We start from the raw sequence: 144179 nt of genomic DNA, 5'->3' as shown, positions 1-144179 counted from the left end.
AGGTTAGTTAGGTTTAAGTAGTTCTAAGTTCTAGGGGGCTGATGACCTCAGATGTTAAGTCCCATAGTGCTCAGAGCCATTTGAACCATTTTTGAACTTATCTTAGAAGCTAGATTAAGGAAAGCCAAACCTACATTTCTAACATTTGTAGACTTAGAGAAAGCTTTTGACAGTTTTGACTGGAATACCCTCCTTCAGATTCTGCAGGTGGCAGGGGTAAAATACAGGGAGCGAAAGGCTATTTACAATTTCTACACAAACCAGATGGCAGTTATAAGAGTTGAAGGACATGAAAGGGAAGCATTGGTTGGGAAGGGAGTGAGACAGGGTTGTAGCCTTTCCCCGAAGTTATTCAATCTACATATTGAGCAAGCAGTGAAGGCAACAAAAGAAAAATTCGGAGTAGGTATTAAAATCCATGGAGAAGAAATAAAAACTTCGAGGTTCGCCGATGACATTGTAATTCTGTCAGAGACAGCAAAGGGCTTGGAAGAGCAGTTGAACGGAGTGGATAATGTCTTGAAAGGAGGATATAAGATGAACATCAACAAAAGCAAAACGTGGATAATGGAATTTAGTCGAATTAAATCGGGTGATGCTGAGGGAATTAGATTAGGAAATGAGACACTTAAAGTAGTAAAGGAGTTTTGCTATTTGGGGAGCAAAATAATTGATGATGGTCGAAGTAGAGAGGATATAAAATGTAGACTAGCAATGGCAAGGAAAGCGTTTCTGAAGAAGAAAAATTTGTTAACATCGAGTATAGATTAAAGTGTCAGGAAGTCGTTTCTGAAAGTATTTGTATGGAGTGTAGCCATGTATTGAAGTGAAACATGGACAATAAATAGTTTGGACAAGAAGAGAATAGGAGCTTTCGAAATGTGGTGCTACAGAAGAATGATGAAGATTAGATGGGTAGATCACATAACTAATGAGGAGGTACTAAATAGGATTGAGGAGAAGAGAATTTTGTGGCACAACTTGATTAGAAGAAGGGATCGGTTGGTAGGACATGTTCTGAGGCATCAAGAGATCATCAATTTAGTATTGGAGGGCAGCGTAGAGGGTAAAAATCGTAGAGTGAGACCAAGAGATGACTACACTAAGCAGATTCAGAAGGATGTAGGTTGCAGTAGGTACTGGGAGATGAAGAATCTTGCACAGAATAGAGTAGCATGGAGAGTTGCATCAAACCAGTCTCAGGGCTGAAGACCACAACAACAACAATAACAGGTTGAGGCTAGAGTCCAAACTTTGGATGCATGGGATCTGGTTCTTGTTTTTGTTTCTCAATTTCTGCAGCTGTTCTTCTGATGTCTGGAGGGACCATGTCCATAAGTTGGTGCAGCCGGTTTGTGAGAGATGGGTGCAGGCAGCCGGTCACAATGCGTCCTGCCTCATTCAGACCTATATTTTTTTGTTTTGCATGGGTGGATTTTTGCTATACAGGTGCCGAGTACCCTGCAGCGGAGAAACATAACGCTAGAGCTGACGTACGGGGAACTGTGGGTTGCGCTCCCCATCTACTACTTGCGAGCTTGAGGGTGATGCTGCTCCTGGCACTCACTTTCAACTTAGTGTCCAAACAGTGATGCTTGAAGGTGAGAGCGCGGTCGAGTTTGACTCCCACAGATATTTTGGTGTTTCGCAATGAGAGGGGCGCTGTCCCCTCCAGGTTATGTTGAGTTTTTTCCTGGCGTCTCTACTGTGCAGGCGAAAAGCACAGACCTGGGTTTTTGCTGGGTTGAGGTGGTTATCGACATCTACGTCTACATCTACGTGATTACTCTGCTACTCATAATAAAGAGCCTTCAATGAACCACCTTCAAGCTGTCTCTCAGCCGTTCCACTCTCGAACGGCGCTCGGGGAAAAACGAGCACTTAAATTTTTCTGCGCGAGCTCCGATTTCTCTTATTTTATCGTGATGATCATTTCTCCCTATATAGGTGGGTGCCAACAGAATGTTTTTGCAATCGGAGGCGAAAACTGGTGATTTAATTGCATGAGAAGATCCCGTCGCAACGAAAAACGCCTTTGTTTTAGTGATTGTCACTCCAATTCACGTATCATGTCTGCGACACTATCTCCCCTACTTTGCGATAATACAAAACGAGCCACCCTCCTTTGTACTTTTTCGATGTCATCCGTCAGTCCCACCTGATGCGGATCCCACACCACACAGCAATACTCCAGAATAGGGCGGACAAGTGCTGTGTAAGCAGTCTCTTTAGTAGACTTGTTGCACCTTCTACGTGTTCTGCCAATGAAACGCATTCTTTGATTTGCTCTACCCACAACATAATCTATGTCATCGTTCCAGATTAGATTATTTGTAATTGCCCTAAGTATCTAGTTGAATTTACAGCCTTCAGATTTGTGTGACTTATCGGGCAATCGAAATTTCACGGATTCTTTTAGTACTCATATGAATAACTTCACACTTTTCTTTATTCAGAATCAACTTTCACTTTTCGCACGACACAGATATCTTATTTAAATCATTTTGCATTTCGTTTTGATCTTCTGATGACTTTACAAGACGGTAAATGACAGCATCATCTGCAAATAATCTAAGAGGGCTACCCAGATTGTCTCCTATGTCGTTAATATATACCAAGAACAATGGAGGGCATATAACGCATTCTTGGGGAGCGCTGGATTTTACTTCTGTTTCACTCGATGACTGTCCGTCTATTGCTATTGCCACGAACTGCGACGTTTCTGACAGGAAATCACGAATCCAGTCGCACAAGTGTGGCGATATTCCATAGGCACGCAGTTTGGTTAGAAGACGTTTGTTGAGGAACGGTGTCGAAAGCGATCTGGAAATCTAAAAATATAGAATCAATTTAACATCGCCTCTCATGGTGGTCAGATATGTTCTCAAACAATGTTTTCAGTTTTCTCTCCACCTCTTCAAATGTTTTGCCCTGAGCAGCAATGACTTCATCATCTGCTTAGATGAAGGAACGAGCATCTGTATTAATCGGCTGGTCATTAGTGTAGATGTTGTACATTAGTGGGGCAAGAACGCTACCTTAGGGTGTCCATTATTCTGGGTCCGTCATCGGCTCCTCTTTGACTGCAGCGTAACAAAAGAAGCGTCTGTTCTACAGCAGCCGGCCGCTGTGACCGAGCGGTTCTAGGCGCTTCAGTCCGGAACCGCGCTGCTGCTACGGTCGCAGGTTCGAATCCTGACTCGGGCATGGATGTGTGTGATGTCCTTAGGTTAATTAGGTTTAGGTAGTTCTAAGTTTTAGGGGACTGATGACCTCAGACGTTAAGTCCCATAGTACTTAGAGCCATTTGAACCATTTCTTGCTCTGCAGCAGGCACTGGATGAATTGCGCCAGTCGGTAAACCATCGTGGCGCTATATATTTTTGATATAAACTTATTATGGTTAATGGTGTCGTACGCGGCTACGATTTGTTTCCGTTTGTGGACATCTCCTATGTGGTTTGTGAGGTTCAAAATTTGTCCACAGCACGACCTCTCAGGGCAGACCCTGCTTGCTCTTTAATAATATTCAGGTCTACATGCGCGGAGATGTAGTTGACGATCGTTCTTTCTAGGACTTGTAGAGCTGGCAGAAAAGGGAGATCTGACGGGCACTTGTTTTGGTAAAGCTTCCATCTTTGCCTTCTGCCGGATCTTGGTGGTCTTCATTTCATGTACGCATTTGTTCATCATATCTAATAACCACCGTCTAATAGCGGGTCAGAATATTTTATTATTTGCTCTTGGCGTAGATCGTGTAGTCCTGAACTTTTACTGTTCTTCATTAGAGAGACGGAGTCTTCTAAGTCTTCCAGGGCAAAGGGAGACACCAAGATACCATTGCGAAGCAGGATAGTGGGACCATCTGGCTGGACAATGCTAAGTTAAACGTGCCAGTAAAGATGTTGTCCCATATTATCGCTCAGTCCATGTATGTATAACGCACAGTGCTAACATAGGCCTATCCCTATTATCGTATGTGACTGTACGCGATACAGCTGAGCTTCCCATCCATGTGAAACGAACTCCAATGAGATTCCAATAAACATGGAAGAACACGTGGTGTAATGTTTACATCAGGTTTATTCATACAATGTTCAAAAATGTTCAAATGTGTCAGAAATTTTATGGGACTTAACTGCTAAAGTCATCACTCCCTAAGCTTACACACTACTTAACCTAAATTATCCCAAGGACAAACACACACACCCATGCCTGAGGGAGGACTCGAACCTCCGCCGGAACCAGCCGTGCAGTCCATGACTGCAGCGCCCTAGACCGCTCGACGATGAACAGAGTGTAGTTCATTGAAGTTGTTGGCAGTCGCAAACAAAAGACCGTCGCGACGGAAGTTACCTATATGTACTACACACACACACACACACATACACACACACACACACACACACACACACACACACACACACACTCACAGACTCACACAGACAGAACCTCGCCCCAAGATCACGTCAATCACTTTATTTATTTAGAGTATGGCATTTAAGTACATTTCAGTATTGGATCACGGTTGCGTACATAGTTCCGCGTAGTCAGCGCGTACACAACTTCCTCAATAGAGCGCGCCCCGCTAAGCACAACAGTGCAGGTGCAGCGCTCGTCCGTCTCCACACTACGAAATGGCGCTGCCTTAGAGACAGACCAAATTCTGCTTCGGCCGATCCGCGTATTAATATGTCTTGCAGCCAATGAGATTGCTGCTAACGTAGAACCTTTTCTCCTCGCGGATCACACTCGCGCAGTGATACCTGAACGCGCGAGGTATTGAAACGAATGTACAGACCTCCGATCAGTCAGTCTGCATTTGTCTGTAGTCAAGTTTCAGTCACTGCCTCATAAGATTATCATATTCCTATACATAGCCATGAAGATAAATGTATAGACACTTTGTCAAGTATCAGAGATATGTGAGAATAATATTAACGTACCAAGACCAAAGGAACTTCAGATTGTCAATTGTAAATAGCATCCAGAACCAACTTAAGTTATTTTTATGCTTGTTATTATTTTAATAAATATGTGTGAAAATTAATCAAGTTCTGTTTAAAGTTGGTCACCGTCAATCTGCTACTCTAAGCACGCAAGTGGCATTTCTATCGTCTGACCTAACGGCAGAAGATAAACACGCCACGATAAGACCACGAGACATATTGCTGACACTCGCCTACTCCGTTAGAGCGACAAGTCAAATAATCTGATGGTGTGTGTACCGATTCAAATGGCTCTGAGCACTATGGGACTTAACATATATGGTCATCAGTCCCCTAGAACTTAGAACTACTTAGACCTAACTAATCTAAGGACAGCACACAACACCCAGCCATCACGAGGCAGAGAAATTCCCTGACCCCGCCGGGAATCGAACCCGGGAACCCGGGCGTGGGAAGCGAGAACGCTACCGCACGACCACGAGATGCGGGCGTGTGTACCGACGGTCTTACAGTACGCACGCCACAATCACGTTGATCTACATTACATAAAATTACATATATTTACAGACAACCATCTAGTCCTTGTATACACTCCTGGAAATGGAAAAAAGAACACATTGACACCGGTGTGTCAGACCCACCATACTTGCTCCGGACACTGCGAGAGGGCTGTACAAGCAATGATCACACGCACGGCACAGCGGACACACCAGGAACCGCGGTGTTGGCCGTCGAATGGCGCTAGCTGCGCAGCATTTGTGCACCGCCGCCGTCAGTGTCAGCCAGTTTGCCGTGGCATACGGAGCTCCATCGCAGTCTTTAACACTGGTAGCATGCCGCGACAGCGTGGACGTGAACCGTATGTGCAGTTGACAGACTTTGAGCGAAGGCGTATAGTGGGCATGCGGGAGGCCGGATGGACGTACCGCCGAATTGCTCAACACGTGGGGCGTGAGGTCTCCACAGTACATCGATGTTGTCGCCAGTGGTCGGCGGAAGGTGCACGTGCCCGTCGACCTGGGACCGGACCGCAGCGACGCACGGATGCACGCCAAGACCGTAGGATCCTACACAGTGCCGTAGGGGACCGCACCGCCACTTCCCAGCAAATTAGGGACACTGTTGCTCCTGGGGTATCGGCGAGGACCATTCGCAACCGTCTCCATGAAGCTGGGCTACGGTCCCGCACACCGTTAGGCCGTCTTCCGCTCACGCCCCAACATCGTGCAGCCCGCCTCCAGTGGTGTCGCGACAGGCGTGAATGGAGGGACGAATGGAGACGTGTCGTCTTCAGCGATGAGAGTCGCTTCTGCCTTGGTGCCAATGATGGTCGTATGCGTGTTTGGCGCCGTGCAGGTGAGCGCCACAATCAGGACTGCATACGACCGAGGCACGCAGGGCCAACACCCGGCATCATGGTGTGGGGAGCGATCTCCTACACTGGCCGTACACCACTGGTGATCGTCGAGGGGACACTGAATAGTGCACGGTACATCCAAACCGTCATCGAACCCATCGTTCTACCAATCCTAGACCGGCAGGGGAACTTGCTGTTCCAACAGGACAATGCACGTCCGCATGTATCCCGTGCCACCCAACATGCTCTAGAAGGTGTAAGTCAACTACCCTGGCCAGCAAGATCTCCGGATCTGTCCCCCATTGAGCATGTTTGGGACTGGATGAAGCGTCGTCTCACGCGGTCTGCACGTCCAGCACGAACGCTGGTCCAACTGAGGCGCCAGGTGGAAATGGCATGGCAAGCCGTTCCACAGGACTACATCCAGCATCTCTACGATCGTCTCCATGGGAGAATAGCAGCCTGCATTGCTGCGAAAGGTGGATATACACTGTACTAGTGCCGACATTGTGCATGCTCTGTTGCCTGTGTCTATGTGCCTGTGGTTCTGTCAGTGTGATCATGTGATGTATCTGACCCCAGCAATGTGTCAATAAAGTTTCCCCTTCCTGGGACAATGAATTCATGGTGTTCTTATTTCAATTTCCAGGAGTGTATATTCGATGGATCATTGGAATGCCACGAGGAATTCTTCAAAATCCCCACTGAACGCTCTAGCACTGCATTCTTCTCTGATGTGCTGGATGGTCTGCTTAGGCGCGCCACAGTCACATGAAAAGTGAGTCAGCACATCTTCCATGCCTAGTTCTTAATCGGTTCAGAGTTGACCAGATCCTGAGGGGCTGATCAAACCCAGGAACTGCCTCGGTTGTACAAGGCATTAGGTGGCAAGTTGTTGGGGCATTCTGGAGTCATTCTCTTCTCCAAGAGTTGATGTCAGTCCCAGTGAGGCTGTCGATGTTTCTTCACGTCCGTCGGTGTAAACCTGAAATTTGCCCCGCACGTGAACCCTGGGTGGCGCTAAGAAGGCAACAAAACTGACAAACAGACAATCTTTCTAGATCGCCTGGCTATACGAGAAGTACATAACCGAGACGTCAGTCACTAATTCTCATGTTCACTGGTGTCCGCCCATTGGCAATTTATATTGCGGTGAAATTTAACACAAGTGTACTATTTTAAACCCGGCCGCTGTGGCCGAGTGGTTCTAGGCGCGTCAGTCCGGAACCGCGCTTGGAGCAGGAGAGGCACCACAGGACATTTTAGTTTACACTGTCTATACTTTTACAAATAAATTCATGACACTTTGTTAACATGACCAGGAAGGATTCAGGTTTCGCACTCATAGCAGAGGAAGTTCAAAACATAACAAAACAATTTTTTTTACATGTGAAATTTCATCATTTTTTTCACTTGTTATTGGCTGCATTTGTTGCTATAGGTACACTTTTCTTCGTAAGTAAGAGAGATTCTTCGATGAATTTTGCACAGCTTAGAAACCATACTTACAGGTGTATGAAACTCTAGAATTTCCCAAATCTAAAACTTTGAACATTCAGTGACTGTGTCAGAATTATATTGGAACAAATAATCCCTCGGTCACAAATATTAAGTCAAAATTGATCTGGTTTCAACGCAACTATGAAGACTACACTCATAGTAGCGTCGAAACCAGGACAATTTTGACTTAATATTTGTGACCGAGGGCTTATTTGTTCCAATATAATTTCCCAAATCTGTTAAAAACTGTGGTAAAAATTGAGATAATTAACTATAAAATTCGAGTTTTCTCTAAACACGAAGTTTAAAACGTAACAGCCAATTCATTTTTCCGTGGATTAAATAAATTCTAGAGTTTCATACACCTGTAAGTATGGTTTCTAAGCTGTGCAAAATTCATCGAAGAATCTCTCTTACTTATGAAGAAGAGTGTACCTATAGCAACAAATGCTGCCAACAGTAAGTGAAAAAAATCATGAAATTTCACATTTAAAAAATATTGTTTTTTTCGTGTTTTTGAACTTCCACTGCTATGAGTGTGAATCCTGAATCCTTCCTGGTCATGCTGACAAAGTTTTATGACAAACTGCCTATTGGCTTCTGTCTCGGATTCTTCGGCCGACGTTCAATCTAATGATTTTACTGACGTTTCGCCAGCACGAGTAGCTGGCTGGCATTGTCAAAGCTCCACCCTCCATTGCCGGTGGTGAACTGGAGCCGAGCTCGCGGGCGCAGACTATATGTACCTGGCGCGCCAACGTCCGAGGGCTTCTCCGCGGTCATTTCCGGTGCAGTTCTCCTCTTGCTACCTACGACGGTCGTTCGCTGCAGTACTGGAAGCCAGGATCCGTTTGCCTTAAGGCTTTCCTCTTTCTTGTTGAAACTGTTCGCGTGTTTGTGTATTTCTACAGCTTCTCTGAACAAGCGCGTGTGATAGTGCTACTCTACAGCCAGAACTTCCGTGTCGGTGAATTTTATTACGTGCTCGGTCTCATTCAGTGCGTGCTCTGCCACGGCCGATTTCTCCACCTGCCCCAACCTGCAGTGTCGCTTATGCTCTTTGGTCCTGGTGTTAATTGATCGTCCAGTCATTCCGACATAAGCTTTTCCGCATGTACATGGTATACGGTATATTCCCGACGTTGCAAGTGGGTCTCTTTTCTCCTTCGGCGATCTAAGACACTTTTTTTTTTTTTTTAAATCTCATTTTGTTCGTTTTATCTGCTGGGGCGGACGTCGTGAGACACCCGTTTTAAGTTCGTCGTTGATCGATTAACTCAGTTTTTTTTTTATTACAGAGGGCAGCTATTGATCTTCCTTGTCCGTTTGAAAATCGTCGTTACGCCATGTTTGTGCATTATACGACCGATTCTGTCCGTCACTCAGGGAATGTATGGCAGAAAGGGCGTACCCGACATTTCTTTTTCTGGTTCCTTACTTCGCCGAGTGTTTGGCTCTGTTACACTTCTAATGTAATTTTTGGAGTACCCATTGCTCCTCACAAGGGAACCTCCCCATCGCACCCCCCTCAGATTTAGTTATAAGTTGGCACAGTGGATAGGCCTTGAAAAACTGAACACAGATCAATCGAGAAAACAGGAGGAAGTTGTGTGGAACTATGAAAAAAATAAGCAAAATATACAAACTGAGTAGTCAATAAGCAAGACAGACAACATCAAGGATACTCTGAGACCAGGAGCGCCGTGGTCCCGTGGTTAGTGTGAGCAGCTGAGGAACGAGAGGTCCTTGGTTCAGATCTTCCCTCGAGTGAAAAGTTTACTTTTTTATTTTCGCAAAGTTATGATCTGTCCGTTCGTCCATTGACGTCTCTGTTCACCGTAGTAAGTTTAGTGTCTGTGTTTTGCGACAACACCGCAAAACCGTGCGATTAGTAGACGAAAGGACGTGCCTCTCCAATGGGAACCGAAAACATTTGATCGCAAGGTCATAGGTCCACCGATTGCTCCACAGGAAAACATGTCTGATACATTCTATACGACACTGGTGACGCCATATGCGTCACATAACAGGAATATGTTGTCGACACACCTAACTTGTACATTTGGCGAAGGGGTAAAAAGATTCTTCCACCTTGCCCGATTTAGGTTTTCTTGTGGATGTGATAATCACTCCCAAAAAAGTGATGAAAACATAAGAGTTTGTCACATAAACTACAACAAATGAATGCAACAGTTTCACAGTCGCACAGTTTTCCCTGTGCTCTGTCAAAACATACGTTTTTAACGTTTTCAAATTTTTCCGTTTAGGTGTAGCGTCCCCATACTACGGCGCAGTTATCTCGCATCGGACGGACAGATAATAATTGTCTGAAAATAAAAAATGAAACTTTTCACTCGAGGAAGGACTTGAACCAAGGACCTCTCGTTCCGCAGCTGCTCACGCTAACCACGGGACCGCGGCGCACCTGAACTCACATCGTCTTTGATGTTGCCTATCTTGCGCATGGACTACTCAGTTTGTGTATTTTCCTTATTTTTTTCATAGTTCCACATAACCTGTTTTCTCGATCGATGTGTGTTCAGTTTTTCAAGGCCTATCCATTGTGCCAACTTATAACTAAATCTGGGGGGATGCGATGGAGAGGGTCCCTTGTCAGAACAGTTTCCAGGTGTTGCATTTCTCGTTTGAGGTGTTGCGGCTCACATATTCGTCCGGATCTCGTTATGAGCGTACTAATCATGTCTCTTTTCTGGCTCGGGTTGTGGTTTGACAGTTTGTGCAGGTATCGGTCCGTGTGTGTCGGTTTTCGATACACGCTGTGTCCCAGGTTTTCGCCGTCCCTTGCGAGTAGCACATCTAGAGATGGCAGTTTGTTGTCCTTTTCTACTTCCATGGTAAATGTTATGTTGGCATGGAGGCTGTTCAAGTGTCTTAGGAAGTCACCGAGCTGTTCTTCACCATGGCTCCACACCACAAAAGTATCATCGACGTACCTGTACCACACCTTGGGTTTGAAAGTCGCCGAGTCCAGTACCTGTGCTTCGAATTGTTCCATGAAGAAGTTGGCCACCACTGGACTGAGAGGACTACCCATGGCGACGCCTTCCAGCTGTTCGCAGAAACGTCAGAAAAATCATTAGATGAACGTCGGCCGAAGAACACGAGACAGAAGCCAATAGTCAGTTTGTCAACAAGTGGCCACGAAAGCCTTATCAATTTTGTAAAGTTTTATGAATTTATTTCTAAAAGTAAAGACAGTGCAAATTGAAATATCCTGTGGTGCCTCTCCTTCTCGAAGTCGGCACGTTTGACATCTACATCTACATCTACATCATTACTCCGCAGTTCACATTCAAGTGCTTGGCAGAGCGATCATCGAACCACAATCATACTACCTCTCTACCATTCCACTCCCGAACAGCGCGCCGGAAAAACGAACACCTAAACCTTTCTGTTCGAGCTCTGATTTCTCTTATTTTATTTTGATATCATTCATACCTATGTAGGTTGGGCACAACAAAATATTTTCGCGTTCGGAAGAGAAAGTTGGTGACTGAAATTTCGTAAATAGATCTCGTCGCGACGAAAAACGCCTTTGCTTTAATGACTTCCATCCCAACTCGCGTATCATATCTGCCACACTCTCTCCCCTTCTACGTGATAACACATAACGAGCTGCCCTTTTTTGCACCTTTTCGATGTCCTCTGTCAATCCCACGTGGTAAGGATCGCACACCGCGCAACAATATTCTAACAGAGGACGAACGAGTGTAGTGTAAGCTGTCTCTTTAGTGGACTTGTTGCATCTTGCCAATGAAACGCAACCTTTGGCTCGCCTTTCCCACAATATTATCTATGTGGCCTTTCCAACTGAAGTTGTTCGTAATTTTAACACCCAGGTACTTGGTTGAATTGACAGCCTTTAGAATTGTACTATTTATCGAGTAAGCGAATTCCAACGGATTTCTTTTGGAACTCATGTAGATCACCTCACACTTTTCGTTATTTAGCGTCAACTGCCACCTGCCACACCATACAGCAATCTTTTCTAAATCGCTTTGCAACTGATACTGGTCTTCGGATGACCTTGCTAGACGATAAATTACAGCATCATCTGCGAACAACCTAAGAGAACTGCTCAGATTGTCACCCAGGTCATTTATATAGATCAGGAACAGCAGGGGTCCCAGGACGTTTCCCTGGGGAACACCTGATATCACTTCAGTTTTACTCGATGATTTGCCGTCTATTACTACGAACTGCGACCTTCCTGACAGGAAATCACGAATCCAGCCGCACAACTGAGATGATACCCCATAGGCCCGCAGCTTGATTAGAAGTCGCTTGTGAGGAACGGTGTCAGAAGCTTTCCGGAAATCTAGAAATACAGAATCAACTTGAGATCCCCTGTCGATAGCGGCCATTACTTCGTGCGAATAAAGAGCTAGCTGCGTTGCACAAGAACGATGTTTTCTGAAACCATGCTGATTACGTATCAATAGATCGTTCCCTTCGAGGTGATTCATAATGTTTGAATACAGTATATGCTCCAAAACCCTACTGCAAACCGACGTCAATGATATAGGTATGTAGTTCGATGGATTACTCCCACTACCCTTCTTAAGCACTGGTGCGACCTGCGCAATTTTCCAATCTGTAGGTACAGATCTATCGGTGAGCGAGCGGTTGTATATGATTGGTAAGTAGGGAGCTATTGTATCAGCGTAAACTGAAGGGAACCTAATCGGTATACAATCTGGACCTGAAGACTTGCCCGTATCAAGCAATTTGAGTTGCTTTGCAACCCCTAAGGTATCTACTTCTAAAAAACTCATGCTAGCAGCTGTTCGTGTTTAAAATTCTGGAATATTCCATTCGTCTTCCCTGGTGAATGAATATTGGAAAACTGCGTTCAATAACTCCGCTTTAGCGGCACAGTCGTCGGTAACAGTACCATCGGCACTGCGCAGCGAAGGTATTGACTGCGTCTTGCCACTTGTGTACTTTACATACGACCGGAATTTCTTCGGATTTTCTACCAAATTTCGAGACAATGTTTCGTTGTGGAACCTATTAAAGGCATCTCTCATTGAAGTCCGTGCCAAATTTCGCGCGTCTGTAAATTTTAGCCAATCTTCGGGATTTTGCGTTCTCCTGAACTTCGCATGCTTTTTCCGTTGCCTCTGCAACAGCGTTCGGACCTGTTTTGTGTACCATGGGGGATCAGTTCCATCTCTTACCAATTTATGAGGTATGAATCTCTCAATTGCTGTTGCTACTATATCTTTGAATTTCAGCCACATCTCGTCTACATTTTCATAGTCAGTTCGGAAGGAGTGGAGATTGTCTCTTAGGAAGGCTTCTAGTGACACTTTATCCGCTTTTTTAAATAAAATTATTTTGCGTTTGTTTCTGGTCGATTTGGAAGAAACGGTATTGAGCCTAGCTACAACGACCTTGTGATCACTAATCCCTGTATCAGTCATGATGCTCTCTATTAGCTCTGGATTGTTTGTGGCTAAGAGGTAAAGTGTGTTTTTGCAACCATTTACATTTCGCGTGGGTTCATGGACTAACTGTTCGAAATAATTTTCGGAGAAAGCATTTAGGACAATCTCGGAATATGTTTTCTGCCTACCACCGGTTTTGAACAAGTATTTTTGCCAACATATCGAGGGAAGGTGGAAGTCCCCACCAACTATAACCGTAGGAGTGGGGTATTTATTTGTTACGAGACTCAAATTTTCTCTGAACTGTTCAGCAACTATATCATCGGAGTCTGGGGGTTGGTAGAAGGAGCCAATTATTAACTTAGTTCGGCTGTTAAGTATAACCTGCACCCATTCCAATTCGCAAGGAGTATCTACTTCGACTTCACTACAAGATAAACCACTACTGACAGACACAAACACTCCACCACCAATTCTGCCTAATCTACCTTTCCTGAATACTGTCTGAGACTACGTAAAAATTTCTGCGGAACTTATTTCAGGCTTTAGTCAGCTTTCTGTACCTATAACGATTTCAGCTTCTGTGCTTTCTATTACAGCTTGAAGCTCAGGGACTTTCCCAGCACAACTACAACAATTTACAACTGCAATTCCGACTGTTCCTTGATCCAAGCACGTCCTGTATTTGCCATGCACCCTTTGAGATTGCAGCCTACCCCGTTCTTTCCTGAGACCTTGTAACCTAAAAAAAAACGCCCAGTCCACGCCACACAGCCTCCGCTACCCGTGTAGCCGCCAGCTGAGTGTAGTGACATTTGTCGAGCAACGTGGAAACCGCAGCGGCGTCCAGTCCCCGACTAATTGCGTCGGTTTGTTGTTGCTGCAAACTTGTCCGCGTCCGCCGCGCTCCTGTTGTTACCGTCTGTGGAGTGAAGCCGGTGAATCCCCTCAGCGCCGGCCGGGGAAGTCCCGGCGGCGCTAGCCGGGGAAGTACCGGCACCGCGCAGTGGGGGGGGGGGGGGGGGGCGGGAAGAGTTGCGCGCCTGTCAGCCGATCCCCCTCTGTGGAGGCAGGCAGTGGGCGACGGTTCGAGCCAGCTGCTTGCGGCTGTTGGCTGGTGTTCAGATTACAGCGAGGAAACAGCGGCGGGGGTGACTGTCGTCTGATTTCCGCAACGCGAAACTGAGCAGCGTATTGCGCAGAGGTGGAGGCAAAACTGAGAGCAAACAGCCGGTTACTTAAGGACGTGAAATGTATTGACAGTTGTGAATACCAACAACCATCAGGTGTACAAGGAGCGTTTGAAAAGTCCGTGATGAAAAGGAACTAAAAAAATGTTGTAATTTAATCTCAAAGATACAAGAAGAAAATTTGTTTGACTGTCATACCAGAGGAATACTCTACAAAACTTTTTTATCATTGAGAGACAAAGGACTACCCTTTTGTTCTGATGTGCTGGCGTAAAGACGTACTGTATAGTTTCATGTCTATGTGTGTGTTAAATGAAGGTGTTAAATGATGAAAAATGTCTTTTATAATTTCTGCCAAGATCAAGCCTAAATCCCATACCAATGGAGTACAAATTATTCTGTTAATTCAAGAAGGCGAATTTTAGATGGAGGCGACGATATTTACGACGGCGCTGCTCAACAATAGAGGTACGTGATTGTGCTCACTACTTTCCTTTGGTGGCCGCTAAGATTAATTTCGATGTGTTTTTGCCGAGACATTCAGAACCTGCAATCTTCCTTTTCGTATAAAAATAGGAGTCCGACTGCAAAAGAAATGTTCTTAAATTTAAATAAATGCAATTCTTTTACCCAGGCCACGGGGAATGATAGGAAGTACGAGCCTCTACCCTGATTGTACGTTCGCAATCTCCGAGTGTGTTACGACGTAATTATTTTACACAAAAAAAATTAAGATAGATCTTTCTCATCAGATCGCAACCACTCGTACGCGAATGTACGTACCCTCTGAACGTGTCTAGTCAGTTGTGCGCATTGTTCTAAAGCTTTTCTGTTAAAATTCTGTGGATTGCATCTCCGCAATTAATTTTTGTTTATGCTGCAAATCATACTTCACGCGAAGTACTTATTACGCAAGTTTCAGGCTCCATTTAATGTCAAAAAATTCCGAAGTACGGCTGACTAACCAAACCGCTACAATAATTTCATATCTCTACAACTACAATAACAAAAAACAATAGCAAAAAAGAAAACAATAACAGAGAGGAGGTACGTTACAGAGATGCCACCACTGGCGCGTATTAAGGTCATGGTTACTTAGTAGCATCTTTGGAAAGACTGCACACCAAGTTCCAGCCATATTCGTCTCTTTCTTTGTGTTTGACATTCATGTGAATCAAGGAAGTAGAGTGATTGTCGAAAAATGGACGAAAAAGAATTTCGTTTGGTGATTGACCATCACTTTCTGAAAGGCAAAACGCATCAGGAGACTAGAGACAAGCTTGATATTCATTACAGTGACGCTGCACCTTCGATTAGAACAGTTTATAAGTGATTTCAAAATTTTCGGAGTGGCCCTATTGGAACAAGTGATACTGAACGATCCTGAGCCCCTGTGGACGTTGAACTCCACGAATCATTGATAAAATCCATGATATGATGATGGATGGCAGAAGAGTTAAGGTGTGTGAGACTGCTAGTGCTGTGGGCATCTCGAATGAACAGGTACATAATATTTTGCATATACAAAAAAAAAAAAAAAAATGGTTCAAATGGCTCTGAGCACTATGGGACTTTACATCTGAGCTCATCAGTTCCCTAGAACTTAGAACTACTTAAACCTAACTAACCTAAGGACATCACACACATCCATGCCTGAGGCAGGATTCGAATCTGTGACCGTAGCGGTCGCGTGGTTCCAGACTGAAGCGCCTAGAACCGCTCGGCCACTTCGGCCGGCATTTTGCATAAACATTTGGACATGGGAAAGCTATCCACAAGATAGGTTCCGCGATTGCTCATGCTCGACCAAAAACGGAATCGTGTGAATTTTTGCAAGGATTGTTTGTAACTGTTCAGGAAGAATCTGCAGGACTTTAAGCGTCGTTTCATCACTGTGGATGAATCATGGATACATTACTATACTCCTTAGGCAAAAGAACAATCTATACAATGGGTTACCAAGAGAGAATCTGTACCAAAAAAGGCGACCATTCCTTCGGCCAGAGAGGTTATGGCGACTGTCTTTTGGGATTCACAAGGGACAATCGTCATCGACTATCTGGAAAAGGGTAAAACTATTACAGGTGCATATTATTCATCGTTATTGGACAGTATGAAAACCGATCTGGAAGAAAAACGTCGGCGGTTGGACCGCAAAAAAGTTCTTTTGCATCCCGACAATGCACCAGCACACACCTCAGCAGCTGTGGTCGCAAAATTAATGGAAATAGGATTCCAACTCGTTTCACATCCCCCCTATTCTTCAGGTTTCGCTCCCTCGGACTACTATTTGTTCCCCAATTTGATGAAATGGCTGGTGCGACAATGATTTTATTCAAACGAGGAGGTGATTGCAGCAACTAATAGCTATTTTGCAGATTTGGACAATTCCTATTATTCGGAAGGAACCAAAAAACTGAAACAGCGTTGGACGAAGTGTATAAGTCTGAAAGGAGATTACGTCCAAAAATAAAAAAGGTTTACCCCAAACACGTAAGTGGTTTTTATTTTTGCAAAGACTTTTCAAACGCCCCTTGTATAAGGGAGTGACAAGAATGCGAATTTGTGCCAGACCATGACCATGACACATGTGAAACGTCAACTACGACCTGCAACAAATGATGATGTCCAAGTAGGTGTCTTAGCTGCTGTCGCAGCTAATCAGCACATCAGTAGCAGACTAATTGCCCGAGAATCTGGAATCTAAAAAAAATTGGTGTTGAGAATGCTACATCAAAATCGATTGCACCCGTACCATATTTCTATGCACCAGGAATTGCATGGCGACGACTTTGAACGTCGTGTACAGTTCTGCCACTGGGCACAAGAGAAATTAGGGGACGATGACAGATTTTTTGCACGCGTTCTATTTAGCGACGAAGCGTCATTCACCAACAGCGGTAACGTAAACCGGCATAATATGCACTATTGGGCAACGGAAAATCCACGATGGCTGCGACAAGTGGAACATCAGCGACCTTGGCGGGTTAATGTATGGTGCGACATTATGGGAGGAAGGATAATTGGCCCCCATTTTATCGATGGCAATCTAAATGGTGCAATGCATACTGATTTCCTATGTAATGTTCTACCGATGTTACTACAAGACGTTTCACTGCATGACAGAATGGCGATGTACTTCCAACATGATGGATGTCCGGCACATAGCTCGCGTGCGGTTGAAGCGGTACTGCATAGCATATTTCATGACAGGTGGATTGGTCATCAAAGCACCGTACCATGGCCCACACGTTCACCGGATCTGACGTCCCCGGATTTCTTTCTGTGGGGAAAGTTGGAGGATATTTGCCATCGTGATCTACCTACATCGCCTGACAACATGCGTCAGCGCATTGTCAATGCATGTGCGAACATTACGGAAGGCGAACTACTCGCTGTTGAGAGGAATGTCATTACACGTATTGTCAAATGCATTCAGGTTGACGGACATCATTTTGAGCATTTATTGCATTGATGTGGTATTTACAGGTAATCACGCTGTAACAGCTTGTGGTCTCAGAAGTGATAAGTTCACAAAGGTACATGTATCACATTGGAACAACTGAAATAAAATGTTCAAACGTACCTAGGTTCTGTATTTTAATTTTAAAAAACCTACCTTTTAACAACCGTTCGTCTAAAATTGTGAGCCATATGTTTGTGACTATTACAGCGCCATCTATCACAAAGTGAAAAAAGTGGACTAACTAAAACATTCATGTTGCCTTACGTACTACACAAATATGTAATAAAAAATGAGGGTTCCTATTTAAAAAAAACGCATTAGACATTCGTTTGACCTATGGCAGCACCATCTAGCGGTTCAACCATAGCGCCATCTGGTTTCCCCCTCGAAGCTAGACAAGTTTCTTTCTTTGTAGTTTTTTCATTTGACACTTATTTCGTGAGATATTTGGCCTGGTCACGATCAATGGACCACCCTGTATAAAGGGATTAACTGAATTAATTTTTTGTAAAAATAAGTAAAAATTCTGTAGCAGCTTCTGCACACACTGGGAAAAATAGTATCCATACACTGCTAGAAACGTAAACATAGAAACGACTAACGAACTGCTTGCAGCGAGGAACGCCTCCTGAGGCCAGCTGCAGCTCCTGCATGTTGGTTCTGATACGTTCTGAATGCCATGCAACAGCGTAATGGGCGGCAAAGGAAAGGAAACAAGTGTAGAGGGAAGGGAAATAGTTATCTCGCAGTATAAAAAGGGGAAACCACTTTCAGAGAAGCTAATATCGTTGGAAGATGCCATGATCGCGATTTAGAGAAAGAAATACTCTCTCATTAATAGTGAAAGAAGAGGTCGACCACAGATGCTACCCGGCCGCTGTGGCCGAGCGGTTCTAGTCGCTTCAGTCTGCAACCACGCGGCTGCTACGGTCGCAAGTCCGAATCCTGCCTCGGGTATGGATGTGTATGATGTCCTTAGGTTAGTTAGGTTTACGTAGTTATAAGAGTAGGGGACTGGTGACTTCAGATGTTTACTCCCATAGTGCTTAGAGCCATTTGAACCATTTGAACACATGCTAAAACAAACTCATTGGAATATGTTAATAAGGATCTTCAAAACAGATCGTAAATTGACAGCTTTGGCATTGTTTGCACATGTTAACGAACATTTCAGGAAGGAAATCACACCAAGGACCGTTTGCTGTATTTTTAAGTAGTGCAGATTATAGAGCTAGGGTGCACAGAAAATAACCACACATCAGCAAGAAGGACAAGAAATTGAGACTTGAATTTGCTTGAGACCATATAAGCACTCTCTGGGGCTCAATATTCGTTTGCTGCATACAGGCTTGGCCACTATGGGGTTCCTGACCTGGGCACTGGAAAGCTCCGGGCGTGCTTCAGTGATCACTGTGTGGTGTCGCAGTGAATCGTTGTGTGTCACAGACAATGGGGATCTTGGCGTGATCGCCGAGATCTCGAGGGTGAGAAACCTCAGTAAAAAAAAAAAAAAAAAAAAAAAAAAACGCGAAATCTCCAGGTGTGCTGCATCCCAATGAAATGCATGGCTGTTGGGATGGAACAGTTGTTAGTGTGCAACCTCTTTGGAACCTGCAACACCTCACAAGGCTTATGTAGGTAGCCTTTTATTTCCCTGCCGGCCGGAGTGGCCGGTCGGTTCTAGGCGCTTCAGTCTGGAACTGCGCGACCGCTACGGTCGCAGGTTCGAATCCTGCCTCGGGCATGGATGTGTGTGATGTCCTTACGTTAGTTAGGTTTAAGTAGTTCTAAGTTCTAGGGGACTGATGACCTCAGCAGTTAAGTCCCATAGTGCTCAGAGCCATTTGAACCATTTTATATCCCTAGCTACTTGTGCGACCAAGATGGAACCCACGAAATTTCTTTTTCCTTCTCCCAGTGTAAAGCTTGGACCACTGGCAGGTTCCAACACCCAAACTAACAATAGGGCTTTTGTAGCTAGTCCTCCTGACTCAGGACTTACACAGAGTTCTTCATTCAGTAGTAACAGAATGACTGGTGTTGGTCACAAACTGTTTTTGATTGTGAGCTGTAAGAAGGGCTCCTTTGAGAAGGTTTCACCTTTTTATATCCAAAAAGCGTTCAGATGGCATCATAGATATACTGAGCGATTGTGTAATGGAACACTGTTGGGTGAAGCTGCTAGTTCCCAACAAGCGACAAATTTCTGGTAAGTTAAATGCCTTGAAGAATATGCTATAAAAACAGAATTAAACTACACTTTCAACTACAGGAAAGGTGTTATGTCATATAGACATCCGGTCGTCATTCCCAGCAAGGAACTGAAAGATGAGTGAGCTCAATAAGGGGTCGATGTGGAAAACATACGGAAAAAGATTGATGAGGATCTCATAAAATACGACTCCTTCATCCTTACCTTCAGTAGCACAAGAAACTCCCAGAGCATATCAAGGCAGGTTGGTTTCCCCTAAGCTTATGAACCTATGTCCCCAACTCAACACGCTGTTTATAAAGCAAGTGCCCATCCAGAATCCAATGCACTGTTTTAAATGCCAGAACCTTGGGCGCACCACCTTAGGATGTAAAGGTGAAGCCACTTATAGTAAGGCTGCCCACGATGGAGTTGGTTGCTTCTCGCTCTGAAGTGTGTAAATTGCTCAGAGAAGCACCCTGGGCCGGCCGCTGTGGCCGAGCGGTTCCAGACTCTTCAGTTTGGAACCACGCGATCACTACAGTCGCAGGTTCGAATCCACTCTCGGGCATGGATGTGTGTGATGTCCTTAGGTTAGTTAGGTTTAAGTAGTTCTACATTTTAGGGGACTGATGACCTCAGATGTTAAGTCCCATAGTGCTCAAAGCCATTTGAACCATTCTGAATCACCCTGTCTGAAGTTGGGAGAGCAGTGTCTTCCTTGAGAAACAGAATGGACAGGAACTTAAAACGTCAAAACACATCCTGTATGGTGAATCTAAGAAGATTTACAATGCCATACAGCCTCCCACAATCACTACATCTTTTGCTTCATCCCTTAAAAGGCTATTTCTAAAGCCAACACTTCTACACAAATGGAGGTTGCTTGTGTTGGTACTGGTACGAGCGTTTGGCAGTGCACTTGTCAAGCTGCAGTTATTTGAGAACCCATAGCCCTCCCAAAACATCAGATAAAGCCACAATTGTCACCATCACAGAGCTCTGAGTACCTTCAAAGGTGTAATCTGGGAGCAAATCCAGCACAGCCTCCACTGCTGTTGCGGCAGCTCCTACAAAGCCCCCTCAAAACCAAAACAGCAGTTGGGAAACATCCACAGCAGACGAAAACAGATGGTGGACCATAAGAGCATGTTGATGTCACTTGACATGACAGTTCTACTGCTTCAGCTTCAGAGCTGATGGACTGCAATATCTGCTCGAGGCAACCATTTGCTCCAAAGCTGAACCTCCACCTGTTGGTTCCTCAGGGGCTCGGTATTCATTTGCTGAGTAGTGGCTTGGCGATCCTGTGTTTCTTGAGCTGGGGACTACCCGGTCACCGTAAGCTCTGGGCGTGCTGCAAACACCATGTGGTGCGGCTGTGGAAGCTTGTGTGTCACACGGAACTTGGATCTCGACTTGACTACCTGTATTGAGAGCATGATAAAAATCCCTATAAAACCTCATAGTCTTAGGGTATGCTGCACACCAATGAGAATCATGGCTGTTCAGGTGAAACAGTCATTAATGGGCAACCTCTGGGGACTCTGCTGCACCTCGGTTATATAAGGCTCACTCAGCCATGTGGGTCTCTGTCTTAGTGGATTGTTTATTTGCCTAGCTGCTCGTGGGATTATGGCGGCATCCACGCCTTTCCATGCACTTCCTCCCAACAGTCTGGGTGGTCCATCGGGTGGTACTCACACCTGTCCTTCAGAGCAATCCCTCCTGATCTCGCTCTAAAGTTGAGGCACTGTATCACAACAGGGTGCACCCAGCATGTCGAAATTTGTTTCTTGTGATTAGGGGAGAAGACGGCACATTTGAAAAAGTATCATCCTTTTTATCCAAAAAGGCCTTTATAGTTTGGCTGGAACCCTCAAATCGGTTAAATGGTTGGGACATTGCTGGTCAAAACAGGAACATCTCATTAAGTTAACAACCTCTTGAAGTTCAAATTTTTAGGTGAGTATCCTATTGCAGTTGAACATCACTTTACCATTTACTACAGTCGAGGAGTGGTCACATTCAGTGACATCATTAATATGGAAACTTCAGAGCTGTACAAGGAATGAGATAATAAAGGCGTCATCGAGGTGAAACAGGTAATACTGGTGTGGATGGTAAACTGAAAAATCAGACGCATTTGCATTGACGTTTGACTCGTCAGCTTTATCAGATTATATTAAAGCTGGATTCTTAAGACTGCAAGTTAGACCACACTTCCCCAACGCTAAGAGATAACTGCCAGGGTGGTTGGACCTTTGTGTCAACTGTTAAGGCCTACATCCATCTTGTAGCAGGGAGTGTGTGTTGTACAAGGAAGAAAAGAAAATCCAGGAACTAAAGGTGATAAACGTGTGTGTTATACTGAAGCGAAAAACGTGTCCAGATCTCTTCAACCCTCAATGTTTTCCACTTCATTTGCTGGCGTACTCGTGAAGAAAACTGCGACTGTGTTTGCAGCCAGATGTCACCTATGGACCCTGATACCAAGAAGTGTTCTTGCAACCGCAACTTTGGCAACGACAGGTCAGAGACAGTTGTTGCTGTATCCACACAAAATCCTACGTTGGCCACTGTTTCCGCTCCAGCTGTTGCTGGTACCAAGCAAACTCCAGCAGTGAACACTACTTGTGGTCCTGATGTTGCTGCCTTCATGCAAACTCCAACAGTGACTCTTGCTCCTGCTTGTGCTGCTAATGCTACCTTGGTAGGGTGGAAAGTGGTACACACTGTGTTGACACAGCCTACCTTGATATCGTCGAATGTGAAAGAGAAGACTCAAGTGTACTATCCAGAAGGCAGAATCGAAGTAGGTGGCTCCTCAGATTCAGGAACATTCAACGGATGAAGCCTCGGCCATGGACTTAGAACTCTACTTTGATGAATCCTTGAGTCCGCTCAGTTCGCCCCCTTCCGAAGTAGATTCTCCTACACACAGAGTGGGAAACTTAAACCTCCTAGATCAGTGGCTCCTGTGCATGAACGGAACATGAACAGGTACAGAACACATGTGAAGGATCTGAAACTGTTGTGGCAGTTGAGAACCATCTGCCCATGTTTATAGAAAATGCATTTTAAACATAGTGATGTCCCTGTGCTCATGGAATGAACCCCACATAAGAAAGGTTATCTTGGTGGGGACAGGGCTAAGGGTGTAGTGGCCATCTTTGTACGTGACACATAGCACTTCACTTGTGTCTCCCTCTGAATAGCTACTCAGGCAGTTGCTGGCACAGTGCATATTCGATTTGCTGTTACCATCTATAGTGTATTTGGTGGCTGGTGGAAGTTTCAATAGGGTGGATGATTCTTACCTGATTTCACAACTAGTTCCACCATTCCTATTTGTAGGAGATTTTGATGAGCACAATTGGGGTATCTCCATCAGCGTGCCACGGGGGTCGGGTTGTTGAGAGTCTTTTTATGTCAGAGAATTTTTGACTTTTTAACGCTGAGTATACACTTTACCACTGCCATGGGTCATTCTTGGCCATAGATCTTGCTTTCTGTTATCCTACTCTTGCCAATGCTGCTTACTGGAAAGAGGTTGATGACGTTCATTTCAGTGATCACTTCCCTACCTGGATTCACCTCTCAGATAGATTTGTGCCTGGAAGGAAACCGCCATGGTGGATGCTTAGCAGAGCGGAATAGACGCTGTACAGTCAGTTAGCTGTTTGCGTCTTACATCTGTCCTTTCTCCATATGTGAAGTGGAATTGGCGCTGTCTCAGACTCTTGACTCTGCACGCAGTCATGACCAAATCCAGCTCTGCACGCTTCATTTGCCAGCAGTATCAAAGGAAATCCTCCTCAAATGTTTTAACTTGATGAGGCAGACAGGTTAATTTCCCAACTCGTGGAGAGTGGCAATAATGGTACCTCTCCTCAAAGCAGGAAAGGACCACACATGTCCCAGTAGTTACTGGAGTGACGCCTTAACGGGCTGTTTGGGAAAGACACTAAAGCGAATGGTTAACCTTCGTCTAGTGTGGGTGTTAGAGACCAGGGAACTGCTTAGCCATTCTCATTGTGGGTTCGGGAGATCTTACGTCCACTGTCAACAACCTGACCCTGCTAGGGGCAGCTATTCAGCAGGCTTCACCAGGTAAACGTCACTGTATTGGTATCTTATTTGACATGAGTAACGCAGTCGACACTATTTAGTCATGTCTCCATTTCAATACAGTCTTTCCTGTCTAATCGGCTTTTTAGTTCCTAATTGGTGACATGCCATTGGATCGTTTTGAGCAGGAGAATGGTGTCCCTCAGGGCAGTGTTTTAAATATTACTGCACCCTCTTTGCCATGGCAATAAACATTATCACATCCACGACAAGGAGTCCCGAACGAAGCTCCTTATTTATGGACGATTTTGCTGTTTTCTGTTCCTCCTCTAGAGTTGCAGCAGCGACTGTTTTGTTTCAGCTTACAATGCAAATGTTGGAAGAGTGCGCTGCCAAGACACGGTTTCGGTTTTCTGCAGGTAAATGTGTGTGTGTTCGCTTTAATCATGGTCCCTGTATTTTTAATTTATCTGATTTGGGTCAAATGGTTCAATGGCTCTGAGCGCTATGGGACTTAACATCGGAGGTCATCAATCCCCTAGAACTTAGAACTACTTAAACCTAACTAACCTAAGGACACCCATGCCCGAGGCAGGATTCGAACCTGCGACCGTGGCAGTCGCGCGGTTCCGGACTGGAGCGCCAAGAACCGTTCGGCTACCACGGCTGGCTATCTGACTTGTATATAAAGAATACTGTTTAGTGTTTTAAAGATTCAGTGCCGTTTCTGGGCCTCATTTTTTTATCTAAATAGTCGTGGTTACCACACTTGAGAGACATGACAGCCAGAATCCAGAAGCCACTGAGTATCATAAGGAGCCTTAGCCACAGTCTTGGGGTCCCGACAGAGCACATCTCGTGCAGTTTTATAAGGTTTTCGTGTGTTTGCGCCTAGACTCTGTGTGCACAGTGCGTGGGTTAGAGAGGGCTTCTTACCTGAGGATCATCGACCACCATGTGGGTATTAGGCTGGTCATACATACTGACAGTACCAGCCTCATACCCAGTCTCTTTGCTGAGGCTGGGGAATATCTGGTGGCAGCTCCTCATGGTGCGTCAGGTATATAAGTTCCTCACACCTTTGAAGTCACCTGCATACCATACTGTTGCTCGTCCATCTCTGGAATGATTTTCTCCTATCATCCTCTACCAACAATGCTGTTTGTGATCCTTGTGCAGTGTGTGCTGGAGTCACTTGGTGACAACCCCAACTCCAGGGTTTTTACTGCCTACCAGGACGGCTACAGCAGACTCCCAGGGTAATTTTAGATTCAGCACAGTGCAGTAGAGATTGATCACCTGCATTTGTTTTTAATGCAGTGTTATCCGCCATTGTGAGCACCACAAGTCTATAGCTGTCTTTACAGATGCTTCGAAGCAGGGGGACTCCATTGGTTTCTCTGTTGTTTTCTCTGTCGTGTCCTCGAGATCTGACTGCTTCGAGATCTTGTTGTCTTCGACTGTACGCTATCTGGCAGGCACTGGAGCAGATGAAGCGTGATTCGAGTGCTAAATTCCTTGTCTATTCCAATTCTTTGAGTGCCTGTTTTAACAACCCTACCACAACAAAGGTAAAAAATTAATTATGATTGTAGTGTTGCTCATGCTGCTAAATATTGCATTTTCTGGCAACAACAAAGTTATATTATGTGCCAGTTATCATTAGAGCACAGTTAATAGTCATTTCTTGAAATAATAGATAAACTTGGCACTCATCTTTTCGTGTTTCCCACGCTGGTCTTGTTGTGAAGTCATGGCGCAATCGTCGAAAATCTAGGTAGTGATGATTCCAAGCTCGGATGGAAAGAGGCCTAGGTGTTATTCTGCGATATTCAAAAGTTTTATAGATGTGTTTCATAAACCATTCTTGAAAATTAAACTTTTGCAAGTTAGGAGAATGGTGATGTAAAAAAGTAATGAGCACTCCGAATTCAAGTTACACTTCTTTTTTATTACTTTTGTTGCAATATCACGTAACTCGTTCCAAAACATCACTTCACAATATAAAACGTTAAAGTTCACATTTCATAAACTGACTACAATTTGCGTCTTTTTAATATGACGACCAAAGTTTGACTCTCTAATAACCGCTTACACACCCAAAAATCAGAGTTACAAGTACGCCAAAGATCATAGCAACAAAAGAAAGAATACACATAAGAATAATATCATTGCAATATATACATATCGATGTATCGAAGTACCTCTACATTAATGAAATCAAATCTGTATGTTGTCACAGAAATATGTTAACTATTTTACAGAAACACAGTAGAATATTGCCGGTATCGAGAGGTTGAGGTGAGGTGCCGTAATGGTTACGTAATTCAAGTACCATTACACCGCCGATCTCTACAATGCTTTTACCCAGCAGATAAAGTAGTCCAAAATATCCAGGACACTCTCCTTCAACTACAGTGGCTGGGGAAGGTACAGTCTCTCTGCTGAGTACAAGGGCACATGGGTATTGCTGCGAGAGAAACGGCTGATGTAGCAGCCAACGAGGCGTATAGCAATCCTCAGTTATTTCAGTGTGCCATCCTCCTGCGTGTTATCACCTCACTGTTGAGGTACAGAGTAATGCGTCAACGGGAAGACGAGTGGCGCGAAGGGCCTGATGATAAGCTGTGTCTAGTAAAGCTCACTACGTCGCAGTGGCGGACTTCGTTTCAGCCTCGAAGACGTGATGAGATTCTCCTTACTCGTCTTCCCATAGGCCACAGTCCTCTGACGCGTGGCTTTCTGCTCTGACCAGAGGACCCTCCAATGTGTGGTGATTGTGACGTGCAGATCACTGTGCTCCACATTTTACTAGACTGCGTTTTATCTTCGGACGAGAGGTCAAAGGCAGATTTTATGGAAGACCTGCCCTTTATTTTAAGCGACGTTCAAATGAATGCAATTAGAGTTTTACGGTTTGCGATCTGTCCAGTTTGTTTCAAATATTTTAGGGTGATGTTCTTAATGTGTTAACAGATTGGCTGACTCGCCCACGCTTTTTTGTAAGTGGTCAGCGGGATACACCATCCCCTACGCGATTGCTTCAGCTCCTCTGCCGTTTTACATCCGTTTTCACGCAAGGGGTAGCAACTTTCGCTATTTCTCCTTGTTTTCCATCGTGTGAGATGGAGTGATTGTGTGAGTCCACACGAGTGATGGAGTGAAAAAGTGAGTGACTGATAGTGTCAACGTTTTTAGCCCTTTTACCCACATTGGTTTCTTTTAATATTTCTAAGGACGCTGATAACCACGTCGCTGTGCCACCATACACCCGCCAAAAACAAAAACAAAAACACAACAACCATACCAGCTAGAACACAGTTCTATGGGACAAGGTACTGTTCACGGATGAAAGTAAATTTAACAGATTTATAAATGATGGCAGAATTTTGCTGTGCGGACGATGATATACTGAGCTGCATCCGAACGCCGGCCGTTGTGGCCGAGCGGTTCTAGGCGCTTCAGTCCGGAACCGCGCTGTTGCTACGGTCGCAGGTTCGAATCCTGCCTCGGGCATGGATGTGTCTGATGTCCTTGGGTTGGTTAGGTTTAAGTAGTTCTAAGTTCTAGGGGACTGATGACCTCAGATGCTAAGTCCCATAGTGCTTAGACCCAGTTGAACCATTTTGCATCTGAACCACATTCACTCAACAGCAAAGCATGATGGTGGAGGAATTACGCTATTGGGATGAATGGCTTGTGTTTAGGCGCTGATTACTACTTTCAACAAGAGAGTTACCCTTAGCATGCAGCAGGAGCTGTTCGTCTGTGGTTGTTGTACCATACTGCCCATTTTCTTAAGTGTCCAGCAGAGAGCGCGTCTTTGGGGTACGCTTGAAAGAATAGTCGTAAATCATGAAATACATTTGCAAGTAAAACTGCTCTGAAACAATACCTACAACAAGAGTGGCAATACTACCTCAGAGACTACCAAAACACTGGTTCATTCCATGCCAAAGAGGTTAACAGGAGTGATACATAGAAAAGTGGTGGCTGCAAAGTATTAACACTTCATATTTACGAAAACTGTAATTTTCTTTGACTGTATGATACATTTTTCTCCAGTGTGTGAAGCCAGTGCTACAGAAGTATTTGTCAACTTTTTGCAGAAGGCTAATTTAGTTAATCCTTTTATAAATACAGATTAGGAAGGAACTCTCTTAATGTTACTAAATAACATCTCTGGTTCTCATGTTTATCTGTGATAAACAAAGCTATTCTACATGAAGGATGCTGTACGAATAGTTTTTTCCATGATTGTAGTTGGTACCAGTGCAAAGTGCCTGAGATTGTGAGATTGTACACCAGCAGAAGCACAGAAAGCTTCGGAGTGCCCAGGGAATTATCGTCACATGAGTAGCTTGCCGATAACACGAAAACACAGATGGCTGCATCTTGAGGGATGATGATGATGTTATATACTTCAAGGAGCGTAGGTGACGATGCGGGAGACCCGCACCGCCGACTAGGCAAGGTCCTAGCGGAGGTGGTTTGCCATTGCCTTCCTCCGACCGTAATGGGGATGAATGATGATGAAGAAGACGACACAACAACACCCAGTCATCTCGAGACAGGGCAAAATCCCTGACCCCACTGGGAATCGAACCTGGGAACCCCTTGCGCTTGAAGCGAGAACGCTACCGCAACACTATGAGCAGCGGACTCTTGAGTGATATGGTGGTCAGAAGCGATGGAGTGCTGATTAATGGGGTTCTACTGTGCTTAGTCACCAATCACGCTTCTGCACTGCTCTAAATGCCCACCGTCAGCGAATGTGGCGCCGATCCCACACGTCAAATGTTCTGGACACATGTAGTCGTGTTGTTCCAGGCGCCATAGTGTGGGGGATCTGTAGAGTCTTGTACCACAAGGAAGCAAGGAAGAGAAGGTTGTTATGAGTGGCTGGTACCCTCTTTCTACAACACAAATGCACACGTGGGTTGATACGGTTATTTATTTACATGAACTGTAAACATTTCCTTGACTTCAATAGAGTCCATGTTTTGTGGTACAAGCTCATCAGTAATAGTCCTCTTGCAGACTGACTTAATGTCTCACAGTAGTCACTGGTCTTGTCTCTGTGTACTGTCATAGCCTGTGATGAGCGGCACCTGCCGTGTGAGTAAACTGAAAGGTGCCAAACTGGATGATTGAGTGAGCGAGACCCTCTGGTCAGCGGCGGCGGCCGAAATACACGTTGTCGAGAGGGCGTTGGCGGCAAGTTGCTTGTGGGTGTGTCTTTGGCCTCTCTCGTGATGCATGCGCTCGATCCACCACCTACTAATCGATCTTCGCGCTTCATTTTTGCCAACCGGTATGTTGGCGACAGCTTACACCAGCACAGAATCACTGGACGTGTGTTCAGGCCATGGGTAGCAGTGATTGAGGGAAATATGACAACGTAGCAGTATGTAAGGAACGTACTGCATCTTCATGCCTTACCTATCATGCGACAGTATTGTGGTTCCATTTTTCAATAGGACAACGCTCGTCGACAGATGACATGTGTGTCATGCCCTGCCTGCATAACATTGAGGTACCCCTGTGGACAGCAAGATATCCAGATCTGTCGCTGGTGGAACATGTGGGATATTGGCTTATATGTAAACTCTGTACCAGTGCCAGTATCAAAGATATTGAAGGACCACTGAAGTAGTTTATTGTCATCTGACATTTCACGAAATCTAAAGAAATTATGGTGGAATGTCAAACCTGTTAGCGGCACCAAAGTTAGTGTCCAGTTTGTAACACTCCGGTTTAATCTACTGACTTATCCCGCTCGATCGGGATCTAATAGCAGCCCAAATAGATAATAATTAATGTGATCGTGTACCTAATGGGGCCGGCAATCGGATTGGACTGCTACGGAGATGTTACATTCCATTTTGTCCTTCTCAAATGCTGTAATAAAGAAATGTCTGGTGCCAAGAAGAACGACAACACAGCTTCATTAATCAATGACCTACACTCCTGGAAATGGAAAAAAGAACACATTGACACCGGTGTGTCAGACCCACCATACTTGCTCCGGACACTGCGAGAGGGCTGTACAAGCAATGATCACACGCACGGCACAGCGGACACACCAGGAACCGCGGTGTTGGCCGTCGAATGGCGCTAGCTGCGCAGCATTTGCGCACCGCCGCCGTCAGTGTCAGCCAGTTTGCCGTGGCATACGGAGCTCCATCGCAGTCTTTAACACTGGTAGCATGCCGCGACAGCGTGGACGTGAACCGTATGTGCAGTTGACGGACTTTGAGCGAGGGCGTATAGTGGGCATGCGGGAGGCCGGGTGGACGTACCTCCGAATTGCTCAACACGTGGGGCGTGAGGTCTCCACAGTACATCGATGTTGTCGCCAGTGATCGGCGGAAGGTGCACGTGCCCGTCGACCTGGGACCGGACCGCAGCGACGCACGGATGCACTCCAAGACCGTAGAATCCTACGCAGTGCCGTAGGGGACCGCACCGCCACTTCCCAGCAAATTAGGGACACTGTTGCTTCTGGGGTATCGGTGAGGACCATTCGCAACCGTCTCCATGAAGCTGGGCTACGGTCCCGCACACCGTTAGGCCGTCTTCCGCTCACGCCCCAACATCGTGCAGCCCGCCTCCAGTGGTGTCGCGACAGGCGTGAATGGAGGGACGAATGGAGACGTGTCGTCTTCAGCGATGAGAGTCGCTTCTGCCTTGGTGCCAATGATGGTCGTATGCGCGTTTGGCGCCGTGCAGGTGAGCGCCACAATCAGGACTGCATACGACCGAGGCACACAGGGCCAACACCCGGCATCATGGTGTGGGGAGCGATCTCCTACACTGGCCGTACACCACTGGTGATCGTCGAGGGGACACTGAATAGTGCACGGTACATCCAAACCGTCATCGAACCCATCGTTCTACCATTCCTAGGCCGGCAAGGGAACTTGCTGTTCCAACAAGACAATGCACGTCCGCATGTATCCCGTGCCACCCAACGTGCTCTAGACGGTGTAAGTCAACTACCCTGGCCAGCAAGATCTCCGGATCTGTCCCCCATTGAGCATGTTTGGGACTGGATGAAGCGTCGTCTCACGCGGTCTGCACGCCCAGCACGAACGCTGGTCCAACTGAGGCGCCAGGTGGAAATGGCATGGCAAGCCGTTCCACAGGACTACATCCAGCATCTCTACGATCGTCTCCATGGGAGAATAGCAGCCTGCATTGCTGCGAAAGGTGGATATACACTGTACTAGTGCCGACATTGTGCATGCTCTGTTGCCTGTGTCTATGTGCCTGTGGTTCTGTCAGTGTGATCATGTGATGTATCTGACTCCAGGAATGTGTCAATAAAGTTTCCCCTTCCTGGGACAATGAATTCACGGTGTTCTTATTTCCATTTCCAGGAGTGTATATTCATTACAAAAACACAAAGTAAGGAGACAGCCACTGCCTTCGTCGTACAGAATTAATAACGGCCAATCTCAGCACAGGCCCTTTAGTTATTCATTATCGTCACACGCAATTTCAATCATTGTAATCCAACACTACAATCCAACACTGCAATCTAACACTGCAATCCAAATGATGCCGGCGTGGTAGACGCGAAAATACAAATATCGGCACTGAAATATCACTGAATCACTCTAGCATTTGTACTTGTTCACTTTCCCGTATATTTCTAACACAAAGGGGTTGAACCGCGGCGATGGCCACTCCCTTTGTCGGTAATTTCTATCAATTGCTGGCTTCTGCTCAGCTCTGCCTGCCTCGCGGGAACCTACAACACGCACTGACTTGACTCAACTCTCGCTCTCGCGACCCGACACACTAATCGATAGTTGCCCTGTCGACCTGTGTGAGTGCAAACTTAGTAGTAAGGGCCTGCGGACCCCTTACAAGTTCCTAGCGAATAAGACAGGAACTTAAATTGAGGATAGCAAAGCAAAAGCTGAAATGCATAGCCCTGTTTTCAGATGTTCCTTTACAAAGTAAAACTCAGGAGAATGGCCCTAATTTAATCCGCGGAAAAGATGAACGGAATAGGTATTCGTGTCTGTGGTGTTGAGAAACAGCTGAAATTGTTAGAAGTGCAGAAAGCTCCAGGGCCTGATAGAATTCCCGTCACATTTTATACTGAATTTGTCATTGAATTGGCCAACTCTTTTACTGTTATCTACCGTAGAACGAAAAATCATTCACAGTTCTTGAGAAAAAGCACAGGTTACACCTGCCTACAAGAAAAGTGGGAGAAGTGATTGGTCAGCCGTTGTGGCCGAGTGGTTCTAGGCACTTCAGTCTGGAACCGCGCAACCGCTATTGTCGCAGGTTCGAATCCTGCCTTGGGCTTGGATGTGTGTGATGTCCTTAGGTTAGTTAGGTTTAAGTATTTCTAAGTTCAAGGGGACTGATGACCTCAGACGTTGAGTCCCATAGTGCTCAGAGCCATTTGAACCATTTGAGAAGTGATTCACAAAACTACCATCCAATATCCTTGACATCAATTTATTATTGAATCTTAGAAGAAATTCTGAGCTCAAGCATAATGAGGCCTCTTGAACAGAATGACCTCCTCAGAGCCAACCTGCATGGATTCCAAAAACATAGATCATGTGAAACACAACTCTCATTTTTCTAGCATGACGTACTGAAAGCTTTGGAGCAAGGCAACCGGGTAGACAGGTAGATGCAGTGTTTCTTGATTTACGACAAGCATTTGAGTCAGTGCCACACCTTAGCTTACTGCCAAAAGTACGTTGATATGGGGTCTCGAGTGGAATTTGCATTGAGGACGTTTTGGTAGGGAGGACACAGCATGTTATTTTGGATGGAGAGTCATTGTCAAATATAGAACTAACCTCAGTTGTTCTCCAGGGAAGTGTGTTGGGACCCTTGGTGTTCATGATTTATATAAATGACCATGCAGACAATATTAACAGTGAGAGAGGTTTTTAGGACATGATGCAGTTATCTATAGTGAATTACTATCTGAGAGAACCTGCATAAATATGCAGTCAGATCTAGATAAGATTTCAAAGTGGTGCAGATATTGGCAACTTGCTCCGCATGTTCAGAAATGTAAAATTTCGCAGTTCACAAAACGAAAAAAACGTAATATCTTATTACTCTAACACCAATGAGTCACTGTTGGAATCGACCAACTCATACAAATATCTGGCTGTAACACTTCGTAGGGATATGAAATGGAATGATCACATAGGTTCAGGCACTGCACATGTAACGACTGTATTGATGTTGGTTCTGTGTCTCAATGCTTCTACGTTTGGAAGAGATGTTTGCTACCTGTTTGCCACATATTTTTGCGATTTTGTATTTATCTACAGCTTTGAACACCCAGTTTAATACATCTTGACTATGACTTCACTTAACAGTATCTAGTTATACACATGTGACATTATTTCGATAGTAAATAATGTGATGTTGGAATGACATAATGATGTGAAATTTCGGTTGTCTCAGTTTCCATGCATTTGTGCAAATATTTTGTACTTGATAATGTCTGAAGTCCTAAATCAAGATAGCAATAAAAAATAAAGAAATTTGTGCAGTCAAATGTCGAAAATATCATTCAGACATTGTAGAGATCTGTTTAAGAACTTGGCCATTCTGATTATTGCTTCGCAGTATGTTTATTACCTCATGAAGCTTGTTCTAAATAATCGATTGCAGTTGAGAAAGAACAACAGTGGTGTACACAATTACAATAAAAGAAGGAAAAATGATATCTTGATCATTACTCCACATTAAGTTTGTCTTTAGCACAAAAAGGGGTACACAATGCTGGAACAAAAATGTTTGATTACTTATCCATTGATATAGAATGTCTGACAGACAGAAATATAAAATTTGAAAACAAAGGGGAAAAGTTTCTCCTTGACATTTCCTTCTGTTCTGTAGAAGAAATTGTACAGGGTGATTCAAAAAGAATACCACAACTTTAGGAATTTAAAACTCTGCAACGACAAAAGGCAGAGCTAAGCACTATCTGTCGGCGAATTGAGGGAGCTATAAAGTTTCATTTAGTTGTACATTTGTTCGCTTGAGGCGCTGTTGACTAGGCGTCAGTGTCAGTTGATGCTAAGATGGCGACCACTCAACACAAAGCTTTTTGTGTTATTGGGTACGGCAGAAGTGAATCGACGACAGTTATTCAGCGTGCATTTCGAACGAAGTATGGTGTTAAACCTCCTGATAGGTGGTGTATTAAACGTTGGTATAAACAGTTTGCAGAGAATGGGTGTTTGTGCAAAGGGAAAAGTTCTGGACGGCCGAGAACGAGTGGTGAAAATGTAGCACGCATCCAGCAAGCATTTGTTCGCAGCCCAGGAAAATCGACTCGCAGAGCTAGCAGAGAGCTGCAAATTCCACAATCAAGTGTATGAAGAGTCCTACGAAAAAGGTTAGTTATGAAACCTTATCGGCTGCCAGGCAGCCCGTGACAGAGCACTTCATCACTGGCCTCCAAGAAGCCCTGATCTTACCCCCTGCGATTCTTTCTTATGGGGGTATGTTAAGGATATGGTGTTTCGGTCACCTCTCCCAGCCACCATTGATGATTTGAAACGAGAAATAACAGCAGCTATCCAAACTGTTACGCCTGATATGCTACAGAGAGTGTGGAACGAGTTGGAGTATCGGGTTGATATTGCTTGAGTGTCTGGAGGGGGCCATATTGAACATCTCTGAACTTGTTTTTGAGTGAAAAAAAACCTTTTTAAATACTCTTTGTAATGATGTATAACAGAAGGTTATATTATGTTTCTTTCATTAAATACACATTTTTAAAGTTGTGGTATTCTTTTTGAATCACCCTGTATTATTGTAATGAGTTAGAGACTGCGAGTAGAAATTACTATCCCACATATCTATATCTAAAGAAAAACTTGTAAATATTCAGGATGTAAACATGTTTAGAAATTAATTTTCGATATGTTCATTACAGTTTACCGTACAAAATGGTCCATGGAACATGAAACTAACTGACAGGACGAAGATGCTTGTAAATAATGCTGGTTAATTAATGCAGAAACGCCACAAAGCGATAGAATGAAGGATCTAGCTTTACACGTAAATGAATTTTGAAGTCAGTATTTCATTGGCTGCTATTTTCACATTAGAGGTTTACAGACGAAACAATCACACCGAAAAAAAAACAACAAAGAACTGCATTTGTAAGCCAAACGACGTTGTTTAATCATTGGTATTGTAAAAATGTATTACTTTTCGGTTATGCGATCCAATAAGAATAATGTAAATGACTTATCTGACACCAGATGACTGAAAATGAGTCTGTGATATAAAACGGAAACATGTACGTTAAAAAATACAGCTTATGGAATGGAATCCTTCTACAACAAGTTAGAAACTTTGATAAAATGTGTCATTTTCTAAGTTATATTTTTGGAAATCATGTGTCTGAAGACACCACATTAATTCATTGGACTTGTCGAACTTATCTATACGAGCGAATGCAGTGAACATTTGACACAGAAGTTTTGTCGTTGAAATATTATTCGTCATGTTCCGATTTTCCTATTATTACAAGATTTAGTAATCGCATCCTTGTCCAACAGAAGAGCCATAGACGAACCGTGGATGACTGGTTCCCAAAATCAAATCACACTGAATACAGCTGCTTGGTCAAAAGATTTCGTGTTTATTAAACATACATACCTGTGAGAATTTATGTTCTGTGGCCACAGAAACGCGCAGTCGATTTGACGCCAGTGTTTTTGGTACTGCGACGGGAGGAGCTGCCATGTTTGTTGATGGTATACCTCCTGGTAGCTCCCGTTGCTCCGTCTTATTACTGCATTTCCCGGTTTTGTCAAGGTTTTGCACACTGGGGATGGACCACATTCACGTTGATCGCTATTCGAGTTGTCACGAACTGTTGCTAAGCAACTGCGTCGTCCGTTGCGGAGACCACTGCATTGTTGAGAACTGCGTCACTTCGCGACATGTTGTCGTCATCGGGTTCCCGGGTTCGATTTCCGGCGGGGTCATGGATTTTCTCTGCTTCGCGATTACTGGGTGTTGTGTGACCTCCTTAGGTTAGTTAGGTTTGAGTAGTTCTAAGTTCTAGGGGACTGATGACCATAGATGTTAAGTCCCATAGTGCTCAGAGCCATTTGAACAATTTTTGTTGTCGTCATCTGCGACGGTAGCGGAAAGTATCAACCACACGATAAAGGAAGCTTTTGAGAGATAATAGCAGGGACGTAACTGGGGTGGGACAACTGGGGCCGAGGGTAAGATGCATTTGAAATTTTTAAAAAATAGGAATAAATAAGGGAAAATAAAAATGAGAATAAAATGTTGAGTGATTAGTAAAATCGATCAATCAGGAGAAGTTTTTCGCTGTGTTAAAGAAATGAAAGACTTCTTTGGAAATCAATCTGCGGTAGGATGCGAATATCAGTTTGTTAAATGTATAGAAAGGGACTAGGTGTGAGTAAGTGTTTCAGGCAAAGAGACAATATATTTAACGCGTTGCGCTAGCAAATGCGACGTCATCTCCAAACTTACGGAAGATTCACTGGGGTTTAAAGAATGTGGGCAGCGTAATTCGTATGACTAAGGAGTGTAATAACCGAAGTATAGCAATACCTCGTACAAACGTAATTCAGTACTATGGGTTTGGTACCATGTTAAGATTCAGTGTAAAGTACGAGAAAGAATCGATACGACAGCTAAGGCCTTGCAATCAGAGTTGGACGTTGTAAATGCGTATGACCTCTTCGAAGAGGGGTTGTCGGAAATTAAGAAATGAGAGAGGCTGGCGGTTAAGGAAGAAAGGATTCGACCTTTGCTGATCATTTATTAATAGAGAATCATCCATATGATATAAGAATGTGAAGTTTTACAATCTATCAAGAAAAGCAGAAAGATAACGTTACTGGAAATAGTGGAAATCAAGAAACACATGACACATAATGTCAGTCTAGTATTAAATGATTATACAGAATTTCTATTTGCCCCCTTGTTAAAGTAAGTTTTCGTTACGAATACTAGGTTCCAACTGTAAATGCATTTCGTTTCTCATTATTTGTTAAATGTTTCTCCTCATAAAAACTTTTTAACATGTTTTTAGTTAATGTAATTATTGTAATGTTTTCCTATGTAAACACTCCGAGATTTTTGTATCTTTTGCACAAGTAATATCTCTATGAGTGACACGTCATGTTTATCTGTGTTTGCGACATTCATTTGTCACCTGAAGATGACCTGAGAAGCCGAAAGCCTGTTCATCACCAAATAAATATAATTTAGCAGAACATTGGGATCAGTTTCAATTTTTAATATTAAATGAGGAAAGTTTGGGTTTGTGCTCTGTGTCATCAAAGATGTCACTGGAGACAAACTCGGACAGAAAAAGGATGGGGAAAGAAATCGGACTTGTCTTTTCAACGCAACCAGCAGACCATTTTCCTTACTTCATTTGAGAGAGAACCCCGCAAAACCTCCATCTGGACAAGCGGATGGGAACCGTTCACCCGACGAAAGATTCGTGCCAGAAGACTGGAAAGTTGAACAGCTCACACCAATATCCAAGAAAAGCAGTAGGAGTAATCCACTAAATTACATGGCCACATCACTAAAGTCGATATGCAGCAGGATTCTGGAACATATTATGCGTTGGAACATTATAAATTACCTCGAAGAAAACGGTCTATTGACACACAGTGAACATGGGTTTAGAAAACACCGTTCTTGTGAAAGACAACCAGCTCTGTACCCGCACGAAGTGTTGAGTGCTATTGACGAGCGATTTCATATTGATTCCGTATTTCTAGCTTCTCAGAAGGCTTTTGACATTGTACCACACAAGCGGCTTGTAGCGAAATTGCGTGCTTATGAAGTATCGTCTCATTTATGTGATGGATTCGTGGTTTCCTGTCAGAGAGGTCACAGTTCGTAGTAACTGACAGAAAATCATTGAGTAAAACTGAAGTGATTTCTGGTTTTCCCCAAGGTGGTGTTATAGGCCCTTTGCTGTTCCTTATCTATATAAACGATTTGGGAGACACTGTGAGCAGCCGTCTTAGGTTGTTTGCATCTGACGCTGTCATTTATCGACTAGTAAAGCTATCAGAACATCAAAACGAACTGCAAAACTATTTAGATTTGACTGGTTTATCGTGTAACCGAAGTTTAACGGACTCCTGTTAGTAGTCATGTAGATGGCCTCGCACTTTTCGTTATTATGGTCAACTGCCAATTTTCTCACCAAACAGATATCTTTTCTAAAGTTCGTAACCTGACTAAATACCTAGGAATTATAACTGCGAACAACTAAAATTGGAAGGATCAGTAGAAATTGTTGTGGCGAAGGGTAACCAAAGACCGCGTTTTATTGGCACGACAGTTATAAAATGTAACAGATCTACTAAAGAGACTGCCTACACTATGCTTGTCCGTCCTCTTTTAGAATACTGCTGCGCTGTGTGGGACCCTTATCAGCTAGGAATGACGGAGTACATCGAGAAAGTTCAAAGAAGGGCAGTACGTTTTGTATTATCGCGAAATATGGGAGAGAGCGTCACTGAAATGATACAGGATTTGGGATGGACATCATTAAAACAAAGGCGTTTTTCGTTGCGGTGCAACCTTCTCACGAAATTTCAATCACCAACTTTCTCCTCCGAATATGAAAATATTTTGTTGACACCGAGCTACATAGGGAGAAACGATCACCATGATAAAATAAAGGGAACTCAGAGCTCGCACAGAAAGATATAGGTGTTCATTTTTTCCATGCATAGTACCAGATTGGAATTGTAGAGAATTACTGTGAAGGTGGTTCGATGAACCATCTGCCAGTCACTTAAATTTGATTTTTAGATTATCCATGTAGATGTAGAATATGAAATCTGTCGCTCTGAATGCGAGTCCACTGCGAAATATCGCTCGGTTGCTGTCACAAGCATTTGGCAACCAAGGCTCATTTGGCAAATTACCTACTTAACCCTTCGTTACTCGTTCGACAATTCCCGACACGGTCAATCCCGCGGGATAACAGTATAAACGGGGCATTTGGACGCTTTGAACGGTGTATATGAATCATTTTGCGTTTTATTTAAATCTAAATATAATAAATCTAATACACAAATACAGTTAGGTGCATGCTAGGTGGTAAATATTTTAGGCAGTTGCTCGAAAATAGCTCCAATACTTCTCTGACAAGAGCCAATTTGTCATTCTTTCTGCGAACACCTAAGAAATCACAGGTGCACCTGAATCTGTATTCACTCAAGTGCAAGTAGCAAGACTCATCTGTTGCCCTTTGAGGTATCACACAACTCTGATAAAATAGTTTTTTGGACGTCTCATCTACATCTACATCTACATCTACATGGTTACTCTGTAATTCACACTTAAGTGCCTGGCAGAGGGTCCATCGAACCATTTTCATACTACCTCTCTACCATTCCACTCTCGAATGGCGAGTGGGAAAAAGGAACACCTAAATCTTTCCGTTCGAGTTCTCATTTCTCTTATCTTTTTATGATGGTCATTTCTCCCTATGCAGGTTGGGGTTAACAAAATATTTACGCGTTCGGAAGAGAAAGTTGCTGATTGAAATTTCGTAAATAGATCTCGCCGGAAAAGAAGACCGCCTCTCTTTCAGTGACTGCCACCCCACCTCGCGTATCATATCAGTGACACTCTCACCCCTATTGCGCGATAACACGAAACGAGCTGCCCTTCTTTGCACTTTTTCTTCTGTCAATCCTACCTGGTAAGGATCCCACACCGCGCAGCAATATTGCAGCAGAGGACGGACAAGTGTAATGTAGGCTGTCTCTTTAGTGGGTTTGTCGCATCTTCTAAGTGTTCCGTCAACAAAGCGAAGTCTTTGTTTCGCCTTCCCCACAATATTATCTATGCGTTCTTCCAAATTCACGTTGTTCGTAACTGTAATTCCTAAGTATTTAGTCGAAATGACAGCCCTTAGATTTATGTGATTTATCGTAAACCCAAAATGTATCGGATTTCTTTTAGTACCCATGTGGATAACCTCGCACTTTTCTTTGTTTAGTGTCAATTGCCACTTTTCGCATCGTACAGAAATTCTTTCTAGATCATGTTGTAACTGGAATTGATCGTCTGATGATTTTACTAGACGGTAAATTACAGCGTCATCTGCAGACAATCTAAGGGGGCTGGTCAGATTATCCCCTAGATCATTTATGTAAATCAGGAACAGCAGAGGGCCTATGAAACTACCTTGCACAACGCCAGATATCACTTCTGTTCTACTCGATGATTTACCAACTATCACTGCGAACTGTGACCTCTCTGCGAGGAAATCACGAATCCAGTCACACAACTGAGACGATACTCCACGCAATTTCATTAATGGTCGCTTGTGAGGAACGATACCAAAAGCCTTCTGGAAATGTAGGAATACGGAATCGATCTGAGATCCCTTGTGGGGACAGCACTCATTACTTCATGGGAATAAAGGGCTAACTGTGTTGCACAAGAACGATATTTCCTGAATCCGTGTTGGTTATGTATCAATAAGTCATTTTCTGCAAGGTGATTCATAATGTTCGAGTACAGTATATGCTCCAAAATCCTACTGGAAATTGAGGTCAGTGATATGGGTATGTAATTGGATGCGTTACTCCTATTTCCTTTCTTGAATATTGGTGTGACCTGTGCTGCTTTCCAGTCTTTAGGAACAGACCTTTCGTCATGTGAGCGGTTGTATATGATTGCTAAGAAAGGCGCTACTGTGTCTGCATACTCTGAGAGGAACCTGATTGGTATACCATCTCGACCGGAAGACTTGCCTTTCTTAAGTGATTTGAGTTGTTTCGCAACACCTAAGATATCTACTTTTATGTCACTCATGCTAACAGCTGTTCTGGTTTCGAATTCTGGAATATTTACTTCGTCTTCTTTCGTGAAGGATTTACGGAAAACTGTATTTAGTAAATCCGCTTTAGCGGCACCATCATCGGTAACATTTCCATCGCTATCGCGCAGTGGCGGTATTGACTGTCTTTTGCCACTGGTGTACTTTACATACGACCAGAATCTCTTTCGGTTTTGTACCATATTTGGAGGCAATAATTCATTGTGGAAACTTTTAAAAGCATCTCGCATTGACGTCCGCACTAAATTTTGAGCTTCCGTGAAACTTAGCCAGTCTTGGGGATTTTCAGTTCTTCTGAATTTGGCATGCTTTTTTCGTTCCTTCTGCAACAGTGTTCTGACGTGTTTTGTGTGCCATGGTGGATCAGTCCCGTCGCTTATTAATTTATGCCGTATGAATCTGTCTATTGATGTCGATACTGTATCTTTGAATTTGATCCATATCTGGCCTACACTTACATAATTAGCTTGAAAGGAATGGAGACTCTCTCTTAGGAAGGCATCCAGAAAATTTTTATCTGCTGTTTTAAATAGATATATTTTGCGTTTATTTTTAGTGGTTTTGGTTGATATGGTTTTGAGCCTCGCTAAAATGACCTTGTGTTCACTAATCCCTGTATCCGTCATGACGCTCTCTATTAGATCAGGATTATTTGTGGCTAAGAGGTCAAGTGTGTTTTCGCAACCAGTTACAATTCGTGTAGGCTCATGAACTAATCGTCCAAAGTAATTCAAAAATGGTTCAAATGGCTCTGAGCACTATGGGACAACATCTATGGTCATCAGTCACCTAGAACTTAGAACTACTTAAACCTAACTAACCTAAGGACATCACACAACACCCAGTCATCACGAGGCAGAGAAAATTCCGGACCCCGCCGGGAATCGAACCCGGGAACCCGGGCGTGGGAAGCGAGAACGCTACCGCACGACCACGAGCTGCGGACGCCAAAGTAATTCTCAGAGAAAGCATTTAGTACAATTTCGGAAGATGTTTTCTGTCTACCACCGGCTTTGAAAGTGTATTGTCGCCAACAAATTGAGGGTAGATTGAAGTCTCCACCAATTATAACTGTATGAGTGGGGTACTTACTTGTAATGCGATTCAAGATTTCTTTGAACCTTTCAGGTGTTAAATTAATATTTTGGTACTGCTGTTGAGTATAACCTCTACCCATAGTAATTCGCAGGAACTATTTATTTCAACTTCACTACAAGATAAACTACTACCAACAGACTCAAACACACCACCACCTACTTTATTTAATCTATCATTTGTGAACACGGTTTGCGCCTCTGTAAGAATCTCGGCAGAATTTATCTCCGACTTAAGCCAGCTAGAAGTCCCTATAACGATTTCAGCTTCAGTGCTTTCTATCAACGCTTGAAGCTCTGGTACTTTTCCAACACGGCTACGACAATTTACAACTAGAATACCGACTTTTGCTTGGTCGTTTCTCGTCGTTTCTTTGCCCTGTACCCTTTGAGACTGGAAGCCTTTTTGATTTTTCCCAAGACTGTGTAACCTAAAAATCGCCCAGTCCAAGCCACACAACCCCTGCTACCCGTATAGCCGCCTCCTGTGTTTAGTGGACACCTGACCTATTTAGCGGAACCCGAAACCCCACCGCCATATGGCGCAAGTCGAGGAATCTGCAGCCTACACGGTCGCAGAACCGCCTAAGCCTCTGATTCAGACCCTCCACTCGGCTCTGTACCAGAGGTCCGCAATCGGTCCTACCGACGATGCTGCAAATTTCGAGCTCTGCCTTCATCTCGCTAGCAAGACTGGCAGTCTTCACCAACTCAGATAGCCGCCGGAAACCAGAGAGAATCTCTTCCGATCCATAGTGACACACGTGCCGACATGAGCCACACAGATATTTCAAATCAACAAAAGCTCTGATCTCTATAACATCTGTTTGTTTAGCACCCCTTTCCCTAGAAAAGTTACCACTAACTCCGTTGATGTAAATATTAGGACATGTTGAAATGACGCATATTATATTTTCACCCACGAGTCACTTCGTAATATTTACGAGGGCCGTTCAGAAAGTAACCTCCGGTTGATTTAAAAAAATACACCAAGTTAAATAAAAATATTTTAATATATACATCTTACAACTACATCTTTGCACTATTTTTCTACATAGTCTCCATAGCGATTGAGGCACTTATCGTATCTCTTCACAAGCTTTGAAATTCCTTCTGCATAAAAATCACCCGCTTGTGCCTGGAGCCAGCCTGTGACCGCATCTTTGAGCTCTTCGTCGTCATCAAACCGCTGTGACCCGAGCCATTTCTTCAAATGCATGAAGAGGTGATAATCACTTGGCGCCAGGTCTGGGCTGTAAGGTGGATGGTTGATAACGTCCCACTTGAAGGACTCAAGAAGGGCCGTTGTTCTGCGAGCAGAGTGAGGACGGGCGTTGTCATGCAAAAAAACGATACCGGAAGTCAGCATACCACGGCGTTTGTTCTGTATAGCCCATCGTAACTTTTTTGTTGTTTCACAGTACACGTCTTGATTAATGGTCGTACCACGTGTCATGAATTCAACCAACAACACCCCTTTGGCATCCCAAAACACCGTTGCCATCAGTTTTCTGGCAGAAAAATCTTGCGAGGCTTTTCTTGGTTTGGTAGGCGAATTTGAATGTGCCCACATCTTTGATTGTTCTTTTGTCTCAGGGTTCACGTACTTAATCCAGGTTTCGTCACCGGTCACGATTCTGTTTAACAATGGTTCTCCTTCGTCCTCATAACGTGACAGAAAGTCTAATGCAGAGGCCATTCTTTGAGTTTTGTGGTGGTCGGTAAGAATTTTGGGCACCCATCGTGCACAGAACTTACGGTAACCCAATGTTGCTGTCACTATCTCGTACAAGAGAGTCTTAGAAATCTGTGGAAAACCAGTAGACAACTCCGACATTGAGAAACGTCGATTTTCACGAACTTTTGCATCAACTGTCTGAACGAGTTCGTCAGTCACCAATGATGGTCTACCACTCCTCTCTTCATCATGAACGTTTTCTCGTCCACTTTTAAATAAACGTACCCATTCACGGACAACTCCTTCACTCATAACTCTTGGTCCGTACACGGCACAAAGCTCACGATGAATAGCTGCTGCAGAATATCCTTTGGCTGTAAAAAACCTTATGACAGCACGCACTTCACATTTGGCGGGGTTTTCTATTGCAGCACACATTTCAAACTGCCACAAAAACTAAACTAGCGCAGGTACGACGTTCACTCGACCACGGCTTGATGCCGACTGACCTGTTGAGTGCGTGAACGCACAGATGGCGTCGCTACTCCCCCCACAACCCGCACTGTGACCAATCGGAGGTTACTTTCTGAACCGCCCTCGTATTTCTGTCTTTGTTATACGAGCTTCATTTTTGGATCCAGGTAAAAGCGTAATGTTAGAAGATGTCTTCTAACATTAATAGGATATTTACTTTCTCTCCATTTAGGTAGTCCGTCGTTTCCTAAAATAAATAGGTCCTCTTGAATTACTTCTTCCTGTGACGCAAATTCATTATTTTCTCACACTTCTTGTTCTGTTCCTGGATCATGACTGCTTTCATGTAGACAGTCCTGGTACTCTGAGACATACCTGCCTCTGCTGGGACCTTCATCACTCAGCTCGTGGAACCACTACAGCCATACATAAGGATCTCTGTTAGAATCTGTCCCATGTTTTCTTACCTTTGAGATTTATGCTACGAACTAAAAGTATAGAGAATATCTAGTTTTCGTACATAAATATTCTAGGTAAAACGCAAATTAACTGTAATTATTTTAGATACGCCTAAGATTACGCACATGAAAGTCGTATTGAACCTAGGAAAGATATAAAGTATCATACACCTACTTTACATCTACATCTACACTCATGCTCATAAATTACTGTGGTGTCACACAACGTGGTACTACATAAAACTGGCGCTAATAGCATAGGCATATAGGGAACACACACGACACAGATCTGTAACTCTACGGTATTGGTGTTAAGTTGAGAAAACCGTCCCGAAACATATGTGCTACAAAATGCCACTGTTTCCTGCACATGTACCCCGACATCAAAAAAATGTTCAAATGTGTGTGAAATCTTATGGGTCTTAACTGCTAATGTCATCAGTCCCTATGCTTATCTGCCATCTGGAGGAAGGTGGGACCCACTGCATCCCTGAAAAGGCGGACATACTGCTGCAAAATGACGTCCCGATACACCTGACCTGTTACAGTTTCTCTCTCAAAGGCATGCAGGGGTGTATGTGCACCAATCACAACACACACCATCAAACCACGACATCCATACAGGCCCCTTTCAAGGACATTAAGGGGTTGGTATCTGGTTCCTGGTTCAAGACAGATGAAAACCCGGCGGTAATCACTGTTCAGACTATACCTGGACTCGTCCGTGAACATAACCTGGGACCACTGTTCCAATGACCATGTACTGTGTTCTTGACACCAGGCTTTACGGGCTCTCCTGTGACCAGGGGTCAGTGGAATGCACCTTGCAGATATCCGGTCGAATAAACCGTGACTGTTCAGTCGTCTATAGACTGTGTGTCTGGAGACAACTATTCCAGTAGCTGCGGTAAGGTCCCGAGCATGTCTACCTGCTGTACTCCGTGGCCGTCTGTGGGCACTGATGGTTGGATATATCGGTCTTTTTGTGGTTTTGTATGCTGTGGGCGTCCCGTAGTGTAGCGCATAGACTCGTTTCCTATCTGCTGGAATCGTTGCCATAATCTTGAGATCACACTTTGTGGCACACGGACGACCTGTGCTACGACCTGCTGTGTTTGATCAGCCTCCAGTAGCCCTAGTATTCCACCCCTTATAACGTCATCAATATGCGTTCTTTGAGCCATTTTCAACTCACAGTCACCATTAGTACGTCTGAAAACGTCTGCACACTTACTCGCTGCACAGTACTCTGTCATGCACCAACACACCTCTGCGTATGTGGACTGCTGCCAGCGCCACCGTGCGATGACCACAGGTCAAATGCTCCGCATGGTCATACCCTGAGGTGATTTAAACCCGCAAACCGCCCACCAGAGCGTTGTTTCACCATGTATCAGCATTATCCTTAATTTATGAGCATGGGTGTACATAGATACTCCGCAACCCACCGTAAGCTGAGTGGCAGATGATCCCCTCTACCACTACTTGTTGTTTCCTCTCCTGTTCCAGTCGCAAAAAAAGCGAGGGAAAAACGACTGTCTGTGTGCCTCCGTACCAGCCCTAATCACTCGTATATTGGTCCTTACACGCAGTGTATGTTGGCGGAAGCAGAATCGTTCTGCAGTCATCTTCAAATGTTGGTTCTCTAAATTTTCGCTGTAATGTCTCCCGAAGGGAACGCCGGCTTCACTCCATGGATTCGCATTGAGTTCCAGAAGCATCTCCATAACATTTATGTTTTCTTCGTACCTACCGGTAACAAACCTAGCAGCGCTCCTTCGAATTCCTTCAGTTTCTTCCTTCACTCCGACCTGGTACGGATCCCAAACACCCTAACAGTACTCAAGAATAGGTCGTACCTGCGTATTATATGTGGTCTCCTTTACAGGTGAACCACTCTATATTAACATTCTCGTAATAAACCAAAGTTGACATTTGTCTCCCCTATCACACTTTTAACATGCTTGTTCCACCTCATATGACTTTGCAACGTTACGCCCACATATTTCAACAACTTGACTGTGGCAAGCTGGGGACTATAATACTGCATCCGAATACTACAGGTTTGTTCTTCCTATTCATCCGTATTAACTCACGTTTTTCCACATTTAAGGCTAGCTGCCATTCATCACACCAACTGGACATCTTGATCTTCCTTCAGGCACTCAATCACGGAACCTTACCATACACCACAGCATCATCAGCAAACAACCGTAGATTCCTACGCATCCTGTCTGTTAAATCATTTATGTCTACAGAGAACAACAGCGGTCCTATTACACTTTCCTGGGGCACTCCTGACGATGCCCTTGTCTGCGATAAACACTCGCTGTCGAGCAGAACACACTGGGTTCTATTATTTTCGAAGATTTGACGCACTCATATATCCATGAACTTATTCCATATGCTCTTACCCTTGCTAACAGCCTGAAATTGTTCGCCATGTCAAATGCTTACCGAAAATCTAAAAATATGACATCTGCTTGTTGCCCTTCATCCATAGTTCTCAGTACACTATGTGAGAAAACAGCAGTAGAACATTTTCTGTATCCAGAAAGGCACGTACAGGACCTGCAACATGCGGTCATGCATTATCCTGCTGAAATGTAGGGTTTCGCAGGGATCGAATGAAGGGTAGAGCCACGGGTCGTAACACATCTGAAATGTAACGCCCACTGTTCAAAGTGCCGTCAGTGCGAACAAGAGGTGACCGAGACGTGTAACAAATGGCACCCCATACCATCACGCCGGGTGATACGCCAGCATGGCGATGACGAATACACGCTTCCAATGTGTGTTCATCGCGATGTCGCCAAACACGGATGCGACCATCATGATGCTGTAAACAGAACCTGGATTCATCCGAAAAAATAACGTTTTGCCATTCGTGCACCCACGTTCGTCGTCGAGTACACCATCGCAGGCGCTCGTGTATGTGATGCAGCGTCAAGGGTAACCGTAGCCATGGTCTCCGAGCTGATAGTCCATTGTGCTGCAAATGTCGTCGAGCTGTTCGTGCAGATGGTTGTTGTCTTGCAAACGTCCCCATCTGTTGACTCAGAGATCGAGACGTGGCTGCAATATCCGTTACAGCCATGCACATAAAATGCCTGTCATCTCGACTGCTAGTGATACGAGGCCGTGGGGATCCAGCACGGCGTTCCGTATTACCCTCCTGAACCCACTGATTCCATATTCTGCGAACAGTCATTGGATCTCGACCAACGCGAGGAGCAATGTCGCGATACGATAAACCGCAATCGCGATTGGCTACAATCCGAACTTTATCAAAGTCGGAAACGTGACGGTACGCATTTCTCCTCCTTACACGAGGCATCACAACAACGTTTCACCAGGCAACGCCGGTCACCTGCTGTTTGTGTATGAGAAATCGGTTGGAAACTTTCCTCAAATCAGCACGTTGTATGTGTCGCCACCGGCGCCAGCCTTGTGTGAATGCTCTGAAAAGCTAATCATTTGCATATCACAGCATCTTCTTACTGTCTGTTAAATTTGGCGTCAGCAGTACATCATCTTCGTGGTGTAGCAATTTTATTGGCCAGTAGTGTACATAACACCAGAATTTTCTCAGGTTCTCTCTCAGATGTTTTGCTATTGTGTGACGGTGGTAGTAGTAGTATGCTTCGTGCGCTGATCTTTTCACAGGCACACCAGTCTCTACTAACCTTCGGCTGTCGTCACTTGTGCGTTCCTCTTTTGAACCTAGACTGCTCCAGCCTCTGCTTGGTCTGATTTCTTTCAGATTCTAGCAGTAGTTTTCGGGTAGATGACCAGTGGCCTTCAGGATGTAATAACGTTCCATAAACAATGCCACTTGCGTAACTGAAAGCCACTGATGGCCGAAGCTGACGGATGGAGAGTTGACGCAAAGGTACCGAAAATGGCGCGAGCTCAGTGCACCACAGTCAGGTGAAACAGAGTGGGATAATCACGTTCGTCACAGATGTTCCCCGCGCGAACATCGGAGAGTAACTTCCAAAATGTGCGAAAGATGGCGCCTCCAGTATAAACTACATAACAATCGAACTAAAGCTGTGACAGAGCACTTCGACGAAGAACCAGCAGATCCACTTATGGGTTTATTCACCAAGTGACCAACACACATCGTTTATTCTCAGCTACAGTGAAGCGCCAAAGAAACTGGTATAGGCATGCGTATTCAAATGTAGAGATAGGCAGAACACGGCGCACCTTCCGTATATGCCTCCCATCCCCAATGCGGGTCCTCTACTATCTGATTCCTTGATTCCTTTCCCCCATCTGCTCCTATTCCTTGAACATATCCACATACTCTACACCTCCCGCCGCCTTGATCCCCCTTACCCCCTGGTTGCTCCTCTCCTCTCCAAACCCCGCTCTCTGCCGCGCCTTCACCGCTTTGTCCCCCCTACCCTCCACCTCTACACTCTTCATCTCCTTTCCCAAGGTGGCTTCCGTCAACTCCCCCTCCCCGATGATGCCCTCTCTCCCTCCATTTATCCCTCCTATCAACTCTGATCCTAGCCTCCCCCTCCTTTCCTCTGTCCTTTTCCCAGGCTCCCTCTTCCCCCCCCCCCTTCCATCCTTTTTTTTCCCCGCCTACCCACTCCCTGCCTCCCATCTCTCCCCTGTGTCCTTTTGTGTTTCCTTCCTCCACCTTTCCCCATTCCCTCTCGCATCTGCCCTACCCCCCTTATCTCTCCCTCCATCGGTTCCCCTCCCCCTTCGTTTTTCCTCTCCTCCTCCCCTTTTTTCCCCTCATGTGTCCAGGTCTCCCCCCCTCTTCTGCCCATGGCTGTGGTGTGTCATCTTCCTGCTGACTTTTTAGTACAGTGTTTCCAGAGAGTGTTTTGTGCATCTTTTCCAAAGTGTTCTGAATGGAAATCATACTATCGCTGGGTGTGAATTTTATATCTGTTGCGAACAAAACCAGACTGGCTCCGTGTTTTTTAATTGTCTGTCTACTATCTTACCTGTCTGCTTCCTATGTATTTTATTAGCAGCGCCAACCCTTTGTTTTATGTTTTAACTTTACACAATTTTCCGCCGTTTTACAATTTAAGTCACCATTTTATCGCCTGCTTTTATTGTTCCTTATCTTCTAATGTTTTAAAAATTCTGTAGGCTGAAGGGCAACGTACTAAGCTACTGCCAGCCCGCCCCCTTTTTGGGGGGGGGGGGGAGGAAATCGAAATTCTATTAAGGAAAATAAAACACGGCGCTGCCCTCGTCAACGCCTCTATAAGACAAAAAGTGTCTGGCGCAGTTGTTAGATCGGTTACTGATGCTACAATAGCAGGTTATCAAGATGTAACTGAGTTTGCACACGGTGTTATAGTCGACGCACGAATGTCGGAACACAGCATCTCCGAGGTAGCAATGAGGTGAGGATTTTCCGGTACGACCATTTCACGTGTGTACCGTGAATATCAGGAATTCGGTAAAACAATAAATCTCCGACATCGCTGCGGCCAGAAAAAGATCCTGCACGAATGGGACCAACGACGGCTGAATAGAATCGTTCAGCGTGACAGAAACGCTACCCTTCCGCGAATTGCTGTAGATTTCAATGTTGGACCATCGACAAATGTCAGCATGCGAACTGTTCAACGAAACATCACCGATATGGGTTTTCGCAGCCGAACGCCCCCTCGTGTACACTTGATGACGGCATGATACAAAGCTTTACGCCCCGCCTGGGCCCGTCAACACCGCCATTGGACTGTTGATGACTGGAAGAATGTAGTGTGATCGGTCGAGTCTCGTTTCAAATACTATCCAACAGATGGCTGTGTACGGATATGGAGACAGCCTTATGAATCAATGGACTCTGCATGTTCGCAGTGGACTGTTCAAGCTGGTAGAGTCCTGATACATCTAGATACGTCTCTGACAGGTGACACGTACGTAAGCAGCCTGTCTGATCACCTGCTTCCATTCATGTAAATTGTGCATTCCGACGGATTTGAGCAATTCCAGCAGGACAATGCGACACCCCACACGTCCAGAGCTGCTACAGAGTGGCTCCAGGAACACTCTTCTGAGTTTAAACACTTCCGCTGCCCACCAGACTCCCCAGACATGAACATAATTGAGCATATCTGTGATGCCTCGCAACGTGCTGTTCAGAAGAGATCTCCACCCCTCGTACTCCTACGGATTTATGGACAGCCCTGCAGGATTAATGGTGTCATTTCCCTCCAGTACAACGTCAGACAATAGTCGAGTCCATGCCATGTCGTGTTGCGGCACTTCTGCGTGCTCGAGGGGACCCTACATGACATTAGGCAGGTGTACCAGTTAGTTTGCTCTTCACTGTATGATGCGACGGTGCTGTCTAAGATAGTGTACGGGAGCTCGGTCTTAGGTCTTCTCAGCCAAACACAGATTGGTAGTCTGCAAGTTTTACAAGATATGGTATTCAGATGGATGCTTCGTGCCAGCCGCTATACTCGTATCGTTGACTTGCACGCTGCCCTCCATATGGATACAGTACTGAAAGCAGTTCGCAAACGGACGACGATCTTGCACACCAAAGTAGACGCTTTGCGTAGCTCGGTGTACCACATAAGAACTCTTGGCAGGACAATACCCCTTCAGTGGTATCCGTATAAGGCACCGCATTCCATGGTACTATGACATCCAAACCCATTCCAACAACTGGCGGTATCCTGTGGTGTGATATACAGGCCCTAAGAAGTTGACTCCAAACGTTTGTTCATAATAAAGTGAACCCTAGTACCTAATTACCTTCCACCATGAAGTATGGAGCGTTGTCGGCGATGGCACTTCGATTTACAGCGTGTGAAAAAAAAACTGAATGTAAAACATCAAATAAAGCAAAGTAGCTACTGGGTACACGACTGTGTTGCCAGTGATCGCTTTTATAAGTTGCTGTTTATTGGTTTTACAAATTTCAAACTCTTCCAGTAAATCGAGAGCACGCCTTTTTTGCGGTCTGTTGAGAATACGCATACTTTCCTCAGTATTCCCTATGGTATGGCCGGCTTCTGCTAAGAGTAACCGAAGTATAGTCTTTTTACTTACCTGTAAATGCTCTTTAAACCGTGAATTAAAAGAACGATCGGTTTGGCCGCTATAATACTTAACACTACTATTACAACCGGCCCTGCATACACCACAGCCGTCTGATTTGTCATGTGCTCTTCTGGACTTGCGCGAAGTTGTACGGTGTAGTTAACTTGAAAATCACGTGTCGATTTACATTTACGGTAGACATTTCTCCATTTTTTGGGACATGTTGCCGTGAAGCTGCAATGAGGTGCTTTTCATTCTATCTTTAATACTACAGTTTCCTGGCTGAGTGTGCGTTTGTTTTTTGTTGCTTTAGCCTGTTGTACGGACCCATAACATCATTTACTGAAAAAAGCTTTTAATATACTAATACAAACTACGTTTTTGTCTACTATAAATTTTCACTATTGTTCTGTATGGTCTTTGTTTTCTATCGCATGTTAAATTCAGCTCTTTTATATAACAACTGTGTCATATGTGAACGTAATGTAATGTATGTAGAATGTCTGGTCAAGTGTAAGAGAGGGTATTATAAAAGTAATCTTGCCAGGACAAATTAATAAATAAATCTTATTGACATTTATATGGAAATCTTGTAATTTACATCCATAGGCCCTTGAACTCGAATGTTATCAATTTTATTTTTATTGCTACTGTCGAGCTCATTGCTTTTATATGTCCGTATTTTTGCTAAATATAATTTTAAAAAATGCATTTCAGTGAAACTAGATGTACTAGCTAGATAGCATAAGAGTACAAATGGCTCATATGTTGTGGGTGCAACAATAGGTTCAACCACAGTCTCTAGTCCCTGGTTCTTACTAAAACATGGCTGTCACTATACTGTTAGAACTTTGTGATTACATATCGAAATGAAAATGGATTATCAAAATCTTTCCTGTCCCAAAAAGGTATTTGAAGTGAAACATTGGGGTAGGACATCAAACGGGTCGACCTGGAACAGGAGAGACACCACAGGACATTTTAATTTACACTGTCTATACTTTTACATATAAATTCATAAAACTTTGTCAGCATGACCAGCAAGGATTCAGGATTCACACTCATAGCAATGTAAGTTCAACAACATAACAAAATACATATTTTTACATGTGAAATTTCATAATTTTTTCACTTATTATTGGCTGCATTTGTTGCTATATGTACGCTTTCCTTAATAAGTAAGAGAGGTTCTTCGATGAATTTTGCACAGCATACAAATCATACTTACAGGTGTATGAAACTCTAGAATTTTCCAATTCTATTAAAAACTGCGGTAAAAATTGAGATAAAAAACTATAAAATTTTAGTTTTCTCTAAACATGAAGTTTAAAATGTAACACCTCATTCATTTTTTCATAAATTAAACAAATTCTGAAGTTTCGTACATCAGTAAGTATGGTTTGTATGCTGTGCAAAATTCATCAAAGAATCTCTCTTAGTTATGAAGAAAAGTGTACATATAGCAACAAATGCAGCGAACAGTAAGTGAAAAAATGATGAAATTTCACATGTAAAAGAAATTATTTTGCTATGTTTTAGAACTTCCACTGCCATTAGTGTGAATCCTGAATCCTTCCTGGTTATGGTGACATAGTTTTATGGATTTATTTGTAAAAGCATAGACAGTGGAAATTAAAATGTCCTGTGGTGCCTCTCCTGCTCCAAGTCGGCCCATTTGATGCCCTTCCCCCCTTAAGCGAGAGGACCAGCATGTGGATATTTTTGCAGCACCCACTCGTTCACACAAGTCGCATCCGCAGAGATGCCAGAACGAACGTAGCACCAACTACTGTGATACTTGTGGCTGGGCTGCCAACACTGCAAGCTGAGCTGTCGCAGCCTGCTTCGTGCAGCCCACCGCAAGAGGCGGGGCAGTCGTCCAGAACGGCACGCCTCTGCCTCCTGACGACGTACGACGGGAAGGACGCCGAAACGCCAAACGTCACACGCCTAGAATGAGGCACAGCACCCGAAACTTCTGCTGTCGGGAAATGTTCTCCACTGACCGGGGAGGCCCAGACGCTCCTGGGACTCCTCCTCAGGGTGTTCCTGCGCGTCCCGTTCCTCTTGCAGACTGTGGCCCAGCTTTCAGCGCCGGCGGCGTTGAACGCTGTGCCATACGGACAGAAGACGATCTTCTTGCCGTCCCTCTTCATCCTGGAAACGGCGTTCTTCGCACTGTCGTCCACCTCACTACCCGCTGTTGGTGTGGCTGCAGAGGATGCAGAACCCGCAACTCCCGCCTCGCTCCTGGAGGGGTCGCCACTTGCGCTGATGCTGGACTGAAGGACCGCCATGTTGGTGGCATTACCAGCAGTCACGCCAGTGTCCTCCATTTCCCCAGCACTCACGAAGCCTTTCTTCTTTCCCTTAGCCGCCCTCGGCTTGGTGATGATGCCCTCTATTTTGATCTGTGGTATCTTTGGAGGTGTGAAGAGCCTGACGAATTTCGCGGAGCAGCTGCAGGGGCTGCCTTCCATCTCGAGCGACTGCAGCGACCGCGGCCGCATGCTCGGCCAGGTGAGGGCCGAGATTCTGTTCCCTGTGAGGCGGAGAACCTGTAAGAGAGTGGCAGTGGTATCCGAGTAAAATTGTTGCTGCATCTACAAATACAGGGTGACTTTGGTAAATGTACGAGGGGGGACCCAAAAGAAACAGGACACCGAGGGCGTTGCCACTTATAGACGTAGTGCAGGGTCCTCACGCTAGATGGTGTTAGTAGAGACCTTCATGAAACAGCTGTGCAGACGGCGTCAGTGTAGAGCTGAACGTGCAAGTATGGTATTGTGTTTCTCTGACTGTTGGAGGGTTACCTCTGCGAAGTCGTTATGGCAACTTTAAAAGAACAAAGAGTGTGTGTGAAATTTTGTTTCCTGCTTAAAAAAACTGGAACGGAGACACACCAAAGGCTTCAGGAAGCTTTCTAGGAGGACACTATGAGCCGCACACAGGTTTTCGAGTGGTTTGGGTGCTTTAAATGTGGTGAGATGTGTGTTTAAGACCAAGCTCGTTCTGGACGCGAAATGAGGAGAACATTGAGAAAGGTCCGCCAAAAGATCAACGAGGATCGTCGCCAAACGATCGACCAAATTTCTGCAGAGACAGGAATCAGTTGGAGCTCGTGCCAGCGGATTTTTAGTGAGGATTTGCACATGAGACATGTAGCTGCTAAATTTGTTCCGTGCCTTCTCACACAGGAGCAAAAAACCATCCGCATGAATGTGTGTCAGGACTTGAAAACAGAGATTTCATGTGATCCAAACTTCTTGAGCAAAGTCATTTCGGGGGATGAGAGTTGGTGTTACAGGTATGACCCAGAAACCAAGCAAGCGTGAAGCCAGTGGAGGACTCGCAACTCTCCCAGACCAAAAAAAAGCAAGGCAAGTGAGGTCCAATGTGAAGACGATGATCTTTGTCTTTTTTTGATGTTCGTGGAATTGTGCATTGGGAATTCGTACCCCCTGGCCAGACTGTTAACCAGCACTTTTACTTGGATGTTTTAAGGCGTCTGCGAGAGGCTGTGAGGAGGAAACGCCCGGAACTTTGGTGATCAGGTGACTGGTTTCTGCATCACGACAACGCTCCAGCACACACGGCCTTACGAGTGACCCACTATTTGGCATCTCAGAGGTGGTCTATCGTTCCCCACGCTCTGTATTCGCCGGACCTAGCCCCGTGCGACTTTTTCCTATTTCCACGAATGAAAAAAACGCTAAAAGGGGAGCGTTATGACGATGTGGAGGCGGTAAAAACAGCTTCGCAAAGGGCACTGGACAATATCAAACTTGAAAAATTCCAAACATGCTTCCAACAGTGGGAAAAGAGACTTGACAAGTGCATCACATTTAATGGAGAGTATTTTGAAGGTGACTGAAATAATTTTGTAAAAAGGTTCATCAATAAATTTTTTATGACAACAATCCGGTTTCTTTTGGGTCTCCCCTCGTACTGAAATTGCAGGGAAGTGTCTGTGAGAGAATACGCAGCAAAAACACTACAGGACCACGTGGCCAGAAATACTTCCCAGGAAGGTGTAGTCATTTGGAAGTGGGGACTTCAGATGTTTGACAGTAATCCCAGTATCACCAGGGTTGGCTGGTTGATTTGGAGGAGGGGAATGGAACAGTGAGGTCATCGGTCCCACCAGATTAGGTAAGGATGGGGAAGGAAGTCGGCTGTGCCCTTTCAAACGAACAGCCTGAAGCGAATTAGGGAAATCGTGGAAAACCTAAATCATGATGGCGGGACATGGGTTTGAACCATCGTCCTTCTGAATGCGAGTCCAGTGTGATAACCACTGTGCCACCATGCTCGGTGCCAGGCACATGACACGCCACCATGTTGTAAGCCAGATGAATGTGCAAAACATTCTCCAAGAGGTTTCTACTACTAGTATCACTTACGATGTCTGCAGTCCTTATTAACTGCGGATTTGTATCTATAGCGACTGTTCTGTTGCTGATTCACTGCACACGCCACCACAGTGCTGAGTTTTCTGTCATCTACCTTCACCAGAGGCGGAATCATTAGCATTCACAGCAACCACCTGTGGGATACTGATAATTGCCACAATAACTGACCTAGTAGATAGTGTCGGAGGTTCCATGCTGCTTTTTGCGGATGATGCTGTAGTATACAGAGAAGTTGCAGCATTAGCAAATTGCAGCGAAATGGAGGAAGATCTGCAGCGGATAGGCACTTGGTGCAGGGAGTGGCAACTGACCCTTAACATTGACAAATGTAATGTATTGCGAATACACAGAAAGAAGGATCCTTTATTGTACGATTATATGATAGTGGAACAAACACTGGTAGCAGTTACTTCTGCAAAATATCTGAGGTATGCGTATTGAACAATTTGAAGTGGAATGATCATATAAAATTAATTGTTGGTAAGATGGGTGCCATTCCTACCTTTCAAACTGTAAAGAAGCTCTCCTGCGAACCTTGCAGAACTAGCACTCCTGAAAGAAAGGATATTGTGGAGACATGGCTTAGCCACAGCCTGGGGGATGTTTCCAGAACGAGATTCTCACTCTGCAGCGGAGTGTGCGCTGATATGAAACTTCCTGGCAGATTAAAACTGTGTGCCCGACCGAGACTCGAACAGAAGTAAAGCTGTGAGGACCGGGCGTGAGTCGTGCTTCGGTAGCTCAGTTGGTAGAGCACTTGCCCGCGAAAGGCAAGGGTCCTGAGTTCGAGTCTCGGTCGGGCACACAGTTTTAATCTGCCAGGAAGTTTCAGTTTGTACTGTACTTCCTCGATTCACCGCCAGTTGGCCCAATTGAAGGAAGGTAATGTTTACTTCGGTGCTTGTGTTGACATGCGACTCATTGCTCTACAGTACTAGCATCAAGCATATCAGTACGTACCATCAACATGTTAGTGTTCGTCACGAACGTGGTTTTGCAGTCAGTCCAATGGTTTACAAATGCGGAGTTGGCAGATGCCCATTTGATGTACGGATTAGCACGGGGCTATAGCCGTGGCGTGATACCTTTGTATCGAGACAGATTTCCAGAACGAAGGTGTGCCGACAGGAAGACGTTCGAAGCAATTGCTCGGCGTCTCAGGGAGCACGGAACATTCCAGCCTACGACTCGCGACTGGGGAAGACTTGGAACTACGAGGACACCTGCAATGGACGAGGCAATTCTTCGTGCAGTTGACGATAACCCTAATATCAGCGTCAGAGAAGTTGCTGCTGTACAAGGTAACGTTGACCACGTCACTGTATGGAGAGTGCTACGGGAGAACCAGTTGTTTCCGTACCATGTACAGCGTGTACAGGCACTTTCAGCAGCTGATTGGCCTCCACGGGTACACTTCTGCGAATGGTTCATCCAACAATGTGTCAATCCTCATTTCAGTACCAATGTTATCTTTACGGATGAGGCTTCACTCCAACGTGATCAAATTGTAAATTTTCACAATCAACATGTGTGGGCTGACGAGAATCCGCACGCAATTGTGCAATAACGTCATCAACACAGATTTTCTGTGAACGTTTGGGCAGGCATTGTTGGTGATGTCTCGATTGGGCCCCATGTTCTTCCACCTACGCTCAATGGAGCACGTTATCATGATTTCATACGGGATGCTCTACCTGTGCTGCTAGAACATGTGCCTTTACAAGTACGACGCAACATGTGGTTCATGCACGATGGAGCTCCTGCACATTTCCGACGAAGTGTTCGTGCGCTTCTCAACAACAGATTCGGTGACCGATGGATTGGTAGAGGTGGACCAATTCCATGGCCTCCACGCTCTCCTGACCTCAACCCTCTTGACTTTCATTTATGGGGGCATTTGAAAGCTCTTGTCTACGCAATCCCGGTACCAAATGTAGAGACTCTTCGTGCTCGAATTGTGGACGACTGTGATACAATACGCCATTCTCCAGGGCTGCATCAGCGCATCAGGGATTTCATGCGACGGAGGGTGGATGCATGTATCCTCGCTAACGGAGAACATTTTGAACATTTCCTGTAACAAAGTGTTTGAGGTCACGCTGGTACGTTCTGTTGCCGTATGTTTCCATTCCATGATTAATGTGATTTGAAGAGAAGTAATAAAATGAGCTCTAACATGGAAAGTAAGCGTTTCCGGACACATATCCACATAACATATTTTCTTTCTTTGTGTGTGAGGAATGTTTGCTGAAAGTTTGGTGGTACCTTTTTGTAACTCCTTGTATTTCGTAAAAAGGCCAAGGAATGTACCTGCAGAGAGTTCCACGCAGGTTCCAACAGGCGCCGGCAGAGGCGCGTCAGCTGGTTGTGGGACAGGTCGAGCGACCGCAGCGCCGTATTGTGGCTGAGTGTGGAGTCACCAGGAGGCTCTTCCATCAGGTTGTGTGACAGGTCGAGGAGCCTGTGAAGTGGAAGGAGATCAGCAGTTATTCACTGTACGGTCATATATGTCAAAGAGCAAAATTCAAAACTGCTCTGCCTGCTACACGTATGGCATTGCTATCGAAGTATTACTCTTTTTATGCGTAGTAAATACACTCATAGTCTGAAACTGTAACATTCATTGAAACTTTTTGGCAGATTAAAACTGTGTGCCGGACCGAGACTCGAACTCCGGACGAGATACTGGCAGAAGTAAAGCTGTGAGGACGGAGCGTGAGTCGTGCTTGGGTAGGTCAGTTGGTAGAGAACTTGCCCGCAGTAAGCAAAGGTCCCGAGTTCGAGTCTCGGTCCGGCACACAGTTTTAATTTGCCAGGAAGTTTTATATCAGCGCACACTCCGCTGCAGAGTGAAAATCTCATTCTGGAAACATCCCCAAAGCTGTGGCTAAGCCATGTCTCCGCAATATCCTTCCTTCCAGGAGTGCTAGTTCTGCAAGGTTCGCAGGAGAGCTTCTGTGAAGTTTGGAAGGTAGGAGACGAGGTACTGGCAGAATTAAAGCTGTGAGGACGGGGCGTGAGTCGTGCTTGGGTAGCTCAGTTGGTAGAGCACTTGCCAGCGGTAGGCAAAGGTCCCGAGTTCGGCTCTCGGTCCGGCACACAGTTTTAATCTGCCAGGAAGTTTCCGCAATATCCTTTCATTTAGGAGTGCTAGTTCTGCATGGTTCGGAGGAGAGCTTCTGTAAAGTTTGGAAGGTAGGAGACGAGGTACTGGCAGAAGTAAAGCTGTAAGTACGGGGCGTGAGTTGTGCTTGGGTAGCTCAGTTGGTAGAGCAGTTGCCCGCGAAAGGCAAAGGTCCCGAGTTCGAGTCTCGCTCTGGCACACAGTTTTAATCTGCCGGGAAGTTTCATATCAGCGCACAGTCCGCTGCAGAGTGAAAATCTCATTCTGTAACATTCATTGTTTTGCACTGTTTGCTGCCACTGTAAATTCGTCCAAAACTGACAAAACTTTCCTGTCCCTTCACGTGTAAGAATTCAGAAGTGGGTGGCGAAACTATAACATGGTCGTACTAATCTTAGAGCTGATGATCATGAAGCACTTTGCCCAAAATCACTCTCACATCACGACAGAATGTACATTTTTAACATAATTGGGAATACTTTTAAAGTTTTCCTTTAGCATTTCTTTTACACTGAAGGGCCAAAGAAACTGGTACACGAAGCTAATATCGTGTAGGGTCCCCGTGAGCACGCAGAAGTGCCGCAACACGACGTGGCGTGGACTCGACTAACGTTTGGAGTAGTGCTGGAGAGAACTGACACCGTGAATCTTGCAGGGCTGTCCATAAATCCGTACGAGTGTTAGGGGATGGACATCACTTTTGAACAGCACATTGCAAGGCATCCCTGATACACTCAATAATTCGTAAATAACAGATTTCAGCTATCAGTCGTCATTTTTAAATTTTGTTGGCACATCTAGATTTCAGCTAGAAACCAGACATTCTCTATGCACTATCATTTTTGAACAATGGACTGTTGATGAAGCCCGACCAACAGGCATTACACGCCCTGATAAAAAATGATAGTGCATTGAGAATGGCTGGTTTCTAGCTGAAATCTAGATCTGCCAATAAAATTTAAAAAGGACGACTCAGGGCTGAAATCTATCATTTTCAAGTCAATATAACAGCCGCTGAGTGCAACAGCCTTCTGAATGGAAGGTAACCTGACACTCAATAATGTTCATGTCTGGGGAGTTTGGTGGCCAGCGAAAGGGTTTAAACTCAGAAGAGTGTTCCTGGAGCCACTCTGTAGCAATTCTCGGTGTCAGGTGTCGCATTGTCCTGCTGGAATTGCTCAAGTCTGTCGGAATGCACAACGTGCGTGAGGACGTTCACATGAACACTGATACCAGCATCGTTGCACAACTGGCGCAACTCGTCCACCTTGTGTGGCAGGAATTTTTCCTGAAGGACCATCCCACTGCACCGAAGGACACAATCTGATCCCTATCAAACCCGCTCAGGTGGCTGTAGGGAGCACCACATTGAGCCGTCTGGCTGTGAGCATTCCCTATTAAAAGATAGACACAGATGGTTCTGGTACCTATGCCACTACGCCATCAGTTGGCGGAAGACGTTGAAAACCTTACAGTACGTCTACTATTCCCCAGATGGCGTGTGCCGTTATCGGATCAATATCAACATCGTCTTTCCAGATGCTCTAAATTTGTTTGGCATCGTAAACGATACCTCCAGGCTTTATTTTTTTCTCGGGCGCCTACATAGCTGAACCTTCTCTGGCCTGTGGTATCATGTACAGTTCACTTGTTCATCCTTCTCCCGAGAAGCACGAGGTGCCAGCATGATTGCAATCTTTGGAGTCTGTAATTGCACAGCATGTATCAGTCCATCTTTTTTCTAATTACAGGTGTTTTCACATGCAATAATAACTTATTAAAGGTGCACAGCCATTTCTCAGTTAATGGTTAACTATTAATTAACGTTATAACGGATTTATAAAATTTAAAATTGTGAGGACTAGATATGATACCTAAGGCCTCAAAGCCAACTTTCTTTACGTCATTGGATGCGCACTTATAATTCTGTTTAACTTGATTACCGGGCTTGACTGCCATGTACAGAAGAGCAGGTCAAAGTGCCAGGCAGAAGTCTGTAGAGGCCCTACCTGTGTACAGTTGAACAGCTTCACCACTGACAGAAATTGCTTTACACAGTCCACAAAAAATAAGACAATAATAAACTGGCACAAGTAATGGTAACTTAATACCATCCATGTAGTAATTCAACGAAATGCAGAAATATTTTGAAAAAAATTATCTGTGGTCATTTTTTAAAGTATTTCGAACTGTTTACTTACAATTACTTACAGTTTTAATACCAAGCATGTATTGTGACCTACTTTGAAATCCACAGGAAATATGAGTATAACAAAAAGGTACCAAATTGCGTGTGTAATTGTTCTGCTCAGGTCCTAAGGTATCACGTATGATACCATCTATAAAATATTCACTATGGTTTCAATTTTTTGAGGGTTATTTATTATGCCCATTTATTGTTGACTAGCATTAACTCCCAGTAACCCACTAACATTTTAATATGTGCTCGGGACTGAAGACCTTAGAGCGAAATAACCTATAATCCCTTGTTGTGACTGACAATTCGCAACTTTTCACAAACACAACTTTTATTGATGTAAGTTCACAAGGTTGATGACTGATCAGACAAACTAAAGGTAACAAGAACGAAAAAAGTCTCCTAATTGAGGCAAACAAAAGTTCACTTCTAATTTTCAACAAAGATTCGTTGTAACACACTCACACACTAGTAACAGTCCAATTCCGAGACGAAGACGTAACCTTCAACGGTCGCAGTACACTAGCTCGACATCCGGCATGAACTGAACTTCGGGCCTGGTTCTAGCCCCTAAATAGTTGTCTTCAGTCAGTCAGGTTTAGCCATAGTGACACTTCCTGCAGGCCGTGGTTCGAGCTCCCCCTGCAGGAAGTAGTGGTCGGAATGTCTGTTTCCATTATCTTGTATGTAAATAGTCGGTGTTTACAATGGTGCTTTCTGGTACGCCTTGGGCATAGACAACCTTGTCTTTTGTGGTGTTATATGGGTTGCCGGCCCTCGGGGACTACCTTGGCTCCGGTATAACATCCCTAATGATAATTCCGTTTCGACATTTGTTCTGAATGTTTGATACAGCTTCATAGAATTGATGGTGACTAAACCTGTACAAAGGTTAAGCCATTCAATGGACATAGCTCATACTAAGCATGTCAAGTTTAAATACAATAGTAGTTACATGCCTATAATGAGAAACTGGAAGCATTTACTATTTATTCATTCCAATTATTTGATTTTTATTTTATCAGTACTATTTTCATCAAGAACATTGTTGTAAATACGCGCTACCAAATTCCATTAGTACACTGTAAGAAGATCGCAAGCTGCTGTTGTGCCTGAATACACCTCCTCGCATACAACCAGCTTACACGTCACAACTGCCATTTTCCTCTCAGCTGCCGATGTGCCTCAAGGATTTTTAATATCCTCATTCTTCTGTCTACAGTAAACAATTCATTTCCAAACATTACTGACGGCCTCGAAGCGTAACAATCAGTCCTTCAGCTACAACACGATTGCGGTTGGTACAGGAAACGGAATGGCTAGCTGTGATACAAGGTACACTCCGCTATGCACTGTATGGTGGTTGCGGAGTACACTATGTGATCAGAAGTATGGGGATACCTCCAAAAATATACGTTTTTGATATTAGGTGCATTGTGCTGCCACATACTGCCAGGTACTCTGTATCAGCGACCTCAGTAGTCATTAGACATCGTAGACGGACTTCGAAAGTGGTCAGCTGTCACTTCTGTCATAACTCTGTACGCGAGATTTCCACACGCCTCAACATTGCTACGTCCGCTGTTTCTGATGTGACAGTGATGTGGAAATATGAAGGGGCACGTACACCATAAAAGCGTACAGGCCGACCTCGTCTGTTGAATGACAGAGACTGCCGACCGTTGAAGAGGGTCGTAAGGTGTAAGAGGCAGACACCTATCCAGACCTTGACACAGGGATTCCAGACTATATCAGGATCCACTGCAAGTACTATGACAGTTAGGTGGGAAAACTCGGATTTCATGGTCGAGAGGGTGCTCATAAGCCACACATCACCCCGGTAAATCGCAGACGACGCCTCGATTGGTGTAAGGAGCGTAAACATTGGACGACTGAACAGTGGAAAAACGTTGTGTGGAGTGAGGAATCACGGTACACAATGTGGCGATCCGATGGCAGGGTGTGGGTATGGCGAATGCGCGGTGAACGTCTTGTGCCAGGGTGTGTAGTGCGGACAGTAAAATTCGGAGGCGGTAGTGTTATGGTGCGGTCGTGTTTTTCACGGAGGAGGCTTGCACCCCTTGTTGTTTTGCGTGGCACTATCACAGCATAGGCTTACACTGATGTTTTAAGCACCTTCTTGCTTCCCACTGTTCAAGAGCAATTCGGGGGTGGCGACTGCATCTTTCAACACAGTCGGGCACCTGTTCATAATGCACGGCCTGTGGCGGAGTGGTTACACGACAATAACATCCCCGTAATGGACTGGCCTGCACAGTGTTGTCCTGAATCCTATAGAACACCTTTGGGGTGTTTTGGAATGCCGACTTCGTGCCAGGCCTCACCGGCCGACATCGATACCTCTGTGAAAAATGGGCTGCCCTTCGCCGAGAAACCTTCCAGCACCGGACTGACTGTATGCCTGCGAGAGTGGAAGCTGTCATCAAGGCTAATGGTGGACCAAAACCATATTGAATTATCCGGCCACGGTGGCCGAGCGGTTCTAGGTGCTTCAGTCAGGAACCGCGCTGCTGCTACGGTAGCAGGGTCGAATCCTGCCTTGGGTATGGATCTATGTGATGTCCTTAGGTTAGTTAGGTTTAAGTAGTTCTAGGGGACTGATGACCTCAGATGTTAAGTCCCATAGTGCTCAGAGCCGTTTCAACCATTTTGAACCATATTGAATTCCAGCAATACCGATGGAGGGCGCCACGAACTACGTCGCTGTCAGCCAAGTGTCTGGATATTTTGCTTACATAGTGTATGGTGATGACGCTGCATTGCACGGGAGAGGGTCATTTCCAAGTGAGTCTTGGAGGATATGGAAAATGTGGATAGAAATTTTGCATTGGCTGACAAGAGTAGCGGAGCACCCAGAAGGTGTGATCGGATGTGAACATAATCTCGTAGGTACATACCATTGGCGAGTATGTAAATGATTGGGGTCACAGTTCTCTGTCGTAGGTAGAACTGGTATCAGGATGCGTTAGTATTGTTAGCGTTTAGTATCATTAACAGGCCTGGTAGAGGTTATAAGGATGTTGAGTGATCAGTGTGAAGTAGGTGGGGATCCCCTATACTGATTTTGAGACAGCTTTATCAGCACCTGACGGAGGTCTCAAAGGGGTGTCATAGCGGATCTCCATTTGACCAGCCGGTCGAATGGTGGAATATCCAGTTTTGTGGGACATTCGGATGTGACACTAGCACAGTGTTGGACCTGATGGGAATATAACGCAAGCTGAGTGCGTCTGACCACCACAAGGAAGGATCACTGTGTTGTGTGCCAAGCAGATCGTAGTACCCTTTCATCTGCGCTGGCCATCAGGGAACAAGCAATGGACACCTTGCAACACTCTAACATCCAGCACCTTCGCTCAGAGACTAGCAGCTGGCGGACCAAGGAAATACCGTCCCATGCATAGGCTGACGTTAACACCACAACTCAGGCGGCTGCGTTTGGGATAGTACCATGACCGGAATGCGCGGACTGGTGGTAAATGGGGCTATAGTGTGTTCAGGTACGAATCGCGGTTGTCCCACTGTTCTACTCGCAAATACAGGGTGATTCAAAAAGAATACCACAACTTTAAAAATGTGTATTCAATGAAAGAAACATAATATAACCTTCTGTTATACATCATTACAAAGAGTATTTAAAAAGATTTTTTTTCACTCAAAAACAAGTTCAGAGATGTTCAATATGGCCCCCTCCAGACACACGAGCAGTATCAACCCGATACTCCAACTCGTTCCACACTCTCTGTAGCATATCAGGCGTAACAGTTTGGATAGCTGCTGTTATTTCTCGTTTCAAATCATCAGTGGTGGCTGGGAGAGGTGGCCGAAACACCATATCCTTAACATACGCCCATAAGAAAAAATCGCAGGGGGTAAGATCAGGGCTTCTTGGAGGCCAGTGATGAAGTGCTCTGTCACGGGCTGCCTGGCGGCCGATCCATCGCCTCGGGATAAGGTTTCATAACTAACCTTTTTCGTAGGACTCTCCATACAGTTGATTGTGGAATATGCAGCTCTCTGCTGGCTCTGCGAGTCGATTTTCCTGGGCTGCGAACAAATGCTTCCTGGATGCGTGCTACATTTTCATCACTCGTTCTCGGCCGTCCAGAACTTTTCCCTTTGCACAAACACCCATTCTCTGTAAACTGTTTATACCAACGTTTAATACACCACCTATCAGGAGGTTTAACACCATACTTCGTTCGAAATGCACGCTGAACAACTGTCGTCGATTCACTTCTGCCGTACTCAATAACACAAAAAGCTTTCTGTTGAGCGGTCGCCATCTTAGCATCAACTGACGCTGACGCCTAGTCAACAGCGCATCAAGCGAACAAATGTACAACTAAATGAAACTTTATAGCTCCCTTAATTCGCCGACAGATAGTGCTTAGCTCAGCCTTTTATCGTTGCAGAGTTTTAAATTCCTAAAGTTGTGGTATTCTTTTTGAATCACCCTGTACTTCCATATGAACCCTAATTTCTCTTATCTTATCTTCGTGGTCGTTACGCGCTGTGCACGCTGGTGTGAGTAGAATCGTTCGACAGTCAGCCCCAAATGCCGCTTCTCTAAATATTCTCGAAAAGAACGTCGCATCCCCTCCAGGCATTCCCATTTGAGTTCCCGAAGCATCTCCATAACATTTACGTGTTGTTCGAAACCATCGATAACAAATGTATCAGCCGCCCTCTGAATAGCTTCAGTGTCTGCCTTCAATCCGACTGGTACGGATGCCAAACACTTGAGGAGTACTCAAGAATAGCTCACCCCAGCATTCTACATGCCACCTCTTTTGCATGTAAACTGCTCTTCCCTAAAATTCTTCCAATTAACCAAAGTCGACAATTCGCCTTCCCTACCACTCGTTCCACCTCATATCGCTCTGCAGCGCTACGCCCAGATATTTAAACGATTTGACTGTGTCAAGCAGGACACTGGTGATACTGCATCCGAACATTACAGGTCTGCTCTTCCTATTCATCCGGATTAAGCTACATTTTTCCACATTTAGGATTAGCTGCCCTTCGTCACACCAACTGTAAATTTTGTCTAAGTCGTCTTGTACCTTTCTACTCAAGCTCAACACCTTACAATACACCACGGCATCATCAACAAACAACCGCAGATTGCTGCCTACCCTGTCCGCCAGGTCATTTGTGTGTACAGAGAGTAATAGTGGTCCTATTACACTTCCCTGGGGCACTTCTGACGTCGAAGTCTTTCACCCACTCACGTATCCGTGAGTTTATTCCATTTGCTCATACTTTAGTTAACAGCCTGCAGTGGGACACCGTGTAAAATGCTTCTACATCTAGATCTACATTTATACTCCGCAAGCCACCCAACGTTGTGTGGCGGAGGGCACTTTACGTGCCACTGTCATTACCTCCCTTTCCTGTTCCAGTCGCGTATGGTTCGCGGGAAGAACGACTGCCGGAAAGCCTCTTTGCGCGCTCGAATCTCTCTAATTTTACATTCGTGATCTCCTCGGGAGGTATAAGTAGGGGGAAGCAATATATTCGATACCTCATCCAGAAACGCACCCTCTCGAAACCTGGACAGCAAGCTACATCGCGATGCAGAGCGCCTTCATTGCAGAGTCTGCCACTTGAGTTTGCTAAACATCTCAGTAACGCTATCACGGTTACCAAATAAGCCTGTGACGAAACGCGCCTCTCTTCTTTGTATCTTCTCTATCTCCTCTGTCAACCCGACCTGGTACGGATCCCACACAGATGACCAATACTCAAGTATAGGTCGAACGAGTGTTTTGTAAGCGACCTCCTTTGTTGATGGACTACATTTTCTAAGGACTCTCCCAATGAATCTCAACCTGTCACCCGCCTTATCAACAATTAATTTTATATGATCATTCCACTTCAAATTGTTTCTGGAAATCTAAAAATATGGAATCTCCATGTTGCCGTTCATTCACAGTTGTCAGTTTATTATGTGAGACAAGGACAAGCTGAGTTTCGCACGAGCTATGTTTCGTACAGCGATGCTGATTCGTGGACATAAGCTTCTAACTCTCAAGAAAGTTTATGGTATTCCGACTGAAAACATAGCCAAGGATACTGCAGCAAACAAAAGTTAGCAGTATTGATCTGTAATTTTGCGCGTCCGTTCTTTTATCCTTCTTATATACTGGAGTCAACTACACTTTTTCTGCAGTCGCTTAGGTCTTTGTGCTGGACGAGAGATTCGCGATAAATGGAAGCTAGATAAGAAGCGGATGCCATAGAGTAGTCTTTGTAAAATCGAAGTGGGTTTCCATCCAGACCTGGTGATTTATTTCCTTTCAGTTGTTTCTCCAAGCAAGGTATGCTTATTACTATGTCGCCAATACATTTACATTTATGTAGATGTAGAATGAAGATTAGGGTCAATATTCCATTGATGACAGCAGGAGTTAGGAAATCAGAGTGAATGAAACCGGCCACGCTCTTTCGATGAGGCCATGCTGGCATGTGACTTCACCAACTTAGAGAAATCATGGTAAAACTGAATCTGGGTGGCTGGTTTGGGATCTGAAACACCGTCCTCCCGTTTATGACTCTGGCGTCTTACCACTGCTGAACCTCACAGATGATGTGGATGTGGGTGTATATGTAGGTATACATGTGGATGTAGATGTATATGTAGGTATACATGCTGATGTAGATATGGTATGGCCTGGACTGGCGTGGTCGTTTTGTACTGTACCTGAGCCTGGGATTCCCAGAAAGTGTCTCCGGGTGCACACTGGAAATACGGTTTCCAGCGAGGCGGAGCTCTTCCAGCGCTGGAGCCCACCATAACAACTCCCTGGGCAGGGTACGCAGCTGGTTCCAGGAAACATCCAGCACCTGCAGCTCTGGAGTCCTCCGGAGGTTTGCAGGCGGCAAGAAGTGCACATCTGAGGGCAGAGTGACGTCATAGAACGTCATGCGGCTTCTACCTGCAACATATAGTCTACTCACGTTCACATGGTGCACATTTGAAATGTTGACAGCCACAAAAGGTACACTAAAGATCCACACCGTTAGTGCAACCACGCTGGAGGGGTGTCTGTGAAGAGATGAGAGGCTGAAATGCGTTTCCTGAACAAAGGCACCATAATTTCGGTGTGGCCAACGAAGACGAGGTAAGATGGATTAGGGGAAAGAATCGTGCAGTCGTAAATTTTTACACAGTACTAGTAGGGAACATTACGAATGACGCACTAAAAGCCCTGACCTGTGGGGTGTGATCGTTGGGGAGTAGGTGCGTATAAAGGTCACTGTTTCATGATTATCCCTAACAACTCAAAAAACTGCTGCTTCTAGAAATTACATTTCGTACAAAACACGTGTTATTCACTTTTCCAGTAGGATTAATAATTTCCGCGTTGCTAAGAATTGAAAAAATCGAATATAATTAAAAATATTTTTTCAACCCTATAAAAGTAGTTTTATCTTTAAACGAAGTGGGTTAAAAACAAATACAAAATGGAAGCAGTAAAAAATTCGTCAAGCAACACTAAAAATTTTGAAATACTAGTAAGATATTGGCATCAGCTTCTGAACTGTCCTGAACTTAATCATAAATTGGAATTCTTAGATATTAAAGAAATTTTGGAAGAAGATTTACTACCACTATAGAAGAAATTGAAGGAGTAATTAAAACCCTCAAAACAAAATAGCTAGTAGAAAAGATTCTGTTAGAGCTGAACTTTTGAAGTGGCCCTGGCCAAATATAGCAAATGAGTTAAATTTACTCTTTTTAAGAAATCTGGAAAACATAAAAAATCCCAGAGGAATGGAAATCAGCCTTGATTCAGTAACTCCTCAAAAAAGGTAACCAAAAGATGTAAACAACTACAGCGGAATCTCTTTGCTGCCACTAGCGTGTAAAGTATTTTCCAAGATTTTATTAATCATAATACCAACAACAATAGAGTCAGTTAGTGGAATATCAAGGTAGTTTTAGGAACGTCAAGCACAGAACAAATATTTAATCTCAACTCAGCAATTCACCACAGTTTACTTAATTCATACGACTTTGTAATGTTCGTGGATTTCAAAAAGTCTTTTGATTCTGTTGACAGAGAAACTATAGATAAAATAAATCGAGAATTTGGCTTAAAGTCTAAACTTGCGATCCTAATCTGTGAAATAGTTATAGATACCGCCCGTAAAATAAAATTTATGAGATAAATTTCACAGCCTTTAACGAAGGAAAAAAAAAAAAAAAAGAAAAACGAGCATACAATAAGGTCACGGCCTATCCCCAGTTCTTTTTAATAGTGTGTTGGAGAAGATAGAAAAACTTACTGAACTCAACACCTCGCCTATAAGGTTAGGAAGAGGAAGAAGAGAGGTCGAAATCAACTGTCTTGCATTTTAAGCCGATTTTGCTATACTTTCCGAAAATGTGGCGTCTGCTGTTACATAAATAAATCTCCTGGAAGAAATAGCCAGCAAAACTGGTTTAAGAACCTCTGCAGACAAACAAAATTTGTAAGAAACGTTAAGCATACTCCAAAACTCCTGAAAATAGATACTAGCCAAACAGAGAGGATAAACAAATTCAAATATTCAGGGGAGATAATTATAGAAAATGCTTTGGAAAAATCTGCAATAGAGGAAAGGTTGTATAAAACACGGGGAGCATGTGGTATCACGAAAGAGCTCTGTAATAGTTTTTGATCTTTTTGAGGAACAGTCATACAATTCTTTTTATATGAACACACAAATATTTCATTATATTGTTGTTTGTTTAATTACGACCCCAGTTTAAACATATGTTAATGGCATGAACTCAATCACTTGAAAATGCCATAAAATGCCGAACCCTAGGTCCTAATTAAATATGCAAAAATACAGTGAAATGTCGGTGTGTTGATTTAAAAATTAAAAGTCTCTATAGTAAGAATTGCCTATCGAAAAACGCAAAAATAAGGCAAAACAGCACAGCAGTGAAACGAGAACCCCTATATGCCAGCGAATACCTGACATGAAACTGTAATTTAGATAAATTAGAAGTACTAGAAAGGTGAATTATAAGGAAAATATTAGGACCACAAAATGCAGCAAAAGGCTGGAAATTAAGAAGTAATGCTGAAATATACCAAAATAAATAAAATATCTGAAACTTAATGAGAAAAAGGAGCCATATAGTTCTAAGGCAAGACAGTAGGTTAACTAATAAGATATTCAAATATTTATGGGGTAAGAAGTCCACAACAAGCTGGGTCAAAGAGGTAAAAAAGGATTTAGAAATAAATATAAGAACCGAAAATTTAAACAACAGTGAAGCCTTTCGGGAAGAAGTACTGAAAATGGAAGGATTCCAAGACAGCGTAGCTAGAAAGACTGGTTCAAAACGGTCTGAAGACAGAAAGAAGAAACATTGTGAACAGATGAAAGCTTACTGGAAGAAAAAGAAAGAACAAAGAATGAAGAGCTGCAATTGGAACGTGGTCCTCAGAAAAAAAGTACAAACCACTTATAAATGCAGTAGAGCCTTATTAAGGGATAAATTGTATTCTGGGGTTTTAAGTGGCACAATGGGTTTGTGGCTTTGATCATACTCAACTGGCAGAAAGCAGAGGGCATCGTTTAATTACAGAGATGGCACAATAGCCTCATCTGGTTGGGGAACAGTGAGTACAGGGGTGCCGCAAAGTTCTGTGCTTAGCCCCTTGCACATTCTTATTTGTATTAATGACCTTTCACTCTGTACAAAAGCTACTGCCAAATTTACTCTCTTTACAGATCTTTTTGTCGAAAAAACACCTGGCAGTGATATTGCAACACATGCTAACTTTCTGTTCACTGAATTGCCTAACTTGTTCATCTGCAATGGCCTGATTTTATATTTTAAAATACCCAAAACGTTCATTTTCATGGGTCTCATAAAGTGCAGGAGGACATAAGTCTAAGCTGTAACGATCAAGATCATCTTTAGTGCACATTATAAACTCTTCTATTGTATAAAAAACTTTTTCTCTAAGCCATTTCTCTGTGACACTTTTAAACTCATTCAGTGACACATTATTTGCCTCTATTAGCAACATGTTAAACAGTTTTACTCCCATGTACCTGTAACTATCTTGAGTTTTCTTTAGTCTAGCAACTGGGATCTCATTTGCTGTTTTATACATGTGTCATGGTGATGGTTAGATTGTCATAGTTTGTGATTGTGTTGGTTTTCTTTTGTGTGTATCAGACAACTTAGTATAAAGAGGGCTGCAACTGTTAGTATTTTTAGATTTTTGAAATGTGGTCTGCAAGACTCGCTATTTATGACTCCATGGACGCATCTGACTGCCTTCTTTTGCCAAATGAAAACTTGTTTTGCTCCAGGTGAGTTTCCCCCACAACGAAGGGGCATATGTTAAATGGATGTGGAAAAAGGCATAGTATGCATTGAGTAATAAGTTACCACTAACACATGACCTTAGTTTAACTAACAAATATCTCACATGTGCTAACTTGGTAAAAATATAATCGGTATGACTCTTCCACGTTAATTTTGTGTCAAGATGGATCCCAAGTAGTTTAGCTGAGACACACTCAATCTTATCACTCTTAACACACAAGCTAAAGAGAATATTTACAGTTTTATCATGATTTATATGCAAGTCATTGAGTTGGAACCACTTGATGGCTGCTCTGAGATGAGCTTCACTTTCCTCGTTTAATTTTCCTAAATTTTTCCCTGCTGTAACAAAAGTTGTATCATCTGCATAGAGTGTGAATTTACGTAACATGGTGCTGGGAAAGTCATTTACATATATTATAAAAAATAAAGGTCCAAACACAGAGCCTTGTGGTACACAAGACATTTGACCTCAAATTGTTAAAATGCACAATTTGTTTTCTGTCACTCAGATAGGATCTGATCAGAGATAGTTCTGAGCCTCTAATACCATAGCAGAGCAGTTTTTCTAGTAGTATCCTGTGACTGACAGAGTCAAATGCCTTGCTGAGGTCCACAAGAGTTGCATTAACTGATAATTCTGATTCGAATGATGACAATATATATGAAACAACATCTTCAACTGCTTTTCCCGTTGACAGGCCGGACCTGAAGCCATACAGAGAGTCACTAACAATATTATTCACAGACAGATGTTGACTGATTTGGAGCTGTATGCAATATTCCACTACTTTTGATATGATGGGTTCAAGGGAGATTGGACGGTAATTATTAGGACTTGTCACCTTTCTTGTGCAGTGGAGTAAAGATTGCCATTTTTAAGGATGAAGGGTAATAGCCACTGACAAACATCTGGTTCATAAGAGAACAGAGTGAATGTGCTATTACATCTGCTATTTTTTTTATCACAAAATTGGAGAGACCATAAATGTCTTCTGATTTTGAGTAACTTAATTTTGCTATTGCAGTTTTAATATCTGTTACTTTTACTTATTTCCATTTAAACACAGGAACCATATCCTCAAAATTTTGTAGAAATGAATTTCTATTATTTGAGATATGGTTGTTGTCACATTTATGGATATGTTCATTTGCAGCACTGTTATTCATACTGGCAGCATTAATGAAGAAGGTGTTGAAGTCATCCGGTGTGATACTAGTATCCCATGAATTATTTTTGTTAACATCTTTATTTCTACCCACATGAGTCTTGATAACAGTCCAGGCTGCTTTGCATTTATTTTGGGACTTATTAATATAATCACCATTTGCCTTGCATTTGCTTAATCTAATTTCTGCCTTGTATTTTTTCCTAAAACTTATGTAGTTTGTTTTTTTGGCTTCACTATTCTTTGATTTGTCACAGGAAATCATTAACAGAGTTCTGAGCCTTTGTGGGTCAGGTGTGAACCGGTTATGCACTGATGTGAGACCACGTTTCCTCATATTTCCCTTATTTTTTCTCATTACTTTAGGGCAGCAAGTTTTAAATGCATCTGACAATGCACTAATGAATAATGTAAACGCTTTTTCAATATGATTACTTTCCAGCAGAAAGTAATTCCAATTTGTCATCTTTATTTGTGTTCTGTAGTTATCAATGTTCTCTTCATTCAAAAGCCTAATGTACTTAATTTTATTGGAGACAGATGCTGGCTCTTTTGTTATCAATTTTAATCAAAGACCTTTATGGTCTGATAAAGAATGAGTATTGAATAGCCCTAGTTCATACCGATTTGTCAGCATTTGTGACGACATTATCAAGGCAGGCAGAGTGTCTTGTTGGGTTTTCATTAATGCAGTGCAGGTCATGTGATCTTAGCATATTCAGAAGATTAAGTTGTTTCGGTGTGTCCTGCCTTATATCAATATTTATGTCACCAAAAATTAAAATCCTATATTTAGCCCACTTATCGAGGTGTAGTATCAGTTTCTGTAAGGCCTGTGCGAATACTTCAACATCATTATCAGGTGTGCAGTATACAGACACAATTATGAGTCTTAACATGGGCAGTAACATTGCTGCTATTTCCAGTAAATTTTCTATACAGTAATCATTAACACTAAGGGCGCTGTAATCCAAGTCTATACCACTACTAACATATATAGAGGCTCCTCCATAGTTGTGTGTTGGTCTACAATAACCTGTTACTGAATCAAAGCCTGGGGGTACATATAACTGCAGTTGATCTTCACTTAACCATTGTTCATTAATACATAATATAATATTCTTGTTCAGTCCTAACAAAAAACTCAGGTCATCAGTTTTGTTTCTTAATGACCTGGTATTTATATGTACAAATAATAATGAATCATCCTCACAAAGGGGTAAGTCTGGATTCCTCTGTAGCAATATATCAGCTTGTTCACTTTGCTTGTACATTCTTCTGTCACTTGTTGATTGTGTACTTACATCTCTGGCTAGTTTCTTGATCGTGTTGGATCCAGATGATGACGAGATGATTTCCCTGGTGCCATCCATAAAAAATCACTGCTCCTCTGTGGAGCTATTCTCACTCTAGAAGATGCACGTACAGTAGCTTGTTTGTTTTCACTCATATCTTAAGTACTCGCTTTTCTCACTTTTACAACTTGATTGCTTACACTCACTGGCTGAACACTTACATTTAAATCATCTGCTCTTTGAATGTTCTTATTCACTGACTGAAAACTTCCGTTTAACTGACCCACTTGACCTGGAGATGGCAACACGACATTTATATGTGTAGATGATGTGCTGACAGTTCCTGGACACTTTCTCCTTTGCCGGGAAGTGGACCGGATAATAGTTTCACTTATGTTTATATGTGTAGTTGGTGCACTGACAGTTCGTGGTGACTTTCTTCTCTACTGAGAAGTGAACTGGATAACAGTGTCACTTCTGTTTATCATATGAACACCCTATCCCAAAACTGGTGTCATCATATGACAGCCGTTCACTGAGGAAAGTTAAGAAAACGCTAAATGTGGAAGGATATGAACACAATTTACAGCATTCCGCACTGCACACAGCAAAGAAACATTACGGTATATAGATAATTTTTACTTTTTGGACCGTCTGACTACATCTCAATAGAGACAACTGAATGAAACACAATTTTCGTGCCGTACGCGTTTCGCCTTTATTCTGTGCAAGGCATCGTCAGTGGCTTGGAAATGTACATATATTACTATTTTAGGGCAATGTACCTATGCAAACTAAATAGTAAAATATGTACATATTCCAAGTCACTGAAGATGCCTTGAAGAGAATAAAGGCGAAAAGCGTATGGCACGAAAATTGCGTTTCATTCAGTTGTAGTCAGATGGCCCAAAAAGTAAAAATTATCAATATATCGTAATATTTCACGTAAGTGCGGAAGACAGGACTACTGAAGTTGATGCAAAGAAACAGTTCGTGGACTGCGAGTGTTTTAATGAGTATGCATATGCACCATGTCGTAAAGCAGCATCTGGATTGTGTAAAATAACATTCCTGAAATGGACTGATCTGCCCAATGTACCGAACTGAACCCAACAGAACATCTTTGAGATGAATAAGAATGTCGACTTCGCTCAAGACCCTAATATACACGTTTGGGGTCTTGAGGGAGAATGGGCTTCCATTCTTCCAGAGATATTCAAACACTTTATTGAAAGTGTCCCCAAAAGTTTTAAAGCCTTCATAAAGGTGAAGAGTGGACATATCCGATATTAAGGTCTACTAACAGCTCACCGGGTATTTTTAATTGGGTAGTACACTTGATCTTGTTATATGCCACTTTGATCTACTACACGTTTCGACCCATCAAAATTCTAACTGTTCATTAAATGTATTTTCCTGCGATAACCTATGTAAATTTCATGAATTTGCATTTAAATGCCGGCCACTGTGGCCGAGCGGTACTAGGCGCTTCAGTCCCGAACCGCGCTGTTGTTACGGTCACAGGTTCGAATCCTGCCTCGGACATGGATGTATGTGATGTCCTTAGGTTAGTTGGGTTTAAGCAGTTCTTAGTCTATGGAACTGATGACCTCAGATGTTAAGTCCCATAGTGCTCAGAGCCATTTGAACCATTTGCATTTAAATATATATTCATTGTTGTTATATTTTATGTTGCATGTTTATTACTACGCATGAGATAGCGGTGGCGATGGCAGAGTGTTGTAGCGACAGCGATAATGTTATGGACCAGGGATGCTGCATTACGTTAACGCGATTGCATGATATCTGCAATTCAAGAGGAAAAAAATACCTTTGTCAATGTTGCCCTCCGTGTGCAACTAGCAGAAGTAGCGATAGTTTCGCACACTTTCTGTTTTCCTTTTGCGTTGACATGCATCCCATGTTTTGTGTAATCTTCTCTATGTAGAAAATGGTTCAAGTCGATTACAGTGACGTTTGTACACGGAGATGCCAGGTCCATTGTAATACAGTTAAGATTGTACACCATATAGTTGTTTTCTGGCTTATCATATCTGTATGGGATTGTACACAGTAGCAGCCTAGTATGACGCATTCTTGAAATTCATCTTTGTACACTCGTTTTAAAAACTGCTGTGCTTCTGTTACTGTCATTAAAACTAAGTCGTCCAAAGTGAAGCCCTTGGAGAGTTCGACTGCTTCCCTGACAACATTTTCAAAGCATGCTTTTGGTTTTACTACTGCTGACGTGCTGTAATTGAAAGATGCATTTAAGGGTGATGCACACCCACGCCCATGACTATCAGATAACAGCAGTATATTATTTTTATGCTTGATCTGAATCATTTGACTACCAGTAACTGTTTTCGTGCAGTTGAGGGACGTTCCACTCCGTTCTGTTATGCCTTTTTTTGCAGCAGTATTGTTTTCTGGCGGCATATTGATGCTAACGGTTGCTGGTTTCAAATTGTGCACTGTTGGACTATTAGTTACTGCATTTTGTTTTGAATTAGAAAGATGAGTGCGAGTGTTACGTATTCCAGGTTTACTTTGTAGGTATTTTTCCAGTAATGCATCATATTGATCTTTGAGAAGTTGAAACTCGTCGAATATCATGGAGATAACTTCGTCTTTACTGTTAAACGTTTGACCTTTTCCTTGTTTACAGCATCTTCGACATGGCCAGATTTTTTGCTTTTCGCTAACATTCGTACAGCTGTAATGATAAACATTCCTGCATTTAATGCACGAAACACCTTTAAACACATATTGCAAAAGCAGTAATTAATTTCTATCAGTTCCTTAGTTGCACATGTTCGATCTGGTAACGAACTGGACGCTGAGCACATGGTTTCGTTAACAGAGTTTACTGCATTTATGCTTGTTTTTTCCACAACATTAGCGATTATATAACACACGATACACTAGTCATCACAATACACGGAAAGTTTTTCACAAATCACACATTTCTCTTCGCAATTTTTGTATCGCGACATTGCTGCTCGCGTTGGTCGTGATACAATGACTGTTAGCAGAATATGGAATTGGTGGGTTCAGGAGGGTAATAGGGAACGCCGTGCTGGATCCCAACGGCCTCGTATCACTAGCAGTCGAGATGACAGGCATCTTATCCGCATGGCTGTAACGGATCTTGCAGCCACGTCTCGATCCCTGAGTCAACAGATGGGGACGTTTGCAAGACAACAACCGTCTGCACGAACAGTTCGACACGTTTGCAGCAGCATGGACTATTAGCTCGGAGACCGTGGCTGCGGTTACCCTTGACTCTACATCACAGACAGGAGCGCCTGCGATGGTGTACTCGACGACGAACCTGGGTGCACGAATGGCAAAACGTCACTTTTTCGGATGAATCCAGGTTCTTTTTACAGCATCACGATGGTCGCATCCGTGTTTGGCGACATCGCGGTGAACGCACATTGGAAGCGTCTATTCGTCATCCCCATACTGGCGTATCACCCGGCGTGATGGTATGGGGTGCCAGTGGTTACACGTCTCGGTCACCTCTTGTTCGCATTGACGGCACTTTGAACAGTGGACGCTACATTTCAGATGTGTTACGACCCGTGACTCTACCCTTCATTCGACCACTGCGAAACGCTTCATTTCAGCAGGATAATGCACGACCGCATGTTGCAGGTCTTGTACGAGCCTTTCTGGATACAGAAAGTGTTCGACTCCTGCCGTGGCCAGCACATTCTCCAGATCTCTCACCAATTGAAAACGTCTGGCCAATGGTGGCCGAGCAACTGGCTCGTCACAATACGCCAGTCACTACCTTTCATGAACTGTGGTATCGTGTTGGAGCTGCATGCGCAGCTGTGCCCGTACACGCCATCCAAGCTCTGTTTGACTCAATGCCCAGGTGTACCTAGGCCGTTATTACGGCCAGAGGTGGTTGTTCTGGATACTGATTTCTCAGGATCTATGCACCCAAATTGCGTGAAAATGTAATCACATGAAAGTTCTAGTATAATACCTGTTTATCACCTGCATTTCTTCTTGGTGTAGCAATTTTAATGGCCAGTAGTATATTTTGGTCGGCGAACGACTCCATTCAGCACGCTGTAACTTCTAAAATACTTTCACAATCAGAAATACCTTTTGCAGCCACGATCTATATACTTCAGGAGTAAAAATTATGCAAAAAAAAGAAAAAAATACATTTTTCGTCGGTCTCGACCAGAACCTCCCCTCAAGCTATCGACACGTTTGGAAGCCCCAGAAAATTTTAGCAGCTTATACCACTGTGAAACGATGCATTCGCACCGAATCCGTACCTATTTCGATATTGCATACTCGCTTACCTTCTTGGTTCCTGTTGTAAAAATTGCTATGTCTCTTCATTCAGATGGTTCAAATGGCTCTAAGGACTATGAGACTTAACATCTGAGGTCATCAGTCCCCTGACGTAGCACTACTTAAACCTAACTAACCTAAGGACACCACACACATCCATGCCCGAGGCAGGATTCGAACCTGCGAGTGTAGCAGCAGCGCGGTTCCGGACTGAAGCGCCTAGAACCGCTCGGCCACAGCGGCCGGCGTCTCTTCATTCTTCCTCCATTTGATGACTAATGAATACTTCAGGAAACACCTAAACATTATTTGTTTGCTACTTTATTTATCATTTATAATCAATCAGCTGATTTTTTTAATTCTCCTGTTTTTTACTTCTATCATAACTAGCTCCTTTAATTCCCCTGGATTGGGAACACGCGCCTAGCTTTCCCTGGGGCAGCCCCGACGCACGGCCTGCACGAAAAGATTGAGCGAGTCTCGACGACCGGCGCATAATCCTCCGCGCAGTAACGGCGAGGGCAGGGGAAAAGTCGCGGAAATTAAGGAAATGGCAGGCGTCGGGAAGCGTCCTCGCCGGCCCAGAGTCCATTTTCCGCAGCGAGAGAGTAATTTCCGGTGCAATTAAGGGCCGTTTCGTCTTAATGCCCGGCAGTATTTTACAGGGTGAACTTTCTCCCGTGAGGGTGGGAGTCCCAGTCCGAGGGGTTACCAAGAGTCACCCCGCTTCCAGTTTCTGCACGGACCGATCTGCGGATGAAAGCAAAACCCTCAGTGTCCGGCGAGTTTTCCTGCCATACACGCGGTACAACCTCGAGATATTATAATACTGTAGAAAAAACACAGCTGTAGACAAGATGAACATATCACTAAGCCGGCCAGAGTGGCCGAGCGGTTCTAGGCGCTACAGTCTGGAACCACGCGAACCGCTATGGTTGCAGGTTCGAATCTTGCCTCGGGCATGGATGTGTGTGATGTCCTTAGGTTAGTTAGGTTTAAGTAGTTCTAAGTTCTAGGGGACTGATGACCTCAGAAGTTAAGTCCCATAGTGCTCAGAGCCATTTGAACCACTTTTGTAAATGATGCTGTGGTCCAATAGTATTAATTACAATTAAGGCTGTTCAAAAAAATTCGTGATTGTATGTTATCTTTTAAATAAGATATTACGGAGTTTTTTAGCGTACCCTTCTGGGTGCGATATATCTCGAAGTTGGTCCTGTGTATATCGATTGTTTCGCTGCTATTCACATCGCATCCGCTTGTTACCGACAACAATAGCAAAGAAGGAACAATTCTTGAAACACGGTATTCGTCCCCATTTTACAAATTTTTATAAAATAATAGCAGAAAGGCCCAATTCCTCACCTCTACCAAAAAGTAATCAGAAAATCATATCAGCGCTCTGAATGTACCGATTTTTCGCGTGGCCAGCGCTCTTGCTCGTAACTGATATGCACAGGTTCGACTTTGAGAAATAATGCATACAATAACTACCATCTTTTTTAATTATTTGATCTTGCATATTTCGACACTTTTCATGCGATTTTAAGCATTTTTCATGCATATTTGCATGCAAATTTATGTTTTTTGTGATGCATATAATCCTGGTTCTAGTAATTAGAAACAAGAAGACGTGCATTTTTTCATAGAAAATGATGATGAATTGTACAGTTAAGAGATTTAGGTATCACAAATGGAAAGAAAAAATAATGACCAACGTGGGACTTGATCCATAAATTGAATCAGATTATGAACCTACTGCACTATCAGTTCCGCTATATACTGTATAGCCAACATGCATTTGTATCACAACTACACTCATGGTCATAAATTAAGGATAATGCTGATATATGGTGAAAAAACGTTCTGGTGGGCGGTTTGCGGGTTTAAATCGCCTCGGTGTATGACCATGCGGGGCATTTCACCTACGGTCGTCGCACGATGGTGCTGGTAGCAGTCCACATAAGCAGAGGTGTGTTGGTACATATCAGAGTACGGTGCAACGAGTAAGTTTGCAGACGTGCTAATGGTGACTCTGTGTTGAAAATGGCTTAAAGAATACATATTGATGACGTTATGAGGGGTCAACTGGAGGCTGGTCAAACACAGCAGGTCGTAGCACGAGCCCTCTGTGTGCGACAATGTCTGATCTCAAGATTATGGCAGCGATTCCAGCAGACAGGAGACGTGTCCAGGAGCTACAGTACGGGACGTCCACAGCGTACAACACCACAAGAAGACCGATATCTCACCATCAGTGCCTGCAGACGGCCACGGAGTACTGCAGGTAGCCTTGCTCCAGATCTTACCGCAGCCACTGGAACAGTTGTCTCCAGACACACAGTCTACAGGCGACTGATCAGACACGGTTTATTCGCCTGGTGACCAGTAAGGTGCATTCCACTGACCCCTGGTCACAGGAGAGCCCGTAAAGCCTTGTGTCGAGAACACAGTACATGGTCATTGGAACAGTGGACTCAGGTTATGGTCACGGACGAGTCCAGGTATAGTCTGAACAGTGATTCTCACCGTGTTTTCATCTGACGTGAACCAGGAACCAGATGTCAACCCCTTCACATCCTTGACAGGGACCTGTATGGAGGTCGTGGTTTGATGGTGTGGGGTGGGATTATGATTGGTGCACGTACACCCCGGTATGTCTTTGACAGAGGAACTGTAGCAGGTCAGGTGTGTCAGGGCGTCATTTTGCACCAGTATGTCCGCCTTTTCAGGAGTGCAGTGGGTCCCACCTTCCTCCTGATGGATGATAACGCACGGCTGCACCGAGCTGCCATCGTGGAGGAGTACCTTGAAACAGAAGACATCAGGCGAATTGAGTGGCCTGCCTGTTCTCCAGACACCATCGAGCACGTCTGGGATGCTTTCGGTCGACGTATCGCTGCACGTCTTCAAACTCCCAGGACAATTCAAGAGCTCGGAGAGGCACTGGTGCAAGAATGGGAGGCTATACCCCAGCAGCTGCTCGACCACCTGATCCAGAGTACGCCAACCCGTTGTGCGGCCTGTGTACGTGTGCACGGTGATCATATCCCACATTGATGTCGGGGTACATGCGCAAGAAACAGTGGCGTTTTGTAGCACATGTGCTTCGGGACGATTTTCAAAAGTTATGGCAATACCGTGGACTTACAAATTTGTGTTGTGTTTGTTTCGTATGTGCCTATGCTATTAGCGCCAGTTTTGTGTTGTGCCACGTTGTGTGGCACCACATTCTGCAATTGTCCTTAATTTATGAGCATGAGTGTATATTAAATACAACTCCTCGAAAAATTTGAAAGCCGATATTTTTCTGTAAATTTCTGAAAAATGTTACGTAGCTAAAGCGTGTTCAAGAAAAACGTTGTATGTTGCCAGGACATTAGAATCTCTTATAAGTTTCATTTAACATAACTTGGTAATAAGACATCTAATTCGTAAGTGTAGGACCTATTTCGAAGAGCGTAACAACACCAGCGTACGTGTGCTGCGGCTTCTGACCAATCATCGTCTTTGTGTTTGATACATCAGGTTTATTCTTACGATGAGCAAAGAATCGTCACGAGAACGCCCGTTACATCAGTGGCGAGGAACGTAGAGAAAGCAACAATTTTTCTGGCGAGAAGCAAGTAACTATACTTTCTACACAAACCTATAACGAAACAGGCTGTTCTTCTTTGTACCTTCCGCGCTTCTTCTATCATTTCCACCAGGTAGTCGTCGCAGACAGAGAATCAGTACGCAAGTATCGGTCACAGATGAGATGTGTTTTGGAAGCTACCTCTTTCATGGGCTGACTACATTTACTGAGGATTCCTCCAATAAATTTCAGTCTGTCATCTGCCTCATCTGCGATTATTTCTGTGTGGCCGTTTCGTATTACATAACTCCATACGCATACTTGGCTCTGAGCACTACGGGACTTAACATCTGCAGTCATCAGTCCCCTAGAACTTAGAACTACTTAAACCTAACTAACCTAAGGACATCACACACACCCATGCCCGCAGCAGGACTTGAACCTGCGACCGTAGCAGTCGCGCGGTTCCGGACTGAAGCGCCTAGAACCGCATGGCCACACCGGCCGGCCATAAGCATACTACCAGATATTTAACGGATGCGACTCCATTTATTGTCGGCGGTCAAGTAATCAGAGGAAACAGAATGTGCCTCCCCTAAATACGTGGAATGCGTTACGTTTATTTTTCACAAGGGCCACTGTGCGAACCATGGAACCAGTGCAGCGATACGCGAGCGACCCACCGTTGTGGCTGAGGTTGAGAAGCCGCAGACTGCCCGTGGCGCTGAAGAGCTTCTCCGGGATGGAGCGGAGCTGGTTGCTGGACAGGTCCAGCCTGGAGAGGCGGCCGTGGTTGGGCAGCAGCGCCGCAGGCAGCGCCTGGAGGCTGTTGCTGGAGAGGTCCAGCGACTCCAGGCCAGCGTTCCTGGAGAACGCCGTGCGGTGCAGTGCCGAGACGCGCGTCCTGGAGAAGTTCAGCGAGCGCAGGTGCGGGCAGTGCTGGAGGAGACCCGCTGGAAGCTCCAGCAGTGGATTGTCCGAAAGATCCAGCTGGAACAGCGGCGGTGCCGGTGTCAGTCCCAGTTACTCGTATCTGTAGTTACGGCAGTCCACAGATCAACATCTGTTCACACACAGTGTAACATTGAGGCGCCACATATAAATACAGTGCGGGCCGCACTCAGCCCTTGTGAGGCAAACGGAGGATCTACTTGATTGAGAAATAGCGGCTCCGGTCTCGGAAACTGACATAGGGCTGGGAGAGCCCCTCCATATTCGCATCCAGTGACGCCAGTGGGCTGTGGATGACACGGCGGCCGGTCGGTCCCACATCTACATCTACATCCATAATCCACAGGCCACCTGACGGTGTGTGGTGGAGGGTAGTTTGAGTACCTCTATCGGTTCTCCCTTCTATTCCAGTCTCTTATTTTTCGTGGGAAGAAAGATCGTCGGTATGCCTACGTGTGGGCTCTAATCTCTCTGATTTTATCCTCATGGTCTCTTCGCGGGATATACGTAGGAGGGAGAAATATTCTGCTTGACTCCTCGGTGAAGATATGTTCTCGAAACTTCAACAAAAGCCCGTACCGAGCTACTGAGCGTCTCTCCTGCAGAGTCTTCCACTGGAGTTTATCTATCATCTCCGCAACGCTTTCGCGATTACTAAATGATCCTGTAACGAAGCGCGCTGCTCTCCGTTGGATCTTCTCTACCTCTTATATCAACCCTATCTGGTACCCATCCCACACTGGTGAGCAGTATTCAAGCAGTGGGCAAACAAGTGTACTGTAACCCACTTCATTTGTTTTCGGATTTCATTTCCTTAGGATTCTTCCAATGAATCTCAGTCTGGCATCTGCTTTACCGACGATTAATTTTATACGATCATTCCATTTTAAATCACTCCTAATGCGTACCTCCAGATAATTTATGGAATTAACTGCGTCCAGTTTCTGACCTGCTATATTGTAGCTAAATGATAAGGGATCTTTCATTCTATGTATTCGCAGCACATTACACTTGTCTACATTGAGATTCAATTCCCATTCCCTGCAACATGCGTCAATTCGTTGCAGATTCTCCTGCATTTCAGTATAATTTACCATCGTCACAGCGTCACGATATACTACAGCATCATCCGCAAAAAGCCTCAGTGAACTTCCGATGTTATCCACAAGGTCATTTATGTATATTGTGAATAGCAACGGTCCTATGACTCTCCCCTGCGGCACACCTGAAATCAGTCTTACTTCGGAAAACTTCTCTCCATTGACAATGACATGCTGCGTTCTGTTATCAAGGAACTCTTCAATCCAATCACACAATTGTTCCGATAGTCCATATGCTCTTACTTTGTTCATTGAACGACTGTGGGGAACTGTATCTAACGCCTTGCGGAAGTCAATAAATACGGCAACAACCTGGGAACCCGTGTCTGTGGCCCTCTGAGTCTCGTGGACGAATAGCGCGAGCTGGGTTTCACACGACCGTCTTTTTCGAAACCCATACTGATTCCTACAGAATAGACTTCTAGTCTCCAGAAAAGTCATTATACTCGAACATAATACGTGTTCCAAAATTCTACAACTGATCGACGTTAGAGATATAGGTCTATAGTTCTGCACAGCTGTTCGACGTCCCTTCTTGAAAACGGGGATGACCTTTTCCAATCCTTTGGAACGCTACGCCCTTCTAGAGACCTACGGTACACCGCTGCAAGAAGGGGGGCAAGTTCCTTCGCGTACTCTGTGTAAAATCGAACTGGTATCCCGTCAGGTCCAGCGGCTTTTCCTCTTTTGAGCGATTTTAATTGTTTTCCTATCCCCCTGCCAGCCCAGCCCGACAGCGCTTGACTTCGGTGACTTGACGAGTACCGGTGTTACCACTTCGGCAAGGCCGAAGGCTCTACACTCAGATTTGAAAAAATGAGAAAAACTGAACACCTTGGACAACTACTGACAAGACATTCATATTCACAGGACATGTACATTAGTATGTTCTCCAGAAATGATTAGCATTTTAGTCAGCTCGGTTCAGCATGTGTCCTGTTGCCTAGTAGGCGCCGATAAATTGTTAATGGCATCGACACATATAAGGCCAAAATTGCGTCATGTGGCTCGTGCATCCATTATATACAGGGTGGTCCATTGATCGTGGCCGGGCCAAATATCTCACGAAATAAGCGTCAAACGAAAAAACTACAAAGAACGAAACTCGTCTAGCTTAAAGGGGGAAACTAGATGGCGCTATGGTTGGCCCACTAGATGGCGCTGCATAGGTCAAATGGATATCAACTACGTTTTTTGAAATAGGAATTCCCATTTTTTATTACATATTTGTGTAGTACGTAAAGAAATATGAATGTTTTAGTTGGACCACCTTTTTCGTTTTGTGACAGATGGCGCTGTAATAGTCACAAACATGTGGCTCCCAATTTTAGACGAACAGTTGGTAACAGGTAGGTTTTTCTAAATTAAAATAGAGAACGTAGGTACGTTTGAACATTTTATTTCGGTTGCTCCAATGTGATACATGTACCTTTGTGAACTTATCCTTTCTGAGAACGCATGCCGTGACAACACGATTACCAGTAAATACCAGATCAATGCAATAAATGCTCAAAATGATGTCCGTCAACCTCAATGCATTTGACAATACTTGTAACGACATTCCTCTCAACAGCGAGTAGTTCGCCTTCCGTAATGTTCGCACATGCATTGACAATGCGCTGACGCAGGTTCTCAGTCGTTGCCGATGGATCACGACAGCAAATATCCTTCAACTTTCCACACAGAAAGAAATCTAGGGACGTCACATACGGTGAACATGCAGGCCAGGGTATGGTGCTTCGACGACCAATCCACCTGTCACGAAATATGCTATTCAGTACCGCTTCAACTGCACGCGAGCTATGTGCCGGACATCCATCATGTTGGAAGTACATCGCCATTCTGTCATGCAGTGAAACATCTTGTAGTAACATCGGTAGAACATTACGTAGGAAATCAGCGTACATTGCACCATTTAGATTGCCATCGATAAAATGGGGGCCAATGATCCTTCCTCCCACAATGCCGCACCATACATTAACCCGCCAAGGTCGCTGATGTTCCACTTGTCGTAGCCATGGTGGATTTTCCGTTGCCCAATAGTGCATATTACGCCGGTTTACGTTACCGCTGTTGGTGAATGACGCTTCGTCGCTAAATAGAACGCGTGCAAAAAATCTGTCGTCGTTCCGTAATTTCTCTTGTGCCCAGTGGCAGAACTGTACACGACGTTCAAAGTCGTCGCCATGCAATTCCTGGTGCATAGAAATATGGCACGGATGCAATCGATGCTGATGTAGCATTCTCAACACGGACGTTTTTGAGATTCCCGATTTTCGCGCGATTTGTCTGCTACTGATGTGCGGATTAGCCGCGACAGCAGCTAAAGCACCTACTTTGGCATCATCATTTGTTGCAGGTCGTGGTTGACGTTTCACATGTGTCTGAACAATTCTCGTTTCCATAAATAACGTAATTATCTGGCGAACGGTCCGGACACTTGGATGATGTCGTCCATGGATCACCCTGTATATCCCCTTACAGGGGAGACATTTTACTTGAAATTCGCTGGCATCCATGCATCCATGTCCGAAGGAACTTTGTATCGTAGTTTAGAATAACAGACTGATGCTGCCGTAGCTCGACGCGTGTGAACACCCCATAGTGGCTTGCCTTCTATGGATTCTGTTTTAAAAATTTTGTAACTGGCTTGATTTTTACTTTTATATGTATCATGCTAGTTTGAGTGTTTTACTTCTGATGAAGGCACTCATAGCAATGCCGAAACGTAGGTCAAAAGACTCCTGTTTTGCGGCCGAGCACTGCTATTGCTTTAATTTTACTTTGTAATGGATCGCTGACCACACAGCCATCTTCGAAACTTTCGATTATGTCAGCTGATTTGCTTAACCGTAACCAGTATCATCGTGGGAATGATTCCCCAATTTGTCTCTGCTCTGCTTGTATCTCTTCCTTACTATTTCAGATGCCCATAAACCCAGCAGGTGACATTTAAACTCCCAGTGGGCTGTGACCATAGTGTTTCGCGACATCAGTGAATGTAGCAGATTTAGATGTGATATTGAGTGAAGAGCTCTTCGGAAACCTAAAACCATATATACACTATCTGATCAAAAGTATCCGGAGACCTGGCTGAAAATGACTTACAAGTTCGTGGGGCCCTCCATTGGTAATGCTGGAATTCAATTTGATGTTGGCCCACCGCCAGCTGGAGTGGCCGAACGGTTCTAGGCGCTACAGTCTAGAACCGCGCGACCGCTACGGTCGCAGGTTCGAATGCTGCCTCGGGCATGGATGTGTGTGATGTCCTTAGGTTAGTTAGGTTTAAGTAGTTCTAAGTTCTAGGGGACTGATGACCTCAGATGTTAAGTCCCATAGTGCTCTGAGCCATCTTTGTTGGCCCACCCTTAGCCTTGATGACAACTGCTTTTCGCGCAGGCATACGTTCAATCAGGTGCTGGAAGGTTTCTTGGGGTATGGCAGCCCATTCTTCACGGAGTGTATCGATGTTCATCGGTGAGGCCTGGTACGAAATCGGCGTTCCAAAACATCCCAATGTTGCTCTATAGGATTCAGGTCAGGGCTCTGTGCAGGCCAGTCCATTACAGGGATGTTAATGTCGTGCAACCACTCCACCACAGACCGTGCATTATGAACAGGTGCTCGATCGTGTTGAAAGATGCAATCGCCATCCCTAAATTGCTCTTCAACAGTGGGAAGCAAGAAGGTGCTTAGAACATCAGTGTACGCCCGTGCTGTGATAGTGCCACGCAAAACAACAAGTGCAAGCCCTCCCCATGAAAAACACCACCACACCATAACACCACCGCATCCGAATTTTACTGTTGGCACTACACACGCTGGCAAATGACGTTCACCAGGCATTCGCCATACCCACACCCTGCCATCGGTTCGCCCGATTTGTAGCGTGATTCGTCACTCCACACACAGTTTTTCCACTGTTCAATCGTCCAAGGTTAAGTTTCTTACACCAAGCGATGCGTCGTTTGCCAATTACCGGCGTGATGTGAGGCTTATGAGGAGCCGCTCGACCATGAAATCCGAGTCTTCCCATCTCCTACCTAACTGTCGTAGTACTTGCAATGGATCACGATGCAGTTTGTAATTCCTGTGTGGTGGTCTGGATAGATGTCTACCTGTTACACATCACGACGCTCTTCCACTGTCGGGGGTCTCTGTCAGTCAAGAGACGAAGTCGGCCTGTGCGCTTTTGTGCTGTACGTGTTCCTTCACGTTTCTTCTTCAATTTCACATCGGAAACAGTGGACGTAGGAATGTTGAGGAGTGTGGAAATCTCGCGTACACACGTATGACACAAGTGACACCCAATCACTTGACCACGTTGGAAGTCCGTGAGTTCCGCAGAGCGCCCCATTCTGCCCTGTCACGATGTCTAATCACTCTGAGGTCGCTAGCAGTAGGTGGCAGGTCAATGCACCTAGTACCTTTTTTACTTTTCCGTGTCCAGATCAAATTTTATTTTTCCAATATTTAGCTACCGCTACGGCTTTGTCGTTGGCTTGTAGCAGGTCACTAAAACTGCAGGGCTCCGGCAGTAGTCGGCACATGAGCAGATGTGCCTCGTCTTGTACCTCTCCGCATCCGCAAAGAACGTCGTCATCGTTAGTCAGCAGTCCCCACTTGCACAGATTAGTTTTGCATCTGGGTACACCAGCCCTCAGCCTATTTAGTGTTCTCCACACTGTATAAGGAAGTTTGTTTCCAGGTGCCATTTGCTCTTTTGGTATTATCTGCAGTGCGGTTTGTTCAATCTCCCATTTACGGACTCTATTATCTTCCTGTGAACCGTCAAGGATCTTGGTTCTTGCAATAAAGCTATTTCTAGACTTAAGCCTCCGAGCCTGAGTGAAGTGCCCATTCAGTGGGTGTCGAGAATCTGTTTCTTTCTTTGTTCTCTCAGCGTCTGCTGCCACCTGCCTTCTGATCTTGGATGGGGCAATTCCAGCAAGTAGGTACAAATTACCCGTTGGTGTGGGTCTGAGACAGCCTGTAACAATTCGCATTGTCTCATTTACACTTACATCAACCTGTTTAGCATGTGCAGATGCTTCCCATACTGGCGCTGCATAGTCTGCTGCAGAAACACACAGAGCAAGTGCTGATGTTCTCAGTACTGATGAATGAGCTCCCCATTCGTAGTTTGTCAGCCTGCGGATGATGTTATTCCTGGAGCGGACTTTAGCCTTGGTAGTTTTGGCAATGCTGCTTGAAGGAAAGCGTTCTGTCAAGTACAACCCCAAGGTATTTAGGTGTTGGACAGTGTTTTAGCTTCTTACCTTGCCATGTAACGTCGAGCTCAACTCCAGCATCTCTATTGCGCAGATGGAAAGCACATACTTGGGTTTTGTCAGGGTTTGGCTTGAGGTGATTGGCGTCGTAGTATCGAGCCAGTTCTTCAAACGCTCTAGAGAGATTTCCAGATGTTGCATCAAAATTGGACCCCTGGACCACCACAGCTGTGTCATCAGCATATACGAACAGTCTTGCATCTTGAGGTATAGGTTGGTCATTAGTGTACACATTATAAAGGATGGGAGAAAAGTACACGTCCTTGTGGTAAGCCATTCTTCTGCAGTCGCCATCTACTGTTCTTACCATTTAGGGAGACATAAAATCTTCGATTCTGCAGAAGACTACGAATAACCATCGTCAACCTACAGTCCCCTGTGAGGTGATATAATTTGCGCAATAGCTTTCTGTGGTTTACCGTGTCGTATGCAGCAGTAAGATCTATGAAAGCTGCTCCAGTTATTAATTTTTTTTTTCAATCCCATCTTCTACATGTTGCGTCAGATTAAGTATTTGCCCACAACAAGATCTTCCTGGTCTGAAACCGGCTTGTTCCTTTATGAGCTTTCCATCTATAGTTTCTGCCACCCGGTTGAGAATCATCCGCTCCAGTGTCTTATAGAGGTGGCATAGAAGTGACACTGGTCTGTAACCTTTGGGGTCCTTTATCTCCTTGCCAGGTTTAAAGCACCAGATCAAGTTAAATGCACGTAATATGAAAAACGTATGTTTTTGGGAGTGTCCGGATACTTTTGATCACATAGCGTAAATACTGCTTTCTTTACATGGGTGAAGAGGTTGTAACGACTAATGCCGATGCAGCTTACCTCCTGCAGCAACCTGTTGGCCTTGAAGGTGTCCACGTGCAGGGTCTCGATGTGGTTCCCGGATAGCTTCAGCTGGGTGAGCAGCGCGTTGTGTCTGAACAGTTCAGCGGGCAGTCCGTCCAGCTGGTTGTCACTCAGGTCCACCGCAGACAGGTTGCGATTCGCTGCGAACGTGTCTGGCAGCAACTGTGACACCTGCAAGCAAACCCAAAAACCCATGGCTTCCAAAAAGTGCTGTGTGGTGCGAAATATGCTATAGAGGAATGTGGTGAGCCACTGTCACTACCTCAACGAAAGCAGAGATGTTGATGAGCAACTCACCACAGCGTACAAAAATATCTGCCATCACCAGCACACATCAAGCTAGAAACGTATAACACTGCCTCATGCCATGACTCGAATTCAGTTCGGCGTGGAAGCGAATCCAGAAGCTTTTAATCGGATTCCGTTTCCAGCTGAGACCTTTCACTGGTGATAGGTCCCAAAGATACCAAATTGAGGTATGTTCATTGCTACTGTTCCACAGAGTCACAGACAATTTCAATGGGATTAAGACTGGATGATTGATCATTTTTCATATAACCCCAGACATTTTATGTGGGATCAAGACCGAGTGATTTAGCCGGCTAGTATCAATGCAATGGGGTGCCTGAGTGTTCATCAGAACACTATCGTATCCATGCTGCTCTAAGCTAGTTAGTTAGTTCCATGTAGCATGGATCATTTTGCTTGATAAATCCTAATGATATGGAATGACTCATTTTACACTCATTTCTCATATTATTTGTAAATATGGTTAAATGCTGAACCTCTACAAGCGTTTTTTAATGTAGGATGGCGTTAGTAATTTACACCACCTATTACACATTACAGTAACAGAAATTCTTCTATAGAGTGAAAATAGTTTTCAAGTTTGTTTTCAAATTTCGTTTTGCTCTCAGTCAGAAATTTTGTATAACTGAGTAAGTGATGAAATATTTTAGTTGCTGCATTCTGCACTCCGTTTTGTGCGAATGACAACCTTACTGTGGAGTAATGAATGTCATTTTTCCTTCTGGTATTGTAATTATGTACATCATCGTCCATCTGAACTGTAGTGGGTTCTTTACAATAAACTTCATGAGGGAATACATATAGTGTGAAGCAGTAGTTAGACTTCTCAACTCCTTAATCAAACGTCTACAAGATGGTCGTGGACGAGCAGCATATATTACTTTTACAGCACGTTTATGAGTAATGAACACTTTCTTCCTTAAAAATGAGTTACCCCAGAGCAATATTTCATATGACGTTATTGAATGAAAATATATAAACCATGTACATACACTTGCTGATTTGCCTCTCCCCAAGATTTTCATTGGTTCTAAGTGAAGAAGTGGCTGACATAAGTTGTTTTACGAGTTCCAAAATGTGTTTTTTCCAATTTAAACTCTCGTCAATATGGACACCTAAGAATTTTGAAGTTTCCACTCTATTTACAAATTCCTCACCAAGAGTTACACTTTTCATTGGTGTAGTACCCATAGATTTGCAGAACAGAATCTGTTGGGTCTTTTTAAAATTCAGAGTGGGACCATTCGCAGAAAACCATTCAATTATACTTTTAAGAACATTGTTTATTATTTCTTCTGTTTCTGTAAATATGCTTGGATGGATTGCGACACAGCTGTCATCTGCCAAATGAACGAATCCCCGTTGTTGATATTGGATGGAAGATCGTTTGGGTATCTGAGGAACAATAGTAGACCTAACAATTAGCGTTGGATAGCGCATATGTGATTAGTCCCGAGTCAAGTTAATGTTCCCAGACTGTATTAGTTGATTTAGTAACTACAACTTTCTGCATTCTTTTGGCTAGATATAACAGTGTCCATTCCATTGCTATACCATCATTCCCACAAAACATTAAATCGTCTAAGAGAATACTGTGATTCAGCCACACAATAGGTCATACAAAATACCAACTGGCGGTATTTTATTGTTTAATTGTAGTATTATTTGGCGAGTGAACATGTAAACGGTGTTCACAGTACAACAACTCTCCTTAAAACCAAAGTGTGACTCGCTGACGATATTACTGTTGCTCAGGGTAGATGCTGTTCTAGAATACATCAGCTTCTTAAAAAGTTTGGAAAATGATGTCAGCAGTGAAAGAGAATGGCAGTTATTCAAATCTAACTTATCACCTTTGTTAAATAGGATTTTGACAACGTTATATTTCAGTCCCTCTGAAAATAGCATTGAGTTTATAATGCATTACATATTTCAGATAAGGTCAGGCTTATTATATGGGTAACAAATCTTTAGTATTGTATTGTAAGTAGCATTAAAACCAGATGAGCTTTTATTTTTGAGCCAATGTACAACTTTCTGAATTACAGAAGTAGAAGTTTGTTATAAATTCATATGATTAAATTTTGTGAGTTCTCTTGAACTGTTTGTACCTATATTTTCTAATGTGTTTAAGAAATGATTATTAAATGTACAGGGTGATTCAAAAAGAATACCACAACTTTAGGAATTTAAAACTCTGCAACGACAAAAGGCAGAGCTAAGCACTATCTGTCGGCGAATTAAGGGAGCTATAAAGTTTCATTTAGTTGTACATTTGTTCGCTTGAGGCGCTGTTGACTAGGCGTCAGCGTCAGTTGATGCTAAGATGGCGACCGCTCAACAGAAAGCTTTTTATGCTATTGAGTACGGCAGAACTTCAGCGTGCATTTCGAACGAAGTATGGTGTTAAACCTCCTGATAGGTGGTGTATTAAACGTTGGTATAAACAGTTTACAGAGAATGGGTGTTTGTGCAAAGGGAAAAGTTCTGGACGGCCGAGAACGAGTGATGACAATGTAGCGCGCATCCAGCAAGCATTTGTTCGCAGCCCAGGAAAATCGACTCGCAGAGCTAGCAGAGAGCTGCAAATTCCACAATCAACTGTATGGAGAGTCCTACGAAAAAGGTTAGTTATGAAACCTGAACGTCAACTACCCGAGGCGATGGATCGGCCGCCAGGCAGCCCGTGACAGAGCACTTCATCACTGGCCTCCAAGAAGCCCTGATCTTACCCCCTGCGATTTTTTCTTATGGGGGTATGTTAAGGATATGGTGTTTCGGCCACCTCTCCCAGCCACCATTGATGATTTGAAACGAGAAATAACAGCAGCTATCCAAACTGTTACGCCTGATATGCTACAGAGAGTGTGGAACGAGTTGGAGTATCGGGTTGATATTGCTCGAGTGTCTGGAGGGGGCCATATTGAACATCTCTGAACTTGTTTTTGAGTGAAAAAAAACCTTTTTAAATACTCTTTGTAATGATGTATAACAGAAGGTTATATTATGTTTCTTTCATTAAATACACATTTTAAAAATTGTTGTATTCTTTTTGAATCACCCAGTATTTTGTAGCAGTGACCCATCATTTACAGCCCTTCTGTTCAGTTAGGTAGTGATGTTATCCTGTCTGTTCTGTCTCTCCTTTCACTACATTCCATATAGAGTTAAGTCTGTAGTCGAAATTACTGATTTATGACTTTGTGTCATTGCTGTTGTCATCTTGGAAGATGGAAGTATCTACGTGCTATTCAGCACGAAGATATAAAAGATAGGGCAACATTTAATCATTGAGAATTTTGAAACAACATAACAGAACTTGTTCACAATAACCTGAATGAATGGGGCGAAATTATGGCACGAAAAATACCCTCAATACACCGCAGATCCATCTCCAGTAGGACCTGGACCCTCCTCTCACTGTGGGCTGAGCGCCTCATTCCGGCATCGGCACGCTCCATGCATCGCATCATCTGAAGAGCAGGGAAATCGAGACTCATTGCAGGAACACATTTGAAGGTGAAACAGTAGTTGGGAAGTAACACGTGGCGATAAGTTAGCAGATAGCCATTAAAGCTGCAACGCTAGGAAGAATAGTAGATAACGTAACTTGGGGATACAATAACGTATGATGTGAGCAATGACTAAATATGTCAGCCATTTGGATCTAATCTCACTTGACATCAGTGACGAAGTGAGCTCGTATGATAGACACAATGACGTCTCTCCGTGCTGGACCACCTCTGTCCCAGAAATCATCAACTGCAGTGCCTGGCGAGCCAGTCTCTCGGAGGACAGAGGATAGAGGTCTGGAAATTGTGTTGGCCGGGGCAGTGCTGTAGAAGCTCCTCTACCGTGGTAGGTCGTGACCGCGCGGGGAACATGCGGTGTGACGTCATCTTGTTGAAAGATAACTCCTCAAAGACGTCAAAGATAGGGCACAGCCATCTGCGTTGTTGTTGTTGTGGTCTTCAGTCCTGAGACTGGTTTGATGCAGCTCCCCATGCTACTCTATCCTGTGCAAGCTTCTTCATCTCCCAGTACCTACTGCAGCCTACATCCTTCTGAATGTGCTTAGTGTATTCATCTCTTGGTCTCTATCTACGATTTTTACCCTCCACGCTGCCCTCCAATACTAAATTGGTGTTCCCTTGATGCCTCCGAACATGTCCTATCAGCCGGTCCCTTCTTCTCGTCAAGTTGGGCCACAAACTCCTCTTCTCCCCAATTCTATTCAATATCTCCTCATTAGTTATGTGATCTACCCATCTAATCTTCAGCATTCTTCTGTAGCACCACACTTCGAAAGCTTCTATTCTCTTCCTGTCCAAACTATTTATCGTTCATGTTTTACTTCCATACATGGCTACACTCCATACAAATACTTTCAGAAACGACTTTGTGACACTTAAATCTATACTCGATGTTAACAGATTTCTCTTCTTCAGAAACACTTTCCTTTCCATTGCCAGTCTACATTTTATATCCTCTCCAGTTCGACCATCATCAGTTATTTTGCTCCCCAAATAGCAGGACTCCTTTACTACTTTAAGTGTCTCATTTCCTAATCTCATTCCCTCAGCACGACCCGACTTAATTCGACTACATTCCATTATCCTCGGTTTGCTTTTGTTGATGTTCATCTTATATCCTCCTTTCAAGACACTGTCCATTCCGTTCAACTGCTCCTCCAAGTCCTTTGCTGTCTCTGACAGAATTACAATGTAATCGGCGAACCTCAAAGTTTTTATTTCTTCTCCATGGATTTTAATACCTACTCCGAACTTTTCTTTTGTTTCCTTTACTGCTTGTACAATATACAGATTGAATAACATTGGGCAGAGGCTACAACCCTGTCTGACTCTCTTCCCAACCACTGCTTCCCTTTCATGCCCCTCAACTCTTATAACTGCCATCTGGTTTCTGTACAAATTTCGCTCCCTGTATTTTACCCCTGCCACCTTTAGAATTTGAAAGACTGTATTCCAGTCAACATGGTCAAAAGCTTTCTCTACGTCTACAAACACTAGAAACGTAGGTTTGCCTTTCCTTAATCTTTGTTCTAAGATAAGTCGTGGGTCAGTACTGCCTCATGTGTTCCAATATTTCTACGGAATCCAAACTGATCTTCCCCGAGGTCGGCTTCCACCAGTTTTTCCATTCGTCTGTAAAGAATTCGCGTTAGTATTTTGCAGCTGTGACTTATTAAACTGTTAGTTTGGTAATTTTCAGCTGCTTTCTTTGGGAATGGAATTATTATATTCTTCTTGAAGTCTGAGGGTATTTCGCCTGTCTGCGTTAACACATCAGAAATGTGATGGCTGAGTTCACATCTTAAGCGGCCGATGTGGGGGAGCGGTTCTAGGCGCTTCAGTCTGGAACTGCGTGACCGCTACGGTCACAGGTTCGAATCCTGCCTCCGGCATGAATGTGTGTGATAGGTTAGGTTAGCTTTACGTAGTTCTAGGGGACTGATGACTTCGGTTGTTAAGTTCCATAGGGCTCAGAGCCATTTGAACCATTTCAAGTTCACATATAGGCGGAGAAATAACTGATCGTGGTCAGAACAGGGTAGGACATTCTTGTGTATCACGTCGCATGCAACGGTAAGGAGTGGTGGTCTGTACAGTGGTGTGGCAACTGTCATCGAAGGAAAGGTGAGCAGGAGGAGAAACGATTAGTGAGGAAGTAACACAGCGAACAGAAGACACACTAATAAGCCAGAACATTATTACCACGGACCTTCTATCGATTAAGACGTCCAGGCGATAGCAGAGTCACCTGGCAGGGAATGACTGCTAGCCAGACACACCCACAGTGCATGTGGTATCAGTGAGCAAGCTGTCTACGTGTGGAACGTGGAAGGAGTGTGATCAATCTGGTCTGACCGAGGGCAGATTGTGATGGACTGGACACTCAGCACGAACATTTGGGAAACCGAACGACTTGTCAGGTGTTCGAGGAGTGCTGTGGTGATTGTCTTTAACTGATGGGAGACCAAGGTGAAATCACATCCAGTCGTCATGGCATTGGGTGGCCACCCTTCATTCCAGATGTCAGATGTCGTAGGCTGAGCAGACTGGTAAAACAGGACAGGTGGTGAACTGGGGTGAACCTAACATCAGGCTTTAATGCTGGGCAGAGTGCAAGTGTGTCTGAGCATACAGTGCGACGAACACTCCGAAAGATGGGCTTCCACAGCTGGCGACCCATGAATGTGCCAGTGTTAACACTACAACATCAGCAACTACGACTGAAATGGCGGTATGACAAACGGCACTGGACGTTGGCGCACTGGTAGAGGGTTGCATGGTCTGATGAATCCGAATACCTTCTCCACCATGCCGATGGTAGGTCGCGAATCCCTCGTCTTCCAGGGGAACAGCTCCTTGACACTTCTTCTGCAGGACGGAGACAAGCTGGCAGTGCCTCGATAATGCTCTGGGGAACATTCATGTGGGCATCCATAGGTCCAGTGGAGATCGTATAAGGCACCATGACGACAAAGGAGCATCGTGCACTGGTTGCAGACACCCGCTCAAGACCATCATGTTTCCTGACAGTGTAACAACAACAACTGTACATATAATAATTTTTTTCTTCTGATTTTCGTTAAATTAGTGTAATCGATGTTCTGATTTCATTTCTTTTTCTTTTCATGCCATGATGTTAAAGGAACTGTAACCAATTTTCGATGTGAATATTAATGTTTATGTCAAATTGCAAGCAATATTATAACAAAATGGAAATGTAAGAAATGTTGAAACTGTTGTAAGATGTTAAAGTTGTATTTATGCGCCTGGTCCATACGTAGGCAATGTATTAGGATATGTGGAATGCAAAACCTTTGGTGAATACCCTGTCTGTAGGGGAGCGGTAAAAGGTGGATGGCAGGCGAGCGCGGGAAAATGCACACGGGCGCGGCACGGCACAACGGGCTCAGCAGTAGTAGTCGGAGTTGGGCATCGGTCTGAGAAACACGCTCTGGATCGAGGAAGCTCTCCTGGAAAACGTGATTTCATTGAGCCTCGGATGTGCCGTTTCCGACGACTATACAGCATGGCTATATTCCATAGGCACTAAATGGAAAAGTATTGCGACGCTAAGAAGAAGCAAAGTGCCGATACATCAAGAGCCAAAGCTGTGATTGTATGTGTGCTTTGCGCCTCGCCATCTCGCCGCCCGCCAACCACCGCATCGATACGAACAGGTTGAAACTTTTAGTACTGTATTCGTGTGGACCAGTGTTACTTTTGTTCCTGACTGTTCAATAACAACTTAACTTTTACCAGAACTGTCCTATCATTTAATCATCCTCATCACTAACCTAGACAGGGTCCTTTCCACATGTTGTGCAATCCGAGTGTCCCGAAATGAAGATTTAAAGTTTATGTTAATAATAATTACTTGCAGACTTAGCTATGTTAGAATGATGTTTAAAGAACTGTTTTGTTAATGAATCTATAGGTAAATAACAAAGGTCTGACAATGTGGGAAGATAATTTTGAAATTGGTTTAGTAATGAAGTTTAATTATTTTGAGGCAGATATAATGGTACTTTAAATGAGCAGGAAATAGGATAAAAAGAGTAGTAATTCATATATTGGAAATCTTGAGTGCTTAATGCTTTCAATAGTTAATAGTTTCAATACAGTGATCATAACAGATTCAGGCTCCCCCCTTTTTTTATTCATTTGAATTCTGAACTGTTCTAAACTGATTAGACCAGTAAAGTTAAAGCCAATATAAAACCCAAAATTTATCAGTGTTTTACATTTATCAAAATTGACATTGTGTGTGTGTTTCGAAAGTGCTATTTCTAGGGTATCCTATGCCAGATTTTAATCAGATCAATAGACAGTACGAAGTTTCGTAGTAAACCTTATAGTGTAATGTTGTGTATTTATGGTTTATCCATATTGGTACAGAAAGTGAAATTATCAGTTCAGTAGATTTTCTGGTTCTAAAATTTACCATATTATGCGGTGTTACTACGTGTTGTTATGCTCGAACGTACATCAACTTGTACAGGGAGGAAACTCAGTTAATGCCTAATTAGGCTGGCGACCGTATTATTAACAAATTGGTAACATCTGCTGTGTTGTTTCTCGTCCGTCCTGACGTGTAGTTGCATTTCGGACTTGCTTGAGGTATCATTGTTATTACAGAGTGGGTGTAAGTCTGATTTGCCTCCATTCAGGTACACGCGGTCAACGTCTATACAAAAATCCTTTTCTCTTAAGGTGAAGCCCGTCAACTTACTATAGTACAGGCTTAAAAAAGTATCGTGCGCCCGAGCGTAGTGGCATTTTTCAACAATGTGTCATGTCACCAGGCCAGGAGTGTGATGGAGTGGTTCGAGGAACACAGTGTCGAGTTCCAGTTGGTGTGTTGACCCTCCATCTTGCTAGATCTCAACCTGATTCAACACATCTGAGATGTAACTAAACGTGGTGTCAGAGCTCATTGCTTCCCTTCCCGGATTCTACAGGAGTTAGGTGACTTGTGTATGCAGACATGATGCCAAATCTCTCCAGCGAGCTACCAAGGCCTCACTGCTTCCACGCCATGATGTGTCACTACTGTTATTCGAGCCAAAGGTGGACATACAATCTACTAGGCAGGTGTTCATAATGTTCTTGCTGGTCAGTGTGTACTTAAATTGTATTTCTCCAACTGTATCATAACTCATTGCAGACAATGTGGCAAGAATCAGGGTCCAGCAATTACAACAACAGTGGCGATGGAGCCTGATATGGCGCGCGCCGCTATCCTGTGATCTTGTTCAGAGCGCGCCCTGTAATCGACTATAGTTCGCTGTCCTGGTGCGGGTGGCACTCCGGTGGTGATTTGCTATGACGTCGCTGGCGTGTGTTTGCGGTGGCCGGCGGAAAGCGAGAGTGTAGTTGGTTTTCCGGGACTGCACATAACGTGAAGTTCGCTCTGCCTGACCTGCTGGTGTCTAGCGCTAAGGCTGTTGTGCCCCGCAGTATGAGCAGAGTGGTCTGGGGCGGATGCGACTCGCCGCTGTGCTGGCCATGCGGTGGTGATTAATTGGAGTCGGCGTACTTGTTCTGCCTGCCTGTATGATGTGGAGGTCCAGTGGAGTCCTGTGATACTCTGGCCTGGAGACAACTAGTTGCTGAAATTTGGAGACGTCTGCCACGTTAGAGTGTCGGTTGGCTCGTCGGATTTTCCCCTGGAAGCTCCAGCAGCAGTTTCTGAACTTCATTCTGATGTGGGACGGCGCTGTTGGAAGCTTTTGCTGCGTGTGTGGCTCGTTATGATATTTGTTGATACTAATTTATTTGCTCAACTGCAGTCTTGCCCAGAGTTGCGTTCATGTATGGTAGTATATTTGGAATTCGATGTGTTAGGTAAAGTCTGCCTAAGAAGGGCGGTTTTATACAGTATTTACATAGTGAATTGCTGCTGCTTGGTATATGTGGTCTTCTGGGACCTGAACAACACGATCTCGTCAATATGGTTGTGTAACAGCATTTAGTGGTATGTTCCGTATTTTTCTCACTGTGTTATTATTAACTTGGCGGAATAGTTGCGTTTGGTGTCGTTAAGGCACTTCTAAGACTGTGGTTTGACTATTCATGTGCGCTTGGCTTTTATTGTTTCGTTTTAAGAAGCGAGAATTGCTTATAGAGATTTGTGTGTGTTGGCTTCCGGTACTTAAGAGCGCCCGAGTTAACAGCGCTATGGTTATCATGTGCTGTCGGGATGTTATACTGTATTTTTGAATTTTATCTTGTGTTGATATTATCTGTCGTGTGTTACAGAACATAACCAAGGTGCGTAAGTGATGGGCAGTTGTGGGAGGCGTGTCGAGGAGCTCTGAGCGGTTTATTTCGGGGACCGTTTCTAGTGGGAAGGCTCCAAGTGTTGAGAGCTCGCTCGTCTGTGATTGCGTTGTCAGTTGCCCTCGCCCTTTGCTTGTATCAAATTATTTTGTTATTATATTTATTGGTTGTGTGTTGCGCTTCTTTCATTTTACGGTGCCAAGCGCCATTATCTTTCTCAAAGTCTTTCTTTATATAAATCATTTTAAATTGTAATGCCAAGTTAACTTATTATTGGATTATGTCTTTTGGGTAAACTCTAAAAGCGCTATTGTAAACAAAGGTTCTTGATTTTATGGCGGCAAGCCGCCGTTATTGTTTTTAAAGCTCACTCTTTTAACCATTTGTTAAGTTCTGTAAGTTATATGAATTTGTTGTTATTTAAAAGAATTTAGTATTGGCAATTTAATAAATTGTGTACAGAGTCTGCTGTTTGGATATTATTGTGTGGAACTCCGGATCTCCTTGGATAGTTCTCCTGTATGAATACACATTTGAGAGCCGTGAGTAGCATGTGTCTGTGTAGCTTCTTGTAGCAATGAGGCTCCGAGTGCGAATGCGCCGCATCGCCGCCGACGCCAATGCTAAATCGAGGCGCCCGAAGTACAGACCCGCTGGAGGTGTGGCTCTGTGGATGCACACCATTGGGTCTGGCTGATTCCGCGCGACCGCTGTCGGGATCGAACAGAAATTTGCAATTGCGGTTCCAACGTAATGCGGCCCATCAGGTAGCATCGATACATAATACTTTAGACATAAAATTCAGGGCTGCGGCTCATGGTCTAGAGGCTAGCGTTGCTACCTCTGGATCACGGTGTTACGGATTTGATTGCTGGTCGGGTTGGGGATTTTCTCTGTCCGGGGACTGGGTGTTTGTGTTTTCCTCATCATTCCGTCATCATTCATGAAAAGTGGCGAGATTGGGCTTTGTTAAGATTGGGAAAGTGTACAGGCGCCGATGACCGCGCATTTGAGAGCCCTACAAACCAATTATCATCATTATCATCATCATCATAAAACGTAAGTCTTAGGATGTCATTCCTGACGTTATTTGCCTGGAGCATAGCGTTGAGCCTTGTAAGGAAGTGAAACGTGGACAGGAAACACTTCAGGAAAGGAGAGAACGAAAACTTTTGAAGTCTGGTGCTACAGATATATGCTGAAGATTGTATGGGTAGACAAGTATCGAAGAGGCACTAACTCCAACTGTGAGGAACAGGATTTGCTAACGTAGTGTACCTGAAACACGAGATTGGTTGAGAAGACACATCTTGGATCCCTAGGGATCGTCAGTTTGGTGATGGAATGAACTGTGAGGGAAAAAAACTGCAGAGAGAGACTGAGGGGGCGGCCGCGGTGGTCTCGCGATTCTAGGCGCTCAGTCCGGAACAGCGCGACCCCTACGGTCACAGGTTCGAATCCTGCCTCGGGCATGGATGTGTGTGATGTCCTTACGTTAGTTAGGTTTAAGTAGTTCTAAGTTCTAGGGGTCTGATGACCTCAGGTGTTAAGTCCCATAGTGCTCAGAGCCATTTGAACCAAGAGACTGAGGAATAACTACATTAAACAGATGCAAGTGGATGTAGGTTGCAATATTCAGATATACTGTTGTTGTTGTGATGTTCAGTCCAGAGACTGGTTTGATGCAGCTCTCCATGCTACTCTATCCTGCGCGAGCTTCTTCGTCTCCCAGTACCTACTGTAACCTACATCCTTCTGAATCTGCTTAGCGTATTCATCTCTTGGTCTCCCTCTACAATTTTTGCCATCCACACTGCACTCCAATACTAAATTGGTGATCCCTTGATGCCTCAGAAGATGTCCTTCCAACCGATCCCCTCTTCTAGTCAAGTTGTGCCAGAAATTCCTCATCTCCCCAATTTTATTCAGTACCTCCTCATTAGTTACGTTATCTACCCATCTAATCTTCAGCATTCTTCTGTTGCACCACATTTCGAAAACCTCTATTCTGTTCTTGTATATTTATCGTCCATGTTTCACTTCCATACATGGCTACCATGCAAATACTTTCAGAATAGACTTCCTGACACTTAAGGGTATACTCAATCTTAAGAATCACTCTTCTTCAGAAGCGCTTTTTTTGCCACTGCCGCTTCAGTCCAGAGCCCCGCGGTTGCTACAGTCGCAGATTCGAATCCTGCCTCGGGCACGGTTGTGTGTGATGTTACTTAGGTTTACATAGTACTAAGTCTAGGGGACTGATGAACTCAGATGTTAAGTCCCATAGTGCTTAGAGCCATTAGAACCATTAGCCTTGCCATTGCCAGACTACATTTTATATCTTCTCTACTTCGACCACTATCAGTTATTTTGCTCCCCAAATAGCAAAACTCATCTACTACCTTAAGTGTCTCATTTCCTAATCTAATTCCCTCAGCATCGCCCTACTTAATTAGACTACATTCCATTATCCTCGTTTTGCTTTTGTTGATGTTCATCTTATATCCTCCTTTCAAGACACTGTCCATTCCGTTCAAATGCTCTTCCAAATCCTCTGCTGTCTCTGACAGAATTACAATGTCATCGGCGAACCTCAAAGATTTTATTTCTTCTCCATGGATTTTAATTCCTACTCCGAACTTTTCTTTTGTTTTCTTTAATGCTTGCTCAGTATACAGATTGAATAACATCGGGGAAAGTCTACAACCCTGTCTCACTCCCTTCCCAACCACTGCTTCCCTTTCATACCACTCGACTCTTATTACTGCCATATGGTTTCTGTACAAATTGTTAATAGACTTTCGCTCCCTGTATCTTACCCCTGCCACCTTCAGAAATTGAAAGAGATTATTCCAGTCAACATTGTCAAAAGCTTTCTCTAAGTCTACAAATGCTAGAAACGTAGGTTTGCCTTTCCTTAATCTTTATTCTAAGATAAGTCTAGGATCAGTGCAAACAAGTATGGTTATTTTTAATGGGACCGTATACTTTTCGTAACTACATTCAATAGCTCTTGAATAGATAATTACAGTGATACGGCGTTTTTTGAGTCCTTTGGCAAAAGAATCTGACGAAGGTATTAAAACTGTAAAGCAGTGAGACCACAGTCGGCTACTGCGGTGTAAACACCGCCAAGTAGAACTCTCGTGCTGGGCTCCGTCGTTATATCCAGCAAGGCAGCCCTTCGCTTAGCTGTAACGGTATATCCTACAGGCCACAGATACAGACTCGGGAATAATACTTGTACATAGAACTAAGACATACGCTAGCTTCCAGCGTATCAGATGGAGCTTAGAAAACTTCATTCAAACCCTCACCATTGCTGATTACTTGTCAAAGCCGAAACAGAAACATCGGTCGGTCAGCGAAGATGAACTAGTGGTCATGGCTCTTAAGTTAGGTATTTCAGAGCCCATGTTTACTGGATTTTTTTTTGTTTTGTTTCTAATGATCACTCCTGTCATATCCCTGAAAACCCGTGGACCCCCTGTACAGATTTCGTTTTTCTTTTGACCAGAATCATGTGAAAAATTGCAGACAATCAACTAGCTAGTACAAAAGTATGCGGCTGGCTCTTTCCAAATTGCTATGACGATTTTTCATTATGGTATTAACCTGTAGTTAGCAAATTCTGACTTTAGCTTCCTTGGGTCCTGAAATACCTCTGCACCTATTGTTGTTGTTGTGGTCTTCAGTCTTGAGACTGGTTTGATGCAGCTCTCCATGCAACTCTCTCCTGCGCAAGCTTCTTCATCTCCCAGTACCTACTGCAGCCTACATCCTTCTGAATCTGCTTAGTGTATTCATCTCTTGGTCTCCCTCTACGATTTTTACCCTCCACGCTGCCCTCCAATACTAAATTGGTGATCCCTCGATGTCTCAGAACATGTCCTACCAAACGATCCCTTCTTCTAATCAAGTTGTGCCACAAGCTCCTCTTCTCCCCAATTCTATTCAATACCTCCTCATTAGTTATGTGATCTACCCATCTAATCTTCAGCATTCTTCTGTAGCACCACATTTCGAAAGCTTCTATTCTCTTCTTGTCTAAGCTATTTATCGTACAAGCTTCACTTCCATACATGGCTACACTCCATACAAATACTTTCAGAAACGACTTCCTGACATTTAAATCTATATTCGATGTTAACAAATTTTTCTTCTTCAGAAACCCTTGCCTTGCCATTGCCAGTCTACATTTTATATCCTCTCTACTTCGACCATCATCAGTTGTTTTGCTCGCCAAATAGCAAAACTCCTTTATAACTTTAAGTGTCCCATTTCCTAATCTGATTCCCTCAGCATCACCCGACTTAATCCGACTACATTCCATTATCCTCGTTTTGCTTTTGTTGATGTCCATCTTATACCCTCCTTTCAAAATACTGTCCATTCCGTTCAACTGCTCTTCCAAGTACTTTTCTGTCTCTGACAGAATTACAGTGTCATCGGCGAACCTCAGAGCTTTTATTTCTTCTCTTTTGTTGGTGTTCATCTTATACCCTCCTTTCAAACTACTGTCAATTCCGTTCAACTGCTCTTCCAAGTTCTTTGCTGTCTCTGACAGAATTACAATGTCATCGGCGAACCTCAAAGCTTTTATTTCTTCTCCATGGATTTTAATTCCTACTCCGAATTTTTCTTTTGTTTCCTTTACTGCTTGCTCAATATACAGATTGAATAACATCGGGGACAGGCTACAAGCCTGTCTCACTCCCTTCCCAACCACTGCTTCCCTTTCATGTCCCTCGACTCTTATAACTGCCATCTGGTCTCTGTACAAATTGTTAATAGCATTTCGCTCCCTGTATTTTACCCCTGCCACCTTCAGAATTTGGAAGAGAGTATTCCAGTTAACATTGTCAAAAGCTTTCTCTAAGTCTACAAATGCTAGACACGTAGGGTTGCCTTTTCTTAATCTTTCTTCTAAGATAAGTCGTAAGGTTAGTATTGCCTCACGTGTTCCAACATTTCTACGGAATCCAAACTGATCTTCCCCGAGGTCCGCTTCTACCAGTTTTTCCATTCGTCTGTAAAGAATTCGCGTTATTATTTTGCAGCTGTGACTTATTAAACTGATAGTTCGGTAATTTTCACATCTGTCAACACCTGCTTTCTTTGGGATTGGAATTATTATATTCTTCTTGAAGTCTGAGGGTATTTCACCTGTCTCATACATCTTGCTCACCAGATGGTAGAGTTTTGTCAGGACTGGCTCTCCCAAGGCCGTCAGTAGTTCCAATGGAATGTTGTCTACTCCTGGGGCCTTGTTTCGACTCAGGTCTTTCAGTGCTCTGTCAAACTCTTCACCCAGTATCGTATCTCCCATTTCATCTTCATCTACATCCTCTTCCATTTCCATAATATTGTCCTCAAGTACATCGCCGTTGTATAGACCCTCTATATACTCCTTCCACCTTTCTGCTATCCCCTCTTTGCTTAGAACTGGGTTTCCATCTGAGCTCTTAATATTCATACAAGTGGTTCTCTTTTCTCCAAAGGTCTCTTTAATTTTCCTGTAGGCTGTATCTATCTTACCCCTAGTGAAATAAGCCTCTACATCCTTACATTTGTCCTCTAGCCATCCCTGCTTAGCCATTTTGCACTTCCTGTCGATCTCATTTTTGAGACGTTTGTATTCCTTTTTGCTTGCTTCATTTACTGCGTTTTTATATTTTCTCCTTTCATCAATTAAATTCAATATTTCTTCTGTTACCCAAGGATTTCTATTAGCCCTCGTCTTGTCACCTACTTGATCCTCTGCTGCCTTTACTACTTCATGCCGCAGAGCTACCCATTCTTCTTCTACTGTATTTCTTTCCCCCATTCGTGTCAGTTGTTCCCTTATGCTCTCCCTGAAACTCCGTACAACCTCTGGTTTAGTCAGTTTATCCAGGCACCTGGTACTGTTGTTGAATTTAATGTATTACATCACGTCTTCCAGTAAAACAATATTCATACACTGTGTCCCTCTTCTATGTGCACGAAAAATTTCGGAGCGTCAGTTGAACCTGATTACCCTCTGCCGATCTACCTACAAGGAAAGAAAGTGTGGCAACCCAGCTGCCGATCCACCTACAAGGAAAATATTTATTTAATGTGTGTGTGGCAACCTAAGAAAAAAACTACCGATACTAAGACCAGCACTGGAAAATGCATTCTTTTGTAATTATCTGAAAACAAAACTATTAGTTTCGTGTTTTTAAATTATTGATTTTTAATTGCTTAGTGTACAAAATTATTTCCAAGGATTGTAAGTTTTTACTATTTCCTCATTTGAATTTGTCAGTTGTACCTCGTTTGTTTCAGTTTAGCATCAATTTCAGGCATTGCAGTGCTGAACATTAAATTCTTCCTGACTCATGGTCTAGTGGCTAGTGTTGCTACCTCTGGATCACAGGTTCTCGGGCTCGATTCCCGACCTGGTTGGGGAATTTCTCTGGCCAGGGACTGGGTGTTTATGTGGTCCTCATCGTTTGATGATCAACCTCATTATTCGTGACAGTGGCTAGAGTGGACTGTGAAAAAATTGGGATTTTGTACGGGCGCTGATGATCGCGCAGTTGGGCAAACCAATCATCATCGTAACCTGTTGGATAATAGTATTGGTTGAAAACAGTCTTGGTTGCAATTTTAGTTTTTTTTGTTTTTGATCTATGCGTTTCACCTTATTTAGGGTCCACCCCCGGTAGCTGAGTGGACAGCGCGACAGAATGTCAATCCTAAGGGCCCGGGTTCGATTCCCGGCTGGGTCGGAGATTTTCTCCGCTCAGAGACTGGGTGTGGTGTTGTGTTAATCATCATCATTTCATCCCCATCGATTCTCAAGTCGCCGAAGTGGCGTCAGATAGAAAGACTTGCACCCGGCGAACGGCCTACCCGACGGGAGGCCATAGTCACACGACATTATTATACCTTATTTAGGAATCTTCAGGTTGATGTTAATTTGGTATTTCTTAGAACGATCCTTTAGAGAGTATAGCCAAAGGACATCGTCGAATACATCAGGCCAACAACGCCTTCGTTAAACTCAGTAAAAACTTTCTAGATGAGTTTAACGAAGTCGCGATGTTGGCCTGATGTATTCGACGATGCCCTTTGGCTACACTGTCTAAAGGATCGTTCTAAGAAATACCAAAGTAAGATCAACCTGAAGATGCCTAAATGATGTGAAACGCGTAGTTGAAAAATAAAAAACTAAAATTGCAACCAGGACTGTTTTCAACCAATACTGTTAAGCACTGGTTTGCTGTAATGCCACATATGGACTGGAAGAATTTCGTTAGATAATAATTTTATTAGAAGAAAATCGCAGACTTCAGTTTGAAGAACATTGTGAGACAGCAATTCATACGCAGGAATCTGACGAGCTTCTGAATATCAAAAACATTTTATATGTGTCTCTGATTCCGGGTTAAGCTGAAGGGCATAGAGTTGGAAGGTCTATGAAAAACGGCAGATAATGCTTCACATTGTACTAATTAGTTGTAATATAAATCTGGAAAAGCCTGTACACATTTCTCTGACCATCTGGTGAAAGCCAGGGTAACTGCAGATTGTAAATCATGTATCAACTAAATGAACAGGGACTCACACAGGTAATTCTTACCTTACGAAGGTACTGATAAAAAACCCTGAGAAGGAGAGAAAGAAACACTGATAATCTATAACGTTTATGAAAATCAGTTCACAGTTATATTACCTGAAGGTCAAGAAGAATCTGTTCATGTTTAGGTTATGGCACGTCTTAGCACTATTTCTAAACAGTCAGGTCACATTAATGCAATCACCACCTAAGTTCGATGTCAACGTGCCATAACCTCTCACATCTGGCATGTGGGAGCACTAGCAGTCGCGGGGAACCGGAAAACAGTGCTATCATTGAAACTTCCTGGCAGATTAAAACTGTGTGCCGGACCGGGACACGAACTAGGGACCTTTGCCTTTCGCGGACAAGTGCTCTGCCATCTGAGCTACCCAAGCACGACTCAGGCCCCGTCCTGACAGCTTCACTTCTGCCAGTACCTCGTCTTCTACCTTCTCTAGTGCTATCATTGTCGTAATGCGGAAATGGAGCGATCTACCCGACTTCCAACAGGGCTTTTGGGCCAAAGCTGGAAGCATTTCAGAAACGGCTAAGTTTGTAAACTGTTCGCGTGCCGCCGTGGTTAAACTGTACAGTGCATTGCAAAATGGCGCTATCGAAAACCGGCGCTGAGGCAAATGCGGTGCATCATGGGACACAAGTGACTGAGGTGAACGACGGCTGCAGAGATGTGTACAGGAGAACTGATGGGCAGCTGTTGAGCAAGTGGTTATTCAGATGAACCAAGGGACTACCAACAGAATCTCCTCAATGACTATTCACAGAACGTTGCTGCGTATTGTTCTCTGTCTGGTTCATGCACGCTTGCTGACTGCTTTTGATCAGCGATGGGGGCTCCAACTTGAACGCCAATATCACAACTGGACTCCACTGAGTGATGGCAGGTGGCCTTTTCACATGGTCTTGAGGCCCTGCAAGAACCGTCAGAAGGGTGCACGTTGGAGGAGGGAGCCTTATGGTATGGGGAATGTTTTTGTGGCATTCCATGGCGATCTCGTCATTCTGGAAGGCACAGTGGGTCAACATAATTATCCTTGACCATTTCTGAAGTGTCGGCAGAAGTGGCGACATCGTGTAGTTTGAGGAGACCGAAATGCACGCTATAAGCTCACGCAGGCTGGCGTGAGGCCTGAAACAGGATACGTAATGAATGCTATAAAGAAAAGTACGTAGCTTCTGGAATACTTAACTTTAATTCATAATTGTAGAACATCGCTCTTGATGATACAGAAGTATTATAGCAATTGCACAATTTTGGTAAACATTTTTGGAATACAGTGATCAATTAATTGTTATATTTAGATTAAAGTTCAGTCTTGATCACGTTATGTCTGTTTTAATGAGTAACCGGTTTCGGTTTTTTCTATAAAACCATCATCAGACCTGCGAATAAATTTTAAGAAATACTAGATACCAATCTTTAAATGAATGAAAAAGTCTAATGATGTCAAAATTTTTTAACAAAATAAAATGAAATTAGTTATACCCATTGGCTCCCTTGGGTTGGTAGGTGGAGCTCTCCTTGCTGCTGTGCAGTCAACTGACGGTTATGAGAGCTGAGCACGAGCTTAAATATTTTAAGCTCGTGCTCAGCTCTCATAACCATCAGTTGACTGCACAGCAGCCAGGAGAGCTCCACCTACCAACCCAAGGGAGCCAATGGGTAATTTCATTTTATTTTGTTAAAAAATTTTGACATCATTAGACTTTTTCATTCATTCAAAGATTGGTATCTAGTATTTCTTAAAATTTATTCGCAGGTCTGATGATGGTTTTATAGAAAAAACCGAAACCGGTTACTCATTAAAACAGACATAACGTGATCAAGACTGAACTTTAATCTAAATATTATTGCAATTGAATACGGCGCCTTGCTAGGTCGTAGCAATTGACTTAGCTGAAGGCTATGCTATCTTCTCGGCAATTGAGAGAGTCTTCGTCAGTGTAGCATCGCTAGCAAAGTCGGCTGTACAACTGGGGCGAGTGCTAGTAAGTCTCTCTAGACCTGCCGTGTGGTGGCGCTCGGTCTGCTATCATTGACAGTGGCGACACGCGGGTCCGACGTATACTAGTGGACCGCGGCCGATTTAAAGGCTACCACCTAGCAAGTGTGGTGTCTGGCGGTGACACCACAATTTCGACACCTACACGGGCTTTGTTTTTCCTTGGCACAATGGCATCTGTCAGCAGAACAATGCAAAGAGTAACAGTGTTCACGGTATACGGGCGTGGGTTGAAGAGCACCAGGGTGTGTTTACCATACTCTCCTGGCCACCAAACTTCCCGCATTTAAACCCAGTCCAGAATCTGTGAGACCACCACAAACGGGCTCGTAACGTCGTGGATCTTCGACTGAGAAACCTACTGGAGCTGGACATGTTACTGGAATTGACACGGCTCCATATCCCTGTCAGTACCCTCAAGAAACCCACTGACTGTTTTCGTGAATATCCATGCTGCAAAAGGTGGTTATTCACCCTCTTGACAGATGGTCAGATTGAAGCGACTGGTCCGTGCATGTTGAAGAAGCGAGAAATGCTCTGACACACAAATTTAGAGTTTAGAGGCTAGGTTCCTGGCCGTGTATGCGGAAGGAGGTAAAATCGGATTCTCACCTGGCTTTAGAGATTTTCGTTTGCCTCGCTTATTTAATCTGAATGATACGATGACTACTTTGTAATGGTCATTACATTTTGCTACGAGATGATTCACCAATCCAACTTGTCCCTTTTCCATGCGTTTTTTTAAATAAGACGAAGAAGCTGCAATAATCACGAAAACTCTAAGTGGCGACCGTGACACGGCCATTGTCGCCAGTTTGAATAAACAAATTTCGTATTATTCGTGTTGTTGGAGGTGCTTTGAGTTAAGAAACCTCAGCCTCAAACTAGTGATAGGTCTCACTTCTTTACGAGAAAAGAATGAAAGATGGTTGGAACTTCATCTTGCTGGCTGCGGGAGACAAGTATTCGTCATGTCACATGGAAGCAATAGTTTACTATTGACGCCTTAAAATTGCCATTAAAGTTGCATTCATCATTTAATCATTAATAAATAGATTAATTAATAACTGTTGTCGCAGTCGTTAGTACGCTAAGGTCTGTACAACTGAGGGATGGAAATACAAGTGGTACAAGTGAATTTCATAAGAAAAATGATCTGAATGGACATTCTGAAAGGCAAAGTGAGGATCTGTTCTGGGTAGACGAAGAGCAAGCGATTTCATGCAGAGTGTTGTGCCCTGTGACGATAAAATTTAAGCTCTAAGCCATTTCCTGGACTGCATTCAGAATACAACTAAGAGAACTGAAATAGTGGATAGAAGGAGATTTGCTTGTATCTTTAATAAAGGTTCAGATACCGTATGCACTTTTTTGAAAGTACAGAAATAGCCTAACTGTATGCTCTTACGAGTACTCATAGTAGTATTTATGCATCTTTAAATTGGCCATATTTTGAAATACCGCTTGTACATCTCGAAGCAACATCAGAATACTGACACGGTACATGATAAGGTTCTTGGATGTGGCCATATATATATATATATATATATATATATATATATATATATATATACAGGGTGAGTCACCTAACGCTACCGCTGGATATATTTCGTAAACCACATCAAATACTGACGAATCGATTCCACAGACCGAACGTGAGGAGAGGGGCTAGTGTAATTCGTTAATATAAACCATAAAAAAATGCACGGAAGTATGTTTTTTAACACAAACCTACGTTTTTTTAAATGGAACCCCGTTAGTTTTGTTAGCACATCTGAACATACAAACAAATACGTAATCAGTGCCGTTTGTTGCATTGTAAAATGATAATTACATCCGGAGCTATTGTAACCTAAAGTTGACGTTTGAGTACCACTCCTCCGCTGTTCGATGGTGTGTATCGGAGAGCACCGAATTACGTAGGGTTCCAAAGGGAACGGTGATGGACCTTAGGTACAGAAGAGACTGGAACAGCACATTACGTCCACATGCTAACACCTTTTTATTGGTCTTTTCCACTGACGCACATGTACATTACCATGAGGGGTGAGGTACACGTTCGACGGGCGTTTCATAGGACGTGGAGGACGCATAAATTGGCCAGCCCGTTCTCCTGAGCTTACACCTCTGGACTTCTTTCTGTGTGGTACGTTAAAGGAGAATGTGTACCGTGATGTGCCTACAATCCCAGAGGATATGAAACAACGTATTGTGGCAGCCTGCGGCGACATTACACCAGATGTACTGCGGCGTGTACGACATTCATTACGCCAGAGATTGCAATTGTGTGCAGCAAATGATGGCCACCACATTGAACATCTATTGGCCTGACATGTCGGGACCCACTTTATTCCACTCCGTAATTGAAAACGGAAACCACGTGTGTACGTGTACCTAACCCCTCTTGGTAATGTACATGTGCGTCAGTGAAAAAGACCAATAAAAAGGTGTTAGCATGTGGACGTAATGTGTTGTTCCAGTCTCTTCTGTACCTAAGGTCCATCACCGTTCCCTTTGGATCACTACGTAATTCGGTGCTCTCCGATACACACGATCGAACAGCGGAGGAGTGGTACTCAAGCGTCAATCTTAGGTTACAATATCTCCGGATGTAATTAACATTTTACAATGCAACAAACGGCACTGATAACGTATTTGTTTGTATGTTCAGATATGCTAACAAAACTAACGGGGTTCCATTTAAAAAAACGTAGGTTTGTGTTAAAAAACATCCTTCCGTGCATTTTTTTATGGTTTGTGTTAACCAATTACACTAGCCCCTCCCCTCACGTTCGGTCTGTGGAATCGATTCGTCAGTATTTGATGTGGTTTACGAAATATATCCAGCGGTAACGTTCGGTGACTCACCCTGTGTACACAGGGTGGTCCATTGATAGTTACCAGGCCAAATATCTCACGAAATAAGCATCAAACGAAGAAACTGCAAAGAACGAAACTCGTCTAATTTGAAGAAGGAAACCAGATGGCGCTGCCATAGGTCAAACATATATCAACAGTGTTTTTTAAAATAGGAACCCCTATTTTTATTACATATTCGTGTAGTACGTAAAGAAATATGAACGTTTTAGTTGGACCACTATTTTCGCTTTGTGATAGATGGCACTGTAGTAGTCACAAACATATAAGTACGTGGTATCACGTAACATTACGCCAGTGCGGACGGTATGTGCTTCGTGATACATTACCAGTGTTAAAATTGACCGTTTACCAATTGCGGAAAAGGTCGATATCGTGTTGATGTATGGCTATTGTGATAAAAATGCCCAATGGGCGTGTGCTATGTATCCTGAACGGTATCCTGGACGACATCATCCAAGTGTCCGGACCGTTCGCCGGATAGTTGCGTTATATAAGGAAACAGGAAGTGCTCAGCCACATGTGAAACTATAACCACGACCTGCAACCCATGATGATGCCCAAGTAGGTGCTTTAGCTGCTGTCGCTGCTAATCCGCACATCAGTAGCAGACAAACTGCGCGAGAATCGGGAATCTCCAAAACGTCGGTGTTGAGAATGCTACATCAACACCGATTGCACCTGTACCATATTTCTATGCACCGGGAATTGCATGACGACGACTTTGAACGTCGTGTACAGTTCTGCCACTGGGCACAAGAGAAATTACGAGACGATGACAGATTTTTTGCACGCGTTCTATTTAGTCACGAAGCGTCATTCACCAACAGCGGTAACGTAAATTTTAAATCGGCATAATATGCACTATTGGGCAACGGAAAACCCACGATGGTTGCGACAAGTGGAACATCAGCGACCTTGGCGGGTTAATGTATGCTGCGGCATTATGGGAGGAAGGATAACTGTCCCCCACTTTATCGATGGCAATCTAAATGGTGAAATGTATGCTGATTTCCTGCGTAATGTTCTACCGATGTTACTACAAGATCTTTCACTGCTTGACAGAATGGCGATGTACTTCCAACATGATGGATGTCCGGCACATAGCTCGCGTGCGGTTGAAGCGGTATTGAATAGCATATTTCATGACAGGTGGATTGGTCGTCGAAGCACCATACCATGGCCCGCACGTTCACCGGATCTGACGTCCCCGGATTTCTTTCTGTGGGGAAAGTTGAAGGATATTTGCTACCGTGATCCACCGACAACGCCTGACAACATGCGTCAGAGCATTGTGAATGGATGTGCGCACATTACGGAAGCCGAACTACTCGCTGTTGAGAGGAATGTCGTTACACGTATTGCCAAATGCATTGAGGTTGACGGACATCATTTTCAGCATTTATTGCATTAATGTGGTATTTACAGGTAATCACGCTGTAACAGCATCCGTTCTCAGAAATGCTAAGTTCACAAAGGTACGTGAATCATATTGGAACAACGAAATAAAATGTTCAAACGTACCTACGTTCTGTATTTTAATTTAAATAACCTACCTGTTACTAACTGTTCGTCTATATTGTGAGCCATATGTTTGTGACTATTGCAGCGCCATCTATCACAAAGCGAAACAAGTGGTCCAACTAAAACATTCATTTCTCTTTACGTACTACACGAATATGTAATAAAAATGGGGGTTCCTTTTTAAATGGCTCTGAGCACTATTGGATTTAACTTCTGAGGTCATCAGTCCCCTAGAACTTACAACTACTTAAACCTAACCAACCTAAGGACATCACAGACATCCATGCCCGAGGCAGGGTTCGAACCTGCGACCGACGCGGTCGCGCGGTTCCAGACTGTAGCGCCTAGAACCGCTTGGCCACATCGGCCGTCTCGCTATTTAAGCCAGCCGGGTGGCCGAGCGGTTCTAGGCGCTCAGTCCGGTGCCGCGCGACTGCTACGGTCGCAGGTTCGAATCCTGCCTCGGGCATGGATGTGTGTGGTGTCCTTAGGTTAGTTAGGTTTAAGTAGTTCTAAGTTCTAGGGGACTGATGACCTCAGATGTTAAGTCCCAAAGTGCTCAGAGCCATTTGAACCATTTGAATCTTATTTAAAAAAAAAAGCAGTTGATATCAGTTTGACCTATGGCAGCGCCATCTAGCGGAACAACCATAGCACCTTCTGGTTTCCCCCTCCAAGCTAGACAAGTTTCTTTCTTTGTAGTTTTTTCGTTTGACGCTTTCGTGAGATATTTGGCCCGGTCACGATCAATGGACCACCCTGTATATATATATATATATATATATATATATATATATATATATATATATATATATATATAAATGTGATAAAATGTTTGATCTCTCTGAAAAGGCACAGACGCACTTTAAATATCTGTTTGTTCCCCACGACAGAAAGGAGCAGTGAAGCAGCTCAGCAGAATGTTTTCCGTAGTGGAAATGAAAGCACAACACTGTATTTCTACTAAACCCATCTGTGTCACACCATAGGAGAAAGTTGCTACAGACACGGAAGGAAATACAATACAACACAGGAATACCAGACGTAGCTGTATAAGCAAACAAAATCCTCTAATACTGCAGTTCAAATATTCAGTAACCCGTGATCTCGAGTTCATAGGAGCGGACTTTAGGAGCGCCCCATCAATATCTCTTCGGTAGCCTTTGTATCAAGAAGCATTTTCAATAAAATTGGAAAAATGGAAAAATCTTATAAAGACGTACAAGTACAGTCTTCCACATAATCATGAGTTGTATAAGAATATATTCCCCTCACAAGCAGCAGTTACCGTGGGTGTAAGAAGAAGAAGATGCGGAGAAAGAAGACGGCGTGGTCAGAGAGGGGGACAAGAAAGGCTGAAAAACGTGCATCACGCGTGTTGCCAAGGAGACTATCTCCAAGAAATACCGTAGAAGGACGTGATTTACATTCTACTGACACTGACTGTCAGGGGGTTATTGAAAGTGCCTATGAATAATCTCTTGTACATTTTGGAGCCGCATCAATGTATTTTAATTTTATTTACTATTTATCTATCGTTTTTCAGCTTGGTATATGGATTTCGCTATATATACTGACTTATTGTTGTTTTATAACCGACATGTATTGTACTATGTATATCATGTGTGTTGTACCAAAAAGTCTTCAAGACACAACACAGCAAATGAAATGTTTTTTGCACTAGTACAAGTTTAAAAAGTCTTAAGACGCAAGTAGTATAAGTATTTATAATATACATATGATATACATTACATATAATATATTTTTATAATATATACTACCTCAAACTGGGTTGTTATTGTTGTTGTCATCTTCAGTCTCAAGGCTGGTTTGATTCCGTTCTCCATGCTACTGTATCCTGTGCAAGACTTTTCATTTTTGAATAACTACTGCAACCTACATCCTTCTGAAACTGCTTACTGTGTTCCTCCTTGGTCTTCCCCTACATTTTTGTCCCGCAGAGTCTTCTATTAGTTACGTGATACAGCCATTTAATCTTCAGCATTCTCCTGTACCACCATACTCTAAAAGCTTTTATTCGCTTCTTGTCCAAACTGTTTATCATCCATGTTTCACTTCAATTCACGGCTACACTCCATACAAATATTCCACAAAAGACTGCCTCTCTTAAATGTGTATTCGAAGTGAAGAAATTTCGCTTCTTCAGACACGGTTTTCATGCCAGTGCCAGTCTACATTTTATATCCTCTCTTCTTCGGCCACCATCAGTTATATATAGCAAAACTCATCTACTTCTTTCAGGTCATTTCTTTACCTAATTACCTTAGCACCAGCTGATTTAGTTCAACTACATTCCATTTCCCTCGCTTTGCTTTTCTCGATATTTATCTTATATCCTACTTTCAAGACAACTATATGCATACTACTATACAAGGACTAATTGGCTATTAGGAAAAAAAGTATCAGATGTTTAGACAGTACGACACATAATTTATAAACAGCTATTTAACTTTGGCAGTCACTTACTCAGTTTGTTTCAGCAAGCACTTGGATTATTCGTACTGTCTGCCCCTCAGTTAGTGTCACAGTAGTGGTGCGATCGACTTTTTGAAACTATCTATACAGTGATGCGGGTTAAGGTCCCATGTACAACACGCTGGGAGCCACTCAACCTGATGCAAAGAAAAAATATAATAAAATTAAAAATTAAAAAAAAATAGAATTCTGTGTGACACTGAATAGCGTTAAAAAAGTGCAGTAAATAGTATCGTTGCAAGGTGTAATGGGTAACATAAGAGCTTCTGCTCCAGGAGATTGTGGGTTCGAATTTCGTCAGACGTACTAACGTTTCCTTTATTTTGAAATCTTCATCGAAATGACTTCGATCATAATTGTTGTTCAGTTAATTGGTTTAAATGTAATTTTCTTAAATTTCTTTTCCTTTGTCATATCGGTTTAATCACCATATGAAGTTTTTCGTTTGTTCATTTCTTCCTTATATTATTCTTTGCTCAGTACCAACTAAATTTCTTCATATTTGTCTATCATAATATTCAATTACTTGAAAATTCCGATCTATCTGCTAAAAACAAAAGATGAAATAATCTATTTTTATTTGTGGAACGGTATGAAACCAACAGTAATCAACACACAAACATTTAAAATATAACCTAAATATCTGTTGCACTGGGGACAAAATAATACCGATGAAAATTACGTGGAAGATGGGTTTATAAGTAAAACGAAATTCGTGCAAAATGAGACATAGATGAACGCCATTAGGTCGACAAATAAACAGGGTGATAAAACAAAAGAAATTAATAAAAAAAACACATGAACAAATACTACAAGCGGAGAAAGAATGATAGCAACAAAATGAGAACAAACGAAGTTGACATTATGATAAAAATAATGGGACAAAGGAATGGAACTAAAGATTACATTTGCATTAATTAATTGAATAAAAATTATGATCAAAGTTATTTTGATAAAGATTTAAAAATAAAAGAAGTTTAGAACACTGGACAAGGTTGGAACACGCAACTTAGTGCATTTGACGCTGTTATGCTATCCAGTGGACAACACAAGACTGTACAAGTAAACTCTTATGATGCTATTGAGTGTCACACAGAATTTCGATTTTTTTCGTCAATTACTGACTGGCTGCAGCGTGTGATACTTGGAATTTTAACCTACACTGAAGCGCCAAAAAACTGGTATAGGCATGGGTATTCAAATAAAGGGATATGCGTGTGATGGAATTGTAACCTACAGTGAAGAGCCAAAAAACTGTTATAGGCATGGGTATTCAAATACAGAGATATGTAAACAGATATAAAACGGCTCTGCGGTCGGCAACGCCTATATAACACAACAAGTGTCATGAAGTTGTCGGAGCGGTTCCTGCTGATACAGTGGCAAGTTATCAAGATTTAAATAAGTTTGAACGTGGTGTTATAGTCGGCGGACGAGCGACAGGACACAGCATATCGTAGGTAGCGATGAAATGATGATTTTACCATACGACTATTTCACGAGTGTACTGTGAACATCAAGAATCAGGTAAAACATCATATCTCTGAAATCGCTGCGTTCAGGAAAAGATCCTGCAGGAACGGGACCGCCGACGACTGAAGAGAATCTTTCAACGTGACAGACGTACAACCCTTCCGCAAACAGCTGCAGTTTTCAGTGCTGGGCCATCAACAAGTGTCAGCGTGAGAACTATCGAAAGAAAGATCATCGATATGTGCTTTGGGAGCAGAAGGCCACCTCGTGTACCCTTGATGACTACACGACACAAAGCTTTACGCCTCGCCTTGGCCGGTCAACACCGACATTGGACTGTTGATGGCTGGAAACGTGTTTTCTGGTCGGACGAGTCTCGTTTCAAATTCTATCAAATGGATGTACGTATACAGGTATGGAAACAACCTCAAGAATCCACGGACACTGCATGCTAGTAGGGGAGTGTTGAAACTGCTGGAAGCTCTGTAATGACGTTGGGCGTGGGCAGTTGAAGTGATATGGGATCCCTGATAAGTCTAGATACGACTGACATCCTTCGGATCACCTGTGTCCATTCATGTCCATTGTGCATTCCAATGGACTTGGGAAATTCCAGCAAGGCAATGCGACATTGCATCCAGAATTGATACAAAGTGGCTCCAGGTACACTCTTCAGAGTTGAAACTCTTCTGCTGTCCACCAAACTCGCAGGCATGAACATTATTGAGTATACCTGGGATGCCTTGCAACGTCCTGTTCAGAAGAGACTCCCACCCCCTCCTACTCCTATGGATTTACTCCAACCACTGGTACTCTTACGGATTTATGGACAGCCTTGCAGGATTGATGGTGTCAGTTCCCTCCAGCACTTCTTCAGACATTAGTCGAGTCCCATGCTACGTGGTGTTGCGGCACTTCTGCATGCTCGGCGGTGCCCTATGTGATATTCGGCAGGTATACCAGTTTCTTTGTATCTTCAGTGTTCATCACCGTGTACATACACTCCTGGAAATGGAAAAAAGAACACATTGACACCGGTGTGTCAGAACCACCATACTTGCTCCGGACACTGCGAGAGGGCTGTAAAAGCAATGATCACACGCACGGCACAGCGGACACACCAGGAACCGCGGTGTTGGCCGTCGAATGGCGCTAGCTGCGCAGCATTTGTGCACCGCCGCCGTCAGTGTCAGCCAGTTTGCCGTGGCATATGGAGCTCCATCGCAGTCTTTAACACTGGTAGCATGCCGCGACAGCGTGGACGTGAACCGTATGTGCAGTTGACGGACTTTGAGCGAGGGCGTATAGTGGGCATGCGGGAGGCCGGGTGGACGTACCGCCGAATTGCTCAACACGTGGGGCGTGAGGTCTCCACAGTACATCGATGTTGTCGCCAGTGGTCGGCGGAAGGTGCACGTGCCCGTCGACCTGGGACCGGACCGCAGCGACGCACGGATGCACGCCAAGACCGTAGGATCCTACGCAGTGCCGTAGCGGACCGCACCGCCACTTCCCAGCAAATTAGGGACACTGTTGCTCCTGGGGTATCGGCGAGGACCATTCGCAACCGTCTCCATGAAGCTGGGCTACGGTCCCGCACACCGTTAGGCCGTCTTCCGCTCACGCCCCAACATCGTGCAGCCCGCCTCCAATGGTGTCGCGACGGGCGTGAATGGAGGGACGAATGGAGACGTGTCGTCTTCAGCGATGAGAGTCGCTTCTGCCTTGGTGCCAATGATGGTCGTATGCGTGTTTGGCGCCGTGCAGGTGAGCGCCACAATCAGGACTGCATACGACCGAGGCACACAGGGCCAACACCCGGCATCATGGTGCGGGGAGCGATCTCCTACACTGGCCGTACACCACTGGTGATCGTCGAGGGGACACTGAATAGTGCACGGTACATCCAAACCATCATCGAACCCATCGTTCTACCATTCCTAGACCGGCAAGGGAACTTGCTGTTCCAACAGGACAATGCACGTCCGCATGTATCCCGTGCCACCCAACGTGCTCTAGAAGGTGCAAGTGAACTACTCTGGCCAGCAAGATCTCCGGATCTGTCCCCCATTGAGCATGTTTGGGACTGGATGAAGCGTCGTCTCACGCGGTCCGCACGTCCAGCACGAACGCTGGTCCAACTGAGGCGCCAGGTGGAAATGGCATGGCAAGCCGTTCCACGGGACTACATCCAGCATCTCTACGATCGTCTCCATGGGAGAATAGCAGCCTGCATTGCTGCGAAAGGTGGATATACACTGTACTAGTGCCGACATTGTGCATGCTCTGTTGCCTGTGTCTATGTGCCTGTGGTTCTGTCAGTGTGATCATGTGATGTATCTGACCCCAGGAATGTGTCAATAAAGTTTCCCCTTCCTGGGACAATGAATTCACGGTGTTCTTATTTCAATTTCCAGGAGTGTAGTTTCAAGAAGTCAATCACACCATTGGGGACGTCTCATTGTGAGATGAGGCGACAAGCATAATAATGAAAGCGCAGCCTCAGGCTAGTGACAGCTCTCTCCTCTTGTCAGAAAATGGAAGATCAGAAGTAGGAGCTGTACGTACCTTGCTCCCTGTGAGCTGCAGGTACTCCAGGTGGGGAGTGACGGAGAAGACGCTCTCGTCGACGGTGGCGAGGTCGGCGACCGCCCGCGCCTCGACGCGCTTCAGCAGCGGCGTCCTGGAGAGGGCGTCCGCTGGCAGCTCGACGAGGGGGGCGGCGCGCCACGACAGGCGCAGCGTCGCGACGCCGGGGGGCACGCAGGGGGGCACCGCCAGGGGGGACGCGACGCGCGAGCAGTCCGCCAGGCAGCCGAACACGAAGCACGGGCAGCCGCCCGCAGGCGCGGCCCCCGCGCCGTCGCACGCCGCCAGCGCCGCCGCGGCCGCCGCCAGCACCAGCGCCCCGGCCGCGGCTGACCACACCTGAGGAGGAGCGCGCGGGTCGAAACGCCACAGGAGCCAAACGTACCGGCGCTCTAAACACTCAGTGCCGCATGGGTGATTCACTCTACCAGCTCTGTTCAAAAAATTCCGGAGCTTTATGCACAACATTTTTCTGCACTTACCTTTCCCTTATTCTGTGTGGTCTCCTTAGAAATACTCTCTTTCGCAACGCCGTTTCGACTTCCGGATGCAGTACTGGTACACCTCTTGCCGGATCGCGCAAAGTGACGTCTGTGAATTTTCTTTTATCTCGTCTATAGTTGCAAATCTTCGTCCTCCCAAGGGGGTTTTCAAGTTTCGAAATAAAAAAATGGTCTTCAGGGGCCAGGTCTGGAGCATACAGAGGATCAGAGGATCGGTTTTTGTGCAATAGCCATGCACCGATTAGGTTCCTTTCAGCTTACGGTGATACAATAGCTCCCTACTTACCAATCGTATACAACCGCTCGCTCACCGATACATCTGTACCTACAGATTGGAAAATTGCGCAGGTTGCACCAGTGTTTAAGAAGGGTAGTAGGAGTAATCCATCGAACTACAGACCTATATCATTGACGTCAGTTTGCGGTAGGGTTTTGGAGCATATACTGTATTCAAACATTATGAATCACCTCGAAGGGAACGATCTATTGATACGTAATCAGCATGGTTTCAGAAAACATCCTTCTTGTGCAACGCAGCTAGCTCTTTATTCGCACGAAGTAATGGCCGCTATCGACAGGGGATCTCAAGTTGATTCCGTATTTCTAGATTTCCAGAAAGCTTTTGACGCTATTCCTCACAAGCGACTTCTAATCAAGCTGCAGGCCTATGGGGTATGGTCTCAGTTGTGCGACTGGATTCGTGATTTCCTGTCAGGAAGGTCGCAGTTCGTAGTAATAGACGGCAAATCATCGAGTAAAACTGAAGTGATATCAGGTGTTCCCCAGGGAAGCGTTCTGGGACCTCTGCTGTTCTTGATCTATATAAATGACCTAGATGACAATCTGAGCAGTTCTCTTAGGTTGTTCGCAGATGATGCTGTAATTTACCATCTAGTAAGGTCATCCGAAGACCAGTATCAGTTGCAAAGCGATTTAGAAAAGATTGCTGTATGGTGCGGCAGGTGGCAGTTGACGCTAAATAATGAAATGTGTGAGGTGATACACATGATTTCCAAAAGGAATCAATTGGAATTCGATTACTCGATAAATAGTACAATTCTCAAGGCTGTCAATTCAACTAAGTACCTGGGTGTTAAAATTACGAACAACTTCAGTTGGAAACACCACATTAGATAATATTGTGGGGAAGCCGAGCCAAAGGTTGCGTTTCATTGGCAGGACACTTAGAAGATACAACAAGTCTACTAAAGAGACAGCTTACACTACACTCGTTCGTCCTGTGTTATAATATTGCTGCACGGTGTGGGATCCTTACCAGGTGGGATTGACGGAGGACATCGAAAGGGTGCAAAAAAGGGCAACTCGTTTCGTATTATCACGTAATAGGGGAGAGAGTGTGGCAGATATGATACGCGAGTTGGGATGGAAGTCATTAAAGCAAAGACGTTTTTCGTCGCGGCGAGATCTATTTACGAAATTTCAGTCACCAACTTTCTCTTCCGAATGCGAAAACATTTTGTTGAGCCCAACCTACATAGGTAGGAATGATCATCAAAATAAAATAAGAGAAATCAGAGTTCGAACAGAAAGGTTTAGGTGCTCGTTTTTCCCGCGCGCTGTTCGGGAGTGGAATGGTAGGGAGATAGTATGATTGTGGTTCGAAGAACCCTCTGCCAAGCACTTAAATGTGAATTGCAGAGTCATCATGTAGATGTAGATGTAGATGTACATGAATGTGTGGGTGCATTATCGCGATGCAAGAGCCATGAATTGTCTCGCCACATTTCAGGCCGTTTCCTTCTCATGTTTGCTAACGAGGGTCGCAACATGTCCCCATAGTACCATCGACTAACAGTTTGTACCTGTTGCACGAATTCAAATTGAAAGTCCTTCAAAGCCAAAGAAAACTATCAGGATGACTTTTACATTTGACCTGAGCAAGGACCACACAGCCAACAACACTTACAAAGTGCTAAGAAAAAACAATCACAGAAAGTGAAATAGCACATAATAATGAAATTAGTATCCTAACACACTCCTAAGGTAAAACAAAAGCGCAGTTAGACAAACAGCACCATATAGCAACATTATGACAAACATGGATATGCTCTTAGCGTAAAAGAGAAAACATGAAAAGCTGGCCACTGTGGCTGAGTGGTTCTAGGCGCTTCAGTCTGGTAGGCGCTTCAGTCTGGAGCCACGCTGCTGCTATGGTCGGAGGTTCGAATCCTGCCTCGGCCATGTATGTGTGTGATGTCCTTAGGTCAGTTAGGTTTAAGTAGCTCTACGCCTAGGGGCTGATGACCTCAGATATTAAGTCCCATAGTGCTTAGAGACAATCAAACCAATTTTTGAAAACATGAAAGGGCAAAGACTGTACAACATACAAAAAATAGAACAGCAGCTGAAGAACAAAACAGCAAATAAAATCATATAACATGAAAAATGTAGCATATAGACAGAAAAACCCAAAATGACAAACAAAATACAACCAACAGTATGAGCAGCACCAGGAGAAACGGGACATAAAATGCACAAGAGAGCAGTAATGAAAACGTTATGTACAAATGGAGATCTGTACGCAAATTGAAATGCAAAATTACACACCCAATTATGAACTCGGCCAGTGCAATATAAAAATGAAGACCCCAGCAGCTCATAAATTTAATTTAGATGCCAGTGGCTTTGAAATAATCTGTGAGTTAGTTATATTTATCAAGATGGTGAAGTAAAACAGGAACGCTGGTGGGGTGGGGGCAACCTCTGGCAACCAGTTTCTTGTACAAGTCTGATTGTGCAGTCGAGTACTTGGAACATGCCAATGTGATGGGGTTAGATCCATTACTGCTGTTGTGACTTTGTCTCAATGCCCGTACGTGACAATCTTCAACTGACATGTGCTCGGGGTAACTCCTGTGTCCCACGCTCATGCAAATGATGGAAGTCACATGATGACTACAAAGGTGTACCGAGGCGAACCATTGTGGTGAAGAAATGTTTGGCTGTATTACCACACTTAGTATGGTGAGAGACATACCATTCAAAGTTCTAAGAGTGATAAGCAGCCTACTGTATTGTCAGTGTGAGATCCTTATAAGGGATCGGCTTTGGGTGTAACTGCCCTTCTGTAATGCCCCTCATGGCAAGGCACTCAACAGTTTCAATATGAACAATGCCACAATGTCCTTTAATCCAGAGTAACTGGACGACAATGGGCAAGGACTACACGTCTCTGATGGCCACCAAGACGTCCACAACATGTCTGTTGGCCTGTTTATCAGAAGTGGGGTTTTGCAGTTTCTGCAGCGTACTTGCAGAGTCCGTAAGTATCAGGACGAACTTGAATGCCCGGGCAGGTGTAGGTTGAAGATTAAGGTGGAAGCGCAAACATTTGGCAGGCGCCACTAGAAGGGCTGTAGAGGGCATATCCAACGCCTCCTCAGATTTAGAACTGCCTGTGTAGATATGATGATACTGCGGCCATTGTATGCTGACCAAGTGCTCCAGGTCGCGAGTGAGGGAGATCTCCATTCGGAAATCGTACGGCAGGTATGCCACTGGGGCTTGCACGACGAATAAACGAAAAAGAGGAGTTTTGAGTCCTATAGAAGGAGCGGAAATAGATGGCGTAGCTGCGAACTAATAAAGGAGTTCTCTTCATTCGTCGTCAATGTGGTGCCTGAATCGACCCAGTAGACCTGCAGGATGGCGACTGCCTACGCACCGCGTGTGGCCTCGGAATTTGGTAGAGCAGCTGGTACCAGCAGTGCCCTTGCAGTTCCGTAGGGGATGGAAAACGGCCAGGTGTTCCGAGGGTCGATCTCCACAGCCTCCCCTGTCACTCGGCAGCTGCTACTGACTCAAGGGCTGAGACTACACACTGGACAGTCAGCACTCAGCAGTGAGACATTTGCTAACAAGGTTCAGGTATTTATGATGGCGCTTCCATTGCGCTCTATGGCGGTAGGAGTGGCCATGACGTTACTGTGTCCTTGTTTTACCTCGCTGTCAGCTCCTCTAGTGACTTCACGTTTCAGGGCTCGGCACTTGAATACTTACTTTTACGTTGTACCTAGCCTTTCTTGCGAAACTCTGCTTTGTCACTGCTTCCGTGATGTCATTATGCTTCGCTTGCAAATTTGGGCTCTCGATCGCTTCCCGATGAGTTATATAGCTTCCATGTTTGCCACAACTTGCTGACCACTTTCCTCATACCTGACGGTGTATTGACCATTGAAACATGTGGTTCGGCTTCCAGAAGCTGGCAAAATAGAACTTCGACGAGTTTTTAGTGTCCGCCAGGGATACTATCCTGGGGCGTAACATCTCCCTCTTCCCTGCGAAAATTCATCTCGCATTTTTGAGTTTGGAGTATCAATAATACACTCACGCTATACAGGATGGTCCATTGATCGTGACTGGGCCAAATATCTCAAGAAATAAGAATCAAACAAGAAAACTACAAAGAACGAAAGTTGTCTAGCTTGAAGGGGGAAACCAGATGGCGCTATGGTTGGCCCGCTAGATGGTGCTGCCATAGGTCAAACGGATATCAACTGCGTTTTTTTAAATAGGAACCCTCATTTTTTATTACATATTCGTGTAGTACGCAAAGAAATATGAATGTTTTAGGTGGACCATTTTTTTCGCTTGGTGATAGATGGTGCTGTAATAGTCACAAACGTATGGCTCACAATTTTAGACGACCACTTGGTAACAGGTAGATTTTTTAAATTAAAATACAGAACGTAGGTACGTTTGAACATTTTATTTCGGTTGTTCCAATGTTATATATGCACTTTTGTGAACTTATCATTTCTGAAAACACATGCTGTTACAGCGTGATTACCTGTAAATACCACATTAATGCAATAAATGCTCAAAATGATGTCCGTCAACCTCAATGCATTTGGCAGTACGTGTAACGACATTTCTCTCAACAGCGAATAGTTCGCCTTCCGTAATGTTTGCACATCCATTCACAATGCGCTGACGCATGTTGTCAGTCGGTCTCGGTGGATCACGATAGCAAATATGCTTCAACTTTCCCCACAGAATGAAATCTAGAGACAGATCCGGTGAACGTGCGGGCCGTTGTATGGGGCTTCGACGACCAATCCACCTGTCATGAAATATGCTATTTAATACCGCTTCAAGCGCACGCCAGCTATGTGCCGAATATCCATCATGTTGGAAGTACATCGCCATTCTGTCATGCAGTGAAACATCATGTAGTAACATCAGCAGAATATTACCCAAGGTCGCTGATGTTCCACTTGTCGCAGCCATCGTGGATTTTCCGTTGGCCGATAGTGCATATTATGCCGGTTTACGTTACCGCTGTTGGTGTATAACGCTTCGTCGCTAAACAGAGCACGTGCAAAAAGTCTGTCATCGCCCCGTAATTTCTCTTGTGCCCAGTGGCTGAACTGTCCACGATGTTCAAAGTCGTCGCCATGCAATTCCTGGTGCATAGAAATATGGTACGGGTGCAATCGATCTTGATGTAGCATTCTCAACACGGACGTTTTTGAGATTCCCGATTCTCGCGCAGTTTGTCTGCTACTGATGTGCGGATTAGCCGCGACAGCAGCTAAAACACCTACTTGGGCATCATCGTTTGTTGCAGGTCCTGGTTGACGTTTCACATGTGGCTGAAGACTTCCTGTTTCCTTAAATAACATAACTATCCGGCGCACGGTCCGGACACTTGGATGATGTCGTCCAGGATACCGAGTAGCATATGTAGCACACGCCCGTTGGGCATTTTGATCACAATAACCATACATCAACACGATATTGACCTCTTAGGCAATTGGTAAACGGTCCATTTTAACACGGGTAATGTATCACGAAGCAAATACCGTCCGCACTGGTGGAATGTTACGTGGTACCATGTACTTATACGTTTGGGACTATTACAGTGCCATCTATCACAAAGCGAAAAAAGTGGTCCAACTAAAACATTCACATTTCTTTACGTACTACACGTAATAAAAAATGGGGATTCCTATTAAAAAAACGCATTTGATATCCGTTTGACATATGGCAGCGCCATCTAGCGGGCAAACCATAGCGACATCTGGTTTGCCCCTTCAAGATAGACAACTTTCGTTCTTTGTAGTTTTCTCGTTTGACGCTTATTTCGTGAGATATTTAGCCCGGTCACTATCAATGGACCACCCCATATACAGTGGTTATCAAATGAATCATCCGATTTGGGATGTCTATATTTCACGAACTAATGAACATATACTATGATAACATACTAGGGTAACTACTTTTTTTATTTTCTGTTAATTTCACACCTGATACAGGTAGGTCAGTAGCGGCATACTACGCCGCTCTTCGGCCACAGATATGACTAATGATACAAAAGGAGACAATCGCAGAACAGACATGGTGGATATACAAACGTAGACATACAAAATTAAAACACACAGAGCCGTTCACGGGCGCAGTGTCCAAAATAAAAACGTTCAGAAATGTAGATACACAGCCGGCCGCGGTGGTCTAGCGTTTCAGGCGCTCAGTCCAGAACCGCGCGACTGCTACGGTCGCAGGTTCGAATCCTGCCTCGGGCATGGATGTGTGTGATGTCCTTAGGTTAGTTAGGTTTAAGTAGTTCTAAGTTCTAGGGGACTGATGGCCACAGATGTTAAGTCCCATAGTGCTCAGAACCATTTGAACCATTTTTTGTAGATACACACAGAGATGACAGAGATGACACACGCGAACGTTGGAGCACAAACGATGAAACACTAGAATACGAACGTGACGGCACCATCAAACACAAGGTGATGATCTCTGGTGCTCGAAGGTTCACTATGCGTGTACGAGACTGGGGACCTGCCAAAGAGGGGAAAAGGTGGGGAAGAGAGAGAGAGGGGGGAGTTGTAGATTCCAGTGGCAGAGGAGATGGGAGAGGGAGGAAAAAAGGTAGGGGGTTTAGGGGAGGCCCGTGGGAGATGAGTGAGGGAGGAAAGGAGAGGGAGAGGAGAGAAAAAACACAGGGGGGTGGATGGGGAGGTCCAAAGTTGGTAGGAGGAGTAGATGGAGGGGAGGAGGGCATCATCTGGGAGGGGGAGTTGGTGGAAGCCACCTTGGGCGAGGGTATGGAGAGTGGAGAGATGGAGAGCAGGTGGGATGTGGGAATACAGGCACGGCAGTGGATGGGGGTGGGACAGGATGAGAGAGACAAGTGGATGAGGGGGATCAAGTTTGCGGGAGGTGTAGAGGGTCCGTATCCATTCGAGGAAAAGGACTAGGTGCAGGAACAGGATGAGGTCATATAGGATCCGCATCGGGATGGAGGTAGATGCGATGGGCGAGGCGGAGCGCATGGCGTTCCAGGATTTGTGAAAGGTAGGAGGGGCGGAGAGCCAGGCGGGATAAGCGTAGCAGAGGATAGGGTGGATAAGGGATTTATAGGTGTGGAGAATGGTGGAGGGGTCCAGACCCCACGTACGGCCGGAAAGGAGCTTGAAGAGACGGAGTCGGGAGCGTGCCTTGGCTTGGATAGTCCGGAGTTGGGGGGTCCAGGAGAGACGACGGTCAAGGGTGACGCCACGATACTTGAGGGTGGGACTGAGGGTTATAGGACGGCCATAAATGGTGATAGACAAGTGGAGGAGACGGAAGGAAGTTGTGGTTTTGCTTACAATGATCGCCTGGAGTAACTACTTTTTTTCCCTTTATTGTTATTTTTAAACCTGTTTACAAGCAGGCCTGCAGCAGCATACTACGCCGCTCTTTGGCCTCAGAGAAACACAAAATGTACAAATGAAGACAGTGTGAGAGAAAAGTAAGGTGGACATATAAACAGAGACAAACACTTTGTAAAATACATGGAGCCGTTTACAGGCGTAGAGTCCAAGATAAAATTTGTTCAGACACTTGGACACATACATAGACGAAAATTGTCACACGTGAACGTAGGTGTACAGAACGAAAAACACTGAGCCACTGAAGCACAAAACGACGGCTCACACAACACAAGGCATTGATCTCCAGCGTGCGAATGTTCACTAACCGTGTACGAGTCCGGGGCCTGCCAAGAGAGGAGGAGGGGGGGTTGGAGAGGGAGAGGGGAGAGCAGATGCCATGGGCAGGGGAGATAGGGGGAAGGGAGGAAGGGGGAGGGGAAGCCTGGGGGTAGAGGGGCGGAGGAAGGGGGATGGGGGAAAAGGAAAGAGACAGGAGGGAGGGTGCCTAAAGGAAAGACCACAGGAAGTGGGGGGGAGGATCAAAGTTGATAGGAGGGGTAGATGGAGGGAGGAGGACATCATCAGGGATGGGGAGCTGGCAGAAGCCATCTTGGGAGAGGGTAAGGAGGGTGGAGAGATGAAGACCGGGTGGGACGTGGGAATACAGGTGTGGCAGCGGGCAGGGGTGGGAGAGGATGGGTGAGACAAGCGGGTGAGGAGGATCGAGTTTGCGGGAGGTGTACAGGATGCGTATCCTTTCAAGGAAAAGGAAGAGGTGGGGGAAGGGGATGAGATCGTACAGGATCCGTGTGGGGGAGGGGAGACGGATGCGATAGGTGAGGTGGAGAGCATGGCGTTCAAGGATTTGGAGGAATTTATAAAAGGTAGGGGGGGCCGAGACCCAGGCAGGATGGGCGTAACAGAGGATAGGGTGGATGAGGGATTTATAGGTGTGGAGAATGGTGGAGGGGTCCAGACCCCACGTACGGCCGGAAAGGAGCTTGAGGAGACGGAGTCGGGAGCGTGCCTTGGCTTGGATTGTCCGGAGATGGGGAGTGTAACCACTTAATGCCTCGCTTATTCATATATAGCCTTGTTGCTGATTAATGTCGAGAACAGTATGATTTTGCGTTACTTCCATACATTCGTCGCACTAATCATGTAACTGACTGTATCCTACTTATTCATGGATTGTATGGCAAAGACTATATTATCTTATTTATTGACTGTTAATATGTTGTATAAACCTTTCCTGTGGGAAACATATCACGATGCACGAAAAGCTCTCTAGCAGTTAAGTTCTTACGATCGCTGCATGTCTTCGTAACATCCTGGCAGCCAAGCCAACAGAGGGCGCTGATCATTGATTTTGTTCCATACAGTCGTTTGGTCGTATAGACAATTCATCTTTCATAGGTAATTTATTGATTGCTTTAGGCAGTGTATTACGTATATTTCATTTTTGATCATAAATTCACCATAAAATTGTATTTGCTTTAAATAATTTTCTGTGGTTAACTGTATTCCTCTTTGACAATTGGTTTCTATAATAGTTATCGAAATTTGTAAGTTGGCTACATGTATTTTATGTACTATATTTTCATCATATTACTCTTCTTACATACATTAAGAATACAACTAAGGCCACAGTAGCGACATCCATGAAGCATATAGCAGAACGTATTTCTGGTCAGCCACTGTACTTCAGTATGTTTTGTGCAGTAACGTCAGTTGCAAAATGTCTGTGTGGACGACGTGGCCTATTTTACACCATATTTTAGTTCTATGAAAGTGTATCGTGATACTAAATACTGTATTGTTTTGAAAGACATAGTGCCGACTAGTTATATATATTTTATATTATAGATCAGGAGATGGTCATTACTGAGTGAAACCGGTCATGGTTGAAGCACGTAATATTGTGATCAAAGACTGGAATAAAAAACATTTGATATACAACGAACGGAAAACTGAAAAAGTTCTTTTCCATACCTTTTCATAGGTGTTCAATATGCCCCCCCCCCCCTTGAGATGCACGGAATATGCCAATGCAGCATTAAAATTGTTCCCACACTGCAAGTCATTTCCTTTCCTATTCCACTGGCAAGTGGAGAAACTACTGCCTATATGCCTCTGGCCCCAAGCCCTAATTTCGCTTATCTTGCATTCGCTGTCATTAGACGAAGTGTAAATCGCTGGCAGTAGGTTCGATGTGCAGTCAGTTACAGACACCTGTTCTCTAAAATTTCTCAAGAGTGTTCTGCAAAAAGAACGTCGCGTTTCCTCCAGCGACCCCATTTGAGTTCATGAAGCAAGTCGCTAGCACTTGGGTGTTGAATGAACCTATCAGTGATGAATCCAGCAGCACGCTTCTGAATTGCTTTGGCGTCTTCCTACCTGATGCAGATCCCAAACACTTGAGCGGTACTCCTTTGTAGACTTATCAAAAACTGTCCCAATAAACTCCACTTCCTAATAAAGTCCTTATTAGCTGGGGACCTATGACATATCGTGGGGCCTTTGTTAAGAACCTGCAGTGGAAACCGCGTGAAATGCTTTCCGAAATCTATGAACAGAGAATCTTTGTCGACAGATAAATGTGTGCTAAGAGACCATGAGAAATACTTCTTTTAGTCAGTCCGTTTGTGTCTACCGAAAATGAATTAATGAATGCGAGTGGACACAGGTTTGAACCGTCGTCTTTCCGAATGTGAGTCCAGTGTGCTAACCACTGAACCACCTCACTCGGTGGCAGATATGTGTGTACTGTTGTATGCAGATACCTGTCTTTATGCGAGGGCTATTTGGGAAGTAAGTTCCGATTGGTCGCGCAATGGAAACCACTGTGAAAATCCGATGAGGCTGCTCACAGACGTTTCGGGCAGTGTCTCTAGTATGCCCGTCGATCGCATCAAGACGCTCTTTTCAGTTGTGAGCGCACTGTGAGCGACTAAGGTGCCCAGAACAACGATGCCTCCCGCCAAGTAGGAGGGCCCACTCAGAGGCTTCGCCTTAATGAATGCAGCCGACCTAACACAACTGCCACGCACTTCCTTCTTCGTGGCAATTCTCAGCTTCACTCTGCAGGGGCAGTGAAGACGCTCCTGCAGCCTTTTCGATGGGAAGTGTTCGATCACCCACAACACAGCCCTAATTGGCTCGGCCTCAGTATCATCTCTGTTCACATGAAACGCTGAATACGAAGACAAGACCTGGGCACAGGCTACGCGCTACAGAGCAGCATAGAGAATCGTCGGAAAGCACAGGCGACTGCCTTCTATGACGAAGGTATAACACTCCGACAAATGTCTAAGTCGGAGCGGCGACTATGTAGAGTAGTTCCTGGAAGGTTTAGCTAAATGTGCAAAGAAAACAGTTTTGATGTTCACTGGTGTTTCCATTTCGCTACCGATCATTCCTTACTTTCCGAACAACCCTCGTATTACAGTCGCAGATACACGTATATTATTCTCCATGGACAAAAATCATATTAGTTTTAGCCATTGAATTTATATTTGTCCGTCTCGGTAACTGTACGGTCAGCGTGGGGAATTGCTAACCAGAGGAGCCTGGGTTCGATACCCAGTTAGGTTTGAAATTTTCTCCAGTCAGGGACTGGATGTTGTGTTGCCATTACGTCCATATAGTTGTAACTGACACATCCCAGATGTTATGTCCGTATGGGCCATAACATTAAAATAATGGTAATAATAATAATAATAACAGCAATAATAATAATAATAAATTACTACTATTCTTAGAAGATGTCTATGTTCATACTGCAGCTAACTGATGCCTATGTTCATAGTATTGTCAGCAAATTAATACGGTGGGCGTTCAGAAATTAAGTGTGCTGTGAGCATAAGGAGATGTGGTTTTTTGTTTTTCGAGGGTTGGCAAGACTGAGTGGTAGAGGGGGGAATCCCCATACCAGACAGAGCATCGCAAGGACGGGGTAGTACATAAACTGATGCAGTAGTGTTCAGTTGCGTGGAAGATATCGGTAAGAAATGCCGCCAAGTGCGAGCCACGTTCTGTGTCTCGCTTCCTACTGGCGGAAGAAATAACACCTACCGAATTTTTTTCCGCCGCTGCAAGCGGTTAACGGTGCAAGTGTTACGAACAGAACTAGTGTGTAGGAGGTCAAAAATTTGAAAAAATTCGATTTTTCAAAAATATGCCTATTTTGTAGCGTTAATCTTCTTGAATAGGTCGATGGGTAAAACATATATATTTGAGAGATTATAAGGCACACTATTTAGTCTTAAGTGTACCAAGATGCAGCGCCACACCCCTTTCCACAGTATTCTTGTCAGTTCGCTCTGTAGAATTCGAATGTTTATATTTGCGTCAGCGGTTGTCATACGTGAAACAAACGGACCTTGCAAAAGAAAATTTATTAAAGAAATGTCTTCATGGCGGTACCCAAAACCCAAATGAAAGTTTTAACCAATTTATATGGGAAAGATTGCCAAAAACCATTTTTGCGGGAAGAAATGCACTTGATATTGGCGTCTATGATGCAGTTTCATGTTTTAATGATGGTGTGCAGAGCAGAAAAAAATGTTTCAGAGAAAATGGGAATTAATCCCGGAGTGAACTGCATCAAAGCTTTGTATGCAACAGACAGCGTATTTTCAAAGCAGGTAGATCATTTATGAAGGTCATAAAATCAAGAAGAGTCGATCACAAGAATGCGAAAAGGAAGGAAACTGATTTAGAAAATGAAATGGATCTGCTTATGGTGCTGCACAGTTCTAAAACTTTAACGGTCATTTTCCGCAAAACACAAGTTTTGTACTTAGGTACATGTAACATCCAAAATAAATATCCTATTACTTTCAAACTTGGTATGCTTACTAAACACAAACTCCTTAACGCAAAACTCTAGAATTTTCCAAGTATATTGAAAACTGTGGTAAAAATTGAGATAATTTTCTATTAAATTTGAGTTTTTCTAAACATGAAGTTTAAAATGTAACAGTTCACTCAGTTTTTCATAAATTAAATGAATTCTAGAGCTTCATACAGCTGTAAGTATGGTTTGTGTGCTGTGCAAAATTCATCGAAGAATCACTCTTACTTATGAAGAAAAGTTTACCTATAGCAACAAATGCAGCCAATAGTAAGTGAAAAAAATGATGAAATTCACATGTAAAAAAAATTTATTTTGCTATGTTTTTGAACTTCCACTGCTATGAGTGTGAATCCTGAATCGTTAATGCTGACAAAATTCTATGAACGTATTTGTAAAAGTATAGACAGTGGAAATTAAAATGTCCTGTAGTACCTGTCCTGCTCCAAGTCGACCCGTTTGACGTCCTAACCCACTTAAGATGTGTCCCGAGTTTAGGGCAGAGGGAACATAATGTCCATGTCGAACAGAGCAGTGGAAGACCCTGCATGTTGAACTGTTTCATTGGTGCAAAAAAATCGAGGAAAACGTTCGCGAAGATCGCCGAATGACAATGTACGACGTTTCCGCGATGTTTCCACAACTCTCCATAACTCTCTTATACGATACACCCACAGTAACGCCGGGGTATCGGAGCTCGTACGCACAATATGTCGTGAAACCTCTGACACAGCAGCACGAGAAAGATCGACTCACTGGAGCCCGCCAGTTTCTTGAGCTACCTGGACTGGGGGGGGGGGGGGGGGGTGATTTTCTGAGCTCTACTGTGACTGGCGACGATACGTGGGTGACTCTTTACACGCCTGAGAGAAAAATACAGACGTCACATTGTCGTTACATCAATTACCAATCTACCAAAAAATTCGAAACGACAATTTCGGGCAAAAATTTCACGATCTCAGTGTCTTGCCATCGAAAAGACATTTTGTCGAATTTCTGCCTCAGTGGGAGACCATCAGTGCAGAAATGCACAACGATACTGTGAGACCATTAAAAACAAAAAGAGGGGGAAGCTGACCAGAGAAGTGTGTTTGTCGCACAATAACGCCTCACAGGCCCTTAGTCACCTAGGCGCTTGGCGCCTTCAGATTATCAGTTCTTCGCCTCCCTGAAGGCAGACGTGGGTGGAATTACATTTCCAGCCGATGACGAGGTGAAGAAAGAGATTCTGAAGTGGGTGAAACAACTGGCGAAAGAGTTCTTCAAGAAGTTCATAAACAAGCTTGTGCCATGGCTCACCACATGCACTGAATGGGATGGCGATTATGTAGAGAAGTAGTCAGCAAATGTATCAACAATGTACAGGGTGATTCAAAAAGAATACCACAACTTTAAAAATGTGTATTTAATGAAAGAAACATAATATAACCTTCTGTTATACATCATTACAAAGAGTATTTAAAAAGGTTTTTTTTTCACTCAAAAACAAGTTCAGAGATGTTCAATATGGCCCCCTCCAGACACTCGAGCAATATCAACCCGATACTCCAACTCGTTCCACACTCTCTGTAGCATATCAGGCGTAACAGTTTGGATAGCTGCTGTTATTTCTCGTTCCAAATCATCAATGGTGGCTGGGAGAGGTGGCCGAAACACCATATCCTTAACATACCCCCATAAGAAAAAAATCGCAGGGGGTAAGATCAGGGCTTCTTGGAGGCCAGTGATGAAATGCTCTGTCACGGGCTGCCTGGCGGCCGATCCATCGCCTCGGGTAGTTGACGTTCAGGTAGTTACGGACAGATAAGTGCCAATGTGGTGGCGCTCCGTCCTGCTGAAATATGAATTGTTGTGCTTCTTGTCCGAGCTGAGGGAACAGCCAATTCCTGGGCTGCGAACAAATGCTTGCTGGATGCGTGCTACATTTTCATCACTCGTTCTCGGCCGTCCAGAACTTTTCCCTTTGCACAAACACCCATTCTCTGTAAACTGTTTATACCAACGTTTAATACACCACCTATCAGGAGGTTTAACACCATACTTCGTTCGAAATGCACGCTGAACAACTGTCGTCGATTCACTTCTGCCGTACTCAATAACACAAAAAGCTTTCTGTTGAGCGGTCGCCATCTTAGCATCAACTGACGCTGACGCCTAGTCAACAGCGCCTCAAGCGAACAAATGTACAACTAAATGAAACTTTATACCTCCCTTAATTCGCCGACAGATAGTGCTTAGCTCTGCCTTTTGTCGTTGCACAGTTTTAAATTCCTAAAGTTGTGGTATTCTTTTTGAATCACCCTGTACTGTAACTGTTTTTCAAATGCATTTTTCTAAAAAGTATAAAAACGTAGTCCATTTCTTTATGAACATGTGGGTAGTCACTTTTATACCACTGACGCCAGTTATGCTTCTACAACTGTCCGTATAAAATATTCAAATGTGTGTGAAATCTCATGGGTCTTAACTGCTAAGGTCATCAGTCCCTAAGCTTACACACCACTTAACCTAAGTTATCCTAAGGACAAACACACACACCCATGCCCGAAGGAGGACTCGAACCTCCGCCGGGACCAGCCGCACAGTCCATGACTGCAGCGCCCCAGACCGCTCGGCTAATCCCACGCGGCCAACTGTCCGTCGAATATTGTCTTCACAGTACTGTCAGCATAACATTGACATTACTGTCGGGACGTAGACTCGTAGGGAAGGTGGCGTAACGTGGACAGTCTAAGAGAAACGAATTTTCAACAAACCACGGTTACTAGTAGGATCATACCACTTACACATTTTAAATCTCTGTATCATAGGGTAACATACCACATATTCTAAGATGAAAAGTAACTAATAAATGGGAAGTAATGCAGTTGGGAAATTAGTGTGTGCCAGTTCACACTTGAACTTGAGGTCGTACGTCCCAGACTGCTATTTCACAATTCTTCTCCCTTTGTACAGGACAAAACAAATACAATGACAGGTGAGAAAAAAAGAAAGAAAAAAACATAGGGACAGAAAGATAGGAGAAAGGAAAGAGGACTTAAGTTATTTCACGTGGTCCGTAATAGCACAAACCAATTATTGAAAAAATGGGAAATACATGAATTTTTCTGAAGGATTCCACACTGACCACTTTCGCCTACTTGTGTGGGTAATGTGGCCAGAGACAGCGCAACAGCATCCCATGTTTGTCGTCTCACTTCCGGACGTATTTTCTGGGCATCTTGATGTCCTACTATCTCAAATAATTCTAAGCTGTTGAAGCAAACCAATTTGGATCGGATTCTTGTATTAGGCCAGATATAACAGAACAGAGACTTTTTAAATAACATAACTTAATTCAGACTTGTCACAAAGAGATAGAACGGCAGTTTTGCGATGGCTTCATACGACCGAAGCTGCTAAATTTCAGGCAAAATCTTTTACTAGCCGTAACTCCGTGACTAAACATTTTCGGACCTATGTTTACACGAACTTTTTTCTTTAGTTGTATTTGTAGAATAACATATTAAAATATTTGCATGTCTTCGTGAATCGCCCTGTACATTTGCCATATAGCCGGCTGGTGCGGCCGAGCGGTTCTGGGCGCTTCAGTCTGAAACCGGGCGACCGATACGGTCGCAGGTTCGAATCCTGCCTCCGGCATGGATGTGTGTGATGTCCATAGTTTAGTTAGGTTTACGTAGTTCTAAGTTCTAGGGGACAGATGACCTCAAGTCCCATAGTGCTCAGAGCCATTTGCCATATGGTCAGCAGATTAGCCCGTTCTACTTTTAACCGATAAATCCGTATTACTATTCAGCAGAAGTCTTTGTTCATGTCGGTGTCAACAGATTTCTGTGTTCATAATAATATATCATCCGTTGTGTCCTACAAGCATCAAGAGACACCTACACTCACACAGTGATACAAGTTTTATCTTTTACATACACACCACTGTCGCCAGATTCTTACATTAAGCGGGGTAGGACTTAAAATGGGCCGACTTGGAGCACCAGAGGCACCATAGGAAATTTTAATTTCCACTGTCTATAATTTTACAAATAAATTCATAAAACTTTGTCAGCATGCTCAGAGAGGATTCACGTTTCACACTCATTGCAGTGGAAGTTTAAAAACATAACAAAATAAATTTTTCTTACATGTGAAATTTCATCATTTTTTTCACTTACTATTGGCCGCATTTGTTGCTATAGGTACACTTTTCTTCATAAGCAAGAGAGATTCTTCGATGAATTTTGCACAGCATACAAACCAGACTTATGTGTATATGAAACTCTAAAATTTATTTCATTTATGAAAAAATGAATGAGCTCTTACATTTTAAACATCGTGTTCAGAGAAAATTCGAATTTTATAGCTAATCATCGCAATTGTTACCATAGTTTTTAATAGATCTGGAAAATTCTGGAGTTTCATACACCTGTAAGTATGTTTTGTACGCTGTGCAAAATTCATCGAAGAATCTCTCTTATTTACGAAGAAAAGTGTAGCTATAGCGACAAATGCAACCAATATTAAGTGATAAATGATGAAATTTCACTTGGAAAAAAAAAAAATATTTTGCTATGTTTTTGAACTTCCACTGCTATGAGTGTGAATTCTGCATCCTTCCTGGTCATGCTGACAGAGTTTTATGAATTTATTTGTAAAAGTACAGACAGTGCAAATTAAAATGTCCTGTGGTGCCTCTCCTGCTCCAAGTCGGCTCTATTGACGTCCTACCTCCAAATGGCTCTGAGCACAATGGGACTTAACTTCTAAGGTCATCAGTCCCCTAGAACTTAGAACTACTTAAACCTCACTAACCTAAGGACATCACACACATCCACTCCCGAAGCAGGATTCGAACCTGCGACCGTAGCGGTCGCGCGGTTCCAGACTGTAGCGCCTTTAACCGCTTGGCCACCCCGGCCGGCGTCCTACCTCCCTTAACACCAATTTGTACAGTTAGAACTGCCGTGATCGCGTGTCTGTGTATGTGAAATCTTATGCGACTTAACTGCTAAGTTCATCAGTCCCTAAGCTTACACACTACTTAACCTAAATTATCCTAAGGACAAACACACATACCCATGACCGAGGGAGGACTCGAACCTCCGTCGGGACCAGCGTGTCTGTATTCATATCACTCTCAGCAAATACATTCATAACACTACCAGCTGATACATTCGTACCAGAGTCAGCAACACTTTCACATCACCGCCAGCTGGTACTCACCTTCATAGTAATTTCAACAGGAACGTCCATACTGCCTTCAGCAGACACATACATTTATACCACTGTCACCTGATACGTTCATATTACCGCCGGCGGAGTCGTTTCTTGGCACTGTCAACAGAACAGTTCACACAGGTGTCGGCGGGCGCACACGTTCCCACTACTGTCGGGCGGACACGATCTCTGTGCTGGAGTTGGCGCCGCTGCCGGCAGACACTTTCACGTTCACAGAGGTGCAGGACTGCAGCCCGAGTGGACACTCGGCAGCCGGTGACGACTCACCGGCAGCGCGCGGCGCGAGGAAGCGGCCAATCGCTGCCGCTAATTGTTGCACAAGTGGGACACTTGTCTCTCTCTCCTCTCCTGTCCACGCCACACCTCCACACACACACATAGCGTACTGCGCCGTACGCTATGCTGTTCTGAAGACCTAAATGGCGACCCTCCCAGGCTTCGCCACATCTGCATAAATATTCTGCAAGCCACCTTGCGGTGCATGGCGGAGGGTACCCTGTACCACTCCTCTACTCCGTCCATCCTAACAAGGGAACCTCCCCATCGCGCCCCCCTCAGATTTAGTTACAAGTTGGCACAGTGGATAGGCCTTGAAAAACTGAACACAGATCAATCGAGAAAACAGGAAGAACTTGTGTGGAACTATTAAAAAAATAAGCAAAATATACAAGCTGAGTAGTCCATGCGCAAGATAGGCAACATCAAGGATAGTCTGAGCTCAGCATTGTCGTGGTCCCGTGGTTAGCGTGAGCAGCTGCGGAACGAGAGGTCCTTGGTTCAAGACTTCCTTCGAGTGAAAAATTTACCTTCTTTATTTTCGCAAACTTGTGATCTGTCCGTTCGTTCATTGACGTCTCTGTTCACTGTAATAAGTTCAGTGTCTGTGTTTTGCGAGCGCACCGCAAAACCGTACGATTAGTAGACGAAAGGACGTGCCTCTCCAATGGGAACCGAAAACATTTGATCGCAATGTCATAGGTCAACCGGTTCCTCCACAGGAAGACACGTCTGATATGTTATATACGACACTGGTGACGGCATGTGCGTCGCATGACAGGAATATGTTGTCGACCCACCTAACTTGTACACTTGGCGAATGGGTAAAAAGATTCTTCTACCTTGCCCGATTTAGATGTTTCGATGTTTGTTTAGGTGTAGCGTTGTAGCGTCCCCATACTACGGCGCAGTTACCTCGCATCGGACGGACGGACGGACAGATAATAATTGTCTGAAAAAAAAATTAAACTTGTCACTCGAGGGAAGATCTGAACCAAGGACCTCACATTCCGCAGCTGCTCACGCTAACCACGTGACCACGGCGCTCCCGAGCTCACAGTATCCTTGATGTTGCCTGTCTTGCGCATGGACTTCTCAGTTTGTATATTTTGCTTATTTTTTTCATAGTTCCACACAACTTCTTCCTGTTTTCTCGATTGATCTGTGTTCAGTTTTTCAAGGCCTATCCACTGTGCCACCTTATAATTAAATCTGAGGGGGGTGCGATGGGGAGGTTCCCTTGTAAGAATAAACCTGATGTAAACAACACAAAGGCGATGATTGGTCAAAAGCCGTAGGACACGTACACTGGTGCAGTTACGCACTTGCAAGTAGGTACTCCGTATGTACACTATATGATCAAAAGTATCTGGATACCTGGCTGAAAAGGATTTACAAGTTCGTTGCGCCCTCCATCGGTAATGCTCGAATTCAGTATGGTGTTGGGCCCAACCTTAGTCTTCGTGACAGCTTCCACTCTCACAGGCATACGTTCAGTCAGGTGCTGAAAGGTTTCTTGGGGAATGGCAGCCCATTCTTCACGGGGTTCTTATCGTGTAACCACTCGGCCGCAGGCCTTGCATTATAAATATGTGCTAAATGGTGTTGAAAGATGATATCGATATCCCCGAATAGCTCTTCAAGAGTGGGAAGCAAGAAGGTGCTTAAAACATCAATGTAGGCCTGTGCTGTGATAATGCCACGCAGAACAACAATGGGTGCAAGTCCCCTCCATGAAAAACACTATCACACCATAACACCAGCGCCTCCGAATTTTACTGTTGGCTCTACAAACGCTGGCAGATAACGTTCACGGGCGCAGGTTCGAATTCTGCCACGGGCATGGATGTGTGTGATGCCCTTAGGTCAGTTAGGTTTAAGTAGTTCTACATCTACTTGTACAGCTACATTTATTATGCGCAAGCCACCCAACGGTGTGTAGCGGAGGGCACTTTACGTGCCACTGTCATCACCTCCCTTTCCGGTTTCAGTCGCGTATGTTTCGCGGGAAGAACGACTGCCGGAAAGCCTCCGTGCGCGCTCAAATGTCTCTAAGTTTGCCACCTGAGTTTGCTAAACATCTACTTAACGCTGTCACGCTTACCAAATACCCCGCCGCTCTTCTCCGGATCTTCTCTATCTCCTCCGTCAACCCGACCTGGTACGGATCCCACACTGATGAGCAATACTCAAGTATAGGTCGAACGAGTGTTTTGTAAGCCACCTCCTTTGTTGATGGACTACATTTTCTAAGCACTCTCCCAATGAATCTCAACCTGGTACCCGTCTTACCAACAATTAATTTTATATGATCATTCCACTTCAGATCGTTCCGTACGCATACTCCCAGATATTTTACATAAGCAACTGCTACCATGTTTGTTCGGCTATCATATAATCATTCAATTAAGGATCCTTCTTTCTACGTATTCGCAATACATTACATTTGTCTATGTTAAGGGTCAGTTGCCACTCCCTGCACCAAGTGCCTATCCGCTGCAGATCTTCCTGCTTTTCGCTGCAACTTTCTAATGCTGCAACTTCTCTGTATACTACAGCATCATCCGCAAAAAGCCACATGGAACTTCCGACACTATCTACTAGGTCATTTATATATATTGTGAAAAGAAATGGTCCCATAACACTCACATGTGGCACGCCAGAGGTTACTTTAACGACTGTAGACGTCTCTCCATTGAGAACAACATGCTGTGTTCTGTTTGCTAAAAACTCTTCAATCCAGCCACACAGCTGGTCTGATATTCCGTAGGCTCTTACTTTGTTTATCAGGCGACAGTGCGGAACTGTATTGAACGCCTTCCGGAAGTCAAGGAAAATGGCATCTACCTGGGAGCCTGTATCTAATATTTTCTGGGTCTCATGAGTAAATAAAGCGAGCTGGGCCTCACACGATCGCTGTTTGCGGAATCCATGTTGATTCCCACAGAGTAGATTCTGGGTTTCCAGAAATGACATGATACGCGAGCAAATAACATGTTCTAGGGGATTGATGACCTCCGATGTTGTCCCATAGTGCTCAGAGCCACTCTCTTAGATGACGTTCACCGGGCATTCGCCATACCACACCCTGCCATCGGATCGCCACATTGTGTACCGTGATTCGTCACTCCACACAACGTTTTTCCACTGTTCAATCGTCCAATGTGGACGCTCCTTACACCTAGCGAGGCGTCGTTAGGCATTTACCGGCGTGATCTGTGACTTAATACCAGCCGCTGGACCATGAAATCCAAGTTTTCTCACCTCCCACCTAACTGTCATAGCACTTACAGTGTATCCTGATGCAGTTTGGAATTCCTGTGTGATGGTCTGGATAGGTGTCTCCCTATTACACATTACGACGCTCTTCAACTGTCGGCGGTCTCTGTCAGTCAACAGACGAGGTCGGCCTCTACGCTTTTGTGCTGTACGTGTCCCTTCACGTTTCCACTGCACTATCATATCGGTAACAGTGGACCTGGGGATGTTTATAAGTGTGAAAATCTCGCGTGCAGACGTATGACACAAGTGACACCCAATCACCTGACCTCGTTCGAAGTCCTCGAGTTTCGCGGAGCGCCCCATTCTGCTGTCTCACGGTGTTTAGTGACTACTGAGGTCGCTGATACGTAGTACCTGGCAGTAGGTGGCAGATCAATGCACCTAGTATGAAAAACGTATGTTTCTGGAGGTGTCTGGATACTTTTCATCGCTTAGTGTATGAGATATGTTATTACTAATTTACGTTAAATGAAACTTTGAGTTTTCCAAATATATTAGCTACCATCAACGTTTTTCTTAATCACGCTTTAATTATGTAGTTTTTATTTCAAAAATCGTGTATAGTCACAGCCTCTGCGCTGTTGGGGTCTGATTGTCGCGCTGTTAATACGCGGTACGAATGTGGCTGACGCTGCTTTCTTTTCCGTAGTGAAACACGCGTGTGGACCACGGTCAAAAAGTGCCGACAAATAGACTGTTCTTAATGTTTCTCATACATTTACAGAGATAATCGGCTATGAAATTTTCCGAGCAACTGTATCAGTTGAGACTCTAGCACACATTTCGTGCATAGCGGAATCGGTATCGTATTCATAAAAAAATGATGATGAAATTTTAAAATAATGAGGCGTAGGTAATTCAGATTGAATGAGTAAGAAAGATTAACTCGGGCGACACTTGAACTAGCGAACCTGGTCGATAACGCCTTTCAGCAACAGGTTGTCAACAAGGAACTGCACAAGCTGATGGTCACTCCATACTGTCCTCTGGTCCATCTTAACCCGTTATTGACTGGAACAAGTTATATTCGGCTACTTGCAGTCATTCATGGACTTCATTTTCCCAACCAACGACGGAATTTATTTGGCCCGCGATGCGTCATGTTACCGGGCCACAACTACTCGAGTCCGCGGCTCGTGGTCTAGGGATTAGCGTTGCTGCCTCTGGATTACGGAGTCCTGGGTTCGATTCCCAGCGAGGTTTTTTCTGCCCTGGGACTGGGCGTTTGTGTTGTCCTCATCATTTCATCATCATCATCA

General features: G+C 44.1%; 1 protein-coding gene across 1 annotated transcript; it reads right to left on the bottom strand.

Annotated features, from left to right (window-relative positions):
- Window positions 1-53328: 53328 nt before the first annotated feature.
- LOC124718668 (toll-like receptor 7) lies at window positions 53329-139741 on the bottom strand. The gene is made up of 7 exons (XM_047244294.1): window positions 139512-139741; window positions 121085-121538; window positions 90393-90587; window positions 82906-83212; window positions 68223-68415; window positions 58485-58635; window positions 53329-54320 (listed from the first exon to the last, which is right to left on the bottom strand). The coding sequence occupies exons 1-7, from the start codon at window positions 139739-139741 to the stop codon at window positions 53502-53504; spliced, it is 2349 nt and encodes a 782-aa protein (XP_047100250.1). The 3' UTR covers window positions 53329-53501.
- Between the last annotated feature and the right edge of the window lie 4438 nt (window positions 139742-144179).

Source organism: Schistocerca piceifrons, chromosome 10, assembly GCF_021461385.2.
Source record: "Schistocerca piceifrons isolate TAMUIC-IGC-003096 chromosome 10, iqSchPice1.1, whole genome shotgun sequence".
Taxonomy (NCBI): Eukaryota; Metazoa; Arthropoda; class Insecta; order Orthoptera; family Acrididae; genus Schistocerca; species Schistocerca piceifrons.
The sequence above is the reverse complement of the archived record's forward strand: the minus strand, read 5'-3'. Positions and strand labels throughout refer to the sequence as shown.

Bases quoted from the DNA above. Each gene is read 5' to 3' on its own strand.
- LOC124718668 (XM_047244294.1), bottom strand. From the start codon at position 139,741: ATGTGTGTGTGTGGAGGTGTGGCGTGGACAGGAGAGGAGAGAGAGACA. The intron at 121,539-139,511 runs GTAGTGGGAACG...TTTTTTGAACAG, and splicing joins GAGATCGTGTCCGCCCGACA to AGCTGGTAGAGTGAATCACC. The intron at 90,588-121,084 runs GTACGTACAGCT...GTTTGCTTGCAG, and splicing joins TGCAGCTCACAGGGAGCAAG to GTGTCACAGTTGCTGCCAGA.